Source organism: Chiloscyllium punctatum, chromosome 47 (assembly GCF_047496795.1).
Source record: "Chiloscyllium punctatum isolate Juve2018m chromosome 47, sChiPun1.3, whole genome shotgun sequence".
NCBI classification, from domain to species: Eukaryota; Metazoa; Chordata; class Chondrichthyes; order Orectolobiformes; family Hemiscylliidae; genus Chiloscyllium; species Chiloscyllium punctatum.
This window is the reverse complement of record NC_092785.1, coordinates 13,227,820-13,371,998: the sequence shown is the minus strand read 5'-3', so window position 1 is coordinate 13,371,998 and position 144,179 is coordinate 13,227,820.

Genomic DNA, 144,179 nt, shown 5'->3' with positions numbered 1-144,179 from the left:
CAACAGGAAAGTTATCATCGCTCTCATCTACAGTGAGAATGGGCACAGGGAGGACTGACGACCGGTTACACTTCAAAATGCAAATTACAGAATCCTGCCTGAGATTATCGCAAACGACGTCAGGTATGCTGTGGAAACAATGATTCACCCTGACAAAGCCTGTGGTGTACTTGGCAGAACGATCTCTCAGAGTCTCGCATTCCTCAGCGATGTCATTGTGTGAGACAGTAGGTTGGCAACCTGCCTTACCAGCCTGAACCAGGACAAGGCCATTTCCAAGAAATGGCATACAAACTCGTGGGATGTACTCTACAAAGTTGGCTTTAGCAACTAGACCTGCAATTGGATGCGACAGCTCTCCATCAACAGCGTTAGTGCAGTTTGAGTAAATGGGTGGCAATCAGAAAGTTTCCCGAAAAGTCCTGGAATCAGTCAGCGCCGCCCATTGTCACCTTTTCCTGTTTGATTATTGTCCGAGAGGTGACTGAATTAGTGTTGTGATTGATTAAGATGTTTCATGCTCTTCAGCCATTCCCTATCCACTGATCACTCAGTCCACGTTTGCCCATTTATGCATCAATTACGTGTTGTTCTTTTTAGTTAGCTTCAGGGTTCTGAGTTTCAAATTAAATTTCTTCATTCTCCAACTTATTAAACAATCTGAGCATTTTATGGGCATTCTTCCAAATACAACAATATTGTGACATAATGCTATCTCATTCTTTTCGTAATTTTTGGAAATATGTAACAGATTACTACATGCTTTCATCTGTGCTCCTGTGTCAATCCAATGCTGTGTGACGTAATAAATTAGTCCTTTCAATGTGCGTTCTGGCTTTCGGTTCTTGGGCGGTAGTGAACTGTTCAAAAATATTGATGTATTCTTGCAGTCTATTTCAGAACAAACACCTCGCACATCATCATAAAGACAAAATAAAATATATTTTTTTCCGATCCAAACTATGTTATTGAGCATCTCCCGGAATCGAAAAAAAAAACTTGCTGGAAATAACACTATCCCTAGATCTGTGAGGTAGGGGAGGGACGTTTGATCCTGAAGACCAGGATTCAGAAGCATAACATCTGAACACATTAAGAGTGTGATCCTGTTGCTTTTCTCTTTCAGTGACAGATTGTCTACTTCCAATGGCCAGCTTACTTTCTCTCCCAAATGAGTTTGAAACCAGATTTCCAATACACTGACAGGTCTGATTAAATATTCTCCAACAACAGTCGTATATCTCCCCAGCTCGGTAGCAAGCCCCATCCAAATCAAACAAAACAATCACAATGTATTCAGGTCATACCAGCCTGAGTAATATTTCCAACGGCTGAGATGCCCGAAGCCCTTCCTCATGGAACCAATGTTTCCAGCCATACCTTCTTCGGCCGAATGAGCATTCGGAGTCACCCATGAACCAGCTTTTTAATTTCTTGCCCGATTGTTAATCCACACTTTCAGAAACTCATTTCTTTTTCCCCCTGGTAATGATTGTCATGAGGTGGGGTAGCTGGATTATACTGGATATAAAATCCCTGACTGGGTACATTAGGCTGTGTCAGTCAGGGAAACCAGGCTGATTCTGAAGGGTAAATGTCAGGGATACTGAGATGCTGAGTACCTGAATCAGTGACAGGCTTCTGTCAAAGGCTCATCTTTTGTAAATAAAGAGTGCAGGAGGGTTTCCTGACACAATATGTAGACAGGCCAACAAGAGGTGAGGTCACACTGGATTTGTTTCTAGGTAATGAACCAGGCCAGGTGTTAGACTTGGAGGTAGGTGAGCACTTCGGGGACAGTGACCACAACTCGGTGACTTTTACTCTAGTGATGGAGAGGGATAAGTGTGCACTACAGGGCAATAGTTATAGCGGGGGGCGGGGAAATTATGATGCGGTGAGGCAAGACTTTGTGGATTGGAAAAATAGGCTTCAAGGGAAGTACTAAAATGACATGTGGATCTTGTTCAAGGAGCAGCTATTGGGTGTCCTTGATAAGTATGTACCAGTCAGGCAGGGAGGAGAGGGTTTTGTGAGGGAGCCGTGGTTTAATAAGGAATTGGAATCCCTTACAAAAGGGAAGAGGGCGGCATATGTAAAGATGAGGCGTGAAGGTTCAGTTGGGGCGGTTGAGAGTTATAAGGTAGCCAGGAAGGATCTGAAGAGAGAGCTAAGAGCAGCGAGAAGGGGATATGAAAAGCCCTTGGTTGGTAGGATTAGGGAAAACCCTAAGGCTTTCAATAGGTATGTCAGGAATAAAAGGATGGCTAGGGTAGGTATAGGTCCAGTCAAGGATAGTGGTGGGAAGTTGTGCTTGGAGGCAGAGGAGATTGGAGAGACACTAAATCAATACTTTTCATCAGTATTCACTCAGGAACAGGACGTTTTTGCTGATGTAAATATTGACTCAAGTGATTAGAATGGATGGCTTTGAGGTATGTAGGGAAGAGGTCCGGGGAATACTGGAAAGGGTGAAAATACATAAGTCCTCTTTGCCTGATGGCATGTATCCTTGGATCCTCTGGGAAGCTAGGGAGGATATAGCGGAGCCATTGGCCTTGATTTTTATGTCATTGTTGTCTACAGGAATAGTACCAGAGGACTGGAAGATAGCGAATGTGGTCCCCTTGTTCAAGAAGGGGAGTAGGAACAGTCCTAGTAACTCTAGGCCAGTGAGTCTCACTTCTGTGGTGGACTCTCCCTCTTTATGGTCATTCAAGCGGGCATTGGATATCCATATGGAGGTTATTGGGCTAGTGTAGGTTAGGTAGTCTTCGGTCAGCGCAACATCGAGGGCCGAAGGGCCTATACTGCGCTGTATTTTTCAATGTTCTATGTTCTATGTTCTATGGAGTAATTCATGGTTGGATGCAAGATTCTGAAGGCTTGGCGCCAATGTGGACGAGGGCTTCCTCATTTTACGCACTTTCCCTCTCCCTGCCCCACTCACAGTCCACCCCCAAAAATGTGCTGACGGTGTTATGTGATATTCTCGACCCTCAGCACTTTTGAGACAATAGATCTTCCAGGACTCTGTCGAGTAAGGAGGGATGATTCTGAAAGAGTCAATCAATTTAGCTTTGAACACTGCTGCAACTTGATGTTCACACAGCACCAAACTGACTTTATAAGTGGGGAAAAAACGAAAAATACCAACCAGGCTTTGCTTCCATGTCTATTTGAGTGCAGCATCGATTGACCAGACTTATAACTGAACTAAAAGGGATCAATATGAGCGACCGAAATGACGCAAACCCAGGGTGGAATTCCTCAAATTTGAAAGGGTCTGAGAGGAGAAAAGGTTTCAAGAGAATAATAGAAACTACTGACACTGAATTGAACGGAAGGATTCCTGTTGCCTCTTGATTTACGACTGGGGTAAGCATCGAAAGTTATTGGTGGGCTGAAACCTTTCAAGATTGAAATGGTTGAAGAATTCTTCTCATTTCTCGACATTATATTGCACAGACTATTTTTGTGCTCATTCACACACTGAACCTGTCCTTCCCTTTCTCAGTCTTCCTCTCTGCTCCTTTACTGTCCAACCTACCATTATGTTATCACCAACGTTACACACATGATCCTATCACCTCAGTCATGGATACAGATAATGAATGGCTGTGACACGAGGAATGATAATTCTGGTACTCACTAATATCAGCCGAAGAACATGAATATGACAGATTTATTCTTGCTCTCTGTTTTCTGTACTTTATCATTCCTCACAGCAATTCCTAATTCCCCATCACTGCAGGGCTCATTACCAACATTGACTCCTGCTCAAACAATTCCAGAATTTTAAATTTCTGTATCATTGAGTGTGCAAATGCCTCCCTAGCCTCATTCCTACATTTCGCTTGAAACTGTTCCAATCCACCATCAATCAGATGTTTGAAGATTCTTCTCTATACATGCTCAGTATACTGCCGGGAAGAGAGAATGACTCAGGCCCTTGTGCGACTGCACAGGTCAGGTATGTCTCAGAGTCAGCTCTGCAAAATGTCCAGGACATTCGTATCCCCAGTAGAAGGATTTTTATTGACTGGAGTTTGCATAGCCTTTGAAGGCAATTTTCAGTGATTATTTTATTGATTTCAATTATTGCCTGCACTGGAGGAGTTATATTTGATTCAGACACTGTATCAGTGGAGGGTGAGGAATTCGATCATAATGTTTGATTCATTAAAACATACAATGTGTCGTCTCCATTAACCAACTATCATCCTTTCAGAGAGCAGCCGCTGATAACCAGGGAAGCCACATCCCAGTGTTCAGGAGAACACTTCTCAGAGAGAGACACTCAACAACCGGAATTTAATTTCCAATGGTCAAAGGCAAGGGAAGGATGACATTGAAGTAAAATTAGATTTCAGAGATGGCGTTGGGTTGTCAATGCTGGTGCGCAAGTTGGCACAGTGGCCAAGTGCTTAGCTCTGCTGCCTCACATGGACAGTGGGTGGGTCTGGGTCGGATAGTCTTTGCAGGGACGGTGTGGATTCAATGGGCCATTTGGCCCACTTCCACATTGTAAGGAGTCTATGATTTTCTTCAATATGAATTTTCCAATGTTTGCTATCGTCCAATTGAGATTTGCATCACATCAGTTCTAAACATGCTCTGTGACAACTCAGAGTTAACTCACGGCTGTCACCTGTTTGTTCAATTTTGTAAATAGATTGATTGAACCATATTGTAATGTAACAGTCCCCCAGACGATGCCAGCAGATATAAATGAAAGGCTTTGAGACTTTATCATCTCAGCATTGAGTACAGAGAAATTGACATCACAAAGTGATTGAGGAAGAAAATGACGTTTTCAATTTTGACTGTGTGGAAAATATTTGTTACGATCCTTCCGTTTGTAACAATTCCTGGTAAGTGCCTTGCACCTATGAGTTTTTGTGAATCTGTCTGAGGATTCTCTGCGGGTTTCCTCTACCACTGACAATGATACCTGGCAATATTGCACCCAAAAGTCACACAGTGGCAGACAATCAATAATTAAGTCACAGATTACAGGGACCCCGTGGAATCCACATCATCGCAGATTCCGCAGGAATTCCTTGGAAAATTATTCCTCTCTTCTGGGAACCATCCAGAAATCCCCATTTCGATCGAAGACGATAAAGATTTTCGTTGGAAGTAATAAAAAGAATTACTGTAAAAATATCGGCCATGGTATTTTCATGATTTGGAGATGCCAGCGTTGGACTGGGGTGTACAAAGTTAAAAATCACACACCAACAGGTTTATGGGAAGCATTCTAGCTTTCGGAGTGACGCTCCTTCATCAGGTGATAGTGGAGGGCTCGATCGTAACACAGAGGTTATCGAAAGAATTTGCAGTGTTTTGTTACTGAAATTATACATTGAAAAATTGGTTGTCTCTTGAGCCTTTCATCTGTTAGAATACAGTAATACTTTCACTTGTTTCATGTGTAAATAACAAAATCGTTTTTTAATGTTGCATTCTCGGGTAAGCTGTTAACAATGGTGATAGCTCGACAATATGTTGAAGATGTTAGCCTCCTGTGTTCTCTGTCTGTGACCTGATGTTTAGATTGATTCTAATCGAAAAAGTGAGATAACAGAGTTTTACATAAATTCATGCAGTTTTTGAGTTCAGAGTTCTACATGAATGCATGCAGTTTTTCAGCAAAGTACAATGCATCTTTGCAAGTTCAAATGCACCCCACAAAATATATGTGTGCATGTGGGTCTTTGTCTGTCTGTGTGTGTGTGTCTGTCTGGGGTGGGGGTTGTGAGTGTGAGAAAGTGTGTGCGTGTGTGCGTGTGCAGTGAGTGCAGAGTGTCTTAAGTCTGTGAGGGGGTGCATCTGTGAGTGTGGGAGTGTGTGTGTCTATAAGGGTGTGTTTGGTTGTCTGTGAGCGCGTCTGTGTGTACCTGTGTCCGTTTGTATGTGAGTGTGTGTGTGTAGGAATTACTGTGTCTGTGTCGTGCAATGCTGACAACCTGTAATGTGACATGAAACCAAGGTCCCGGTAGAGGCACTCCCTGTAGGTACAGAACGTAACTATCAGCCTCTGCTCGGCCACTTTCTTCTGCTGCCTGTCGTGAAGTCCAACTTGGAAGATGGTCACCCGAAGGTCCGGGGCTGAATGTCCTGGAACACTGAAGTATTCCCCATCTGGGCGGGAACCCTCCTGTCTATTGATTGTTGTGCGGCGCCCATTCATCCGCTGTCGTAGCTTTTGCTTGATTTCCCCAATATTGCATGCCTCTGGGCATCCTTGCCTGCAATGTATATGATAGACAACGTTGGCGGATTCACATGAGTACCTGCCATGTACAAGGTGGGAGGTGTTCCCATGCATAATACTGGTATCTATGTCCACAATCTGACACTAATTGCAGCGTCCACCGTGACAAGGTTGTATGGAGTTGTCCTGAGAACCGGGTAGTTTGCTACGAACAATGATCTGTTTGAGATTTGGTGATTCTTTAAAGAAAAGTCGTGGAGGTGTCGGGAATGTCTTGGTGAGGTGCTCATTCTCATTGATAATATGTTGATGCTCAAGAAGAACATGGCGTAATTGTTCAGCCCCTGGGAAAGACATACACACACAGACAAACAAAGACCCACATGCACACATATATTTTATGGTGTGAAATTGTACTTGGAGAGTTACATTGCAATTTGCTCAAAAACTGCATACATTCATGCAGAACTCTGAGCTCAAAAACAGCATTAATTTATGTAAAACTCTGTTATCTCACTTTTTAGATTAGAATCAAACTAAACATCAGGTCATAGACAGAGAATACAGGGGGCTAACACCTTCAACATATTGTCTAGCTATCACCATTGTTGACAGCTAACCCGGAATGCAACTTTTAAAAAAAAGGTTTTGTGATTTACACATGAAAGAAGTGAAACTGTTATTGTATTCTGACAGATGAAAGGCTGAACAGACAGTCAAGTTCTCAATGTATTTCAGTTACACCACACTGCGAATTTTTGCTCTAAATTCTGTGTTACGATCGAGCCCTCCACTATCATCTCACGAAGGAGCGTCACTCCAAAAGCTAGTGTGCTTCCAATTAAATCTGTTGGACGAGAACCTGGTGTTTTGTGATTTTTAACGTGGCATTTTTATGTCGAGTTTGCAAAATCAGTTTGTTTGCATGTTTATCTGATTTGTTGAGTGAATAAGCTTCAGGCTTCTCTGCGCATCTGAAGTTGAAGTTGTTTCTTCAATAAGATAAATTTGTATTAAAAATTGCGTTTGAGCTTTGGCTTTCGGCTCAATGGCTTTATGCATGAGTGAACCTGTGTTTCTTTTTGATGATTGCAACCCAGCATGGTGTTAATGGAGCCTGAAAGAATTGTTGAAGAGTTCTGGAATAAGCGATGGAGGAAGAAACACTTAACTGAGAAAGATTTGCTTTCACTGATCTCATTTATGTCATTTCTTTTAGTTCCAGTCAGACCCTGGAAATGATTGGATGTGTAGATCTATGCTCATGCGAAGGACATTTGAGTTGCAGTAAATTTCATTGCCTTTGAATCAAAATGTTGTGTTGGTCCCAGACAGAAGTGTTGGGACAAGAAAAATCTCTGAAGCGATGGTTTAAACCTGAGTACCTTGACACTCAGCTGTGAAGTAGCTCCATAAAGGAATTCACTGCAGTTCCAGTTTACAAGTGACAATCACAAGCATTTAACCAATTGCTATATAAAGGGATTCTGGTGTGAATATTTGTCAGGGTTGTTTCATTGTAACGACACTAGAAGTCGTGTTTTGCATAATATATAAAAGTCATGTCCTTTTGCTTTATTTATATATTGGTTTGGGGTTAATGAGAGTTATACATTTACTGTGTGTTCATTGCCTTTGAATCTGCATAACAAGTATGTAGTTTGGTTTATTGCATTTTATCGGGGTAAAAACAAGGACTGCAGATGCTGGAAAACAGAGTCTAGATTAGCCATTTATCAGGGACTTTGCCCTCAAAGTCGATTTCCCTGCTCCTCGGATGCTGCCTGACCTGCTGTGCTTTTCCAGCACCAATGTAATTTAGATTCTCATTCTATTTTACCGTCACTTCTTTTGAAATAAGTCTCTGTTTTGGTGTGGAACCAATATTTGCAGCATTGCGTGTTTATAATTCAGCAAGAGATTACTTTGTTAAATCAAACGTAATAAGGTTATGATCCAACAGGCTGGATTTCTTCGAGGATCTGTTTGGTTCTGTAATTAATCAGCTGGTGTCAGAACAGAAGTGAGGCGATTAAACACTTACACCAACTCCTGAGGAACTGATACACTAATCCCACACGTCAAATAGTTTGCGCCCTACTATATCCATTCAAGTCTATTGTATATCGCAGATCCTGATCAGATATCCCACTGAGACGTAATTCAAAATTACCCCTCCCAAACCTACTCCACTCTCACTCTGCACCACAGCCAACGCAAAACAAATACCCTCCCTCCCCGCCACCAGAAATGTAATTCTGGAACTACATGAGATAGCGGGTGGCTCACACCGATGGGTTTGTGCACAGTACTGGTCATCACCTAACAGCGAGGTTAGAATTGCACTGTGGAGAGTATAGAATAGATTTACAAGAATGGTGTTAGAATGTGGAAATTACTGCAGCATTGAGGAAAGATGGATTTTAACTAAATAGAAGTGAATGAGATTTTGTCATGCTTGGGATGTACAAAATAAGCATGGTCTTGGATGGAGACTTGTCTCCTCGAATGCAGGACCATTTACCAGGAGACACAGAGTAAGAAAAATTGATGGGAGGATTATCAAGAAAATTTAGGCGTATCATTTCACTTGGAAGATGATAGTGCAACTGAAATTCACTGCCCAGTTTTGATGGTGACTTGAGGTGACAAACCTTAACTCATTCTTAGGGTGCTTGGATCAACATGTGAAGTGTACATCCCTTCAACACTGTGTACAAGGTGCTGGAAAGTGGGATCAGAGCAGGTAGCTAGTTTATTTAGTTGGTACAGGCATGAATGATATCTTACACTGCCACAACTTCCGAGCTTTTCTGTGAGATTGTAGAAAGACTGAGGATTGTTAAAGTGAATTCACTTGGTGCCTTATATCGCCTGTTTCTGTGTTGTCAGTTTCCACCACTGGAACATGGTGAAGTGCATAATTTAATTTCAGTGGGCTGTGGCGCCCTTCCAGTTGTTCACTAAAGAAGTGTTTGTTGCTTCATAATTTTTACAATGCATAAAGTGATTTCAACATGGGGAGGAGTAATATTAACTAAGTTCGGAACATCAGGATTTAATAATTCATTAGGTTAGTATTGCTTACCTTGTTTCGTTATTCTCATTACAAAACTAATATTTTTTTAAAGAAGTACTTTGAAATCTTGTACTGTTTATGAACTGCTGAGTATTTGGATTCTCACTTCAAATGTTTTTTGTCCCTAACATAATCAGAACAGAATAGAAGTCAGACAGACTGAATGTTTACCATATTATATTTTATTATACAAAGAATTGGAGCTGTCACACTCAATAATTGCATCACTGATTTGCCTGTTTTCTTTTGCATTGTGTCGTTTATTCAAAAAATATCAACAAGCACATCCCCAAACTATTTGAGTCAATTAACACAGAGAATGTATCAAAAAGTCACAGTTCTAGATTTGCATTTTGCATTATTTGATGACTGAATGTACAAGAAAAAATATGGAACATTTGCTAAACATGACAAGGAGTTGTTCACTTTCCAAAAAAAAAAATGTGGGATTCAGTGAGTTCACAAATCCAGAGTTTATCCTCACAGACTTATCTGTGGTTTGTGGCTTCTCTCGTGGTTTGTGCCTTTAATGGTGAAACAAACATTTCTCTGATCTGTTAGCATTAGCCCTCAAATAATAATAATATCTTCTCAGGTGCAACAACTCATGATCTTTGTACTGTCGTGACCTGCTGATTCTAGGAAGTTCTATGTGGGGGACGGGCAAAGATGGCAGCTGTAAGAGCTGCTCCTTCTTTTGCGAGATCTTCGGTGGCAGAGCTTATTTCCATTAACTCCAGGAAGAGTAATTATTGTTTTATAAGCTATTGCATTGTTTTCGAATTTTGGGGAAAACAAAGACCTAAGCAATTGGATTTTAAAAAGGAGGGAGAGAGACAAAGCTGGAGATCACAGGGTCAGCGAAAAGAGAGAGGCAGAGAAAACTACACTGCTGTCTGACACAGCAGTAAAGTGCTAGAAATGAACAGCATGTCAGAAAACAACCGAGAAGCAAGGAAATAGAAGTTTTGGAGAAGATTTTCTGGACAGCTTACATGTTACTGATGATTAGAATCTACTGAAAGTGTGTTCGGTTTTGAATCCCATCAGATCGCATGGATTGGACTGGATCAGCAGATTGAGGCAATGAGGAATTTAGAGGAGGTCGGGGTGTGATGGATAGCACTTCCAGGAAGAGAGAATAACCACAGATACAATCAGTTTGATGAGTTACCACCAGGAAAGGAAGGAAAGGAAGGCACGTAGTGCAGGAGTCTCCGGTCGTTCCACCCATTTTAAACAAGTGTGCTCTTGTGGAAAACATAGGCGGTGATCGACTGTTAGGGGAATGTAACACGAACAGCCACGTTTCTGGTACCAACTCTGGCTCTAATATAACTCGCAGTACGTCAGTTTCCAAACGATCAGTTCTGGTCCTCAAAGGCTCAGACAGATGTTTCTGCGGTCAAGAGTGAGAAATCAAAATGGAATGCTCTCTTGCTATTGCCAGGATTAAGGATCTCTTGGAGAAGGTGCCGAATATTCTCAAAGGAGCGTGGCACCAGCAGGAGGACATTATGCACATTGGAACTAACGACATAGGAAGGAAAAAAAGATGAAATTCTGAAGGGAGAATATAAGAAGTTAGGCAGAAAGTAATAAGGAGGTCCTTGAGCGGAGTAATACCTGGATAATTCTCAGTTCCACAAGGTAGTGAGCGTATGACCACGGGGATAGAGCAGATGAATGTGTGGCAGAGGTACTGGTGCAGGGGACAAGGGTTCACCCTTTGGTATCACTGGAACCTGTGGGAGAAATAACCTGTACAAGGAGGACGGATTGAATCTGAATTGGAAGGTGACTAATATACTAGCAGAGAGATTTGCGACAGCTGCTCAGATGGATTTAAACTAATAAGGTCGGGGTGTGTTGGGGCGGGGGACCAGGGGACTTGGTGGGACCCAGGGAGATTGTGAGAAAAATATCAGTCTGAGACTGGGACATTTGGGAAAAGGAGGTGGTCAAAGAGTCAGGGCAGGCAGGAACAAAGCAGAGAACAAGTTAAGACTGATCAAATCAATTGAATTCATTTCAGTACAAGATTCCAAATAAGGAAGGCAGATGAACTTAGGGAATGGTTAGAAAAATGGGATTTAGAAATCATAGCAATTGCAAAGATGTGGCTAAGGGTGGACAGGACTGGCAGCTTCATGCTGCAGAATACAAAGGCTGAGGGAAGGAAAGAAAGGGGAAGCAAGAGAAGAGGAGAAGTTGTGTATTTGATAAGGAATGGTATTACGGCTGTACTTACATGATGTTCCTCGGAATACGTACAGGGAAGTCGTTTGGGTTGAACTGAGAAATAAGAAAGGAATGATCACCTAATGAGGATTGTATTATGGACCCATTCCCCACCGACAGCGTGAATTTGTAGGGAAACTTTGGAATGCAATCTCTGATCTCTGTAAGAATAATAGAGTGGGAATGGTAGGGAATTTTAACTTTCCAAACAGAGACTGAGACTTCCGGAGTGTTAAGGGTTTAGATTTAGAGGAATTTGGTTAGTGTGTACAAGAACATTTTTCTGATTCAGTGTGTTGATGGGCCTACTAGAGAAGGCACAAAACTTAGGAAATAAGGCAGGGCATGTGACTGAGTTGTGAGTTGGGGAGCACTTTGGAGCCAGCGTCCATAATTCTCTTAATTCTAGTACACTGATGGAAAAGGATAGACCGGAGCTAAAAGTTGAAATTACATAAAAGCCAATTTTGATAGATCCACGTCAGAACTTTCAAAGGTTGACTGGGGACAGATGTTCTCAGGTAAAGGGACAGGGGAGAATGGAAAATCTTAAACATGAGACAACGAGAGTCCAGTGACAGTATCTTCCTGTTCGGATGAAAGGCAAGGCTGGTAAGTGCAGGGAATGCTGGATGACGAAAGAATTTGATGTTTTGGGAAGAGAAAGATGGACACATATTTGAGATATAGATCGCAGAGGTCGAGTGAATACTTGCATAATTATAAAAATGTATACTTCCGAGGGAAATCAGGAGATCAATGAGGGAACATGAGATGGCTTTTGCAAATTGGTTTAAGGAGAAAACAATGGGGTCTCATAAATATATTATGGACAAAAGCCTAACTAACGGGAAAATAGGATCCTGTAAAGATCAGCAAGGTAGGCAATGTGTGGAAATGCTGGGGATGGGGGAAATACTAATTGAGTATCTTTGCATCATTATTTACTGTGGCGAAAGACATGGAAGATACAGAATTTAGGGAAATAGGTGGTGTTTTCTTGAAAATTGTCCATATTGCAGAAGAGGCGGTGCTGGATATCTTAAAACGTATAAAAGTTGATAAATCCCAAGGACCAGATCAGATGTATCCTGGCACTCTTTCGGAAGCTGGGGAAGCAATTGCTCGGCACCTTGTTGAGATATTTGTAGAATCGATCGTCACAAGTGAGATGCCCGAAGATTGGAGGTCGACTGACATGGTGCCACTCTTAAAGAAAGGTAGTAAGGAAAAGGCAGGTATCGAAAGACTGGTATATCTGATATTGGTGGTGGGAAAGTTATTGGAGGGACTCCTCTGGGAGAGAATTTACATGTATTTTAATTGGCAATGACTGATGAAAGACAGTCTACATGGCCTTGTGCCATGGGAACATATAACTCACGAACTTGATTCTGTTTTTAGAACAGGTTACGAAGAGAATTGATGACACAGAACGGCGAATATGATCTATATGGACTTCGGGAAGGCATTCAATCAGTTTTCTCATGGTAGAGTAGTTAGCAAGGTTAGATTGCATTGAACCAATGGAGACACAACATTTTGAACAGAAGTCCCTTGAAGGTAGAAGACTGAATGTGGTAGTGAAGGGTTGCTTTTCAGATTGGAGGCGTGTGGCCAGTGGTGTGCCACAAGGATCGGTGCTGAATCCACTGCGTCTCCTCATTCATTTATATGCTTTGGATGTGAACATTGGAGATACATTTGGTAAGTTTGTAGATGCCACCAAAATTAGAGTTGGATTGGTCAGCGAAAAATGTTTCTCAGTGTACAACGGCTCTTGATCAGAGGATACGCAGATTGGTTGAGGATAGGCAGGTAGATTTTAATTCAGATGCATGTGAGCTGCTACATTTTGGAATGACAAATCAGAACAGGACATGTACAGTTAATGGTAAGGTCCTGGAGAATATTGCTGAAAGAAGTGATTTTGCAGTGCAGTTTCATTGATCCTTGAACATGATGCCTCTAGTAGATAGGATGGTGAAGAAGACGCTTGGTATACTTTCTTTTATTGTTCAAAGCACTTAGTATTTTAATTGGGAGAGTATGTTGTGTATATGCAGGACATTGGTCCGGCCACTTTTGGAATATTGTGTGCATTACTGGTCTTCCTCCAAAAGGGAGGATTTCTTGATACTTGAATCAGTTCGGAAAAGATTCATAAGGATGTTGCCTGGATTGCAATATTTGAGCTATGGGGAAATGCTGAGTGTTTGGGTCTGTTTTCTCTGGAGTTTCGGAGGCTGAGGGGTAACTCTTAGATGTTTATAAAACCATAAGGATCATGGACAAGGTAAGTGGAAAGGTTCTTTTCCATGGGTTGCGGGAGTCCATAACGAAAGCGGATAGATTGAGAGTTAGAGGGGAAAAAGTTAAAAGGGACGTAAAGGGGAAGTTTTTCCTGCAAAGGGTGGTGCATGTTTGGAATGATCTGCTGGAGGACGTGATGGTGGCTGGTATAATTACATTTAAAAGTTATCTGGATGAGTAAATGTTTAGAAAGATTTTAGAGGGAGATAGGGGCAAACGAGACTAGATTAATTTAGGATATCTGAACTATATGAACAATTTGGGCTACAAATTGTTTATGTGTTGTACATCTTCATGACTCCAACTATACCCGGTAAGTGAAGAGCAGTTTACCAAATGTTCCATTGTAGTTGAATATCAACACTTTCAACCTCATTTCCCTGCTCGAAACGAATCCCTGTGTTTTGGTTGAAATGATAGGATCTTGTGTGGGCAGAAACGTGAGATGATGTTTTGAGTTCAATGACCAATGTTTCGATGAAAATGCTCTGATGAACAGTGATTCCACTAACTCTGTTTCTGTCCCCACAGATGCTGCCATACCTGTTGGTTTTTGCCATTTATATCTGATTCTGTTTCATGTTTTAAGCATTCAAATCCCTTTCAGTCATTACATTAAATTGCTTCACTACCCAGTCGTCCCACAGAAGTAATTCTTAGAATAATGGAATCCAACCATACCGAAGAGGTACTTCGTTCCACACACTTTGTGCTATAAAAGCTGCACGAAATCTATACCCACCCCAGCTTCTAGCACGAGACATGTAGTCTCAAATACGGTGACGCTTCAAGTGTTCATCCAGGTCGTTTTTGAAGTTTGTGAGGTTTCCTGCTTCCACGACTCTCCCAGGCAATGAATGACCACGCCCTCACCACTCTCTGGGAGTAAACATCTTGCTGAGACCCCCTCTTAATCTCTTCCCATTCATCTTAAAAAAGATGCCCTCTGCCATCTGTTGATTGCCTGCCCACAATTAATCAAATACAGGATTGAGCTGCTTCAAACAATGCGTCAGGCCATTGAAGATGTCATATTCAAACTCCATATCTGAACACTTCCAGCTGCCCTTGTTAGGTGCTAAGATCTTCTATTGCTCTCTGAAGCGAAACAGAAAATGTTTGATCATTAATTTATGATTTGCATTTTACCTCCTGTGTCTTTCAGTTAATTTCCTGGTGGTTTTGGTTCTCGCACGGGCAAAATGCGGCTTCTCCAACTGCACAAAGCACTGCCTGATGGCCATGGCAACATCGGACATCCTGTTCATTCTCACGGAGATTATTCTGTTTCAATTCAAATTCATTTACTACCCAGGATCTTTCCTGAATATCACTCCTGTGTGCAGTGCTGTCAATGCCTTAGCTCGAGCAGCCACAGACTGTTCCGTCTGGTTCACTGTCCTTTTCTCCTTTGAACGTTTTATGGCCATTTCCTGTCTGAAACAGAAGAGAAAATATTGGACAGAGAAAGCCTTATCTGTGGCTCTGGCTGCAACCAGCATTCTACTCTGTTCAAAAAACATTCCCTACTATTTTCAGTTTCAACCTCGGAGGATAATTAACAATGTTCAGTGGTATTGTCTAACAAAGTTAAGTTATTTTACCGATCCAAGGTGGTTGGTGTTTAAGTGGTTCGATATCATTTTAACCCCTTTAATCCCATTCGTGTTAATTCTGTGGATGAACACTCTGACAGTAAGGCACATTGTAGTGGCCAGTCGAGCACGCAGGAGCCTGATGGGTCAGAGGAAGGGAGACAATCAGAAAGATGCAGCGATGGAGATCCGGAGGAAGTCAATGATTTCCCTCTTCATCATATCCATCAGCTTCATACTTCTGTGGTTATTGCATGGTGCAGACGTGTTGTACTGGAACATTAAAGGAGGGTATCGTTGGAGTTGGACTCCTGTCATCAATCTTTCATTAACTGCAGAAATGCTGAAGGATTTCAGCTGCAGCACAAACACATTATTTTATGCAGCGACTCTACCCACGTTCAGAGCGAAGTTCAGGAATGCAGTGCACCAACTGGTCATGTAAATTCATCACTTAATGAATTAGCAAAACAACTGAGAGAGCTCCAGAGGCAGCTGCAGTGTTCCTAGTGCAGGAATTGAAGATGTACGGCCAGGATTCCATCTGCACAAGTACATGGATTTGAGTATAACACTCAATGGAGGATGGGGAGGGCAGTAACAAGATGGATTACCATTCACGATGCTCAGGAGCATGCTGCTACCCCTGATGGACTGACGGATTGACACACACGGGAGCACACAATGAGCATCGAGAGGCCATTCAGCCCTTCATTTCTGATTGCCCTGCCAGCCCAGAAAATCGCGATTGATGCAACTGTTCCATCAAACCCGCATTTCCTTTTTCACCTGAGCACGCCTCCTACATCATCTCTCAAAACATTAGCAATAATTTATCTGCTTTCCCCTTCAATGATATTGAAGGTTATGACAAAGGAATAGCAGGTAATGGGGCAGGGTAGGATTCAAAGAGGCTGCAGGAGAGATTCCAAGTGATGGACAGGCTGTGAGTGATGGGTTCCGGCTTGGACATTTGGTCTTCAAGCACTGCCCTGCGGATGAGTGTTAAAGACTGTGGGAGGCGGGGTCCCTGAATTTTACTTGCAGGGGCGGAGGGTGGAGGGACAGAAACAGTCCATCCTGCACCATGACGTCTGACAGCCTCCCTCTGTTCAGCTCACAATAAACACTTTATTCCAACAAGATAAAAGTTCTGTGGGCCCGTGATCGCCTCATCTGAATGGGTTATTGTTCCATGAACATTTGTACTTGAATATGTTTCTTGCGTCCATCTTCTGTCTCCTTCATTCATAAGGTTATTTCTGTCTCTCTCTCTCTCTGTCTCTTTCTGTCTGTCTTTGTATGTTCCTCTCTTCCTCTCTCGTGCTGTCCCCATCTCTTTGCTTCTTGCTCTCTCCCTCTCTGTCTCACTCTGTATGTGCCCCTGCTTGTATCGTCCATTACTGTCTCTCTCTCTCTCTCTCTCTGCCTAGCTATCTGTCTGCCTGTCAGTCTCTCTGTCTTCCTCTAAATCTATCCTTCTTGTCTCTCTGTCTCTGTCTCTCTCACGCGCTCTCTATGTCTTTTTTGCACATTGACCATGTCAGACACATGTTGTCTCTGTTCAGCACATGGTCACTTGCATTGACTCAAATCACTTCATTCACGGATCTTTCCCCAGACAGTGATTTGCAAAATACAAAGTGTACATCTTCAGCCAGCATCAGTTTGACACATTACTGTAAGTAAGTCGGCTGGAGTTTGGTCATCTCCCATTATTCTCCCTGTGGCTGGGCGGGAAGTCTGTTCACGCGTTTCCCTTTCTGTGTGTGAGGGTGCATGTGTATCTGTGTGTGTGTGTGTGTGTGTGGGAGCGGGGGGCTTCATTGCCTTTGTAGGGAACTCCCTGTGTGTGTTGGGGGAGAGGAGGCTTCATTGCCTTTATGGGGATCTCCCTGTGTGTGAGGGGATGGGGTGAGCGTACTTCATTGCCTTTGTGGGGATTTACCTGAGTGTGTGTGTGTGTGTGTGTGTGTGTGTGTGTGTGTGTGTGTGTGTGTGTGTGTGTGTGTGTGTGTGTGTGTGGTGTCTTCATTGCCTTTGTGGAGATCTCCCTGTGTGTGTGTGGTGGGGGTGGGGGGCTTCATTGCCTTTGTGGGGATCTCCCTGTGTGGGGGCGGGGCATCATTGTCGTTGTGGGTATCTCCCTGTGTGTGTGGTGGGGGGAGGGTGTTTTATTACCGATGTGGGGATCTCCCTGTGTGTGGGGGCAGGGTGGCAGGGTGCTTCATTTCCTTTTGTGGGGATCTTACTGGATGTGGGGCGAGGGGAGGTAGCTTCATTTCATTTTGAGGGGATCTCCTTGTGTGTGTGGGGTGGTGGGAGAGGTGCTGCATTGCCTTTCTGGGGATCTCCCTGTGTGTGTGTTAGGAGAGGAAGCTTCATTGCCATTGTGGGGATCTCCCTGTGTGTGTGTGTGTGTGTGTGTGTGTGTGAGGTGTGGGTCTTCATTGCCCTTGTGGGGATCTCCCTGTGTGTGTGTGTGTGTGTGTGCGCGCGTATGACGTGTGGGTCTTCATTGCCTTTGTGGGGATCTTCCTGTGTGTGTGTTAGACCCTCAGTGTTTGTTCTTGGACATGTCCCTGAGTGTGACACATTATGACTGCCTTTATGCATGTCAGAGTGACTTTTCCTTAGTGTGTGTTGAGAAGTATTTCGATTCATGTGTACATGTGTTTGGGAATGTCATTCAGTCTGTCTGAGATCGTTTCTGTGATGGTTGGGTGTTTTTATGTTGGCGTATGTTACTGTATCGAAGTGATTGCATATCTGTCTGTGTTTTGCACATATGCATCTGTTGTGTTTGTGCCTTAGTATGTATGCTGTGTTTGGGATGGCAATTCAATGACTATGTGGTTTTGTGTGTGTGTATGTTCTGTGAAACGATGTGTGTATGTCTCTGAGTGTCATTAGATTATTGTGGGATTGGGGAGTGTGTTTCTGCCTGGCTGTGCTCTTGTTTAAGCAAATGAGTATGTTGCAGAGATTCTGTTTGGCTGTCTGTCCGTAAGTCATGATCTTTCTGTGCCCCCAGCAGGATCTCTTTGCGTTTGTTTCTGTGTGTCACTCTGTCTATATCTAGTTGTGGCGATGGCTCCATAACTGTGTTTGAATGTGTTTTTGCATATGTACAAGAAGTTGCTGTCATTCTTGCAGGTTGGTGTGTAATGTCTCTTACTCTGAGTTTGTTTATGTAAGTGTGTGAGGGTGTGGGTGTGATTCTGTGTCTGCGTTCCTATATCTCAGTATGACCGCATTTCTGTGTGTGTGGATATGTGTGCGTTCGGTATGTACATGGGTGCATTCCTTTCGCTGTGAGTATATCTGTATGCATGTGTGTGCATGTATGCGTATGTAGTTTTGTTCAATTTTTTCAGTATGACTGTATTTATTTGTGTGGGGACGTGTATCCATTCTGACCAAACGTGGGTGTGTTCCTATCTGTCATAGTATGCCTGTTTTCATTTGTTTGTGTGTGTCTGTGCATGTGCGCGTGCATGCTTAATCCTATGTGAGTATGTGTGCCCCATTCTTGACTGTGATTGTATTCCTGGGTGTTATGAGGGTATGGGAATATTTCTTTCGTCTTTGTAGAGGTGTGTTCTCACATTTCAGTTCGACTGTGTTATTGTGCACGTGTGCATGTTTGTGAGCTGAATGTGTGCGCGTGTATGTGTTCTTACTTGTCAGTATGTTCCTATATCTTACTTTGCCTGCATTTCTGTGTGTGGATGTGCTTCTGCTTGCATGTCCATGTGTGTATGTGAGGGTGTGGGCGTGTTCCTGTGTCCCTCTAGGTGTGGTTCTGTCTCTGTCTGATCATGAGATTCTCTCTCCTGAAAAAGGACAAGTGAACCCTATGGCAGGTCACTGTGCACATATTGCTCTCAAAGGTACATTTCGGCAAACTGGGAAAAATCAAAATATCAATATATGTACCTCCTGCATCCTGATTGCGGAACTGCTACGTCAGTTCAAGGACCTAAGACAAAAGAAATAAAAGACAGGGAAATGGTCAATGAAAGGCAGGATTCCAGTTGTTTCTTCCATGTTTAACCAAGGAAGCGATACATACACTTTTTCCATGTTGGACCTGTTTGTGTCCGTCCATAAATTTTGTCATAGACGGGATCATTCCGCGATACAATGCAGTAGCTGAATAGGATCATTCAGCCCATCGTGTCTGCTCTGTCATTTGATCATGAATGATCTGTTTCTCAATTCTATTCTCTGGCCCTCTCCCCCCAACCTTTGATTCCCTTACCAACCAGGAACGCATATTTCACTATTGTTTGTACAATTGTTATCGACCAGACCCTCTAAAAGTATTTTAAGATGGTAGCCGGCAGACCCTAACGTTTCTGCTGGTTTTATGCATGTGTAAAGTGGATATTCCAAGTTTAATGGAGCAGATAAACATTCATCGGTTTAAATAAAACAGAGTTTATATACAGAGTATCGAATCAAACACAAACAAAAGAGAACAAAAGACTGAATCACTTCACTCATCTGAAGACCGAACAGACTGTCCCAACTTAATGATTGTTCAAAATTCCTCCAACAGCCTCCATGTGCACCCAATGACCAAACGGATAAAATCGAATGCCAGGTCTTGCAGGAGAGACGTCAGAGAGATATTCAGCATGGAACAACTTCTTCCTTGTCGCTGTCCCTTTTACCAGCAGTTTAAAAATCTGACAACTTGCAAACAACAACCCAAACTAAACCAGACCAGAGATAATCAGAGGTGGGAGAATTGGCCACACCGCTTTCATTGCAGATGATTTTACATTTGAAAGCATTTTGGCCTGAGGCAGTTTGTGTTAGCTGTCATGAAATTGGCTCTGCAACCCATCCAATCTCAACATCCGAGAACCATTGCATTTACAAACACACTAAGTTAAAAAAACCAAGGATACACAACCTTGATAAAGGGGCAGCACCATCATGCACTCAATGTTTGACCTCCACAACACTCTGAAGCAATTAATTTCACAGATGAATCACTTGAAGATCTTAATTCCAGTCTCAGTTCCAAACGTCGCCGCTTCACTCTCAGGCTGTGTCTTCCGGTATTAGTCTTTCGACATGTGGAAACAGCTTACAAGCAGAAGTTGTAATGGGAGGACCCTTTGCAAAAGGAAATACAATGCTGGTCTGAGGATGTGAATGACAGTCTCTGGGACTGTTTGGAATTGGTTGACTGGACCGTGTTCAAGTACTCAGTGGAAATCCTGGATGAAGACAACACCACCATCGCAGACATCATGGGCAAATGCATGGAGGAGTGTGGAGTGAAGAATTCAATCCAATGTTCCCCATGCGTAAACCTTCAGTGAATCAGGAAATCCATTCCCTACTGAAGACCAGATGAGCAACATTCAACTTGGAAGAGCCTGATTTATGCAGGGAATCCAGATCTGACCTCAGAAACAAGGTAATGAGAGTCCAGAGACAGTGTATTCCTGTCAGGGTGAAGGGAACGGCTTGTCGGTACAGGGAATGCAGGATGACTAAAGAAATTGATGGTTCAGAAACAGAATGAAGCATATGTCAGGTATAGACAGGATAGATCGAGTGAATACTGAGAAGGGTATAAAGGCAGTCGGAGTATACTTAAGAGAGAAATCAGGAGGCCATAAAGGGGACATGAGAACTGTTTGGCAACCAGAGTTAAGTAGAATCCAAAGGAATTTCACAAATACATTAAGGACGAAAGGGTAACTAAGGAGAGAACAGAGCACCTCAAAGATCAGCACGGTGCCCTTTGGAGCCACAGGAGATGGGGGAGTTTCGAAACGAGAATTTTGCATCTGTGTTTACTCTCGAAAATGACTTGGAAGGGAAAGAATGTTGGGAAATATATAGTGACATATTGAAAAATGTCGATAATACAGAGGAGTAAGTGCTGGATTTCTCAAAACGCATAAAAGAATATAAGTCCCCAAGACCTGATCAGGTGTCCACGGAAACTTTGTGGGAAGTGATTGCTGGGCCTCTTGCTGAGATGATTGCATCATCGATAGTCACAGGTGAGGTGGTGGAAGGCTGGAGTTTGTCAAACGTGGTGCCACTGTTTCAGAAGGGCGGTAAAGACAAGCCAGGGAACTATAGACCAGTGAACCTGACGTCAGTGGTGGGCAAGTTTTTGGAAGATATCCTGAGCGACAGGACATACATGTATTTGGAAAGTTGAGGACTGATTAGGGATATTCAACATGGTTTTGTGCGAGGGAAATCATGTCTCACAAACTTAATTGAGCTTTTTGAAGAAATATCAAAGTGAACTGATGATGGCAGATGATGATGACTTTATCAATATGGATTTCAGGAAGGTAATTAGGTCAGCCAGCTGCACAAATTCGGGTATGAGTTCCCTGGCTGGGGCTGTTAATTGGGACCAATCAAGGAAGCATCGCTGATGTCAACGGGTGAGTATCAGGGATATTGAGATGCTGACGGAATGGCTCAGTGACAGGCTTTTGTCAAAGTTTATGCACTTGTATCAAAAGCGTGCATAATGATAGGATGCCATCTTTTGAGTCGCTATTTCGCTGAGAAGTATTGGTTTCGTCAATGTGGACCAGGATCTCTGTGTCTTCACGTACCACACTATCCAGCGCCTGCCTCTGTCCCACCTCAAGCCCATCCCACATCCAGGAAGGGCTAAAGTTTTTCTGGGATGTGCTTGACACTGGGAACTGTCGAGGAAACATACCATTCTGGATCTGTCAAGTCAGGACTGATGATTCTGAGTCAGACAGCCATTTTAGGTTTGTCCACTGCTGCCATTTGACTTTTAACACAGCACCGACACTGACTGTATAAGAAAGGAAAAACAGAAAAATATATTTGGGAGTTGAGGGTCGATGTCCTTTTGAGTGCAGCATTCAATGACCAGAATGACAGCAAGAGAGCAAGGCTTCCATGATGATGGAGTGAAATGTTTGTACCTCAAATTTAGAGAGATCTGAGAGAAGTAAAATGTTCAAGAGAATAATGCCAATGGCAATCATTGAATGAACAGAAATGATACTTTTTGGCTTTAGATTTATGACAAGGTTAAGCATCTATAAGTTTATTGACGGCCTGAAATATTTCCAATGAAGGAACAATGTCTCACATTCTCTAAATTATATTACACAATCTATGTGGTGCTCATTCCTTCACTGCACATGTCTTCCCCCTTTTCAGCGTTCCTATGTCATCCTTGTATTTTCCTATCCCACGTAACATTATGCTCGCCAATGGAACACATGATCATATGATCTCTGTCATTGATAGAAATTTTCAATGGCTGTATCTCAAGTAATGCTCCTTTTGGACTTGCTAATACCAACGTGACAAACTGATTATGGCATATGTTTCTTCTGCTCGCATTTTTTCTGACCCTTATCAGTCTTCACACCAAGTCCCATTTCACCATCACTACAGGGCACGTAGACAATACTAACTACCGAACACACATTTCTGGAATTTGACATTTTTTGCACCCTTGTGTGTGCAAATTCCCCACTGGGCTTATCTGTCCATCTTCCTTCAAACTGTATCATCGCATCATCAGCCAAATGTTTTAGGTTTCTTCACAATACATGTGGGTACTATTCGTGCCCATCTGCTGTTGTACAGATCATGTGTGCATCAGAGTCAGATCTCAGCTATCTCCAGGATAGTCTCATCATGGTATGAGGATCTCTATTGATTTGAGCTTACGTAACCGTTGAAAGTAGTATTCTGTGAATATTTTACTTGTTTCAAACGTTGCCTTCATTGAAGAAGTTAAATTTGATTGAGACGCTGTATCCATGCAAGGTGAGCAATTCTATTTCGATGTTGCATGTGTTAAAACCTGAAATGTGTCGTCTCCATTTCTCAAACAATATTTCTTCACGGTACCAGATGCTGTTAAACAGGGAAGCGACGTCACAGTGTTGAGGAGAAAGTTCTCAGAGAGCTACTTAACAACTATAATTTAATTTCCAAATGGTCAAAGTCAAGGGCAAGATGACTTAAAAGGAGATTTCAAAGTGGGCTGGATGGTGTAGCTTTGCCAATGCTGGCATGTGGGGTGGCACAGTGGTTAGCTCTGCTGCCTGACAGTTCCAGGGATTGGGTCTGAGTGGGATGCCCTTTGCAGGGTCTGAGTCGATTCAATGGGCCGATTGGCCTCCATGTACGCTGTAGGGATGTTATGAAATAACTCAATATGTGTTTTCCAATGTCTGCTATTGATCGATTGAGATTGGACTCATCCAATAAACCTCAGTTTGAAAAATATTCTGCCACAATTGGGAATTCACTCACCGTCGTCACCTGGTCATTCAAATTCTTTAAGAAATGAATTGAATCACGTTGTAATGTTACAGTCGCCCAGGCAATATTAGCAAGTAGAAAGGAAAGGCTTTGAGATTGAATCACATCGGCATTGAGTTCAGAGATATTGCCTGCACATAGACCTTCATGCAGAAAATGATGTTTTATTTTCAGCATGTGCAATTCCTGGAGGGTGTCTTGCATAATTGATTTGCACAACTGAATGTATTAGAATTGGCCTAAAGATTCGCTTCAGTTGCTGCCACTGACAATGATCCATACGCATATTGTGATCACCCTCACACAGTGGTGGATGACTGATTTAGTTTCAAATTGCAGGGATGCTGCAGATTCCCCACTATCACAGATCCCGAAGGAATTGCCTGGGATATTGAACTTTCGCGTGCCAAGCTATTTATCTATTCTGGGAATCTCCATTTCAATTGAAGACTACCGTGGAATTGAGCAAAGCCATCATAATCGGAAAATTAAAAACGATGATATTTTTATGTATTGATTTCAATAATATTTCGAGTGAGTTTGGTTCTGGCTATTGAGTAAATAAGCAGTGGGCTTCTCTGTGCTTCTGAAATTAATAGTTAACTTGTAGGTATTTATGCAATCACAACAATTTGTTTTTCAAACTGCTTTTGAAGTTTTGCTACAGGCCAAAAAAAAGAACTTTGTTTATTGTTGGTTGTAACCCAACATGGCATTAAATTGGACCCAAAGATTTATTTGTGAGTTCTGGAATCTGAGAGTAGGAATATACCCTTACCTTTGAAACCTTTCGTTTCAATTTTATCAATTTTGTCATTTCTTTTAGTCCTTCTAATTTCCTGGAACTGAGTGGATATGCAGATGTTTGCTCATTTGAAGTGAATGATAGATTTCGTCAATCACTTTACTGAGGAGCCAACAGTTCGTGTTCACCGCAGACCAGAAATTTTGGTTTAAAATAAAGATCTGCATAGATTACTTAAAGCTAAGTAAATTCACACTCAGCTGTGTGGGAGATTCAGGAAGAGGTTTACTGGAGTACCAGTTTAATACTTGAAATCACAAGTCACTCAACCAAGATTCTGGTGTGATCGTTGTACGAGGAATATTCTGTTTGTAATCGCACCCTTGCTATTGTTTTGTCCCACCTTTTAAATACGTTTTCTTTCTTTTCATTTTTGCATTCCTTTTAGATTGACGATTATCAATTGACTGCATGTTCATTGCCTTTGAATCTGTGTTGTACGTACATAGCTCGGTTATTCTATTGTATCACCATTTCATTTATTGTAAACTTCTGTTTTTTTTTGCTGAAGCAATATTTACAGCATTGGTTATGTACATTTCAGGAAGAGATTCCTTTGATAAATAAAAATAAATAAAGTCGTGATACATCAAGTTGGGGTCTGGGGTCTGGCTTGTTCTGTGTTTATATCAGCTGGTATCAGAGCAGAGGTGAAGCTGTTAAACACATCGTCTAACTCGTGAGGAACTGATTAACTAATTCTCTACTTTGATCACACTATGCTCCAACTATACCCCTCCAGTTCCATTTATACGCTCAATCCTGACCGAACACCTGAACTAAGATACAGTGTCATGTGACCCCCATCGCCAAATTATTACCCCGTTACTCTGCAGCAGAGGCAACACAAAACAAATTTCCTCACACCTGCCAGATCTGAAACACTGAAAATAAATTAGGATTGGATCGCTCACAGCTGCCGTTTGTGCATAGTTCTGATCACCACCGAACCATCAAGACAGTCTTGCACTGAGAAGAATGTAGAAAAGATATACAAGAATATTGCTAATAATATGGAAATTACTGGAGCGTTGAGGAAAGATGGATACCTTAGGTTCATTTTCCCCAGAGGAGAAAGAGAAAAAATGTGTTTCATGTGTCCAAACAACTAACGTCTTGAATGGAGACCTGTCACCCTGAACGAATGATCATTGAGCGGTGTACAAGAGGGATACTAATTAATTGAAGGGTTATAGGGGACATGAGGACTTACCATTTCATCCAGAGGGTCGTAGTTTGTCTGGAATTCACTTCCCAGTTTTGGAGGAGTGGGGTGCTGTGGTTGGGTGACTGCTTCATCTGCAACGTTCAACTCATTTAAAGGATACCTGGATCTGCACTTGAAGTGATCTTCAAGGTACAATATGCTGGAAAGTGGGATTGGACAGTTACATAGATTATTCAGTCGACCCAGATATGAATGACCTTTTTTCAATGCTGGAACTGATCTAAGCTTCTTTGGGATTTCAGAGTGACTGAGGGGTGTTATCAATTTGATCATTAGGTTAATATTGCTCGCCTAGTTGACTTATTCGCATTATAAACCGGTTTTAAAGAAATATTGTAGTTACCACTGACATGATCAGAACACACCAGGGAGTCAGACAGGTTGGATTTTTATTATATTATGTTTATCGTACTCAGATTAAAGCAGCCACGTCCACTAATTGAAATAGAGAAATGTATCTCTTTTGTTCTTCGTTATGTACTTTTTTCTGAAAACGTCAACACGCACATTCAAAAACTGAATTCGACAATGCAGCGAATACATTAAAAAGCTCACATTTCCCAAGTTGAAGTGTGCATTCTTTGCTGATTCAATGGACATTCAAAATTAGAATACTTGCGAAACATTACAAGGAGTTGTTGACTTTCCAAAACAAACCACGAGGGACATAGTAAGTTTGCAAATCCGCAGTTTACCATCATAGAGAGGGCACATATAGTGGTTGATGCTTTGAATAATGAAACAAAACTTTGTCAGCTCTGTAAGCATTATCCATCGAATACTTCCATCTTCTCAAGTGGAACCAGTCCCTTCTTTTGTAATACAGCGCCAGGAAAAACGTCGGTATGCAAACAACAGTCGAAAAAATGTTCCATCGTGGATGAATGTCAACACTTTGAATCTCAACCCCATCTCGTGTTTGCAATGATACGATCTTGTGCGAGGAGTAAACTGTGTTGATATTTTGTTTCCAGTGACTCATGTTACGATGAAGATGATCTAATTAAGTGATTCCGGTAATATTATTTGTCTTTCCACAGATGCTGGCATACCTGCTGAGTTTCACCAATTACTTCTGTTTCTGTTTCATGTTTACAGCATCCACAATCTTTGCTTAATTTAATTCTCTTCCCAACTTGCCTCTCAGAAGCAATTGTTCGAATCATAGAAGCCGACCAGACAGCAGAGGTCCTTCAGTGCATCACGTTTGTGTTTTCAAAGCTGCACTAAATCAAGATTTGTCCCAAGTTTCAACACGATAATCCTCATCATGAATGTTGCAATACTTCAAGTGATTATCCTATTAAAGTCCGAAGCACTGAATAGAAAGATCTCCTCACTCTCTGGTTGAAAGCCTTTTACTCCAATCTCCTCTAAACCTCTTACCTCTCATCGTAAAATTGACGACCACTTCTCGTCTGTCAAATTCCTGTTCCCAATCCTGGAGTGAGTTGCATTGAAATGAGCCAGGCTAAGAGCTGTCCTGGTTCAAGTTGCTATCTGAATACTTCCAACTGACCCAATTAGGTGCTAAGATCTTCCATTGTTCTCTGAGCAGACATGGATAATGTTTGAGCAGTAATTTCCGATTTCCAATTCACTTGCTGCCTCTTTCGTTAATTTCCTGGTGATTTTGGTTCTCGCCCGGGAAAGTGTGGTCTCTCCAACTGCACAAGGCGCTGCCGGTTGGCTATGGCAAAGTCGGGTCTCCTGTTCATTTTCACTAACATCATATTCAGTCGACTGAAACAATTTTACTTCCCAATATATTTTCTGAACATTACATTTGCTTCCGAAAGCTAAGAGAAAATTTTGGGCAGACAAAAACTTGGCTGTGGTTCGAGCAACAACTGGCATTCTTCTCTGTCCCAAAAATAGAAATCCCTTCTATTTTCAGTTTCAATCTCGGAGGGTAGTTGACAACGTTCCATGGTACTGCCATGTGAACTGAAATTCATGACTGATCTCAGGTGGCTGGAGTTTAACTGATTTGATAACATTTCAACTCTTCTCATCCAATTCGTGTTAACTCTGTTGATGAACAGTATGGCTGTCAGATACATTTTGGTGTCTAGTCGAGTCCGCAAGACACTGAGGGGCCCGGGTACGGCAGAGAGTCACAACGATGCAGATTGCGAGTCAGAGGAAGTCGGTGATTTCCCTCTTCACCATATCCGTTAGTTTCATTCCTCTGTGGACAGTATACGTCGCAAACAACTCATCCTTCCGCATTCAAGGAACAATTCGCCGAAAGTATGGCTTGCTCGTCATTTTTATGTACATCGGAGAAATGCTGAAGGATTTCAGCTGCAGTGACACATTAATTTATGCAGTGACTGTCCAATTTCTGAGCAAAGTCCGGGAACGCGGTGCAACAGCTGGTCACGTAAACTGTTCACTTCATGACTCTGCAAAACAACAAAGAGATGTTCAGACATGGCCAGAGTGTTCCCAGTGTAGGAATTGTTCATGTATGGCCAGGATTCCATCAGTGCAATGACATGGATATGACGATAGCACCAGCGGTGGATGGGGAGGTGGAAGCAGTATGGGTTACCAATCACTATGCTCAGGAACATGCTGTTATCTCTGATTGACTGACGGTTGGAGGCACACGGGGACACCCAGACAATGAGCAGCAGCAGGCCGTTCAGCCCTTCATACCTGGTTCGCCCACTCTTCCAGTAAATCGCAGCTTATTCAGTTGTAACATGATGATAATTGTCAGATTCTGATTTTTCTGGTCGCAATAAACAGGTTATTACTACAAGTGAAAGGCTCCATGTGCTGATTATCCCCTCACCTGAATGGGTTACTACTTCTTGCACGTTTGGTTTTGAGAGAGTTCGATGAGTTCACTACCTGTCTACTCCCATCACAAGGATATTGCGTTCTCTCACTCCAACTCTTTCTGACATTGTCTCTGTCCCTCTCACCCCATCTTGCGCACTTCCCCATATCTCAGATTCTTGCTCATTCTCTCTCTGTCTGTCTCGCTCCGTGTCTCTCCTGTCTGTATTGCTCTTTCTCTCTCTCTTTATCTGGTTATCTGTCTGTCTCTCCATCTCCTTCTATGCCGAACTTTCTTTGACACGCTGTCAATCTCATTCTCTGTCTCTCCCCCTCTTTGCGCACTCTGTGTTATTTTCTCACATTCAACATGACAGACATTTGTGGTCTCAGTTTAGTACATGCTCACTTGCATGAGCTCACAACCCTTCACTCCCTATGTTCCGTGATTGTTTTCTCCCCAGGAGGTGATTTTGGAAAATACAAAACGTGCAGACACAGCTGGCAGGACCTTGATCAAACAATCATTGCATTTCTCTAAATGAATCTCCCTCCATCTCCTGAACATTCATAGTCTCCCTCTTTCTCTCTCTTTTCCCCTCTACCTGTGACAACTGTGTTCAACATTAAATTCCCTTTCAGCTTTTGTGGGTCCTTGTATGTCGCTGTTGGTTGTGCTCCATTGCTTTTGTGGGAATGTTACTGTATTTGTGTCCATGGTTTTTGTGCTTAGGTGTATCCCTGGGTGTGCCAGTGTGTGCGGTTGCATTTATGTGTGCTGCAAGTATTTCATTGATTTTACATTTCTGTGTTTATTTGTTTGGGCATGTTATTCAGTGGGCATGATAATGTTTCCGTGAATTTGAGTGTTTTAATGTGTCTGTTAATGTGCCTGTGTGTTTGTGAATCTGTGTGTTTTGCACATGTGTGTTTGCTGTGTTCTGCCTGTGTGAATGCAGTTTGTTCAGCTGTCAGGGTTACAATGTTATGGCTGTACGACTGTGATTCTGTGTGTTACTGTCATATTGTCATGATGGTTCTGCGACTCCTTGTGTGTTTGTCATTGAGTGTAGGTGTATTATTGTGGGATTGTGTGTGTGTTTTTGCCTGGCTGTGCTCCTGTTTACGTAGGTGACAGTGTTATTGAGATTGTGTTTGGCTGTCTGTATGTGTGCCGAGATCTTACTCTGCCTCAAGCAGGATCTTTCTCTGCCTGTCTGTGGGTACATCACTTTGTTTCTGAATGTCAATCAGTGCCTGTATGTGTTTACGTTTGTGGTTCTGTAACAACTCTTCAATGTGCTCATGCATGTATCTCAAAATGTTTTCGTCAGTTCTTGCACTTTGGGCTCAATTCGTACAGTCTGTCCTCATGTCTAACCCTAAATGTGCAATTATCATTCTTGAAAATCTAACATGTACTTGCTCGAAGGGCAATATATCCTCCTGACAGTGTGATACTGGGATTGGCTCCCTGTACTCCCGGTGAGATCTAAGCAGGGCCATTCAAAGCTGCAGCATAACTTCTTCGGCTTTATGATAGATGAGCTACTCCCGATTTCGACAGCATTCATTGCCCTCTCCAGAGAGCAGTTAAGAGACCACCACATTGCTGTGGGTTGTGAGTCACATCTCGGCCAGACCAGGTAAAGATGGCGGTTTCCCGCCTGAAAGGCCGTGAACGAAACTCTACTTGTTGAATTATTTTTTTCCTCTTGGACATTGCTAAGGCAAAACGATTAATCAACGAATTGACCATTTCCCTGCTGACATCGACAGAGTCCCCTGCTGGCTTCCTTTTCGTATGGTCTGATCGACCTGCTTACTTAGTGGGTCTGGTTTTACACTTATAAAGAGATATGCAAATTATTTTTGTAATACAGATCGATATACAACTTTACAAAAGCAGTCTTTCCCTTTCATATCCAGAGTAACCTTACAGTTCTGAAATATCTATATCCATGCACTAGCTTAAGATATGTTCGTGCTTGATGCGTATTCAATAGTGTTTATGCACTTGAAATGCACAGCTTGTCGAACTAGAGTTGGGGCTGTTTTCCTTCTCACTTGGTTCTGCTTCATTGTCCTACTGTTCTCTGGAGTGCATTTGGGAGCTCTCTGATTTGAATGGCTTCTTTCTCCTTTGATGTGGAGGTGCTGATATTGGACTGGAGTGGACAATGTCAGAAGTTACATGAAACCACGTTCTCGTCCAACAGGTATAATTGGAATCACAAGATTTCGCGTGAGCTCTGACAATTTAGTTAGTTATCCCCGACTTGTCCGGCTGCTGTGGCTTAGCAGTAGTTTGATGTAACAATTTAATTGGTATAATTTAAATTCAGCTTCTATTACAGGAAGGGTGTTACATGACACAGCATTCGATATTTAAATATCCCCTTTTACATGGACCGGTCTCAAAAGCATATCTACAGAAATTCTGTTTTTTTTATTCCATCCGAAAGCTTGTCGCAATATCTCATCAACAACCCCTCAATTATGAATCAAGGTGAAGGCTTACATATCTCTCTGAGTTGATTCAGTTTGACAGTGGATGCTGCAAGCTTGCTGGATTAATATCTCCGTTCCACTGTCGAATTAACAATGGTTCAATGTGATCAATCAAATCAATTATCTGGCGTACCTGTGTCTATCACACCAACACCACAGTCGACACCAGGATTTCTCTTACAGGTTCACAACTCTGCTGCCGTAGACACCAGTGATGCTGTCTACCTCCACCATCACCACAAAAAGCACGAGAAGACAATGATGAGTATGAGAATAAAGAAGATCAAAGGATATTACTGACGTGGTGCTGGAAATGAATCGAGCAAACAGCATGAACATGGCCTGCTCTGCCGCAAGGAACAGTACAGGAAAATGTACCAGGACGAGAACGTTTCAGCTGCAAGGTGACATGAGAGTGTCTGTAATTGCTTTCATTCAGATCCACTGACATCAAGCCAGTGTTCGTCACTTCCCATTGCCTCCTGCTGGCCAGCAAGGGAAGGTGGAGTCTGAATGTGAATCTGCCAAGCCCACAAAACAAAGAGGTGGTCAAAACGATAAGACTGGTTGGAGAAGAGTGAAGGTCCAATTTGAGTCTTCCTCAAATATCCTGGAAACAGTCAAGGTGTGCATCAAGAGGATCATTCGTTTCAAATGGCTTCTAACAATAGAGTAACAGGGAAAACTGGCGAATATCCACCAGAGCATGCAGAACCAACCCCGCTGTCCTCAAAGGGGCTCAATGTCACGGAGGAAACCCAGGTGATGAAGGGGCAGCAAGCCTTGCTCTTTTCTTTGGAAGCCTCTGAGATTATCTACCGGTCCAGGGTCCATAATGTGTAATGGAATGAGACGTACTCACTTTTGATCCTCAGAAGGAACAAATGGAGATCTCTGTGCTCAACCACCAGAAGGAAGAAGATGGCTCCCTAAGCTCATTCCAGTCTGACATCCTGAGGATCAACAATTGCTTTTATGCTGGACTCTATGATGCAAAGCCCACTGACACTGAGACCTCCAATTAGTTTCTGTCCGCTATCGTAGAGGACTAAGACAGCAGCACAATAGAGAGGCTGCATCAGCTGTTATCTCTGGATGAACTGACCAAAGCCCTGCAATTCTTAAAAACGAGTAAATTTCCTAGAAGTGATGGCTCACCAGACAAGTTATGAGCAACTCTGTTAGATTTGTTTGGCGATTACCTGCTGGAAGTGAACGACAGCATGCTGCCGACAGGGAACTCCTGTGAATCCATAAGGGAAGTTATCACCCCTTCACCTATAATCACAATGTTTAGATGGATGACGAAGGACACATTTTACGCTGAATGCAGATAACGAAGGTCCGACTGAAGTCATCGCCAACCTGATCAGGTCCTCATTGTGATACGTGATTCACACTGACCAAACTGTTCTGTCTTGTGCAGAAAGACACCCGAGAACCTTGCACTACTTAAGGATATGCTCACCTATGGGCAGGACAGATCTGCTTCATCAAGCATGGACAAGGAAAAGGCCTTTGCCAAGATATCACACACCGACATGTGGGATGGGCTCTCTAAAGCGGTCTTTGGGAGGAAATCGGCAAATGAATCCAACTGCTGCGCACCAACATCGGCAGTGCAGCCTTAATCAATGGGTGGCAATCAGAAATCTTCTGGATCAGATCGGACGGACTACAAGTCCACAGCACTGACTACAAAATCTTCATCAGGGTGCTGTCTTCTCGCCTGGCTTCCGTGCGGGCCCACATGATTCACCCGGACCAGTCCTACATGGTCCCAGGCCAGATGATACACGACAACGTCCACCTGGTCTGGGACCTGATTCATTTCTGTCGACGGGCTGGTCTGTCGAGTGCCTTCCTGTCTCTCAACCAGGAGAAGGCGTTTGACAGGGTCAATCACGAGTACCTGCTAGCGGCACTGCGGGCATTCGGGTTCGGGACTTTGTTTGTCGACCTGATTCGAATTTTGTACGCCGCAGCAGAGTGTCTGGTAAAAGTTAAGTGGTCCCTGACGGAACCCCTTCTTTTCGGGAGACGAGTACTTCAAGGCTGCCCCCGTCCGGCCAGCTGTATTCCCTGTGCATGGAGCCTTTCATGAGCCACTTGCAGAGGAGGTTGTCAGGGCTGGTTCTGCACGGCGCGCACGGGGGGTGTCATCTCGGCCTACGCCGATGACATGCTCCACACTTTCACCGACCCGGCTGACCTGGGGAGGATGCACGAGTGCCAGGCCATGTACTCAGCAGCATTTTCCACCAGGATCAACTGGGCCAGATGTTCCGGACTACTGGTCGAACCGTGGCGTGTGGACTCTCTGGCTGAGGAGTTACGAGGGTTCAGCTGGAGTGTCACCCATCTCCTCTGCATTGCAGTCTTCCTCAGCCTGGCTGAGGAATCCTGGCCGACAAATGGCAGGAACTGGAGGCCAAAGTCTCAGCTCGCCTTGGCCGCTGGGCAGGACTGCTCCGAGTGGTATCTTACAGGAGTCGAATGCTGGTCAAAAACCAGCTGGTGTCCGCCATGATGTGGTACTGGCTGGTCACTTTGGTACCTCCTCCTGGCTTTGTCGCTGACATCCAGAAAACGTTGCTCGACTTCTTCTGTAACAAAAAGATGCACTGGGGCGCTGCACAGGTCCTGAGTCTCCCTATTGAGAAGGGCGGTCAGTCGCTGGTGTGCATCCGCACCCAGGTCGCGTTGTTCTGCCTTCAGAACTTGCAGCGATACCTTTACATCGAGCCTCCTCCTACGTGGTGCACCCTGGCGATGTATTTTTTTCCGCCAGGTGTGTAACCTCAACTACGACACGTAGCTCCTGCTCATCAACCGTGATAGTTTGGATGTCGCCCTCAAGACGCTGCCTGTCTTTTACCAGGACATGATCACTGCCTGGAATGGTCGAACTTCGCCGTGCCTACCCTCCGGCAGAAATAGCGGATGTCGTCAGGGAGCCGTTTCACAGGAATCCGCACCTCCATACTCACGGGTTCGAGTAGCTGTCCGACGGGAGGGCCATGGTGGTGAGGGTGAGCAGGGTCGGGGATGTGCTGGGTGCCGGGGGCCTGGGCTGTACGCTGACGCAGGACAATTCGAGCAGGGCAGCGGTAGCCGTCCGGTACGTGGCCAGAGCCATCCGACGCCTTAAAACGGCGGTGCTTGGACCCGACGTAGTGCACCAGTTGGAGAACCCTCACGTGTGCGATGGGATCTCGTCCACGCTCACCCCATCCCGAACGGAATTTCACATTGGCCCCAAGATCCTGTACTTCCCACGCGACCCTGTGTCCCACAACCTGAGCCACCTCCGGAATTTTAATTTTGTTCCCTTTCAGGGGGTAAAATGGCGGGCCCTGTATAGACTGCTGCTGCACACCGTCCACCTCATCCCGTCATCCACCGTCCGGACAAGCCTTGGAGTGCCCATTTGCGACCGGATGGTCGGAATCTCCAGTGGAGCGCTCTCTACGCGGGATTCCTCCCCCTTTCTCTCGGGGATCTGGGGTGGAGAGTGCTGCACGCAGCGTTCCCGTGCAACCACAGATTGCGGTGCTTCATGGACGTCAAACCCAACTGCTTGTTCTGTGGCACTGTGGAGTCCGTGGACCACGTGTATATTGGGTGTGGACGTTTGAACTCCCTTTTTGATTTTCTTAAAAACCTCCTCCTCTGCTTTTGATTCCACTTCAGTCCGACTCTCCTGATCTTCGGGCACCCGGTGCGGAGGAGGGAGGGCAGGTCTGAAGACCTCCTCGTGGGTCTACTCCTGGGCCTGGCCAAACTGGCCATAAACAGGTCCAAGCAGCGGGCCGTGCAGTGGGTCGTTAGGGCCGACTGCCTGCTCCTCTTCTGCGGTTACGTTAGGGCCCGGGTGTCCTTGGAGAAGGAGCACGCAGTGTCCACCAACACCCTGGAGTTTTTTCAAGGAGAGGTGGGCGCCGCAAGGAATGGAGTGCATTATTTCACCCTCCAACTCTATATTGATTTATTCTCTGCCCTCCCCTTCACTGTTTGATCACACAGCATTGCCCTTTGATGTGAAGGGCACTGCTTGTCAATGGCCACCCGGGTGGTCTCCTATCTTCCTCGTGGTAGAAATTTGAATAAAGATTGTGTCTTTGTGTCTTTCACTGTGTCTCACACCTACACAAACAGCATGGGAGCTGGGGAAAAAATCAGCACGAGGGAAATAAAGTAAACTGGAGTGTCAGCGATTTTGCAAAAAAACGAAAGAAAAAATAAATAAATAGGAGTGTCAAGGGTTCTGTTCACTCTGAGAGCTGGCTCTGTCGGAGGTGGACCAGTATCAAGAACTGCCCATGTGTGAATAAATGGTAACTTGGTGATGGCATGCTGGCCTCTATGGAGTTGTTTCTTTCATACCTTATAACAAGCACTGCCTAATTCAAGCACGAATTAAAAAGAAAAAAAGAATAACCAGGGTTTCCTCCCCTTCCCTGTTTGATCACACAGCATTGCCCTTTGATGTGAAGGGCACTGCTTGTCACTGGTCACTCGGGTGTTTCTTTCCTTCCTGGTGGTGTAAAGTGAATAAAGATTCGTGCACCTTGTGTAATTCACTGTGTCTCACACATGTGCACACACAACATGGGGGCTGGGGAAAAGTAAACCCGACTGCAGTTAGCGCAAGGTTTAAGAAAAAAAAAATTTAAAAAAGGGAAAACTGGACTTCTGCTCACTCGGAACAAGCTTTGTGTTAACTGGGTCAATGTCATTACTGTGCAATACAAACACAGTTGACTTGATGACGGGTAAACAGCATTTGTGAAAGGGGAGAGGATTTAATGCAAAGTAATAAGGGTAGTGTTGATTACAGGGTAGTAGGGCTAGCATTTCATTAACAGGGAAGCGAGGGTGGAAGGACAGTGTAACAGAGAAGGGACAAAAGCGAGAGTCACGAAAAGAGAGTTGAATACATGATAGCAGTAAGAGGGGTAAACACGGGTAAAAAGAGATGATTAAAGACAGAGTGGACAGGGTAGATTAATGAGACAAGACTTCCATTTCACAATGCCATCCTGAGTCTGATTGCACCTCTGCGATGAATCATTCCTCATCTTCCTGTTTCCAATTTCAACCCCAGTGCCCGTCACCTGAGCGACAAGATTGTTAAACTACAAAAGGTGTCTATTCCTGTCTGGCAAACAGAACCATGGCCAAGACATGGCTTACGAGGGGAGTTAGAGGTAGTATTCGATGCAAAAAAGGAAGGGCTGTAAGGACTGGTGGCACTTAAAAAGTCAGCAAAGGAGGGTCAAGTGTTTCATTCAGAAGGGGAAAATAGCATATGAGATTAAGGTTGCAGAGGGCATAACCACGTATAAGTTTCCATATAAGTGTCATAAAGAAAACAAAATGGTGAAATCTGACAGAAGCCCCTTTCAGTCACATGCAGGCAAATTTAAACGGGGGAGAATGGAAATTGCTGAAAAAGTAAATGAATTCTTTGTGTCACGGAGTCATAGAGACATACAGAACTGAAACAATCCTATTTTCCATGAAATTCGTGAGTCCGTAAGAAGCCTCACCAACGTCTACAGGTACATTTGTGAGAGAATTCGTTCTGGGCTCCCAACAGCATAGTACGGGAACTGCTCCACCCAGGACCATAAGAAACTACACAAGGTTGTATGCACAGCCGAGTCCACCATGGAAATCAAGCTTCCAAGCATGGATTCCTTTTACGCAGCCCACTGCGATGGAAAGGTTGTAACCATCATAAAAGACCGTCCACAACTCGGTAATGCTCTCCGACAACGTCTTTCGTCATGCAGAAATACAGAGGCCTGAGCATGCGCAACAGCAGATTCATAAACAGCTTCTTCTGGAATGTTATTAGACTATTGAATCGACTATCCTGCCTCAAGTAATGCTGATCTTCCAAATGTTGATTCTGCTGTACACACTGTGAAATGTAACCTGAATGCCTCTGTCTAAATCTTTTGTTCTGAACACCCTCACATCCGATGATCTGCTTGTACTGCTCATAAACAAAACTTTTCGCTGTACTTTGGTGCAATTGATAATAAATCCATCAAATGAAATCAAATCAAACTTATTCTGCAAACCAGCTATCCAAAGGAATCCAGTCCCATTTACCAGCATTTGTCTCGAGACCCTGTAAACCACTACGGTTGCTCATTCACATGCCTTTTAAATATTGGAATTGTACCAGCCTCCACCACTGCGTCTGACAGTTCAATCCAAGCATGTGTGAAAAAGATGCCTGCTGGGTCCATTTTAAAACGTTCCTCTCTAACATAAACTTATTATCTGTAGTTTTGGACTCCATTATGCTGGGGAAACGTCCTTGGCTATTTCCCCTATCTCTGACCCTCATGATTTATAATCTTTGACATGGTGACACCTCAACATCTGACGCTGTGGCGAAAAGAACCTCAGACTATTCATACTCTCCCTTTCGCTGAAACACTCCAAGACTGGCAATATTCTTATACTTTCATGGAGTTAGCATGTGTAAATGCATGCAGAAAGTTTTCTCCACAACCCCACCATTCTACAATTCCAAGGGATGAGGGAAGTCTGTTGACCAGTTTCACTGCTGAATGCAGATTACACAATCGTTTCTAAGGTCATCGCCAACCACTGCTCTGGAAGTGGTGATGATGCCGATCAACCTGCGCTTTACTCAACAGAATGATCTCTGAAAGCCTCACTCTCCTCAGGGACACTATCGTGGGAAACTGGGCCTGGTGGACGCCAACTTCATCGGCCTGGAGCAGGGGCACGCTTTTCACAGGATATCGCACAATTACATGTGGAATGTATTCTCCAAGTCGGCTTTGGGGAGGGAATCCACATTTTGATCTCACAACTCTCCACCAACAAGTGCGGTCTCAATAAATGGTTCAAAATCACAAAGCTTCCTGATAAGATTGGGATTCAAGCGATGCTTCCCACTCTTTCCTTTTCTGTTTTATTGTTGCACAAGGGAGGGGTGAATTATTGTAATTCATTCAGGCATTGCTTACTGTTTCACCATTGCCAATCAACTTACTACATTTTTAAATAAGATTGCTTTATCATTCATTGCCGATTTCTGCACCAAGCCTTCATTGTTCTCTTTATTTCAATTGAGGAATCACGTTTCAGCTTAATTTCTTCATTCTCCACCTGATTAATTAATTCAAGATTTTATGGTCACTGATCGCCAGTACACTGATATTGTTCAATAATGCTAACTCATTGTGTCCGTAATTCTTGTGGAAAGCGTCAGAAATCATTGCATTCTTACATCTGCGCTCTTGTGTCAGTTCAATGCTGCGAGATGTAATAAAATAATCCTTCAAGAATGCATTGTGGCCGGTTGCAAACAGTTCAAGATACTGACGTACTCTTGCAATCTGTTTTTGAAAAAAAAACATCATGCATCATCAAAAAGGCGAAATGGAAAAGGTGGGGTTTCGACAGAAACTGCATCACGTCATGCATATATTATTGAGGATCTCCCAAAACTCAAAAGTAATGCTTGAGAAAGAACCCTGTACCTGAATGTGTGAGATGCAGAAGTGGAGTGTTTGATCCTGAAGGCCAGGATTCAGAACCAGAATGACATTACAGATCTAGGATGTGATTCAGCTGCTTTCCTTTCTTACTCAAGATTGTCTACCTCCCGTGGTAGCTTCCACAATAATGGCCGGCATATTGCTCCAGAACGTTAACAATCACCATCCAACGAAAAAGAAACCGATGTTTCCAATGTGTTTAGATCACAACAGTCCAAGACACCTCACCAACAAGCAAAACGTCCAAAGCCTTTCTTCCCAGCACCAAAGTTTACAAGCGCAGGAGACTGACTGTAATGCAGAGTTACATTGTACTTTGCTCAGAAACTGCATGAATTAATGTTAAACTCTGTGATTTCACTTTTTTAGTTTACAATCAGTCGAAACATTACGACAAAGACAGAGAACACGGGGGCTAACACCGTCAAAATTTTGTAGCTAACACCCATTGTTACAGTTAACCAGAGAATGCAACTTTAAAACAAAGGTTTTGTGATTTATACATGAAAGAAGTGAAAGTATCACAGTGTTCTAACAGATGAAAGCCACAATAAATTATTAAGGTTTTTTTCAGTGTATGATGTCAGTAACATCACACTGTAAACATTTGCTGTAAATTCTGTGTCTTAAAATTGTGTTCTCCAAAACCGCCTGATGAAGGAGCAGCTCTCAGAAAGTTAGTGCTTCCAATTAACCCTGTTCGGTTACAATCTGGTGTTGTGTGATTTTTAACTTTCTGTGTGTGTGTACATGTGTGTATCTACGTGGGTGTAGGGGGGCGGGGTTTCTGTTTCCTGCTGGTTGTGGTTAACTCTCTGTATTATCATGACACTCGCTCTCCTTTACAATGACAATTGAAGTCTTCAGTGGGTCACGGTGCACTGCTTTTTCTCAATACAGTATTTATGGGGACAGGAAAAGATGTAAATATCAGTATCTTTACCCCAGGAACCTTGAAAGCTGAGCTGTTATTTCAATTCAAAGACCTAAGTCTTATGAACTAAGCAAGGGAGGGAATTCTCAGTGAAATGCAGGACAGCAGCTCTTTTCTCCATGTTTGAACCAAGGCTATAATATATTATTATCGTTTGAGGTTAGAGCTGTTTGTGTACATTTACAAATATTGTTAGAAATTGGATCATTAGACCACACGATGTAAGAGCAGAATCAGGCCGTTTAGGCCATCCAGTCAGCTCTGTAATTTAATCATGAATGATCTGTTTGTCAATCCCACTCTCCCCTTAACCAAAGGCCGCATTCCAAATCCCATGTATCTCTGTTTTAAACCACTTGATGGCCTCGCCTCCACAGCTCGCTGCGTCAATGATTTCCATCGATTCACCACTCTTTGGTTGAAGAAATTCATCCTCATCTATGTTCCAAATTTTGTCCCTTCACTCAGGTCCTAGTCTCTCCTACATGTGGAAACAGCTTACACGCAGAAGCTGAAATGAAAAGACCATGCACAAATGGAGGTCCTATGTTGGTCTGAGGCTGTGGAAGACAGTCTCCAGGACTGCTAGGAATCAGTGGTTTTGACCGTGTTTATGTATCGGCAGAATACCTGGATGATTATGACACCAACGTCATAGACTTCATTACCTAATGCATGGAGGACTGCATGCCAAATAAGTTAATCCGAGTATTTCCCAATCGTGGACCTTGGATGAACCAAGAAATACACTCCCGCCTAAATACCAGATGGGCACAATTTAAGGCAGACAACACCGACTAACGCAGAGAATCCATATATGACCACCAAAATGGAGTGACTACTGGATCAAGTTCAAAGCTAATGCGACCAACCAGACACCAATCGCCCATAGCACGGCCTAAACAACATTACGGATACGAAATGATGCAGAGCAAGATAGCAGATAAAGACATATCCCTCCCTGACAAAATCAGTGCTTTCTATGCTTGGTTTGTGATGAATGCCAGCGTTGCAGTGACCCCGGCCCTAACATCCCCTGACACTCCTGTTCTTTTGGTCACCACCTCAGATGTCCGATCAGTCTTTCTGAGAGACCACCCGATGAAAGCAGTGGGCATATACGGAATCAGAAGGTGAGCACAGAGATGCTGTGTGAACAAACTGGTGGAGTATTCACGACATCTTCAAACTCTCCCTCCAACAAGACGAAATCCCCACGTGCTTCAAGAATAGCATGACTATCCCTACACCGAAGAAAGCGCATGCAATGTTTCAACTTGCCTTCCACCTATTTTTGTTTCATCTGCAAATTAGGCAAAAGGACATTCCCTTTCTTTATTCAAGTTATTCAAAAATAGAGTATTTGGAGAAAGCGATGACTGCAGATACTGGAGTTCAGAGTGGACCGCGTGGTGCTGGAAAAGCACAGTAAGTCACGCAGCATCCAAGGTGCAGGAGAATCGACGTTTTGGCAGAAGCTGTTCATCATGGACGATGAAGGACTTCTGACTGAAACATGATTCTCCTGCTCCAGGTGCTGCCTGACCTGGTGTGCTTTTCCAGCACAACACTCTTGATATAAATACAGTTTTATATTTTATAATGTATAATCTATGTTATGTAATGTTGCATGCTGAAGCTGATTGGGTCTGTACAAATATTGTTGCGTATTAGAGTTGATTGCGTTTACACGTTCGTATCATTGTTCAAAGGAACTTTTTGTGTTAATGTAAAAATATTATATTGCGTTGGATCTGTTCCAATGCACATATAAATGTTGCCGTCTATCAGAGCTGCTCATGTTTATATGTAAATACTGTTGTTTCTTGGAACTGTTTCTATTCATGCATCAATATAGTATTGTTCATGATGATGTTGTGTCTCAATCTTACCCATTAGTAATACAGTGTCTGACCGTGTGGGGCTGATGCAAAGCTCCTCCAGGACCTTGGAATGGATCTGCAGTCACAGCACCAGCCAGAGCAGTGGAAGTACAGAGAAGCGATGGTTATGTGTTAGCAGGTGTGAGGAATGATTACGCAGGACACCGAGGTCTAGTTATTGTTGGGCGGACCTCATGTTCTGGAAGGGGTGGTGACAATAATTGAAGATCACCGGGGACAGACAGTGTGTTAAATAAAGATACAGCGAACTTTGAATATTGTAGCAGACAGAGAATTCAATTGAGAAGAATGGGGAGACGATTAAATGAACATGAGGGCAAGTTGAGAAGAATAAGGAGAGAGCAATATACAGGGGAATGGGGGAATGTTAAAGACAGAAGAAGAAGAGGAATTTGACAGAAAATGACAGGGTAGAAATGTGTCGGCAGAAACAGTGTTGACTACAGGGGTCCAGGGAGAGGGTAAGTACAGGGGCATCTGGGAAAAAAATGTGTTCAGCTAGATGGCTCAAATTGAATGAGTTCCCTGACGGGGGCTCTAAACCTATTACCATCAGGGGGTATTGGCTGTCAGATACAAACAGGAACATTGGGGATTCTGCTCACTCAAGGAGGCAGTTTTGTGGAAGCTGGGTCAGTTACAGATACTACGTCAGCGAAGATGCAGTGACTTGATGACGGATTCCTGGCCTCTGTGACACGTGAGTGGATTAATTACAGAGTAGTATAGAACAGAGGTGATTACAGGGGAGCCGTGTGAGAATTCTGTTAAGAGGAAGATGGAGAACAGTTATTACAGCGTAATTGAGAATGAACTCCTCGAGTGCTATGAGGAGAAGGTTGAATACAGGATAGCAGGGATAGGGGAAACACAGGGGAAAAAAAGACGTGTACACACAGAGCGCAGAGGATTAAATGAAGACTAATAGTATGTGAGTTAATTGGAGAGCAATGTGCAGAAAGTTGAATGCAACGAGAGGACTAAAGATTGTAATGTGTGCAATTTAAATAAAATTGTGGAGTGCAGAGTAATTGTAAGAAGATGAAATGTAAAGTAACAGTGACAGGATTGAATAGAGAGGAATAGGACGAAGGTTAAATATAGTGGAAGAGAGAAATGGTTAATTACAAGGGAATAGAGAGAATCAAACGCAGAATAATATTGGGGCAATTAAAGATGAATTGGGAGGATTAAATGCAGCCTAATAGGAAGAGGTTTAAATACAGGGGAGTGGATATAGAGGAGTGAATTCAGATAATGGCTTAAATACAGTTCAAGAGAGAGAGAGTGAGAAGGTGAAAGACAGAGTATCCGGGAGAGAATTAAACACCGGTGGAAGAGATTGGATTGCATAGAGAATAAGAGAGTTGTTTAACTACTTGTGGATTAGGTAAAGGATTAAATATTACTCAACAGAAATTTTTTCCTGTTTTAGTTATTGTTGGTGAAAATGGGCATAGCCTTCCAATTAGCTTCCAATAAACGTTCTGATTTCTTCAGAATTCCAAACCACAACATTAAGTCACTCCTTTCATCTGCACAATTACTGCCCTCCTACACTGCATTGTCTCACAAGATCACCTTTCTCCACATCACTGACTACTCAGTCTTGGCACCTCACACAAAACCTACTCCTCACACCTCCCTTTCCCACCTGCTCTCTATTTTTTTTAGAGCAGTGTGGACTAATGTAATTCCCTTCTGGTCTTGTACTCACATGAGAGGGACTGAATGGCATTCTATTGTTTCTCTTTACACACTCAAAATGAGCTGAACTACCTCCTCCACTTCCTCAGTATCATTCCCAAACGGGGCTTTTTAAAATTAATTCATGGGAATGAAGCAGTCACTGGTCAGAGCCAACATGTTCTTGCCAATCATTAATTGCCTAGAGGACAGATGAGTGACAAACACATTGTTGTGTGCCTGGAATCATTGTCGTCCTGACAAAATGAGAATGGTAATTTTTCTCTGTAAAGGACACGAATCAACCGACAATCGGACTTTTGGTCATTAGACTCCTCAATTCCAGAGTTTTATTGAATTCAACTGTCACCATCCGACATATAGTAGCATTTGAATCCGTTTCCCCAGAACATTACCTGGATCTCTGGATTGACAGTCCGGTGATAATTCCAATATGACACTGCGTCCACATGCTGAATGGCTTCCTTCTATGTAACATGCTGGAGTTGGGGCTGAACAAAACCAAAAGAACTGTGGATGCGATAAATCAGCAAGAAAAGCCGAACTTGCTGGGAAAAAAAATTCAGCACGTCTGCCAGCAATTGCGTCGAGAATACAGAGCTGAATGCCCTCCTGCTCCAGTACTTTAGGCTGGAGAAGGGGATGAATGGCCTCCTCCAGTTCCTGTGGTACACGCAAGCGAAGGAGTTGAATCGTCTCCACTTATTCTATTGTTACTGGGTGTGTCTATGACAGCAGCACACTCATTGAAAACTGAGCAATGCTTTATCTATTGAATTAAAAACAAAATCCGTCAGTGAAGTGTTCAATTCTCTGGCTAATTGTTCGAAAATTGAACAATATTTTAGATAACGGCTGCTTGCAGTATTCCAAATATTTCAGCTAATCGCTGTCCATTAGTGGGATCTTTCGACACACATTTTATACTGTAAACCAGTGAAGGAGGCAGAGAAATAGCAGATAATGTAAGAAGTGAGAAACCATTAAACTTTCTGGACAAGAGATATGCTGTAAATTAAATTACCTAATTCAGGAGGTGACATAAGAACATCAAGGCTTGGAGATGTACACTTTATTTCTCTGGAAAGTGTCTGGGCAGTTTGAACAGGCTTGAAAAAAAAACTGTACAAAGTCGAGAATGAATACAAAGTTAAGGAAAATATTATTAAATCTTTACAATTCATTGTTTCAGACACAGTTGGGGGGGACACCGATCAAATCTGAACTCTTGAAAAGTGAATGGATTGTGATGGGTTGAAATGTAGCTCTGCCCACTTCTCAACGCTACTCCTTTTGGAAGGAAGTCAATGCCTTTGATAAGCTCTGGGCTAATAGTCATAGGAACGTAGAAAAAGGTCAATCAGCCCCCGCGAGCGAGTTCGACCATGCAATGGTTGATTTGCAGCAGAACGCCATGCACCTCTATTTGTATCTTTCCCTTAATACCTACGTTTAACAAAAATGAAAATCCACCTCGGAATTAAAATGAACACCTAATCCACAGTCGTTTGTCGTAAAGATTTCCAAAAACCCTCTCTGTGTGCAAATGCTTCCTAACATTACTCGTGATCACACAGGCCTTAATTTGCAGCCTTTGTAAATTTGTGCTTGAATCCCCAACCAATGGAAACAGTTTACCTTCATCCACCCTGTCTTCAATTTCGACAGAAACAAGGCCACATTTGTCCGGCCTCTCCTTATAACTAAACCCCTAAAGTTAAGCTCTCATTCTTGCAAAGCTGTACTATACTCCCTCCCATTGTATGCCATTGTATCCAAACTAAGGTGAGGTTGCTGTATCTATTCACAGGACACCAAGTGAGATCTAACCAGGGATTTGTTTCATTGCAGCCGTAACATTTGTGGTATTTTGTGAGATGACAGCATCACTGGTCAAAACAGCATTTATTGCCAATTCTTGGCAGTTCAGAGTCAACCATGTTGCAGTCGGTCTGAAGTCACGGACAGGCCAGATCAAGTAAGGATTCCATTTTCTTTCCTTAAACGACATGAGTGAAATTTTACTTTTTGGTTTTCCACCTGAAAAATTCTAAGGCGAAAGGATAAATCGTTGTGTAGGCCATTTCCCTGTAGAAATTCAGAATTTCACCTGTCAGTTTTGTTCTCATATGGTCTGGTCGATCTGCTCACTTCGTGGGCCTCGTCATACACGATTAACGAGACGTGGTTTATTATCTTTGATATACAGGTTCGATAAATATTCAGCTTTACAAATTCAATTTTTGCCTCTAAAAGCCCGGGTAATTTTTCAGTTCTGAAATGTCTTTGCCCAGGCACGAGGTTAGAATCCTTGATTAGGGCTTGTTGAATTGGAGTTGTAACTGTTCCTCCCACTCCAAAGGTCCCTGCTTCTTTGTCCTGAGATTCTCTGCAGTGTGTGTGGTAACACTATGATTTGAGCTGCCTTTTTTTTAGCTATGATGCGAAGGTGTCTGCATTGAAATGGGGAGACAATGTCAGAGGTCACACGATACCAAGCTATTATTAAACAGGTCCAGTTGAAAGCACAAGCTCTCGTGTGATTTCTGACCTTTTTTTAGCCAGTCATTCAGGTCATGTTCGATCAGAATTGTTTAGTAGCCATTTGAAGTATCAATGTACTTAACGTAATTTAAATTCAGTTTCTATCATAGAAAGTGTGGTACATAAACAACATTTAATATTTTGATGTCATCTTTTTAAAGTAACCATCTCTGAACAGTTCTATTTAAACTCAGAAGTATTTTTCAATCCGAAATCTTGTGGCAATATCTCATCACCAATCCATTCAATTTTCAGTCAAAATGAAGAACATAGAACATAGAACATAGAACAATACAGCACAGAACAGGCCCTTCGGCCCACGATGTTGTGCCGAACTTCTATCCTAGATTAAGCACCCATCCATGTACCTATCCAAATGCCGCTTAAAGGTCGCCAATGAATCTGACTCTACCACTCCCACGGGCAGCGCATTCCATGCCCCCACCACTCTCTGGGTGAAGAACCCACCCCTGACATCTCCCCTATACCTTCCACCCTTCACCTTAAATTTATGTCCCCTTGTAACACTCTGTTGTACCCGGGGAAAAAGTTTCTGACTGTCTACTCTGTCTGACTTGATTGAATTTGACAGGCAAAGTGGCAAGTTTCCTGGTTTAACATCTCAGTTCCATTGTCTCATTAACACCCAGTACAATGTAATCGGTCAAGATAATGGGATTGTGTACCTGGGCCTACCCCGACCAACACCAGGATTCATGTTCCAGTTCATCAAGCTGCTGCTGTAGACACCAATAATACCATATTCAGCAACCGTCATGGCCAAAAGCAAACGAAAGTAAAGATGAAGACGAGAGAGCAAAGAAGAAAGAAGTTTACAACCAACCTGGAAGCAAATGCACACAACAGCATGAACGCTTTTGAAACTATCACAAGGAAGGTTGAAGGGGAATTGCGCAAGCTTGGAACGTTTCACCTGTGAAGTTAGATTGGAGAGACTTGGATCGGTTTTGGGCAGATTCGCCGACGTCAACCCGGTGTTCCTCCATGATCACTGCTTCCTGCTGGCCAGCAAGCGATCGTGTAACCTGATGGTGAAAATGCTGAACCAAGAGAACACAGAGGAGCTCAAAATGGATTCCACAGTTTGGAGAACTGTGACATCCCTCTTTCAGTCTCTCTCGGACTAGTGGGAGATAGTCAAGGGGAATATAAAGAGGATCTTTAGCAGGGAGAACTGTCCAAAATCCAAAAGAGCATGCAGAACCTACGCCTACTGCAGGTGATGGAGGTCGATGTTATGACCAATCTTTAGTAAGCCTTGCTCCTAACATCAGAAGCCTTCAAGGTAACTTCCTGGTCCATCATCCACAACGCCGTGTAGGGTGAGTCCTGTGCATTATTGTTCTTTCAGAAGATGGACAGCGGGAGATCAGTGATCAGCAGCTTGAAGGAAGAAGATGGCTCGGTGATGTCCTCTCAAAATGACATTCTGAGGATCAGCAAATCCTTTTCTGCTGGACTCTAGGATCTGAAGCCAACTATCACTGCAAATATCCCAGTCATTCCTGCCCAATATCACGGAAGTCTTAGATAACAGCACCGAGGGGGAGATGCGACAGCAGCCATTCTCCCTGAATGAGCTGACAAGGCTTTTGAGTACTCAGAAATGTGTATTATTCCCAGAGGTCACTGCTTTCCCACCAAATTGTGGTCAAATCGGTGGGACATGATTGGCCAGGACCAATGCATAATGCACAAGAAAAGGTATCTCGCCCCTCATCCACAGTTCGAAGGACAAGTTGGACGACTGGCAACCTGTTTCATTGCTGACTGCACATTAAAAAATCGTATCTAAGGTCATAACCAACCAGGTCAGATCTCCTCTGGGATCAGTGATTAAAACCAATCAAACCTGTCCTGCAGTGGCAGCACTAACGATGAGAGCATTTTTCTCCTGAGGGACATGATCACCTCCGTACAGGACAGGGGAGATGGAGGCCTGCCTCATCAGCCTGGACCAGGAGAAGACCTTTGACAGGATATTGTACAGCTAAGTTTGAGATGTGCTTTCCACATTGAGTTTTGGGGAGGCTTCAGCAAATGAATTTGACAGTTCGTAGAGTCATAGAGATATACAGCATGGCAACAGATATTTTTACTGCTTCTACCGTCAATGGATGGGAATCAGAGGGCTTCCTGATCAGATCCAGAGTCAGGCAGGGCTGCCCAGTCTCACCTATCCTTTTTTCTTGCTGATACCGAAGCACCTGAATATTTGTTGCAATGCATTCAGACATTTCTCCCTCTTTTGCCATTGCCAATAAACTGAGAACGTCTTTGTTAATGTTCCTCAGTCCAGCATTGCTCATTTATACATCAGTTCTCTATTTCGATTCAGGAAGCAAGTTTCTTCATTCTCCATGTTGGCAAATAATTCGAATACGTTGAGATCACTCTTCCACAATTCAATAAAATTGCAAAATCATGCTTTTGAATTGTGTACGTACTATTTGGAGAAAGCATATTTCATTGCTGCGTGTTTAGATCTGTGGTCTTGTATCAATTCAAGACTGTGAGAAGTAATAAGTTAATTCTTTCAAAGTGGTATCTCTGTCCAAATACCGAACACATCATCATAAATAATAAGTTATAAAGGTGAGGTTTCAAAACTAACTTATCACTTTAAGATTAGATTAGATTACATTACAGTGTGGAAACAGGCCCTTCGGCCCAACATGTCCGCACCGACCTGCCGAAGTGTAACCCACCCATACATTTACCCCTTACCTAACACTACAGGAAATTTAGCATCGCCAATTCACCTAACATGCACATCTTTGGACTGTGGGTGGAAACCGGAGCACCCAGAGGAAACCCACGCAGACACGTGGAGAACGTGCAAACTCCATACAGTAGTTCCCTAAGGCGGGAATTGAACCCGGGTCTCTGGCGCTGTGAGGCAGCAGTGCTTACTACTGTGCCACCGTGCCGCCCACACATATTTTATGAGGATCTGGCTAGAAAAGTAACATTCAATTAAAAGCAAACCACGCTTCCAATGTATTAAGATCGCACCAGCCACAGAACCCTCACCAATAAATGAAATGTCCGACGATCTTCCCCTTGGAACCAATATTTCCAGCCACACCTGCAATAATCAAATGAGCACTTGGAGTAACCCAAGGATCAGCTGTTCAATTTCTTGCCTGATTTGCTCAATTCGACTTTCAGAAACCCCAAGCTTTTCCTTCTGGTAATATTTGTGATGAGGTCAGCCAACTGGACTTCATCGGATGTGAGTTCCCTGATTGTGGCTATTAATGTATCTCAATCAGTGAGCCCTTGCTGACATAAAAAAGGATGAATGTCATGGATATGGAGATGTTGAATGCCTAAGGCAGTGAGAGACTGCTGTCACAGGCTGTGCTTATGCAAATGAGGAATGATTAATGTTGGATTCTGACCTCTGAAGGGCTATTTCACCACCTAACATTGTTGATGCCAATGTTGAGCAGGACCTGAGGCTCTTCATTTTCTACACTTTCCCGCTTCAATTCTGTTGAGTTTGTTAAGACCTACAATGTGTCGTCTCTGGTAACCAGCTATTTTTCTTTCATGCTCCAGCTGATATTAAACAGGGAAGCCACAACCCAGTGTTGAGGAGAACATTTCTCTGAGAAACTCTCAAACGGAATTAATTTCCAAATGTCAATGTCAAGTTAATAACAATATGATGTAAAATAAGATTTCCAAGTTGGATGGATAGAATTGGTGTGTCAATGTTAGTAAATAGCGTGCCACAAGGACTGATTAATTAACCCTGCTGCCTCACAGCGCCGCGGGTGCGTCTGCGTTGGATGCACTTTGCAGGGTCAGTGTGGACTCGATGAGCCGATTATCCAGCTTCCACACTGTAGAGATTCCAATAAATGGCTCAACATGCATGTTCCCATGTTTGCTGTTGACCGATTCGGATTTTAATCATCGAATAAACCTCAGTTCTAAAAATGAACGATCACAACTCGGAGTTAACACACCGCTGTCACCTGTTTGTTCAAATTCTTAAATAAATGATTGGAACCACGTTGTCATGTCATTGTCCCCCAGAGGAATCAGCAGGTATAAATGAAAGACTTCGGAATTTTATCACCTAGGAATTTCGTACAGAGAGATTGCTTGTACAAATAGATTTTTGCAGAAAATGACCTTTTCAATTCATCAGATATGGAAATTCATTTACACGAACATTCCGATTGCAACAATTCCTGGTCAGTGCCTTACACATCTGACTTCGCCTGAGTTTTTCTGAGGATTAATGCTATTACTCAGAATGATGCATGGGTAGCAATCGCACACTCTGCAGGAATTGCCCAGGAAATTAAACTTTCCGTGGTGTAATGATTAATCTCTTGTGGCAAGCCTGCAGAAATCTCAATTCAAGCGGAGACTACGCTGAATTTCGATGGAATTAAGGAAGCAAGTCTCTTTGAAAAAATTATATACAGTGGTATTTTTATGTCGAGAATAGAAAACAAAATCGGAAGAGATTTCTTTTCTGTTTTTTGAACGAATAAGCTGTCGGTTACTCTGTCCTCCTGATGCTAACATTAAACTTCGAGGTATTCCTGGCACCACAGCAATTTGTTTCAAAACCGTTTTTTAAAAGTCTGGCAGTGGGTTGAATGGCTTTGTGCACGAGTCTACAGTGTTTTTTTTTAATTATTGTTTATCACCCAGCATGGTATCAATGGTATCTAAAGGTTTGCTGGAGAGGTCAGCAATATGAGATTCAGAATAAATCGCTTAATTTTTAACATTTTTCTCATTTGTTTCAATCTTTTTTATTTTCTGAAACTGGACGGATTCACAAAACTTTCCTCATGAGAAGGGGATGCGAAAATTAGTCAGCTTTCGTACCTTGGAGTGAACATTTCTGTTCATCCGAGACAGATTTATTGGGAGAAAAGATGCTCTGAAGAGATTACTTAACGCTGAGTACATTCACAATCAACTTTGTGGTTGTTCCATAAAGAAGTTCACTGCAGCTTCACTTTAAAAGTGGCAGGCACAAGTCACTTGAGCAAATGTTAGATCCAGAAACCATGGTGTGAATATGACACGAGTGGTATTTTCTTTGGAAAGACAGAACAGTTTTATATTAAGTACTAAGCTGCTTTCTTTCGTTTCATCTATGCATTGTTTTGAGGTTAATGAGAATTATACACACAGCATAATCATTTTCTTTGAATCTGTGTGAAAAGTCGAGAGTTTGCTTTCTAATATTTTGTCATTCCTTTTGAAATAAACTTTGTTTTTGACGTGGGCGCGATATTTGCAGCATTTTGCGTTTACTATTCAGCAAGAGATCACTTTGTTAAATGAAAAGACATAAGATTTTAATCCATCAAACTGGATTTCGTTCTGGGGGTCTGGCTTGTTTTGTAATTAATCAGTTGGTATCAGAACAGAAGTGAGGGTACTAACCACATATCCTAACGCCCAATGAACTGATTAACTGACACCACACTTCAATCAGACTATGCCCCAACTATACCTCTCCAGAAACATTTTACGCTACCGATCACATATCCAGACTTAGAAGAAATTGCATATTACCTCTACCAAAATAGGAATCTCTCACACTGCAACAGAGCCAACGCAAAACAAATTCCCTCACCGCCGCAAGATTTGTAGCACGAGAACTACTTGAGACACTGGGTGGCTCACACCTATGGTTTCATGAACTGTACTTTGTCACCACCTAGCAGCGAGGAAAGAATTGCACTGAGGCAGATTCGAAGAGATTTATAAAAATTTTGCCATTATGTGGAAATTACTGTAGAATTAAGGAAAGATGGACAGTGTTTGGGTCATTTTCCTTTGAACAGAGGTGAATGAGAGGTGATGTGATTGAAGTCATCAAAAATCAGGGTCATAGACGGAGACCGATCACGCCAAACACAGGAACATTTATCAGGAGAAACAGAGTAATACAAATTTATGGAAGGATTATAGGGTACACGAGACCGACCGTTTCATTCAAAAGGTGATGGGGTGTCTTGAACTCACTGCCCAGTTTCGCTGGGAGCTTGAGGTATCAAACCACAACTCATTTAAAGGGAACCTGGATCTGGACTTGAAGGATAATTGCAATACTGTGGAGTGTTAAAGTGAATTCCAGAGTGCAATGAGGACCTTCCATTTGTTCCATGAAGAAGTGTTTGTATCTCTATAGTTTTTACAATGTGTGAAGTAATTCTTGCGGAGGAATGATTTTTAACTAAGTTTAGAAATCAGGAATTAATCAATTAGATTATTACAGCAGTTCAGGCAGCATCCTTGTTTAGTTATTCTAATTATTAAAACATGTTTTTTTAAAAGCAAATGTTCTGAAAAGTTGCACTGTTTTTGACCTGCTGGGTAATGACATTATCACTTGAAATGTTAATTGCCCCTGACATAATCAGAACACAAGAGAGAGTCAGATACTAGATTTTTATTATGTTGGATCTTATTTTACATGGATTGGAGTACTGGATTCACTAATTGTTGTGGTTGGGTTCGCCGAGCTGGGAATTTGTTTTGCAGACGTTTCGTCCCCTCTCTAGGTGACATTCTTAATGCTTGGGAGCCTCCTGTGAAGCGCTTCTGTGATGCTTCGTCCGGCAGTTATCTTGATTTGTATCTTTCACTTCTGGTTGTCAGGTCCAGCTGTCCACTGCAGTGGCCGGTATATTGGGTCCAGGTCGATGTGCTTATTGATTGAATCTGTGGATGAGTGCCATCACATGTTTTCAGCATTCAAAGCCCTTACATTTATTTCATTAAAATGGTTCACTTCCAACCTGCCTCCCTGAAGTGCTTCTCAGAATCATTAAAAAAAAGACAGAATATTTCATTTGGAAAATTATATTTGTGCTATCAACGCTACCCAAAATCTACGATCGTCCTGGCTTCCAGCAATATGCTCGTAGCCTCGTATGTTATGAAGATTCAATTATTCATCCAGGTACTTTTAAAAGTTTGTGAGGTTTCCTGATTCCACTACCCTGCCAGGAACTGAATTAACAGAACCCCACCATGCTTTGGGTGAACACCTCTTCCTCACATTTACTCTAAACCCCTTCCTTTTCATCTAACAAATTTGGCCACGATGGCAATTGCTAATTTCCGATTAGGGTGGTCTGGAAAAGCACAGCAGTTCAGGCAGCATCCAAAGAGCTGTAAACTCGACGTTTCGGGCTAAAGCCCTTCATCAGGTTTTTACCTAATTTCTGATTTCCATTTTATCGAGTCCTTTAGTCAATTTCCGGGTGATTTTGGTTCTCGCACGTGGAAAATGCGGCCTCTCCAACTGCAAAAGACGCTGCCTGTTGGCTATGACAACATCAGATCGACTATTCACAGACATCATGCTGTGGCGATTCAAATACTTGTACTTCCGAAAATGTTTCCTGAACTGTATGCAGTGCTGTCGCTGTCCCGGCTCATTTTGTCTGGTTCACTGTGCTTTTCTCCTTTGATCGATTTGTAGCAATTAGCTGCCTGAAAATGAAGAGGAAATGTTGGAGAGAGAAGGCCTTGGCCGTGACTCTGGCTGCAACCGGTTTTCTACGCTTTTCAAAGGGCATTCTCTCCTGTTTTCGGTACAAACCTGGGAGGGGAGTTGACAATGTTCCGATGCACTGCGATATAAAGTCAAATTATTTTACTGAACCCAGGTAGCTGGGATTTAGGTGGTTTGGTTACATCTTAACCCCTTTCATCCCATTCATGTTAATTCTGTTGATGAATACTCTGATGGTCAGGTATATTGTAGTGGCCAGTCAAATCCGCAAGAGCCTGAGGGGTCAGAGGAGGGCAAAGAGTCACAAAGATGCAGAGATAGAGAGCTGGAGGAGGTCAGTTATTTACCTCTTCACCATACCCATCAGCTTCATAATTTTGTAGTTAGCGTACGGTGCAAATATCTTATACTTCCAGATTAAAGGAGGAAATAGTTGGAGGAACAGGCTTAGAACCCAGTTTACGTTTGTTGCAGAAATGCTGAAGGATTTCGGCTGCAGCACAAACACGTCATTTTATGCAGTGACTCTGCCCAGGTTCAGAGAGAAGTTCAGGAATGCAGCGCAACAACTGGTCAAGGAAATTCTTCACTTACTTATTCAGCAAAACAACTGAGTGAAGTTCGTTGGCCGCTGCAGTGTTGCATATGTATGCATATGGACGCCCATAATTCCATCAGTATAATCACATGGATCTCAGTATAACACTCAGGGATTGGTGTGGATGTGGGAAGCAGAATATGTCACCATTCATCACGGTGTAAAAACGTTGACTGCAGATGCTGCAAACCAGAATCTGGATCAGTGGTGCTGGAAGAGCACAGTGGTTCAGGAAGCACCCAAGGAGCTTCAAAATCGACGTTTCGGGCAAAAGCCCTTCATCAGTAATAAAGGCAGTGAGCCTGGAGCATGGAGAGATAAGCTCGAGGAGGGTGGGGGTGTGGAGAAAGTAGCATAGAGTACAATGGGTGAGTGGGTGAGGGGATGAAGGCGATAGGTCAGGAAGGAGAGGGTGGAGTGGACAGGCGGAAAAGGAGATAGACTGGTTGGACACGTCCGGACAAGTCATGGGGACAGAGCTGAGCTGGAAGTTTAGAACTATGGTGAGGTGGGGTGGGGGGGAGAGGAAATGAGGATACTGTTGAAGTCCACATTGATGCCCTGGGGTTGAAGTGTTCCGAGGCGGAAGATGAGGCGTTCTTCCTCCAGGCCCCTGGTGGTGAGGGAGCGGCGGTGAAGGAGGCCCAGGACCTCCATGTCCTCGGCAGAGTGGGAGGCGGATTTGAAATGTTGGTCCACGGGGCGTTGTGGCTGATTGGTGCGGGTGTCCCGAAGACGTTCCCTAAAGCACTCTGCTCGGATGCACCCAGTCTCCCCAGTGTAGAAGAGACCGCAACAGGAGCAACAATAAATGATATTAGTGGATGTGCAAGTGAAACTTTGATGGATGTGGAAGGTTCCTTTAGGGCCTTGGATAGAGGTGAGGGAGGAGGTGTGGGCGCAGGTTTTACAGTTCCTGCGGTGGCAGGGGAAAGTGCCAGGATGGGAGGGCGGGTTGTAGGGGGGGGCGTGGACATGACCAGGTAGTCACGGAGGGAACAGTCTTCGTGGAAGTCGGAAAGGGGTGGGGAGGGAAATTTATCCCTGGTGGTGGGGTCTGTTTGGAGGTGGCGGAAATGTCGGCGGATGATTTGTTATATGCGAAGTTTGTTCGGGTCGAAGGTGGGCACCAGGGGCGTTCTGTCCATGTTACGGTTGGAGGGTTAGGGTCTGAGGGCGGAGGTGCGGGATGTAGACGAGATGCGTTGCAGGGCATCTTTAACCACGTGGGAAGGAAATTGTGATCGCTAAAGAAGGAGGCCACCTGGTGAGTTCTGTGTTGGAACTGGTCCTCCTGGGAGCAGAACCGGAGGAGGCGGAGGAATTGGGAATACGGGATGGCATTTTTCCAAGAGGTAGTGTGGGAAGAGGTGTAATCCAGGTAGCTGTGGGAATCGGTGGCTTTGTAAAAAATGTCATTGTCAAGTCGGTCGTCATTAGTGGAGATGTCGAGGTCCAGGAAGGGGAGGGAGGTGTCAGAGATGAACAGGCTTCCATCTTTGATTGACTGACAGATTGACAAATACGGGGGCACATAGTCAATTAGTAGCAGCAGGCCATTCATCTCTCCTGTCAGCGATGTATTTGGGAATGCTGTTCAGTCTGTATGAGAGTGTTGCCGTGAAGTTGAGTGCCTTTATGTCTGTGTACATGTCTGTGCCTGTGTGGTTGTCTACCTGTGTCTGTTTTGCACACACACAACTGTTGTGTTTCTATCTGTGTGTATGCTGTTTGTGGAGTTCCCTTCTGATGACTTTGCGGTGTGGGGGAGTATGGGTGTGTGGGTGTTACTGTCAGCATGTCACGATTGTTCTGTGATTTCATATGTGTGCGTCTCTGAGTATTGGTAAATTATTGTGTGAGTGTGGAGTGCATCTCTGCCTGACTGTGCTCATGTTTAAGCAGGTGAGTGGTTTGTTGAGCTGTCTGACAGTGTGTCAAGATCTTTCTGTGCCCACAGCCGGATCACTTTGTACCTCTCTGTACATGTGTCTCTTTTTGTTTCTGAGTGTCTCTCTTTGTCTATATCTAATTGTAGTTGTGCCTCAGTAAATGCATTTGAATGCACTTGTGTGTGCGTGTGTAACAGACGTTTTTGTCAGATCTTACAGGTGTGAAGTCACTCACTCTGAGTTCATTTCAACATGAGCGTGAGAGTGTGGCTCCAATTGGTTTGGTGTCTGTGCAGAGATGCGTTGCAATTTCATAGCATGATTTGTGTGTGTGTGTGCACGCGATGTGCGAGCATTCTGTCTGTACATGGGTATCCTCCTATGTGTCTCAATATCTCTGTTTCTCTCTCTGCGTGCATGCGTGCGTGGTGCGGGGAGGTGTGTGGGTGTGTGTCCGTGTATGTCAGTGTGGATGTGTAGTTGTGTCCCTCTGGGTGTGGTTATGGTTCTGACTGATCATGAAACTCCTCTCCTGCAGAAGGACAAATAAATCTTACAGCAGGTAACTGCACAGTTTGCTCGCAATTGCATATTTCTGACAAACTGGGAATTATCTAAATATCATATCCGTACCTCCTGCAGCCTGAAAGTTGAAGTGTTACATCATCTAAAAGACCGAACCCTAGTGAACGAGTTAAGACAGGGGAATAATTCACAAAAAGCAGGAGTCCACTTCTTAATCTCTGTTTGAACCAAGAATTCAGTATAGAATTTTTATTTTCATGCTGGAACTGTTTGTGTCAATATATAAATATTGTTCTTTATTGGCTCATTAGACTATATAATGTAAGACTTCGGCCATTTGAAACAAGAATGCAATATAGATATATGTTTTTTCATGCTGTAGATGTTTGTGTCCACATATAAATATTGCTCTATATTGTATCAATATGACTTACAATGTAACAGCAGCTTTAGTCCATCAAGTCAGTTGTTCATTTGATCATGACTGTTTTTCAATTCTATTCTCCTGCCCTTCTCCCCAAAACATTTGAACACCTTACCAGTCAGAAACGCATGTAACTCTGTTTTACATACATTTGTTCTGGACCAGGCCACACCCTCTCAATACATTTTAAGATTGTAGCCCAGACACGAACCATTCTACTTGTTTCAGAGCAGGTGTCGAGTCGATATTCCAGGAGTGATGTAGCTTTACAAAACCTCTCGTTTTTAAATAAAACAGAATTTATTTTCAGAGTACTGAATGAAACACAAACAAAACAAAATACCAGAATTCCATTGAATTTAACTTATTCAAAAATTCAACAGACTTTGACAACTAAAGGAATGTTCAAAATTCCTGCAACAATCCTCATGAACAGACTTTGGCAAAACAGGAATAATCGAACACAGGGTCTTGCAAAAGAAAGGTCAGAGAGATATGCAGCTTTGAACAACATCTTCCATGTACATGTTCCTTTTAGCAGCAGTGTAAAAACATTGACTGCTTACTAACACCAAGCCATCGTAGACCAAAACCGAGAAAGGCTGAGCTGGCAAATCTGCCTTCACCCCTTTCATTGTTTTTTTTTACAGTTGAAAGTCTTTTGTCTGAGGCAACATCACTAATCATCTGCGTTCACGACAATGTTAAAAACAAAAGACAGCACAACCTTGTAAAAAAAAATCAGCATCACTACTCCTCCTCCCGTACAAAAATATGAAATATCAAATATCCAATGATGGCTTCATTTTAAAATCATTTTATGTAAAACTGTCAGTGAACTGCAACACATATGTATATTACACTGGCAATAACGATGCAAACATGCACTACTATTTCTGTTTCAGTCTGTTTTACTTCATCCACTGAATGCGTCTGTTTCTTATTCAAGCCTTGACAATGCGTCAGCAATCATGTTTGCTCATTCTGGCACATGCACAACTTTCAAATTGAATGCCTGTGAGAAGGAGCTCGAACCAAAACGTCTGGAATTTTTGTCCTTACATTTCTCCACAAACTTCAATGGGTAATGATCAATTTATATGATTAACTGAGACACTTTACTGGTAACATAAAGGTTGAAACGTTTCAAAGCCAAATACAAGTGCGAAGTCTCCTTCTCCATTGTCGAATATTTCTGCTGATGCATTTTCAATCTGCTGCTGAAATACCTGGTCAGTCTTTCTACCTTCTCGTTTTCTTCCTGGAAGGTCACAGTACGAACATTAAGATCACTCGCTACTTTGAATGGCTTTGTGTAATTAGTCATGGAGTGAAACCCGTCCAAACAATCAAATATCGCAACCCCATCTAGTCCCACCTGCCAGCACCGGACACGTATCTCTCCAAACCCTGACTATTCATATACCCATCCAAATGCTTCGTGAATGTTGCAATTGTACCAGCCTGAAACACTTCCTCCGGCAGCTCATTCCATGCATGTATCACCCATTTCTTAAAACCTTGCCTCTTAGATCTCTTTTATATCTTTCCGCTCTCACCCTCAACCTATACACTTTAGTTCTGTACTCGCTGATCCCAGGGAAAAGACTTGGTGTATATATCCTATCCATGCACCCTAATGATTTCTTTTAACTCTCAGTAAGGTAACCCCTCAACGTCTGACGCTCCAGGGAAAACAGCCCTTGCCTGTTCAGCTTCTCCCTACAGTTCAAATCCTCCAACCCTGGCAACATCCTTGTTAAACTTAACTGAACACTTTCATGTTTCACAGCATCTTTCCGATAGGAAGTAGACCACAATTGCACACAATATTCCAACAATGGCCTAACCAATGTCCTGTCCAGCCGCAATATGACATCTTAACTCCCGTACTCAATATTCTGACCAATAAAAGAAAGCACACCAAAAACAATGCTCCCCCACCAACCTCTGTCTTCTACTTGGAGCCGGTTCTATATTCAAATTGCGAGTTCACCCTGTGTTCCGTGAGAACTCTCATTGCTAACCACTCTCCCATGGGGAATCTTGTCAAACGCATTACTGAAGACCTTTTAGACCACATCTGCCAATCTGGCCTCACCAATCCTCTTTGTTACATCTGCAAAACGCTCAATCAAGTTTGGGAGACATGGTTCCCAACGCACAAAGCAATGCTAACTATCCCTAATCAGGCCTCTCCTTTCCAAAACATGTCGATCCTGTCCATCAGGATGCCCTCCAACAACTTGCCCACCACCGACTTCAGGCTCAATGGCCCATAGTTCCCTGGCTTGTCTTACCACGCTTCTTTAATGGTGGCACAACGTTAGCCAATCTCCAGTCTTCTGGAACCTCACCTGTGACTTTTGATCATGCAAATATCTCAGCAATCACTTCACTCGTTTGCCACAGAGTTCTGGGCTTCACCTGATCAGGATCTGGCAATTTCTCCACCTTTTTGCGTTTCAAGACATCCAGCATATTCTCCTCTGTAATATGGACACTTTGAAAGGAGTCACCATCTATTTCCCTACATTCTATATCTTCCATCCATTTTTTCACAGTAAATACTCATGCAAAATACTCGTTTATTATCTTCCCCATTTTCTACAGCTCCACGCTCCCTGCTGCTCTTTAAGGGACCAATTCTCACCCAAGTTACCCTTTGTACTTAATGGATTTGTATAAACAATGTATTCTCCTTAATTCTATTTGCCACAGCTATTTCCTGTCCCTTTATGCACTCCTGATTTCCCTCTTAAGTATACTCCTACTGCCTTTATACTCTTCTCAGGATCCACTCGATCTATATTGTCGATACCTTACATAGAGTTTTTACTTTCTGTGAACCAAAATCAATTTCTTTCGTCATTCAGCATTCTCGGTACCTGCCAGCCTTTCCTTTCACACTGAAAGGAATCTATTTTCTCTGGATTCTCGTGATCTCATTCCTGAAAGCTTCCCATTTTCCACCTGTCCCTTTACATGCGAACATCTGCCCCCAATCAGCTTTTGAAAATTTTGCCTAATACCGTCAGTACTATCCATTCTCCATTTTAGAAATTCAACTTTTAGACCTGGTCTATCCTTTTTCATCACTATCTTAAATCTAATAGAATTGTGGTCGCTGGCCCCAAAGTGCTCCCCCACTGACACCTCAGTCACCTGCCCTGCCTTATTTCCCAAGTGTAGGTCAAGTTTTGCATCTTCACTCGTAGGTGCATCCACATACTGAATCAGAAAATTTTCGTTTACACACTTAACAAATTCCTCTCCGTCTAAACCTTAACAGTGTGGCCTTCCCAGTCTATGTTTAGAAAGTTAAAATTCCCTACCATAGCCCCCCTATTATTCTTACAATAGCTGACATCTTCTTCCAAGTTTGATTCTCAATTTCCCTCTCACTAGTCTATAATACAATCGCTATAAGGTGAGCATCCCTTTCTTGTTTCACAGTTCTACCCAAATAACTTCCCTGGATGTATTTCCAGGAATATCCTCCCTCAGCACAGATGTAATGCTATCCCCAATCAAAAACGCCGCTCCCCTTCCTCTGTTGAATCCCTTTCTTTCCTTCCTCGAGCATTTTTATTCTGAAACATGAAGCTGCCAGGCCTGCTCACCCCTGAGCCATGTTTCTGTAATTGCTATGATATCCCAGTCCCATGTTCCTAAAATTTTGCAAGGCTAATACTGTGACAAAGGTGAACATAACTTCCAGGCTGGCAAATGACTTCTGACGGTTGGCTGTAAATTAAAATTTCTTATATTTCTTCTGTAATTCAGTGAGTGGGGCACACATATTATTAACATTTGGTACGATTTTCCATATATCAGCCAATACGACAATAATGACTCCTTCATATCATTTCCGTTTTCTTTTGAACGTATCTCAATAATTTAACCCAATATTTGACAACTTCTTCATTGTCCAATTGAATGTGTGGAATGTACAATTCAGAATTCCTCTGAACTTGTTTCTTCACTCTGTGTTATTTTCAATATCACAGTCTCCATTGGCTTTCCTCGAATTGTCTTTTCTTATAATTCGGCGCTAAAGCATTCTGCTAATTGAACAAGAGACACAGAATAGCTGAGATCGTCTCGTGATCTTTTAAAGTATGAGTGACAGAGTAGGAGGCAAATTCTACTATTTACCAAAAATACCTTAAAGTCTAAAAGTCAATATGAAACAACTATTTACAACCCTGAGCCTCCTCTGTCTTAAAGACTGTTTACCTACCTCCCACTCAACAACAAAGGACTGATCGAATAAAGCCTGTATTAAGTTTAATTCAACTGACATTTCAAAAGCAGACAGTGGCTATCCTCTCCGCCGTCAATTTTTCTCCGTTTGTAGACCTCCATTGGTTGTCTTCAGTCTTATGTAACAAAGAAGTTTCACATTAAAAATATGCATTTTATAGAGAATGTAGTGAATAGCAGTGTTTCAGTTGCATTTGGCGCTCTTTCTGACCAACGGTCCAATCTTCCTTTTTTCATACCCCAAACATCGGATCGTCTCATTGGTTCAATGATGTCAAACAAGCAAATTTTAAATTCGATTGGGTTTTCGTATCCTAAGGCAGAATTTAAACTCATTGATTAAATTCAGATGTTGGTCAAAAGAACTGAGATATCAAGTTTTTGGCCAACGTTACATATTTTCAATTTTCCATTACATAATGAGGCTGCAAGTCAGTAACATGACAGTTGCCTGCAAACTTGCACTGTCAAAATAGTTTTCACTGTATCTTAATGATACAGGAATCGCCTTCAACTTTTTTACTGTAGTCACATGACGCCCGTTGTGAAAGACTCTCGATGAAGTTCTTATCAAATCGTTCACCTCACTCATAATCCTTTCCCCTTGGTAAGGTGCACTGAACGTTGCTTGAAAAGGTGAACCCATCACTAAAAGTAACCCTACACCTTATCGTCGAACGCAAAATTGTGAGTTTTTGATTGCTTATACGTTTCTCGTTTTATTGAGTGCTGTGATCATTTTAAATGCTGTCTAGCCAACTCCCCGACGCTACTTAATCATTCCTGAAAATCTGACACATCGTCCAACTATGTGGTCTCTGAATTCTGAATTATCAACATCTGCGTAATCAATTTCAATGGTCCTCTCAATTTTTATCCACAAACTGATTCAAATTGAGTGCATTTGGTCGAGTCATTTGGTGCTTCTCAGATCACAAAAGGTAGAAATCACAGTCATCTGATTAGTCTTGACGATAAAACCTCAGCATTGTCTTTAATATCTGACGCCAAGTTTCGTGTTCTTTTTGCGATTTTGGATGGTATGCAGTGGATTTCAATTCTTTTATTCCTAAACTGTCCATACTTCCTTGAATAATATTGATGTAAATTTTGTCACTTGTTCTGATTTTATTTCAGTGAGTAATCCATATCTTGTGAAAAAATTGAGTAACTCCTGTTTTGCACAAGGCAGAACTCTTAGAACACTTCAAAAAGTTTGCCAGAGCATAACTTTGCTCGTTGTTTTAAGCAACTTTAAAGTCAGTATTCCAGGACAGAATCAGTTCGTCAAACCACTTAGTTTTCAGTAAAATCAAATTTACTGACACGATTCCTGAATGAAGCGCAAAGAATGGAAAATAGATTCCTAAATAACCTGTCCTCCCTGAAAACGCAACAGACTATCCGAACTTAATAATGCTGTGACAGATATTGCAACAATTCACATAAATATCTCTTGGCACAAAAGGGAAAATGAAACAAAGTCTGATTTCATCAAAGTCAGAGAGAGAGAATACCAACCAGTACCTGCTTCTGTGAGTCTCTTTTTTGGTTGCACAAGAGAGGGGTGAATTATTTTAATTCATTCAGGCATTGCTTACTGTTTCACCATTGCCAATCAACTAAGTATATTTTTTAAATAAAATTGCTTTATCTCTCATTGCCTATTTCTACACGAAGCCTTCATTGTTCTCTTTATTTTAAATGAGGAATCTCGTTTCTGCTTAATGTCTTCATTCTCCACCTGAATAATTAATTCAAGGTTTTATGGTCACTGATCGCCAGTCCACTGATATTGTTCAATAATGCTAACTCATTGTGTCCGTAATTCTTGTGGAAAGCGTCAGAATTCGCTGAATTCTTACATCTGCGCTCTTGTGTCAGTTCAATGCTGCGAGATGTAATAAAATAATCCTTCAAGAATGCATTGTGGCCTGTTGGAAACAGTTCAAGATACTGATGTACTCTTCCAATCTGTTTTTGAAAAAAAAAACATCATGCATCATCACAAAGACTAAATGGAAAAGGTGAGGTTTCGACAGTAACTGCATCACTTCATGTACATGTTATTGAGGATCTCCCAAAAATCAAAAGTAATGCTCGAGAAAGAACCCTGTACCTGAATGTGTGAGATGCATAAGTGGAGTGTTTGATCCTGAAGTCCAGGATTCAGAACAAGAATGACATTACAGATCTAGGATGTGTTTCAGCTGCTTTCCTTTCTCACTCAAGATTGTCTACCTCCCGTGGTATCTTCATTTGCCTCCTAAATGTGTTGGTACACTGTTCTCCAACCCTCTTACAGGTTGGATTAAATATTCCACAATAATGGCCGGCATATTGCTCCAGAAGGTTACACAATCCTCATCCAACGAATAGGAAACCGATGTTTCCAATGTGTTTAGATCACAACAGTCCCAGACACCTTACCAACAATCAAAACGTCCAAAGCCTTTCTTCCCAGCACCAAAATTTACAAGCGCAGGAGACTGACCGTAATGCAGAGTTACATTGTACTTTGCTCAAAAACTGCATGAATTAATGTTCAACTCTGTGATTTCACTTTTTTAGTTTACAATCAGTCTAAACATTATAACAAAGACAGAGAACACGGGGGCTAACACCTTCAAAATTTTGTAGCTAACACCCATTGTTACAGTTAACCGGAGAATGCAACTTTAAAACAAAGGTTTTGTGATTTTCACATGAAAGAAATGAAACTATCTCAGTGTTCTAACAGATGAAAGCCACAATAAATATTAAGGTTTTTTCAATGTATAATTTCAGTAATATCACACTGTAAACTTTTGGTGTAAATTCTGTGTCTTAAAATTGTGTTCTCCAAAACCGACTGATGAAGGAGCTGAGCTCAGAAGGTTAGTGCTTCCAATTAACCCTGTTCGGTTATAACCTGGTGTTGTGTGATTTTTAACTTTCTGTTTGTGTGTGCATGTGTGTTTCTAAGTGTGTGTGTGGGGCGGCGAGGTTTCTATTTCCTGCTGGTTGTTGTTATCTCTCTGCATTATCATGAGTCTCCCTCTCGTTTACAATGACAATTGAAGTCGTCAGTGGGTCACGGTGCACTGATTTCTCTCAATACAGTATTTATGGGAAACTGGAAAAGATGTAAATCTTTACCCCAGGAACCTTGAAATCAGAGCTGTTATTTCATTTCAAAGACCTTAGTCTTACGAACTAAGCAAGGGAGGGAATACTCAGTAAAATGCAGGACAGCAGCTCTTTTGTCCATGTTTGAACCAAGGCTATGATATTTTATTACCGTTTGAGGTTAGAGCGATTTGTGTGCATTTACAAATATTGTTAGAAATTGGATAATTAGACCATACGATGTAAGAGCAGAATCAGGCCGTTCAGGCCACCCAGTCAGCTCTGTAATTTAATCATGAATGATCTGTTTTTCAATCCCACTCTCCCCTTAACCAAAGGCATCCTTCCAAATCCCATGGATCTCTGTTTTAAACACACTTGATGGCCTCGCCTCCACACCTCTCTGCGGCAATGATTTCCATAAATTAATGACTCATTGGTTGAAGAAATTCATCCTCATCTACATTCCAAATTTTGTCCCTTCACTCAGGCCCTCGTCTCTCCTATATGTGGAAACAGCTTACACACAGAAGCTGAAATGAAAAGACCATGCACAAATGGAGGTCTGATTTTGGTCTGAGGCAATGGAAGACAGTCTGGAGGACTGCTGGGAATCATTGGCTTTGACCGTGTTCATGTACCGGCAGAATACCTGGATGATTATGATACCAACGTCAAACACTTCATTACCTAATGCATGGAGGACTGCATGCCAAATAAGTCAATCCGAGTATTTCCAATCGTGGATCTTGGATGAACCAAGAAATACACTCCCTCCAAAAGACCATATGGGCAGAATTTAAGGCGGACAACACCGACTAACGCAGGGAATCCAGATATGACCACCAAAATGGAGTGACGACTGGATCAATTTCAAGGCTAATGCGACCAACCAGACACCAACCGCCCATGGCACGGCCTAAACAACATTACGGATACAAAATGATGCAGAGCAAGATTGCAGACAAAGACATATTCCTCCCTGACACACTCAGTGCTTTCTATGCTTGGTTTGAGCTGAATGCTAGCGTTGCAGTGACCCCGGCCCTAACATCCCCTTACACTCCTGTTCTTTTGGTCACCACTGGAGATGTCTGGTCTGTCATTCTGAGAGAAAACCCGACGAAAGCAGTGGGCCTACACGGAATCACAAGGTGAGCACAGAGATGCTGTGTGAACCAACTGGTGGAAGATTCACCGACATCTTCAACCTCTCCCTCCAACATGATGAAGTCCCCACCTGATTGAAGAATAGCATTACTATCCCTAGACCGAAGAAAGCGCATGCAATGTGTCAACTTGCCTTCCACCTCTTTTTGTCTCATCTGCAAATTAGGCAAAAGGACATTCCCTTTCTTCATTCAAGTTATTCAAAATTAGAGTATTTGGAGAAAGCGATGACTGCAGATGCAGGAGTTCAGAGTCGACCTCGTGTTGCTGGAAAAGCACAGTAAGTCAGGCAGCATCCAAGGTGCAGGAGAATCGACGTCTTGGGCAGAAGCTGTTCATCATGGACGATGAAGGACTTCTGACTGAAACATGATTCTCCTGCTCCAGATGCTGCCTGACCTGGTGTGCTTTTCCAGCACAACACTCTTGATATAAATACAGTTTTACATATTAAATGTATAATCAATGTTATGTAATGTTGCATGCTAAAACTGTTTGGGTCTGTACAAATGTTGTTGTGTATTAGAGTTGATTGCATTTACACGTTCGTATCATTGTTCAAAGGAACTTTTTGTGTTGATGTAAAAATATTATTTTGCGTTGGATCTGTTCCAGTGCACATATAAATGTTGTCGTCTATCAGAGCTGCTCATGTTTATATGGAAATACTGTTGTTTCTTGGAACTGTTTCTATTCATGCATTAATACAGTATTGTTCATGATGATGTTGTGCCTCTATCTTACCCATTAGTAATGCAGTGTCTGACCGTGTGGGGCTGATGCAAAGCGCCTCCAGGACCTTGGAATGGATCTGCAGTCCCAGCACCAGCCAGAGCAGCAGAAGTACAGAGAAGCGATGGTTATGTGTTAGCAGGTGTGAGGAATGATTACGCAGGACACCGAGTTCTATTTATTGTTGGGCGGACCTCATGATCTGGAAGGGGTGGTGAAAATAATTGAAGAGCACTGGGGGCAGACAGTGTGTTAAATAAAGATACAGCGAACTTTGAATATTGTACCAGACAGAGAATTCAATTGAGAAGAATGGGGAGACGATTAAATGGACATGAGGGCAAGTTGAGAATAATGAGGAGAGAGCAATATACAGGGGAATGGGGGAATGCTAAAGACAGAACAGGAAGAGGATTTGACAGAAAATGACAGGGTAGAAATGTGTCGGCAGAAACAGTGTTGACTACAGGGGTCCAGAGAGAGGGTAAGTACAGGGGCAGCTGGAAAAAAAAATGTGCCCAGCTAGATGGATCAACTTGAATGAGTTCCCTGATGGGGGCTGTAAACCTATTCCGATCAGGGAGTATTGGCTGTCAGATACAAACAGGAACATTGGGGATTCTGCTCACTCTCGGAAGCAGTTTTGTGGTAGCTGGGTCAGTTACAGATACTTCGTAAGCGTAAATGCAGTGACTTGATGACGGTTCCTGGCCTCTGTGACACGGGAGTGGATTGAATACAGAGTAATAAGGACAGGGGTGATTACAGACGAGCAGTGTGAGATTTATGTTAAGAGGAAGATGGAGGACAGTTGTTGCAGCGTAATTGAGAATAAACTACCTCGAGTGCTATTAGGAGAAGGTTGAATACAGGATAGCAGGGATAGGGGAAACACAGGGGAAAAGCAAACATGTGCACACAGAGCGCAGAGGATGAAATGAAGACGAATCGTATGTGAGTTAATTGGAGAGCAATGTGCAGAAAGTTGAATGAAATGAGAGGACTAAAGATTTACATGTGTGCAATTTAACTTAAATTGTGGAGTGCAGAGTAATTGTAAGAATATGAAATGTAAAGTAACTGTGACAGGATTGAATAGAGAGGAAGAGGACGAAGGTTAATTATAGTGGAAGAGAGAAATGGTTAAGTACAAGGGAATAGAGAGAATCAAACGCAGAATAACATTGGGGCAATTAAAGATGAATTGGGGAGGATTAACTGCAGACTAATAAGAAGAAGTTTAAGTACAGAGGAGTGGAAAGAGAGGAGTGAATTCAGATAATGGCTTAAATACAGTTCAAGAGAGAGAGAGCGAGAAGGTGAAAGACAGAGTATCCGGTAGAGAATTTAACACCAGGGAAGAGATTGGATTGCACAGAGAATAAGAGAATTGTTTAACTGCTGTAGATTAGGTAAAGGATTAAATATTACTCAACAGAAATGTTTCCCAGTTTTAGTTATTGTTGGTGAAAATGGGCATAGCCTTCCAATTAGCTTCCAATAAATGTTCTGATTTCTTCAGATTTCCAAACCACAACATTAAGTCACTCCTTTCATCTGCACAATTACTCCCCACCTACACCGCATTGTCTCACAAGATCACCTCTCTCCACCTCACTGAAAACTCAGTCTTGACACATCACACACAACCTACTCCTCACACCTCCCTCTCCCACCTGCTCTCTATTTTTTATTTAGGACAGTGTGGACTAATATAATTCCCTTCTCCTGGTCTTGCACTCACATGAGAGGGAATGAATGGCATTCTGTTGTTCCTCTTTATACTCTCAAAATGAGCTAAACTACCTCCTCTACTTCCTTCGTATCAGTCCCAAACGGGGCTTTTTAAAATTAATTCATGGCAATGAAGGAGTCACTGGTAAAAGCCAACATTTTCTTGCCCATCGTTAATTGCCTCGAGGACAGATGAGTGACAAACACATTGTTGTGTGCCTGGAATCATTGTCGTCCTGACAAAATAAGAATGATCGTTTTTCTCTGTAAAGGACCCGAATCAACCGACAATCGGACTTTTGGTCATTAGACTCCTCAATGCCAGAATTTTATTGAATTCATCTGTCACCATCCGACATATAGTAGCATTTCAATCCGGTTCCCCAGAACATTACCTGGATCTCTGGATTGACAGTCCGGTGATAATTCCAATAAGACACTGCGTCCACATGCTGAATGGCTTCCTTCGATGTAACATGCTGGAGGTGAGGCTGAACAAAACCAAAAGAACTGTGGATGCGATAAATCAGCAAGAAAAGCCGAACTTGCTGGGTAAAAAAGTCAGCAATCTGCCAGCAATTGCGTAGAGATTTCAGAGCTGATTGCCCTCCTGCTCCAGTACAATAGGCTGGAGAAGGGGCTGAATGGCCTCCTCCAGTTCCTGTGGTACACGCAATCGAAGGAGTTGAATAGTTTCCACCTGTTCTATTGTTTCTGGGTATGTCTATGACAGCAGCACACTCATTGAAAACTGAGCAATGCTTTATCGATTGAATTAAAAACAAAATCCGTCAGTAAAATGTTCAATTCTCTGGCTAATTGTCCGAACATTGAACAATATTTTAGATAACGGCTTCTTGCAGTATTCCAAATATTTCAGCTAATCGCTGCCCATTAGTGGGATCTTTCTACACACATTTTATACTGTAAACCAGTGAAGGAGGCAGAGAAATAGCAGATAATGTAAGAAGTGAGAAACCATTAAACTTTCTGGACAAGAGATATGCTGTAAATTAAATTACCAAATTCAGGAGGTGACATATGAACATCAAGGCTTGGAGTTGCACACTTTATTTCTCTGGAAAGTGTCTGGGCAGTTTGAACAGGCTTGAAAAAAAAACTGTACAAAGTCGAGATGGAACACAAAGTTAACGAAAATATTATTAAATCTTTACAATTCATTGTTTCAGACACAGTTGGGGGGGGCACTGATCAAATCTGAACTCTTGAAAAGTGAATGATTTGTGATGGGTTGAAATGGAGCTCTGCCCACTTCTCAACGCTACTCCTTTTGGAAGGATGTCAATGCCTTGGATAATCTCTGGGCCAACAGTCATTTGAACATAGGAAAAGGTCAATCAGCCCCCGCGAGCTAGTTCTACCATTCAATGGTTGATTTGCAGCAGAACGCCATGCACCTCTATTTCTTTCTTTCACTTAATACCTACGTTTACCAAAAAAGAAAATCCACCTCGGATTTAAAATGAACACCTAATCCACAGTCGTTTGTCGGAAAGATTTTCAAAAACCCTCTCTGTGTGAAAATGCTTCCTAACATTTCTCGTGATCACACAGGCCTTAATTTGCAGACTTTGTACCTTTGTGCTTGAATCCCCAACCAATGGAAACAGTTTACCTTCATCCACCCTGTCTTCAATTTCGACAGAAACAAGGCCACATTTGTCCAGCCTCTCATTCTAACTAAACCCCTAAAGTTAAGCTCCCATTCTTGCAAATCTGTACTGTATTCCCTCCCATTATATGCCATTGTATCCAAACTAAGGTGTGGTTGCTGGATCTGTTCACATTACACCAAGTGAGATCTAACCAGGGATTTGTTTCATTGCAGCCGTAGCATTTGTGGTATTTTGTGGGATGACAGCATCACTGGTCAAAACAGCAATTATTGCGAATTCTTGGCAGTTCAGAGTCAACCATATTGCAGTCTGTCTGGAGTCACGTACAGGTCAGACCAAGTAAGGATTCCATTTTCTTTCCCTAAACGACATGAGTGAAAATTTACTTATTGGTTTTTCCCCCTGTAAAATTCTAAGGCAAAAGGATTAATCGCTGTGTAGGCCATTTCCCTGTAGACATTCAGAATTTCACCTGTAAGTTTTGTTCTCATATGGTCTGATCGATCTGCTCATTAATGGGCCTCGTCATACACCAATAACGAGAAGTGTTTTATTATCTTTGATATCCAGGTTCGATAAATATGCAGCTTTGCAAACCCAATTTTTCCCCCTAAAATCCCGGGTAATTTTTCAGTTCTGAAATGTCTTTGCCCAGGCACGAGGTTAGAATCCCTGATTTCGGCTTGTTGAATTGGAGTTGGAGCTGTTCCTCCCACTCCCAAGGTCCCTGCTTCTTTGTCCTGAGATTCTCTGCAGTGTGTGTGGGAACACTCTGATTTGAGCTGCCTTTTTTTTTAGCTATGATGTGGAGGTGCCAGCATTGAATTGGGGGAGACAATGTCAGAGGTCACACGATACCAAGCTATTATTCAACAGGTCCAGTTGAAAGCACTAGCTCTCGTGAGATTTCTGACCTTTTTTTAGCCAGTCATTCAGGTCATGTTCGATCAGAATTGCTTAATAGCCTTTTGAAGTTACAATGTACTTAACGGAATTTAAATTCAGTTTCGATCATAGAAATTGTGGTACACAAACAGCATTTGATGTTTTGACGTCATCTTTTTAAATTAACCATCTAAAGCACAGTTCTACTTGAACTCAGAACGATTTCTCAAGCCGAAACCTTGTGGCAATGTCTCATCACCAATCCATTCAATTTTCAGTCAAAATGAAGACTTGCATATCTGTCTGGATTGATTGAATTTGACAGGCAAAGGGGCAAGTTTCCTGGTTTAACATCTCAGTTCCATTGTCTCATTAACTCCAGTTCAATGTAATCGGTCAAGATAATGGGATTGTGTACCTGGGCCTACCCCTACCAACACCAGCATTCATGTTCCAGTTCATAAAGCTGCTGCTGTAGACACCACTGATACCATATTCAGCAACCGTCTTGGCCAAACGCAAACGAAAGTAAAGATGTGGTCGAGAGAGCAAAGAAGAAAGAAGGTTGCAACCAACCTGGAAGCAAATGGACACAACAGCATGAACGCTTTTGAAACTATCATTAGGAAGGTTGAAGGGGAATTGCGCAGTCTTGGAACATTTCACCTGTGAGGTGAGATTGGAGAGACTTGGATTGGGTTTGGGCAGATTCACCGACGTCAACCCGGTGTTCCTCCATGATCATTGCCTCCTGCTGGCCAGAAAGGGAACGTGGAACGCGATGGTGAAACTGCTGGACCAAGAGAACACAGAGAAGCTCAAAATGGATTCCACAGTTTGTCGAACTGTGACACCCCTCTTTCAGTCTCTCTCGGACTTGTGGGCGATACTCAAGGGGAAAATAAAGAGGATCTTTAGCAGGGAGAACTGTCCAAAATCCAAAACAGCATGCAGAACCTACGCCTACTGCAGGTGATGGAGGTCGATGTTATGACCAATTTTTAGTAAGCCTTGCTCTTTACATCAGAAGCCTTCAAGGTAACTTCCTGGTCCATCATCCAGAAAGCCGAGCAGGGTGAGTCCTGCGCATTATTGTTCTTTCAGAAGATGGACAGCGGGAGATCAGTGATCAGCAGCTTGAAGGAAGAAGATGGCTCGGTAATGTCCTCTCAAAATGATATTCTAAGGATCAGCAAATCCTTTACTGCTGGACTCTACGATATGAAGCCAACTATCAATGCAAATCTACCAGTCATTACTGCCCAATATCACGGTGGTCTTAGACAACAGCACCCGGGAGATGCGACAGCAGCCATTCTCCATGAATGAGCTGACAAGGCTTTTGAGTACTCAGAAATGTGTAAAATTCACAGAGGTCACTGTTTTCCCACCAAATTGTGGTCAAATCGGTGGGACATGATTGGCCAGGACCAATGCATAATGCACAAGAAAAGGTGTCTCGCCCCTCATCTACAATTCGAAGGACAAGTTGGAGGACTGGCAAACTGTTTCATTGCTGACTACACATTTAAAAATCGGACCTAAGGTCATAACCAACCCGGTCAGATCTTCTCTGGGATCAGTGATTCAAACCAATCAAACCTGTCCTGTAGTGGGCAGCATTAACAATGAGAGCATTAACAATGACAGCGTGTTTCCATCTGTGCTCTTGTATCAATTCAAGACTGTGAGAAGTAATAAGTTAATTCTTTCAAAGTGTTTTCTCTGTCCAAATACCGAACACATGATCATAAATAATAAGTTATAAAGGTGAGGTTTCAAAAGTAACTTATCATTTTAAGATGAGATTAGATTTGATTATATGACAGTGTGGAAACAGGCCCTTCGACCCCAATGTCCACACCGACCTACCGAAGTGTAACCCACCCATACAGTTACCCCTTACCTAACACGACAGGAAATTTAGCATGGCCAATTCACCTAACCTGCGCATCTTTGGACTGTGGGAGGAAACCGGAGCACCCGGAGGAAACCCACGCAGACACGGGGAGAACGTGTCAACTCCTCACACCTAAGGCGGGAATTGAACCCGGGTCTCTGGCGCTGTGAGGCAGCAGTGCTAACCACAGTGTATACCGTGCCGCCCACTCATACTTTATTGATAATCTGGCTAGAAAAGTAACATTCAATTAAAAGCAAACCACTCTTCCAATGTATTCAGATCGCAGCAGGCCCAGAACCCTCACCAATAAATGAACTGTCCGACGCAATTCCCCTTGGAACCAATATTTCCAGCCACACATGCAAGAATCAATTGAGCACTTGGAGTAACCCAAGGATCAGCTGTTCAATTTATTGCCTGATTTGCTCAATTCGACTTTCAGAAACCCCAAGCTTTTCCTTCTGGTAATATTTGTGATGAGGTCAGCCAACTTGACCTCATCGGATATGAGTTCCCTGATTGTGGCTATTAATGTGTCTCAATCAGTGAGCCCTTGCTGACATAAAAAGGATGAATGTCACGGATATGGAGATGTTCAATGCCTCAGACAGTGAGAGAAATTTGTCACAGGCTGTGCTTTTGTAAATGAGGAATGATTAATGTTGGATTCTGACCTCTGAAGGGCTACTTCACCACCTAACATTGTTGATGCCAATGTTGAGCAGGACCTGTGGCTCTTCATTTTCTACACTTTCCCGCTTCAATTCTGTTGAGTTTGTTCAGACCTACAATGTGTCGTCTCCGGTAACCAGCTATTTTTCTTTCATGCTACAGCTGCAATTAAACAGGGAAGCCACAACCCAGTGTTGAGGAGAACATTTCTCTGAGAAACTCTCAACCGGAATTAATTTCCAAATGTCAATGTCAACTTAATAACAATATGATGTAAAATAAGATTTCCAAGTTGGATGGATAGAATTGGGGTGTCAACGCTAGTAGATAGTGTGCCACAAGGACTGATTGATTAACCCTGCTGCCTCACAGCGCCAGCGGGTGCGCCTGCGTTGGATGCACTTTGCAGGGTCAGTGTGGACTCGATGAGCCGATTAACCCGCTTCCACACTGTAGAGATTCCAATAAATGGCTCAGCATGCATGTTCCCATGTTTGCTATTGACGGATTCGGATTTTAATCATCAAATAAACCTAAGTTCTAACAATGAAGGATCACAACTCGGAGTTAACACACCGCTGTCACCTGTTTGTTCAAATTCTTAAATAAATGATTGGAACCACGTTGTCATGTCATTGTCCCCCAGAGGTATCAACAGGTATAAATGAAAGACTTCGGGATTATATCACCTTGGAATTTCGAACAGAGAGATTGCTTGTACAAAGAGATTTTAGTAGAAAATGACTTTTTCAATTCATCAGATGTGGAAAATCATTTACACGAACATTCCGATTGTAACAATTCCTGGCCAGTGCCTTACACATCTGAAATTGCCTGAGTCTTTCTGAGGATTCATGCTATTACTCAGAATGACGCATGGGTAGTAATCGCACACTCTGCAGGAATTGCCCAGGAAATTAACTTTCCATGGTGTAATGATTAATCTCTTGTGGCAAGCCTGCAGAAATCTCAATTCAAGCGGAGACTACGCTGAATTTCGATTGTATTAAGGAAGCGAGTCTCTTTGAAAAAAATATATACAGTGGTATTTTTATGTCGAGAATGGAAAAAAAATTCGGGAGACATTTCTTTTCTGTTTTTTGAACGAATAAGCAATCAGCTACTCTGTCCTTCTGATGCTAACATTAAACTTCGAGGTCTTCCTGTTACCACAGCAATTTGTTTCAAAAGCGTTTTTTCAAATTCTGGCCATGGGTTGAATGGCTTTGTGCACGAGACCACAATGTTTTTTTTTATTATTGTTTATCACCCAGCATGGTATCAATGGTATCTAAAGGTTTGCTCGAGAGGTCAGCAATATGAGATTCAGAATGAATCGCTTAATTTTTATCATTTTTCTCATTTGTTTCAGTCTTTTTTATTTCCTGAAACTGGGTGGATTCACAAAACTTCCCTCATGAGAAGGGGATGCGAAAATTAGTCAGCTTTCGTACCTTGTAGTGAACATTTCTGTTCATGCGAGACAGATTTATTGGGAGAAAAGATGCTCTGAACAGATTACTTAACGCTGAGTACATTCACAATCAACTTTGTGGTAGTTCCATAAAGAAGTTCACTGCAGCTTCACTTTAAAAGTGGCAGGCACAAGTCATTTGAGCAAATGTTAGATCCAGGGACCCTGGTGTGAATATTACACGAGGGGTATTTTTTTTGGAAAGACAGAGCAGTTGTATATTAAGAAATAAGCTGGGTTTTTTTCCGTTTCATCTATGCATTGTTTTGAAGTTAATGAGAATTATACACACTGCATAATCATTATCTTTGAATCTGTTTGAAAAGTCGAGAGTTTGCTTTCTAATATTTTGTTATTTCTTTTGAAATAAACTTTGTTTTTGACGTGGGGCGCAATATTTGCAGCATTTTGCGTTTACTATTCAGCAAGAGATCACTTTGTTAAATGAAAAGACATAAGATTATAATCCATCAAACTGGATTTCGTTCTGGGGGTCTGGCTTGTTTTGTAATTCATCAGTTGGTATCAGAACAGAAGTGAGGCTACTAACCACATTTCCTAACGCCCGAGGAACTGATTAACTGACACCACACTTCAGTCAGACGATGCCCCAGCTATACCTCTCCAGATCGATTTTACGCAACAGATCACACATCCAGACGTAGATGAAATTGCATATTACCTCTACCAAAATAGGAATCTCTCACACTGCAACAGAGCCAACGCAAAACAAATTCCCTCACCGATGCAAGATTTTTCGCACTATAACGACGTGAGACACTGGGTGGCTCACATCTATGGTTTTATGATCAGTACTTTGTCACCACCTTGCAGTGAGGACAGAATTGCACTGAGGCAGTTTCGAAGAGATTTACAAAAATGTTGCCATTATGTGGAAATTACTGTAGAATTAAGGAAAGATGGATAGTGTTTGGGTCATTTTCCTTTGAACAGAGGTGAATGAGAGGTGATGTGATTGAAGTCACCAAAATAATCAGGGTCACAGACGGAGACCGATCACGCCAAACACAGGACCATTTATCAGGAGAAACAGAGTAATGCAAATTAATGGAAGGATTGTAGGGTACACGAGACTGACCGTTTCGTTCAAAAGGTGATGGGGCATGTTGAACTCACTGCGGAGTTTCCTGAACTGTGTGCAGTGCTGTCGCTGTCCTGGCTCGTAAAGCGGCAGATTATTTTGTCTGGTTCACTGTGCTTTTCTCCTTTGATCGTTTTGTAGCAATTAGCTGCCTGAAAATGAAGAGGAAATGTTGGAGACAGAAGGCCTTGGCCGTGACTCTGGCTGCAACCGGCATTCTACTCTTTTCAAAAGGCATTTTCTCGTGTTTCCGGTACAAACCTGGGAGGGGAGTTGACAATGTTCCGATGCACTGCGATATAAAGTCAAATTATTTTACTGAACCCAGGCAGCTGGGATTTAGGTGGTTTGGTTACATTTTAACCCCTTTCATCCCATTCATGTTAATTCTGTTGATGAACACTCTGACGGTCAGGTATATTTTCGTGGCCAGTCGAATCCGCAAGAGCATGAGGGGTCAGAGGAGGGCAAAGACTCACAAAGACACAGAGATGGAGAGCTGGAGGAGGTCAGTTATTTACCTGTTCACCATACCCATCAGCTTCATAATTTTGTGGTTAGCGTACGGTACAAATATCTTATACTTCCAGATTAAAGGAGGAAATCTTTGGAGGAACAGGCTTAGAACCCAGTTTACGTTTGTTGCAGAAATGCTGAAGGATTTCGGCTGCAGCACAAACACATTATTTTATGCAGTGACTCTGCCCAAGTTCAGAGAGAAGTTCGGGAATGCAGAATAACAACTGGTCAAGGAAATTCTTCACTTAGTCATTCAGCAAAACAACTGAGTGAAGTTCGTTGGCCGCTGCAGTGTAGCCAGCGCAGGAATTGCATATGGACGCCCAGGATTCCATCAGTATAATCACATGGATCAGAGTATAACACCCAGGGATTGATGGGGACTGGGGAAGCATAATGGGTCACCATTCATCACGGTGTAAAAACGTTGACTGCAGATGCTGCAAACCAGAATCTGGATTAGTGGTGTTCGAAGAGCACAGTGGTTCAGGCAGCACCCAAGGAGCTTCAAAATCGACGTTTCGGGCAAAAGCCCTTCATCATTAATAAAGGCAGTGAGCCTGGAGCATGGAGAGGTAAGCTCGAGGAGGGTGGGGGTGTGGAGAAAGTAGCACAGAGTACAATGGGTGAGTGGGTGAGGGGATGAAGGCGATAGGTCCGGAAGGAGAGGGTGGAGTGGATAGTTGGAAAAGGAGACAGACTGGTAGGACAAGTCCGGACAAGTCATGGGGACAGTGCTGAGCTGGAAGTTTAGAACTTGGGTGAGGTGGGGGAAGAGGAAATGAGGAAACTGTTGAAGTCCACATTGATGCTCTGGGATTGAAGTGTTCCGAGGCGGAAGATGAGACGTTCTTCCTGCAGGCGTCTGGTGGTGAGGGAGCGGCGGTGAAGGAGGCCCAGGACCTCCATGTCCTCGGCAGTGTGGGAGGCGGAGTTGAAATGTTGGTCCACGGGGCGGTGTGGCTGATTGGTGCGGGTTTCCCGAAGACGTTCCCTAAAGCACTCTGCTCGGATGCGCCCAGTCTCCCCCGTGTAGAAGAGACCGCAAAAGGAGCAACGTATACAATAAATGATATTAGTGGATGTGCAAGAAAAACTTTGATGGTTGTGGAAGGTTCCTTTAGGGCCTTGGATAGAGGGGAGGGAGGAGGTGTGGGCGCAGAATTTACAGTTCCTGCGGTGGCAGGGGAAAGTGCCAAGATGGGAGGGCGGGTTGTAGGGGGGACGTGGACATGACCAGGTAGTCACGGAGGGAACAGTCTTTGTGGAAGTCGGAAAGGGGTGGGGACAGAAATTAATCCCTGGTGGTGGGGTCTGTTTGGAGGTGGCGGAAATGTCGGCGGATGATTTGGTTAATACGAAGGTTGGTAGGGTGGAAGGTGGGCACCAGGGGCGTTCTGTCCTTGTTACGGTTGGAGGGGTAGGGTCTGAGGGCGGAGGTGTGGGATGTAGACGAGATGTGTTGCAGGACATCTTTAACCACGTGGGAAGGGAAATTGTGATCTCTAAAGAAGGAGGCCACCTGGTGAGTTCTGTGTTGGAACTGGTCCTCCTGGGAGCAGATCCGGTGGAGGCGGAAAAATTGGGAATACGGTATGGCATTTTTGCAAGAGGTAGTGTGGGAAGAGGTGTAATCCAGGTAGCTGTGGGAGTCGGTGGCTTTGTAAAAAATGTCATTGTCAAGTCGGTCGTCATGAATGGAGATGTAGAGGTCCAGGAAGGGGAGCGAGGTGCCAGAGATGAACAGGCTTCTATCTTTGATTGACCGACAGATTGTCAAATACGGGGGCACATAGTCAATTAGTAGCAGCAGGCCATTAATCTCTCCTGTCAGCGATGTATTTGGGAATGCTATTCAGTCTGTATGAGAGTGTTTCCGTGAAGTTGAGTGCCTTTTTGTCTGTGTACATGTCTATGCCTGTATGGTTGTCTATCTGTGTCTGATTTGCACACGCACAACTGATGTGTTTGTGTCTGTGTGTATGCTGTTTGTGGAGTTCCCTTCCGATGACTTTGTGGTGTGTGTGTGTATGGGTGTGTGGGTGTTACTGTCAGCATGTCACGATTGTTCTGTGATTTCATATGTGTGCGTCTCTGTGTATTGGTATATTATTGTATAAGTGTGGAGTGCGTCTCTGCCTGACTGTGCTCATGTTTAAGCAGGTGAGTGGTTTGTTGAGCTGTCTGACAGTGTGTCAAGATCTTTCTGTGCCCACAGCCGGATCACTTTTTTTACCTCTCTGTACATGTGTCTCTTTTTGTTTCTGAGTGTCTCTCTTTGTCTATATCTAATTGTAGTTGTGCCTCAGTAAATGCATTTGAATGTACTTGTGTGTGCGTGTGTAACAGACGTTTCTGTCAGATCTTACAGGTTTTTGTGTGAAGTCACTCACTCTGAGTTCATTTCAACATGAGCGTGAGAGTGTGGCTCCGATTGGTTTGGTGTCTGTGCAGAGATGCGTTGCTCTTTCACAGCATGACTTTTGTGTGTGTGTGTGCACACGCGATGTGTGAGCATTCTGTCTGTACATGGGTATCCTCCTATGTGTCTCAATATCTCTGTTTCTCTCTCTGCATGCATGCGTGCGTGGTGGGGGGTGGTGTGTGGGTGTGTGTCGGTGTATGTCAGTGTGGATGTGTTGTTGTGTCCCTCTGGGTGTGGTTATGGTTCTGACTGATCATGAAACTCCTCTCCTGCAGAAGGACAAATAAATCTTACAGCAGGTAACTGCACAGATTGCTCGCAATCGCATATTTCTGACAAACGGGGAAATATCTAAATATCATATCCGTACCTCCTGCAGCCTGAAAGTTGAAGTGTTACATCATCTAAAAGACCGAAGCCTAGTGAACGAGTTAAGACAGGGGAATAATTCTTTGAAAAACAGGACTCCACTTCTTAATCTCTGTTTGAACCAAGAATGCAGGAGAGAATTTTCATTTTCATGTTGGAACTGTTTGTGTCAATGTATAAATATTGTTATATATTGGATCATTAGACTATATAATGTAAGAGTTCGGCCATTTGAAACAAGAATGCAATACAGATATATGTTTTTTTCATGCTGGAGTTGTTTGTGTCCACATATAAATATTGCTCTATATTGTATCAATATGACTTACAATGTAACAGCAGCTTTAGTCCATTCAGCCCATGAAGTCAGTTGTTCATTTGATCATGACTGTTTTTCAGTTCTATTCTCCTGCCCTTCTCCCCAAAACATTTGAACACCTTACCAGTCAGAAACGCATGTAACTCTGTTTTAAATACATTTTTTCTGGACCAGGCCACACCCTCTCAATACATTTTAAGATTGTAGCCCAGACATGAACCATTCTACTTGTTTCAGAGCAGGTGTCGAGTCGATATTCCAGGAGTGATTTAGCTTTACAAAACCTCTCGTTTTTAAATAAAACAGTATTTATTTTCAGAGTACTGAATGAAATACAAAAAACAAAATACCAGAATTCCATTGAATTTTTTTTTCCAAAAATTCAACAGACTTTGACAACTTAAGGAATGTTCCAAATTCCTGCAACAATCCTCGTAAACACACTTTGGCAAAACAGGAAAAATCAGACACAGGGTCATACATAAGAAAGGTCAGAGAGATATGCAGCTTTGAACATCATCTTCCATGTACATGTTCCTTTTAGCAGCATTGTAAAAACATTGACAGCTTACCAACCGCAAGCCATCGTAGACAAAAACCGAGAAAAGCTGAGCTGGCAAATCTGCCGACACCCCTTTCATTGTTTTCTTTTACAGTTGAAAGTCTTTCGTCTGAGGCAACATCACTAATCATCTGCGTTCATGACAATGTTAAAAACAAAAGACAGCACAACCTTGTAAAAAAAAAATCAGCATCACTACTCCTCCTCCCGTACAAAAATATGAAATATCAAATATCCAATGATGGTTTCATTTTAAAATAATTTTATGTGAAACTGTCAGTGAACTGCAACACATTTGTACATTACACTGGCAATAACGATGCAAACATGCACTACTATTTCTGTTTCAGTCTGTTTTACTTCATCCACTGAATGCGTCTGTTTCTTATTCAAGCCTTGACAATGCGTCAGCAATCATGTTTGCTCATTCTGGCACATACACAACTTTCAAATTGAATGCCTGTGAGAAGGAGCTCGAACCAAAACGTCTGGAATTTTTGTCCTTACATTTCTCCACAAACTTCAATGGGTCATGATCAATTTATATGATTAACTGAGACACTTTACTGGTAACATAAAGGTTGAAACGTTTCAAAGCCAAAAACAAGCGCGAAGTCTCCTTCTCCATTGTCGAATATTTCTGCTGATGCATTTTCAATCTGCTGCTGAAATACCTGGTCAGTCTTTCTACCTTCTCGTTTTCTTCCTGGAAGGTCACAGTACGAACATTAAGATCACTCGCTACTTTGAATGGCTTTGTGTAATTAGTCATGGAGTGAAACCCGTCCAAACAATCAAATATCGCAACCCCATCTCGTCCCACCTGCCAGCACCGGACCCGTATCTCTCCAAACCCTGACTATTCATATACCCATGCAAATGCTTCGTGAATGTTGCAATTGTACCAGCCTGAAACACTTCCTCCGGCAGCTCATTCCATGCATGTACCACCCATTTCGTGAAAGCTTGCCTCTTAGGTCTCTTTTATATCAATCCGCTCTCACCCTCAACCTATACCGTTTAGTTCTGGACTCGCTGATACCTTGGAAAAGACTTGGTCTATATTTCCTATCCATGCCCCTAATGATTTCTTTTAACTCTCAGTAAGGTAACCCCTCAACGTCTGACGCTCCAGGGAAAACAGCCCTTGCCTGTTCAGCTTCTCCCTACAGTTCAAATCCTCCAACCCTGGCAACATCCTTGTTAAACTTAACTGAACACTTTCATGTTTCACAGCATCTTTCCGAATAGAAGGAGACCACAATTGCACACAATATTCCAACAATGGCCTAACCAATGTCCTGTCCAGCCGCAATGTGACATCTTAACTCCCGTACTCAATATTCTGACCAATAAAAGAAAGCACACCCAAAACAATGCTCCCCCACCAACCTCTGTCTTCTACTTGGAGCCGGTTCTATATTCAAATTGCTAGTTCACCCTGTGTTCCGTGAGATCTCTCATTGCTAACCACTCTCCCATGGGGAATCTTGTCAAATTCTACTATTTACCAAAAAAAACTTAAAGTCTAAAAGTCAATATGAAAAAACTATTTACAACCCTGAGCCTCGTCTATCTTAAAAATTGTTTATCTACCTCCAACTCTATAACAATGTACTGATCGAAAAAAGCCTGTGTTAAGATTAAATCAACTTACATTTCAAAAGCGGACAGTGGCTGTCCTCTCCTCCGTCAATTTTTTATCCGTTTGTAGACCTCCATTGGTTGTCTTCAGTCTTATGTAACAAAGAAGTTTCACATTAAAAATGTGCATTTTACAGAGAATGCAGTGAATACCAGTGTTTCACTTGCAGTTGGCGCTCTTTCTGACCAACGGTCCAATCTTCCTTTTTTCCTTCCCCAAACATCGGATCGTCTCATTGGTTCAATGATGTCAAACAAGCAAATTTTAAATTTGATTGGGTTTTCGTATCCTAAGGCATAATTTAAACTCATTGATTAAATTCAGATGTTGGTCAAAAGAACTGAGATATCCAGTTTTTGGCCAACGTTACATATTTTACATTTTCCATTACATAATGAGGCTGCAAGTCAGTAACATGACAGTTGCCTGCAAACTTGCACTGTCAAAATAGTTTTCACTGTCTCTTAATGATACAGGAATCGCCTTCAACTTTTTTACTGTAGTCACATGACGCACGTTGTAAAAGACTCTCTGTGAAGTTCTTATCAAATCGTTCACCTCACTCATAATCCTTTCGCCTTGTTAATGTGCACTAAACGTTGCTTTCAAAGGTTAATCCATCACTAAAAGTAACCCTACACCTTATCGTCGACCGCAAAATTGTGAGTTTTTGATTGCTTATATGTTTCTCGTTTTAGTGAGTGCTGTGATCATTTTAAATGCTGTCGAGCCAACTCCCCGACGCTCCTTTATCATTCCTGACAATCTGACACATCGTCCAACTATGTGGTCTCTATATTCTGAATTATCAACATCTGCTTAATCAATTTCAATGGTCCTCTCAATTTTTATCCGCAAACTGATTCAAATTGAGTGCATTTGGTCGAGTCATTTGGTGCTTCTCAGATCACAAAAGGTAGAAATCACAGTCATCTGATTAGTCTTGACGATAAAACCTCAGCATTGTCTTTAATATCTGACGCCAAGTTTCGTGTTCTTTTTGCGATTTTGGATGGTATGCAGTGGATATCAATTCTTTTATTACTAAACTGTCCATACTTCCTTGAATAATATTGATGTAAATTTTGTCACTTGTTCTGATTTTATTTCTGTGAGTCATCCATGTCTTGTGAAAAAATTGAGTAACTCCTGTTTTGTACAAGGCAGAACTCTTAGAACACTTCAAAAAGTTTGCCAGACCGTAACTTTGCTCGTTGTTTTAAGCAACTTTAAAGTCAGTATTCCAGGACAGAATCCGTTCGTCAAACCACTTAGTTTTCAGTAAAATCAAATTTACTGACACGATTCCTGAATGAAGCGCAAAGAATGGAAAATAGATTACAAAATAACCTGTCCTCCCTGAAAACCCAACAGACTATTCGAACTTAACAATGCTGTGACAGATCCTTGCAACAATTCACATATATATCTCTTGGCACAAAAGGGAAAATGAAACAAAGTCTGATTGCATCAAAGTCAGAGAGAGAGAATACCAGCCAGTACCTCCTTCTGTGAGTCCAGCAGCCTTTCTATACACGACGGCTAAAAAAAACACAAATCAGACAAACAGTGAGATGGGAAAATTGGCCACTCCCCTTTCATTGTGCAACTGGTGTTTTTAACTTGAAAGCCTTCTGCCTGAGGCAGTATCTGTTAGGTGTTATCAAACTGGTTTAAAAACTTTCACCCTCGAGTTCTTCACAGTCGGGATGTTGTTTGCGGCCTCTCTGAAGAAACATCAAGGACTCCATAACCTTGTTAAAGGAACAGCTTCGTCACACCTCCCCATTTAAAAAATAGTGAACGATCAATATCCAAGGATGACTTCATTTAAAACGCGTTACAAATTGTTGGTACTGCAAAACACTAATTTTCATTGCATTGAATATAACTGTACAAACATGCACAACCATATATCGTTTCAATCTGTAGTATTCCTGCCACCAAATGCTGCCGTTTCACATTCGTGTCTCGACAATGAATCAGCAATCATGTTTTCGCTTTCTGCCACACGCACATTTTTCAAATTGAATTGCAATGACAACAAGCTCCATCTAAACAGACTGTTTTGTTTTGTCCTTAACTGTCTCCAAAAACCTCAATGGGTTTTGATCAGTTTCGATGATTGTCTCAGATATGTTGCTGATAACATCAACACTGATATGCTGTAATTTCACCATCACGGTCAAAAACTCCTTCTCAACTGTCGAATGTTTTTGCTGATAAAATTTGAACTTCCTCGAGAAATACCCGATAAGACTCTGTACCTTCTCATCATCTTCTTGCAAGAGCACCACACCGACACTTGCATCAATGGACAACTTGAATGTCTTTGCATAATTAGATTTGGCGAGTATCAGGGGAGACGTTAATACTTTCAGGCTGTGAAGCACTTTGAGATAGTCTGCTGTCCACGAAACCATCTTGCCTTTCCTTCGCAATTCAGTGAGTGGAGTAGCCACACTGCGAAAATGTGGGACAGATTTTCGATAAATTTCACGCAATCCCAGGAACCATAGTACTGCTCATTTTGTCAACGGTATGGGAATGTGTCCGTGTCGAATAACATGGCACAGGAAGATAACTTGGGTTTGGCAAATGCCCTTACCATAAGGTTTATCAACAAACATGCCTTCCGAAGTCGATCAAACAAGTCTGATAAATGTTGCATATATTCCTTGCATCTCTGACTAAAGATCACCAGGTCATTAATATAAATGACACAGTTGGATAACCTGGCAACCTTATTCGTCTCTGAAATGTGGCTGGCGCGTTTTTTTCATACCAAATTGCATGACTTTAAATTAATAAAATCCAATCAGCGTTAGAAAAGCCGAACTGCCTTTGCACTTTATGACAAAGGCACCTACCAGTATCCTTTGAGCAAGTCCAACTTAAAAATACAGGTTGCTTGACCCAACTTCTCAACACAGCCTTCCAAACATAGAATCAGATATGCATCAGTCCTTGTAAATGCGTTTAATTTGTGATAGTCCACACATGACCATTGGGTGCCATCTGGTTTTGGCACCATTACTATGGGTTAGTTCCCGTAACTGTGACTGACATCGATATGCTATCTCAGAACATGCATCCAACCTCCGTTTGGACTTATGCCAACTTGAGAGGGTCATGCCAATAATGATGTTGTTTTACAGGAACAGCATCTCCGAATTCAACATCGTTCACAATTAGGTCAAAGCTTTCCAGCTTCTTTCGACTTGGCTCCCCATGTAATATTAACAACTCGTTTAGGTCATTTCGATTTTCTTCCGAAAGTTAACTCAATAAACTTCCCCAATCTCAAATTTAATTTGAGTAATGAGAAATTCACATTCATATGAATTTGATTCTTCCCTCTCTGTTGTAATCAATCACGCATTCTCCTCGTGCTGTCCTTCCCTGCCAAAATACCTTCAAAGTAGATGCACATGGCACACTCTGTGAGACTTCTTTCTGTCTGGAGTCCCTATCATAGTTCACCTCACTCAATTTACTTTCAACTTGAAAAGGTCCACCAAACCTTGCTTTTAAAGATGCAAGTATCACTTGAAGTGACACTAATATCATATTGCCGATATTGAAATTTGATTTTTATTTATTTATTGCCTGCTTCGTGTTTCATTGCATGCTGTGATATCTTTAAATTTTGTGTAGCCAAGTTCCAATCTCTCTTTAATCGTGCCTTAAAATGTGACACAAAGTGAAGTATGTGGTCTCTCATTTTTGACTTACTAATTTCTCAATCGTTTTTAACTGTCCTCTCACTTCAGACACAAAACCGAATTGAATTATACAGAATTTGGTTGATTCAATTCGTACGATTCTGATCTCAAACAGCACAATATTCCCTTATTCTAATCATCTGCATAATCTTGACGATGTGCCCTCAACATGGTGTTTCTGTCTGATGCCACCTTTCCAGAGCTCACTGCGATTCTGAATGGTATGCAACAGATTTGAATTCTTTTAAACCACTGCTTCGATAACTTCCTTGAATACTTTTGATCTGGCTGTATCTCTCTCAGTCGTCCATATCTCGTTAAACATTTGAGTATTTCCTCTATAATCCTTTTAGCTGTGATATTACAGAATGGAACAACCTATGGAATTCTAGTGGATAGAGACACTAGAGATAACAACGACTGATTCCAACTTTTAGTTTGATGCAGGAGACCTACGCAATCAATTAATATTCTTCTAAAAGGTTACTCAAATGCAGGAAAATGTATTAAAGGTGCAGGTTTTATCACCGCTTGTGGTTTTCAAATTACTCGACAGGTATGACATGTCTGGCAAAACTCAACGACATCCTTGTACAGTACTGGCCCGTAACATGTTTTGGATTTTAGCTTGTATTTTCCTCACTCTGAAATGACTTCCAAATGGTTGTTCATTCGTCATTCGTAACACTTCCTTTCTATACCCCACTGGCATTACTATTTGATGAATTTCTGCCCTTTTTCCATCTGCCAGAATATTTGAATCTCAATGTTTCCTCATTAAGCCATCAATTAAGAATGATAACATTCAAGGATACATTCAGATTCCTTCTCTGTGTCTGCCGTTTTATACAATTGCTTTAAAGCTTCATCTTTGTGCTGTAACTCAATTAATTTATCTGAGTTAATGATGTCTGCATTGTAATTGTCTGCTCCGGGTTTATCTCAACAATCTGATAAAACATAATCTCTGCTACTTCCATTCCAACTTTCTTACTGGTAATCTTTGATCTCGCCTGTTTAAACTGATGAGTTTGTGACCTCGTTATCACATAGGCAGGAAAATGTCCAGGACATGTGACCTGCAATAGTTAAATTGCCTGAGTAACCACTGGCGTTTTGACCATACTAGGAAGCACTCCTCCCAGTAAAGAAACTATATCATTAGAAAGGACAGATTATATTCCTGGAGCTGCGAGTTTATCCACTTCTGCTACCACAAATTCTTCACTCTTCGTCTGACACTCTAACGTCATTTTACACACGTTGAAATCGTTCTGCCTAAAACAGTATGTGTCAGCTGTTACCAAACTGGCACTAAACCCTTCAGTCTTCATTTTTCCAGAGCCTGTTTCGTTTATGACCTCACTGAAGAAGAAAGCAAGGACTGCATAACCTTGTTAAAGGAGTAGCTTCGTCACACTCCACAGGGAAATAAAGCTGCAGGTTTTACTAGATATTTTTCATTTCTGGCAAAATTCAACGACATCCTTGTGCAATCCAGTCCTGTAAAACTGTGACTGTATATTTGCTTGAGGTGATTTCTACCCGTAAGTGTCCCCTTCTGGTAGTTAACGCAGTACACCCATTTCTGTAAAACACTCTCAATACGAATTAAGGAACATGTGTCCATTTCTTATCTGCTTGGATACGTGATATTCTCCCTCTCCTCAGAGAAATATCATTTTTTAAGATCGTCGTACACCACGATGCATAGAACATACAGAACCTAGAAGATTGCAGCGCAGTACAGGCCCTTCGCCCTCGATTTTGCGCCGACCTGTCATACCAATCTGAAGCTAATCTAACATACACTATTCCATGTACATCGATTTAGATTTAAATACATTTAGATGTTTCTTCCATTGGCTTTTTGATATCATTTCTCTGGGTTCTCATCATTCTGCTGTAATTCAGCTAATTTCTATGAAAAGAGGATGTCTGCTTTGACATCGAACTGCTCCTGTTTTGCGTCAACCAGTTGATCAAATCAGGTCTCTGCTAATTTAATTTCAACTTTCATTTCCGTCCTCTGTCATCCCTCTTGTTTCAACTCGTGACGTTGTGACCTCGTTACCACACAGTCCGGAGAAATTCCAGGATATGTGTCCTGCATTAGCTTTGTTTCCTGACTTTCTACTGGCTTTTCAAACACAGTTGACAGCAATCTCACCTGTGAATGAGCTATCGTATTAGTAAGGTCAAATAATATTGCTGGAGCTGACACTTTGTCCAATACTTCGACAACAACCTCTCCACTCTTAACTGGGCAATGCAACCACACTTGACATAATTGAGCAGTTTTCATCTCACCGTGAATGCCTATTACTCACATATTTTCTGTAATATTCGTTCAATGATACATTTCCTTCTCTTTCATGGAGGATACGGTAACTCTTAAAATTTAAACCTCTTTACCTGCTGCACCTGGCTTAAGTGAGTTAATTTTATCTTTGCAGGTATATCTTTAAAGAAGATCTGGCATTTCCTCCTTAACCAACATCTAAACATATTGTTCATTCTGGTGCAGATTTCTAGCATCCGATGATGTTCCTCAAAATTCACTGACTTCTCCTATTTTCCTGCATCTCGATTCCAGTGCCTTTCGCAAACCATCAACAGTGTGATTTCATGTAACCTACTTTATTTCGGAGATAACACCGGAGCTTATTAACTTCTCTTTCTCCTTCAAGGGTTTCACTTTCATCTTCTGCTACGTTATCTGCATGGTCTTCACCGAGATCTACTTTTTCCTTTCCACGTGAGGATTTCTCTTTTCCCCAATTTCTCATCCTCACGGTTTGAAACAGATTTTGGAAGCCAAAGTTTGATTAATGAACCAGCTCATAATTATGATGCATTTCATCTGTTAATTTTGCCATTTTAACTCTCTGTCCTTCCACATGAGTTCTGATTACTTCAGCAAGTTAATTTATGAACTCGTCCGAAATAATCGTTTCTCTAAGAATGTCACCGATTTGTTTAATTTTTAATGATCTCATCCGCTGTTTAAAATTGCTTTGCTTGGACCTTTCAAATTCAATGCAGGTTTGACCAGGGCCCCTCCTTCGATTCCTGAATTGTTATCGGTAGGCTTCTGTCAAGAGCTCATAAGCACCGAATATGTCTTTTTTCACCCTCTCACATACACCAATGTAATGTAAACCACTTCGACATCTTTCCATCAAATTTAGGCAAAGCGTTCAAACAGAATTTCACCGGTTCTATAGTAACCATCTGTTGCACATCCTCACTCTCTTCCTGACTAAGCTTACCTTCAGCCTTCATCTCCCTCCATTAAGCCTGATTTCGATCTGTCAATTCCTGAAGTTCCAACTCCCGCTCTTCCTTCTTTTCTTCTCCCTCTGTCTTTCTCTCTCTTGCTCTCTCTTGTTTCTCTCTTTCTCACTCCTTTTCTTTTTGTTCTGTAATATCGATTTCTTCTTGTAGTCTTTTCTCAGTTTTTAATCGTAATTACAACAGTGTCATTATTTTTGTCCTTCCATTTTCTTTTCCTGCCAAATAAAGCAACTGATTTTTAGTTGAACTGTAGTAACCTCTAAAGGGTCTGATGATATTTCCAGCAAATAAAGGTGCTGAGCTATTATTCTAAAGATCTCTCCTTTCCTCATGGAAGATGACAGGTACAATTTCAAATTACTGCTAATTCCAGCAGCTTTTCTGTGTTCAACTTCTCTAAATCTCCTAAAGGCAACTTCTTCCACCCCCATGAATCATTTCGTGATTGAATAAGCCATTCTGTTCCCACACACTATTTAATCCAGGCGAAACTGACACCCACAACTCGGTGCCTTTGAGTCCAGCAAATGCTACCCCAAATCATAAACATACAACAAATCTCGGAAGAACACCCAATCTTTTACGGATCACACCAGAGCCGCTCAAAATATTTACAGAAGGCAGACCAGATCCTAACATTGCTACTTCTGATGTTGCTGGTTAAAACCGCTCAGTTATAAACAAATTAGAACTTATTCAGTGGGTCCCTCATTCTCATTCACTCGCCCTCTCAAATGTGTACACACACATGCCCTCGCACACCACATTCAGTCATTCACACATACATTACTGTTACACACGTACAAGAGAGTGTTTAACGTTCCCAGCACCTGGATTACACCACTTTCAAACTCGATACAGAGTCATAGAGTCAGAGAGATCTACAACATGGAAACAGACCCTTTGATCCAACCGTCCATGACGAGTAGATATCCCAAACCTATCTCGTCCCACCTTCCAGCACCTGGACCGTATCCCTCCAAACCCTTCCTATTCATATACCCATCCAAATGCCTCTTAAATGTTGCAAATGTATCAGTCTCCACCACATCCTCTGCCAGTTCATTCCATACACGTACCACCATCTGCGTGAAAATGATGCCCCTTAGGTCTCTTTTATATCTTTCCCCTCTCACCCTAAACCTATGCCCTCTAGCTCTGGACTCCCCGAGCCCAGGGAAAAGACTTTGCATATTCATCCTATCCACGCCCCTCATATTTTTGTAAACTTCGATAAGGTTACGCCTCAGCCTCCGACCTTCTAGGGAAGACAGCCCCAGCCTGTTCAGCCTCTCCAGTAGCTCAGATCTTCCAACCCTGGCAACATCATTGTACATCTTTTCTCAACCCTTTCAAGTTTCACAATGTCTTTCCGATGGGAAGGAGACCAGAATTGCACGCAATATTCCAACAGTGGTCTCACCCATGTCTTGTACAGCTGAAACATGACCTCCCAACTCCTGCAGTCAATACTATGACCAATAAAGTAAAGCATACCAAACGCCGCGTTCACTATCCTATCACCCTGTGACTCCACTTACAAGGAGCGAGAACCTTCACTCCAAGGTCAATTTATGCACCAACACTCCCTTGGACGCTACCATTAAGTGTATAAGTCCTGCTAAGTTATGCTTTCCCAAAAGGCAGCACCTTGCACTTATCTGAATTAAACTCCATCTGCCACTTTTCAGACCATTGGCCCATCAGGTCCAGATCCTGTTGTATTCTGAGGTCACCCTCTTCGCTGACCACTACATCTCCAATTTTGGTGTCATCTGCGAACTTACTAACTGTGCCTCCTATGCTCGCATACAAATCATTTATTTTAATGACAAAAAGTAGAGGAACCAGCAGCGATCCTTGTGGCACTCCACTGGTTAAAGGTCTCCAGTCTGAAAAACAGCCCTCCACCACCTGTCTTCTATCCAAGAGCCACTTCTCTATCTAAATGGCTGGTTGTCCCTGTATTCCATGCGATCTAACCTTGTTAATCAGTCTCCTTTTGAGATATTGTATGTTTAATCGGATCAGCAGTTTCATATTCAGATTCCACATTACCTTGCTGACCAGCAGGAGTCAGTGGTCAGAGGAGAACACCTGCTTGATATTGGTGAGATTGTCCAAAAACAATCCCAGCCTCTACAGTCTCACTTCACATGTTCATCTATGGAGCCCTGGTGAAACTCCCTCGTACAATTCTGCATGACATTTTTGTTTTAAGATTGTGGCGTTGACAGGGTCCTGGGCCAATTTGGTTCAGTCACCAGGCCGCTCGAATCCTTCTTACATCTTTGCTGTCTCATCTTCATTTTGGTCTTCTCTTCCTTCTGGCGGTATTGGTGGAGGAAGATGGCGTCAATGGTGCCTGCAGCAGCAGTGTTGTGTTCCTGGAACAGGAATCCTGGTGTCAGTAATGGCGCCAGTGTGGTCGGCCCAGGTGCCAATTCTGGTCAGTTCTCCGTTGGAGAACTGTGAGCAGATCCAAGCCATTGAATGTCAGAGTTCAAATCCAGTCTGTTTCCCCCAACTGTGGCTAAAACGGTCAATTATAAAGGTTGATAACATTTCACTTCTCTTTACGTTCGTATTCCAATTTGTACGTTTCCTTTTTACAAACCTGCCCAAAATGCCCAATCACTTTCCCAAACATAAGTGTACACCTCCAAGTCTTGATCATGTTATGCCTCCTCCAGAATTTGCCCAGTTAATTTATGTTATCTCGCTTTCTCACTTCCTGTATGATCTGCCATTTGTCTGCCCGTTTCACTGAATAACGGTATAAAATGCATCTAGAAGTATCTCACTAATGGATAGTGAATAGGTGCACTATTTGGAATACTGCAAACAGCCTTCATTTAAAATATTGCTCAAGGGGAGAACAGAAAGTCAGAGACTTTAAAATTTCATGGAGATTCTTTTTAATTCAGTGTACTGAGCTTTGCAGTTGACATAGACACACCCAGCAGCACAGCAAAAGTGGAACGCTACTCAGCTCATTCTCTCACCTTTTATTTCAGGATGCCATTCACCTCTAATTTCTCTCTACAGATGCTGTCAGACATGCTCAATTTTTCCAGGAATTTCTGTTGTTGTTTCCGATTGAGAACATCCACAGTCCTTCCATTTTTTATTCAGTCCAGGACGGGAATTATGACTGGACTGCTCATCCTCTCAACTAATAATGTTCTAGGGGTATTGCTGCAAATCCCACTGTGGCAGATGATGGAACTTCAATTCAATGATTTTCGGGAATTTAAGTGTCGAATGATGAACCCAGAATGTTTCTGTGTTTGTTCATGCCTTTTGCAGAGGGAAATTACTTTCCTTACCTGGTCTCGACTACACATGACTACAGACCAACAACAATATGTTTGACACTTAACACACTTCCAGGCAATTAAGGATGGACAATAAATATTGCCGCTGACCAGCAACACCCTCATCCCATGACTGAATAATAAAAGCCTTCTTGAGAATGATACAGAGGAAGTGGAGGAGGCAATTTAGCTCATTCAGAGATGGTAAAGTGGAACAGCAGAACGCCATTCAGTCCCATTCGTGAGCACAAGAATATCAGAATGGCACAACGTCAGTACACACTGTTCTCCATGAAAAAGCGAAGGTAGGAGGGAACGGGAAGATGTGAGGAGAGGGGGTTGTAGGGTGTAGGTTTGCTCGCTGAGCTTAGCTTTGATATCCAGACAATTCATTACCTGGCTAGGTAACATCATCAGTGGCGACCTCCAAGTGAAGCACAGCTGTTGTCTCCTGATTTCTATGCTTTCTATGAGGGGGATGTATGTGGTGTAAGGACAATTGGAATGAGAATGAAGGAGCACTCCGTCAGAAGGTGAGAGCTTGTCCTGGGAGGCAGTGGAACATGGAGGCAACTAATTATGGGAATGGACAAGGTGCGAGCCAAGGTATGATATTGATATCTGGAAATTTGAAAGGAGGGTACTGCCCAACATCACCTCCGACCCAAATTGTATAAAGCTGGAAATAGTCACTATTACCCTGTATTTAATTATCCCGATTGTCTAATTGTTTTTCTCCATTTCCCTGCATTTAAGCGTTTATATTTGTCTGCAGACCGTAGACAATAGACAATAGGTGCAGGAGTAGGCCATTCTGCCCTTGGAGCCTGCACCACCATTCAATTTGTTTAGATTAGATAACTAACAGTGTGGAAACAGGCCCTTCGGTCCAACAAAGCCACACCGCCCCGCCGAAGCGCAACCCACCCCTATATCTACATCTACCCCTTACCTAACACTACGGGCAATTTAGCGTGGCCAATTCACCTGACCTGCACATCTTTGGACTGTGGGAGGAAACCGGAGCACCCGGAGGAAACCCACGCAGACACGTGGAGAATGTGCAAACTCCACACAGAGAGTCGGCTGAGGCGGGAATTGAATCCGGGTCTCTGGCGCGGTGAGGCAGCAGTGCGAACCACTGTGCCACCGTGCCGCCCATGGCTGAGCATCCTCAGTCAGTGTCCTGTTCCTGCCTTATCTTCATAACGCTTAATTCCACTGTCGTTGAGAGCTATATCCAGTTTTCTCTTAAATGAATCCAGAGACTGGGCCTCTACTGCCTTCTGGGGCAGAGCATTCGACACACCCACCATTCTCTGGGTGAAGAAGTTTCTCTTCATCTCTGTCCTAAACGGCCTACCCCTTAGTTTTAAGCTGTGTCCTCTGGTTCGGGACTCACCCATCATCGGAAACATGTTTCCTGCATCCAGAGTGTCCAATCCGTTAATAATCTTATCCGTCTCAATCAGATCTCCTCTCAGGCTACTGAACTCAAGGGTGTTCAAGCCCAGTCGCTCCATTCTTTCAACATAAGATAGTTCCGCCATTACCGGAATTGACCTCGTGAACCTACGCTGCACTACCTAAATAGCCAGAATTTCTTTCCTCAAATTTGGAGAGCAGAACTGCACTCAATATTCCAATTGCGGTCTCACCAGAGCCTTGTAAAGCTACAGAAGAACCTCTTCCCTTCTATACTCAATCCCTCTTGTTATGAAGGCCAGCATGCTACAAGCTTTCTTCACTACCGGCTGACCCTGCATGCTTGCCTTCATGAATGGTGTACAAAAACACTAGGTCTCATAGTACTGCCACTTTACGTAACTTGAGTCCATTCAGGTCGTAATCTGCCTTCCTGTTCTTGCTATCAAAGTGGATAACCATACATTTATCCGCATTAAACTGCATCTGCGATGCATTTGTCCACTCACCTAACCTGTCCAGGTCACCCAGTAATCTCCTAACATCCTCCTCACATTTCACCCTGCCACCCAGCTTTGTATCATCAGCAAATTTGCTAATGTTACTATTAATACCATTTTCTAGATTATTAATGTATATTGCAAAAAGCTGCTGTCCCAGCACTTATTCCTGCAGTACCCCACTGGTCACTGCCTACCATTCCGAAATGGAGCCGTTTATCACTACCCTTTGTTTCCTTTCAGCCAAACAACTTTCAATCCAACTTAGTACATTGCCCCCAATACCATGCGCCCTAATTTTGCTCACTAACCTCCTATGTGGGACTTGATCAAAAGCTTTTTGAAAGGAAAGGTATGCTCCATCTACTGGATCTGCCTTGTCCATGTTCAGAGTTACAATCTAAAAAAATTCCAAAAGATGAGTCAAGCATGATTTTCCCTTCATAAATCCATGCTGACTCTGACCAATCCTGTTACTGCTATCCAGATGTGTCGTAATTTCATCCTTTATAATTGACTCCTGCACCTTTCCCACCACTAACTGTTCTATAATTTCCTGCTTTCACTCTCGCTCCTTTTTATACTGTGGTACAACATTAGCCACCCTCAAATCCGTCGGACCTGATCCTGAATCTATCGAACTCTGGAAAATAATCACCATTGCATCACGATTTCTAGAGCCACCTCCTTTAGTACCCTGGGATGTAGACCAACAGGCCCCGGGGACTTATCAACCTTCAGACCGTCAGACCTAACAGTCTCCCCAACACCATTTCCTGGCAAACATAAATTCCCTTCAGTTCAGGTCCTTCAGTCACTGTTACGTCTGGGAGATTGCTTGTGTCTTCCCCAGTGAACACAGATCTGAAGTACCAATTCAACTCTTCTGCCATTTCTTTGTTACCTGTAATATATTCCCCTATTTCTGTCTTCAACGGCACAATCTTAGCCTTCAACCTTTTGTTCCCTTTCACATACCTAAAAAAAGCTTTTAGTATCCTCCTATATATTTTTCGCCAGTTCACCTTTATACCACATTTTTTCTCTGCGTATTTCCTTCTTAGTAATCCTCTGGTGTTCTTTAAAAGCTTCCTAGTCCTCCCTTTTCCCACTCAACTTTGCTATGTTATAGTTTTTCTCGTTTGACATTATATGTTTCTTTACATTCCCCGTCAGCCACGGCCACCCCTGCCTCTTCATAGGATTTTTCTTCTTGTTTGTCATGAAGTGATCCTGCATCTTCTGCATTATACTCAGAAATATCTGCCATTGTTCCTCCACTGTCAATCCTGCTATGGTATTGCACCATTGAACTTTGGCCAGCTCCTCCCTCGTGGCTCTATAGTTCCATTTATTCAACTGAAATATTGTCACTTCCGATTGTACCCTCTCCCTTTGAAGTTGCAGATTGAAGCTTATTGTATTCTGGTCACTACCTCCTAATGGCTCCTTCACTTCGAGGTCCCTGATCAATTCTGGTTCGTTGTACAATACCAGATCCAGAATTGCCTTCTCCCTGGTGGGCTCTAGCACCAGCTGTTCTAAGAATCCATCTCGGAAGCACTCCACAAAGTCTCTTTCTTGAGGTTCAATACCATCCCATTACTCCCAGTCTACCTGCATGTTGAAATCCCCCATAACAACTGTAGTAACATCTTTGCGACATGCAAATTGCAGCTCCTTATTCAATTTGCACCCTACATCGATACTACTGTTTGGGGCCTGCAGATAACTCGCAAGAGGGTCTTTCTACCCTCAGAATTCCTCAGCTCTATCCATCCTGACTCTACATCCTCTGATTCTAGGTCCCCCCGCCCCCCCCCCCCCCCCCGCGCAAGGGAATGAACATCATCCCTTAAAAACAGGGCCACCCCACCCCTTTTCCCGTCAGTCTGTCCTTACGACAGCACGTATAGCCTTGAATATTCATTTCCCAGGCGCTATCCATTTGAAGCCACGTCTCAGTTATCCCCACAATATCGTAGCTGCCAATTTCCAAAAGAGCCTCAAGATCATCCATCTTATTTCTAATACTTCGTACATTCATATGTAGTTTTCTTAATTTGTTACTGCCCTCAAACTTCCTATCAACCCTTATTTCACTCAACCTTACGGCATGATCGCTTTTTGAGTTTTCTGCATCATTGATACCGTTGTCTTTCTTGACTTCCCTTGTTCTAATTTTTCCTTCACTTTCCTTCTTAAACTTCCAGTTTGTCCGACCCTCGCCCCCTAAACCCCCCACCCCCGCGCCATTTAGTTTAAACACAGCGGTACACAAACCTTTTGCTATTCATAATATATCTTTTCCCTTGTATGAAGGCCACACTGTTCCCCAGCGTTTCATTCTCTCCTGATTGCTGTATTTTACACCTCCTCTCACTCTGTTTTTAATCCTCTTCCTGATAATCTCTATTTAATCATGTCCCTTTTTAGCTTTTAATACTCACACACATACCCTCGACTGAATGTGCTCCATTTAAATTCCAACAATCACAGTCTTTATCCATCTCTGTATTCAGTTTTCTCGCCATTGCTCCATGATTAGCCCGCTCAATATTACTTTCGGTTTATTCCTTCCACTGTTCTCTTCCCCTTGACTTCATCCTCCTCCTGCTTTTCTGTATTCAAACATCAAATTATTATGTGATCTGTATTAAGTCCTCTCCCTTTCTCCTGTACTTAACTCCCACCCTACTCCACTGCATTCAACACCATCCTTATTATTCTTTATTTTCTCTTCTTCCTATTATGCTCTTACACTCTCTCCGCTTCTACATCATCTGCTAACGCATCCCCAACTCACCCTGCAGTTACAGGTGCATAGGACATCACACTGACAAAACTGATTCCTGGAGTGAGCTGATCACCTGACATTCCTCTTTATATCTATCAGCCAGGACTCCTCAGTGGACCAGGTTAACATTCACAATCAGAGAATCCCACAGATTCAATGCGGTCCACCTCATTACAATTCCTACAGCTTTCTCTGTATTCACCATGTTGTCATGTTGCAGCTGCACCAGGATATTAGTTGGGCCACTTTCGGGAAAACTGTGTGTAATTCTGGTCTCACTTCGAAAGGAACCATGGTGTAAAACTTGGAGGGTTTCATGAAATATTTGCAAGGATGTTGCCAGATTTGGAGGGCTTGAGCTATTGGTAAACGTTGAACAGGTCTGGTGTTAAGGAAGCATTGGAGGCGAGCGTGACCTTATCGAGGTTTATAAAATCCCAAGTTCATGGATAGTGCAAATAGACAAGGTCTTTTCCCTGGTATGAGGGAGTCCAGAGGTAGTGAGAATAGATTTAGAGTGGGAGGGGAAAGACTTAGCCTTTCACACAAAGGCTAGCACATGTCTGGAATGATCGACCAGAGGAAATGGGGCAAGCATATGAAATTACAACATTTACAAAGCAACTGAATGGGTAAGTGAAAGTTTTCAATGGATATGGAGGCAAATGGGAGTAGATGATGATAGAATATCTGGTCGGCCCGGACGATTTGGGCCAATGGGCATGTTTCCATGCTATATATCTCTATGACCCAATCGAGCCCAGTATGCTGAAAGCCGACAAACAAATGCTTCATAGCCGATATATATCAACACTAGATATCTCAATTTCCGATTGGAAATCAATCCATTTGCAATGAGAGGGCCTGGAGTGAGGAGAAAAACATGTTGATGTTTCGAGTTCCTTGAGAAATGTTCAGACGAACGTCTTCAGATGAAGAATGATTGCATTCATTCTGTTTCTGTCTCCACAGATGCTACCATACCTGTTGGGTTTCGCCGGCTATTTCTGTTTATTTTTCATATTTCCAGTATCCACAGGCTTTGTTTTATTTCAGAAAAATTATTCATTTCCCAATCTATCTCGCAGAAGTCGGCATGGACGGTTTGGACCAAAGGGTCTGTTTCCGTGTTGTAGCTCTCTATGATTATGAATCTATGACCATTGTACAGAAAGGTCCATCAAGCTTGTGTTACCAAAGCTGAATGAAATCTAGTCTCGTCCCATGTAGTTTTTAAATGTTGTAAGGTTTCCCGCCTCAACTAGCCTCCAAGCACTAAATTACAAGAACCCCACCACTATCTGGGTGAAAGCATTTTCCTCAAATCTCCTCCAAACTTTTTGCAGTAAAAACTATGACCCTTTGCTATATGTCAATTCCCTGATTCAGTTAGATTACTTACAGTGTGGAAACAGACTCTTCAGCACAAGTCCACACCGACCCACAACCCACCCATGCCCCTACAACTAACACTACGAGCAATTTCGCATGGCCAATTCACCTGACCTGCCACATCTTTGGACTGTAGGAGAAAACTAAAGTAGAAATCGGGGAATGTGCAAACGCCTCGCAGTCAGTCGCCTGAGGTGGGAATCGAACCCGGGACTGCTGGTGCTATGAGGCAGCAGGGGTAACCATGTGTGTCCATGATGTGAAGGCCTCGTGCAGATGTGGAGAATGTTTGATCAATTAATTTCTGATTTGTATTTTGCCTTCTGACTCTCTCTGTTAATTTCCTGCTGACTTTGTTTCTCGCGTGGGAAATGCGTGACCTCTCTAACTGCACAACGTGCTGTCTGTTGGCGAAGGCAACATCAGATTTACTTTTCATTCGCACTAACATTCTGCTGTGGTGATTGTAAGTACTTTACTACCGAGGGTTGTTTCCTGGACATCACCTGTGCAATCTGGTCTCCTTCCTATGGAAGGCTGTTGTGAACCTTGAAAGGATTCAGAAAAGAATTACAAGGATGTTGCCAGGGTTGGAGGATTTGAGCTACAGGGAGAGGCTGAATAGGCTGTGGCTGTTTTCCCTCTCTCCAAAAAATTGTTTAAAGGGGCATTTTGAGCAATACTTGAATAGGCATTAAATAGAGGGCAATACATTTGGTAATTTGAAGCTTGGCTTGTTGCTCTTGTCAAAAGGTTTGAACATAGTGTTGTATTGCAGGATGAAGTAAGACGTGCAGCATATATCTATCAACTTGTTGAACAGAGATGTGTGATTTACAAGGAAGCTGGAGGAAACACAAATGAGCGCCATCTATTGGAACATCTGCTTTTTGTTTGTAAACCAGGGGAGAGGACGAACGCAGACCCCACTACCACAAATTTTGCAGTCGGGTATCCCACATTTGTGGACATCGCAGGCGTCACCACACCCGATGAACAATGTGATAGCCTCGTACTGGGAGAACCATTTTTAATTTCAAAAATGTACTTTCTTCATAAAATATTTTTATGATCTGGACAATTGTTCATGCAATGCATCCGTAATCATTCAATTTCATGTTATACAGAGACAGAGTGATCTTTCATTTATACAGGCCTGTACACTTACAAGTTTAGCTGAGGCGTCAGCAGAGCCCGACTGACTGTGTGGGCCCCCTGTTCTTCATGGGCAGGCAGATGTTACACGATGGTCTTTCCCCTCCGAACCCTACCGGCAGCTCAACCAAGCTTCAGCGCGTCCCTCAAAACGTAGTCCTGGACCTTGGAATTTGCCAGTCTGCAACACTCAGTCGAGGTCAACTCCTTCAGCCGGAAGATCAGAAGGTTTCGGACCGCCCAGAGAGCGTCCTTCACCATGTTGATAATCCTCCAGGCACAGATGATGTTCGTCTTGGTGCGCATCCTGGGGAACAGACCAAATAGCACGGAGTCCCGCGTCACAGCGCTGCTTGAGATGATCCTCGACAAACACCACTGCATTCCTCTCCAGACTTATTCTGCACAGGCTCATTCCGGAAGGAGGTGTGTGACAGTCTCGTCCCCCCCCCCCCCCCCCCCCCCGCAGCCACTTCGATGGCAGCGTGCAGTGTGACTGAGAGTCCAGGCGTATATAAAGGATATCACAGGCAGATCCTTTCTTGTCCAAGTTTTCTGCTGAGTACTTTAACACGGTCCAGTTCACCAATTCTAAACAATCCCAGGGACTGTTATTAACAGCCTCAGGCCAGCATTGCACTTCATTTTGTGAAGAGTCCTCCCATTTCAGCTTCTGCTTGTAAGCTGTTTCCACATGTAAGAGAGACTAAGACATGACGGCACAGCCCCAGAGTGAAAGGGCGACCTTTGGAACTGAGATGAGTATGAATTTCTTCATTTAAAGAATGTTTAATATGTTGAAATTATTACCGCAGAGGACTGTGGAGACCAGGACATTAAGTGTGTGATGATGCTGATCCTTTACTGTTCTTATTTTTTTCTTAGAATGTTTATAAATGCAGAGGTTCAGGGTGTCGAGTTTTGATGGGTTTTAGGGCCAACTTCATGTTATCCAACCGACACTACCTCCGGCAAAATCCTTTCAAGTAAAAAAAAAGACAATGAAAGGGGAGTGGCCAATTCTCACAGCTCAGCTTTACTCTGGGCTGGTTTAGTTTGGTTTGGTGTTAATATGCAGACAGTCTATCAGACTTCTTGTGAAAGGAACAGCTTCGTGAAAGTAATTGTTCCGTGCTGAATCTCTCTCCGACATTTCTCCTGTGAGACTTTGTGTTTGATTTTACCTGCATTGTCAAGAGGTGTTTATGGGGATTTGTGCAGTAATTGAGAGCAATTATTAAGTTGGGATAGTCTGTTTGCTTTCACAAGGTTGAGTTATTCTGTATTCTGTTACCTTTTGCTGTGTTTCATTCTGTACTCTGGAAATAAGTTCTGTTTTATTTCAATCCGAGGAATATTGACCAGCTCCATCACCCCTGGAATGTCCACTGCACAAATGCTCAAAACAAGTTAACTCAGAAAATTTAGCGTTCGGGCTACCATCTTGAAATGTTTTGAGAGGGTCTGACCTTGTCTGTAACAAATTTATTAAATATAGAGATATATGTGTTTCTAATTGATCAGGGAATCAAAAGTTTTGGGGAGAATGCAGGAGAATAGAATTCCCTCATGACAAAATGTCAGAACGACTGGTTGCGGTGAATGACCTAATTCTGCTCCCACACTATATGACCTAATGATCTAATATGTAACATTATCAATGTATGGACACAACCAGCTTCAATATTGCATCCATGTTACAGACAAGGATGGAAGAACTAGAATCCTTCCTTTCATTGAATATTCCCCAGTCTTGGTTCGTTCATTAGGCTTAGGTCCTTGAACTGGAGGAACCGTTCAGCTCTCAGGGTGCAGGAGCTACGGATGCTGATAGTTAGATATTTCGCAGCTTGCCGAAAATGCGTTATTTAGACGAACGTGTGCACCGTGTCCTGCTCAAGGGTTCACATGAACCTTTTCAGGAGAGGGAATATCAAGATCAGACATAGACAGAAACATACGCAAAGGATCACCGAAACACACCCACACTCTCGCACAAGCATATAGGAACACGCAGAAACACATCTACACCCACAAACTCACGAACACATACACGCAGAACGCATACCTATACACAGAAATGCAGTCAAAGTCAGATATAGGAACATACTGACAAACAAAAGCACACACAATGCACAGTAACACCATCAATCTGAAACGTGCCAACACATCTGCACACAAACTACAGCAGCATTCCAGCACCCTCACAACACACTGGAATGAAAACAGAATGCAGAAGGCGGTACACCTTCTCACACATGTTCGTGCACACGTATACACCCAGAAAAACAGTCATACTGAGACACACTCATGTATGGACAGAATGCACACACATCCACACACAAAGAAATGCAGTCATACTGATGATTTAGAGATGTGGTTTTTGGACTGGTGTGTACGAATTTAAAAATCACACAACATCAGTATCTGGTCCAACAAATGCATTTGGAAGCACTAGATTGCAGACTACTGCTCCTTCACCAATTGGTGAAATTTAGCAGGCATAGTCAGAAATCGGAATAAATCTACACACACACACACACACGCACGCGTGCACACACCCACACAGACATATGCACAGAAAGGAACACGTTATGTACATGCCAAATGCATACATGTCCACACACAGAGAAATGCAGTCATACTGAGATATAAGAACACATCTTCACACAATGAATCACACCTACAGCCCCACACACAGATATAAAAGATCTCAGCATAAGAGTCATTAAACATCAACTTGCAAGAATTGACAGTAACTTTTTCGGCACACACACAAGCACATTCAAATCGTTACTGAACCACAACCACAAAGAGATTTCGAAGAGTGGCATTCAGAAACAGAGACACACCTACAGAGAGGCACAGAGAGTTCCTACTATGGGGCACAGAAAGACCTTGACACACGGAGAGACAGACAGGCACAGTCTGATCAATATACTCACCTGCTTATACATGAACATAGTAGGGCAGTGACACACCCCACACTCCAACAATAATACAATGACACTCAGACACACACACACATGTTGTAATGGACCCATCAAGACATGCTGAGAGTAATCCACACACACACACACATACGCAAGCACACACAGAGACACACAGAGACACACGCACACAAAACCACACGGTCAAAGGACTGTGACCTTACAAACAGCATACACACAGTCAATAACACGACAGCTTCACAATGTGCAAAGTACACACAGATAAGCAATCACACAGGCACAGTAACATACACCCACATCAGAACGCTTACCTTCACGGGAACATTCATACAACACTGAATAAAATATCCAAATATATAAACAAATGAATGGAAATTCACCAAAATACTACCCAATACGCACAAAGGGAAACCAACACACAGATGCATAAACACAGTCATGATGTCTCACACTCAGGGACATATCTAATGACAAACATTGAGGGACACACAAACAAAGTGAGAACCCCACAAAGGCAATGAAATACGACCCCTATACAGAGACACACAGAGACCATCACACACTAAAAGGGAGATGCATGAACACACTTCCCGCACAGCCACAGACAGAAGAAAGGAAGACGATCAAAATCCAGCAGCCGTCATTACAGTAATGTGTCATCGTATTGTCGGCTGTATGTCTGCACTTGTTTAGTTTGCAAAATCACTGACTGGGGAAGGATCAGTGAATGAGGGGATCAGGAAGTGCTTTGAATCAATGCAAGTGAGCTTGTTGTAAGCGGTGAAAAGTGCCTGTCATCGGCTTTTTGAGAGAAAGACACAGAGAGAGAGGGAGTCACAGAGGGACTGGGAAAGAGATAGGGAGAAAAAGAAGGATAAACATAGAGGAATACAGTGAGGCAGACAGACAGATAGACAGGTAGAGAGACAGATCGATGCAGACAGAGAGGGGCACACAGAGCGAGACAAAATGAGAGAAAGAGAGGCACAGCAAGAAACTGAGAGATGGGGGTCAGCGTGAGAGAGGAACAAAGACGGACAGGTGAGGTAGAGAGAGAGAGAAAGCATTTTTTTTTGTGAAATAAGTAGCCAGGAGGTGGACTCAATAAACTCTCTCAAAAACAAATGTACTTCTCCAATAACCAACTCAGATGAGGTGATCAATGGCACCCGGAACCTTTCCCTGCTGGTTGTAATAAAGTGTTGATTGTGAGCTGAACACAGAGAGTCTGACAATCATCATGGTACAGGAACGACTGCTTCTGCCAGACCCCCTCCTCCCCTGCAGGAGAAATGCAGAGACCCATTCTGCTGGTCCTTAACACTCATCGAAAGGGCACTCTGTGAAGACCCAATATTCCAGATGAAGCCATCACTCGCAGACAACCCGATATTTAGAATCACTCCTCCCAGCCTCTTTCCATTCTCTTTCTATCATAAGTGAAGAATTTACGTGACGAGAACTTCGCACTGAACTTGGGCAGAATCGCTGCATAAAATAATGTGTTCGTGCTGCAGATTAATTTCCTCAGCATTTCTGCCATCAAAAGAAACTGGAATAGATGAGCGTTCTTCCAACGATATGCTTGTTTCGTGCAACAGTTTCAGGTGTTTCCCCTCTGCGCTAACCACAGAAGTACAAAGTTGATGGATATAGTGATGAGAGATATTACCGACTTCCTCAGGCTCTCCATATCTGTGTCTTTGTGACTCTATCTATTCCTCTGACCCCTCAGGCTCTTGCAGACTCGACTGGCCACTGAAATGTACCTGACAGTCAAAGTGTTCATCAACAGAAGTGACACGAATGGAATGAAAAGGGCTAAACTGATTTCAAACCAGTTATATCACAGCCATCTGTGATAAGTAAAAATAATTTGACATTGTTTCGCAGTACCTCGGAACATTGTCAATTATCCTCCAAGGTTCCAACCGAAAATATCAGGGAAAGCGTTTTCAATCGAGCAGAATGCCAGTTAAGCTAGAACCACAGCCTAGGTTTTCTCTGTACGATATTTCCTCTTCAGTTTCAAGCAGCAAATGTTCCAAAACGATCAACAGAGAAACGGACAGTGAAGCAGACGGAACAGTCTGTGGCTACACATATCAGGACAACGATAGCACTGCACACAGGGGTATGTCCAGGAAACATCCTCAGTAATAATGATATTTGAATTACCATAGCATGATCCCAGTGCTTATGACCAGCAGATACCCTTTTGCCATGGCCAATAGGCAGCGCGTTATGCAGTTATAGAGGCCGTACTTTCCCCGTGAGAGAACCAAAATAACCGGGCAATAATCAGAAGTCACTTAGCAACCATTCTCCATGACTGCTCAATGGAAGATCTTCATATCTAACTGAGACAGGGAATTGACAGATGGTAGATGGGTGCAAATTTTAAGGTGATTAGTAAAAGGTTCGGTGGGGATTTGAGTAAAAGGCTTTCACTCAGAGAGTGGTGTGGGTTCTGATACTTCAGTACTTGGGAGGGTTATTGAAGTAGGAAACCTCAAAACCTTTAACAACTACCTGGGAAGAGTTCAGATTTCCATTAGCTTTGATAGCACAAGCTATATGGACCGACGGACCTCTTCAGTACAGTCGGGTTCTACAATTCAAAGAATCATTTCTGGGAAATGGGCTGGGAAGTGAAACATTTTCATGAAGGAAATAAACGATTAAGATTTGTATCATCCAATAAACCTCAGTACTAAAATGCTCTGTTATTTCTGTAATGATAAGATTTGTTTTAAAAAATGTGTTTGGGGTTTGGATGTCGGCTGATTGGCTTTGTAGTTAAGATTGAAGTCAAGTCAAAGGACCCCTGCCTGTAACGTCGATTTTCCTGATCCTCGGATGGTGCCTGGCCTGCTGTGCTTTTCCAGCATTCCTCGAATCTTGACTTGAATCTCCAGCATCTGCAGTCCTCATCTTCTCCTGAAATGCGTTGTACACGAGTGAAACTTTGTTTACTTTCGACGCTTGCAGCACAGCATGGTAATGATGCAGCCTTCAAGATTATTTGTGCAGTTCTGGAATTTTCGATTGAAGAAGAAACAAGAAATGGAGAATGCATTCATTTCACATCAATCATATTTGTAATTTCTTTTAGTTCCTCAATGACCCTGGAACTGAGCGGATGTGTATGTCTGTGCTCATGCAGAAGAAATACGAGTTTTAGTAAATTAGACTGGCTAGGAATGAAAATGTTGTGTCGGTCCCAAACAGGATGTTGGGTCAAGGAAAAGCTCTGATGCGATTGTTTAAAGCAGAGTACATTGACACTCAGGTATACCGTAGCTCCAGGAAGACGTTGACTATAGTGACAGTTTAGAAGTGGCAATCACAAATCATTTAGCCAAGTGATAGATACACGGATTCTGATGTGAATATTATGCAAAGAACAAAGGAAATTTCCAGCCCAGGACAAGGGCCTTCGGCCCTTCAAGCCTGACCCGATCCGAATGTACTGTCTGAACCTGTTGGTCAATTCCTAAGCATTTGTACCCCACTGCTCCCCACCTCCTCATGAATTTGTCCAGACGCATCTTAAACGAATCTATGATTTGGAGATGCCGGTGTGGGACTGGGGTGAACAAAGTTAAAAATCACATAACTCAAGGTTATAGTCCAACAGGTTTAATTGGAAGTACACTAGCTTTCGGAGCGACGTTCCTTCATCAGGTGATTGTGGAGGGCTCGATCGTAACACAGAATTTATATCAAAAATTTGAAGTGTGATGAAACTGAAATTATTCATTGAAAAATTGGTTGTCTGTTAAGCCTTTCATCTGTTAGAAAACAGTGATTGTTTCAGTTCTTTCAAGTGTAAATTACAAAACCTTTTTTTTAAAAGTTGCATTTTCTGGTTAGCTGTTAACAATGGTGATAGCTAGACAATATGTTGACACCTAACACCTTCAACATATTGTCTAGCTATCACCATTGTTAACAGCTAACCCGAGAATGCAACTTTTAAAAAAGGCTTTTGTGATTAACACATGAAAGAAGTGAAACTATCACTGTGTTCTAACAGATGAAAGGCTTAACAGACAATCAATGTTTCAATGTATAATTTCAGTTACATCACACTTCAATTTTTTGATATAAATTCTGTGTTACGATCGAGCCCTCCACATTCACCTGATGAAGGAGCATCGCTCCGAAAGCTAGTGTAATTCCAATTAAACCTATTGGACTATTACCTGGTGTTGTGTGATTTTTAACTATAAACGAATCTACCATGCCTGCTTCTACCAGCTCTGCTGGCAACCAGCTCCAAACGCCCACGACCCTCTTTGTGAAATACATGCCTCATGTATCCCCCTTAAACTTTCCACCTCTCACCTTGAATGCGTGACCTCTCGTTGTTGAATCCTTCACCCTGGGAAAAAGCTTGTCTCTATCCACCCCGTCTACACCCTTCATGATTTTGTTAACTTCAGTCAGGCCCCCCCAATCTCCTTTTTTGTAGTGAAAATAAACATCACCTACTCAACCTCTCTTCATAGCTAGCAGCTTCCATACCAGGCAACATTCTCGTGAACCTTCTCTGCATCCTCTTCAAAGCGTCCATATCCTTTTGGTAATGTGGCGCCCAAAATTGGACACAGTATTTTAAATGCAGCCGAACCAATGTCTTGGATAATTTTAACATGACTTGCCAGTGCTTATACTCAACACTCCGTCCAATGAAGGCAATTATACTGGATGCCTTCTTGACCATTCTATCCAACTCTGCAGCAACCTTCAGGATACAATGAACCTGCACTCCCAGATGTCTCTGCCCATCAACTTTTCGCAAGGCTCTTCCATTCATTGTATGATTCGCTCTCGAATTAGACTTGCCTAAATGCATCATCTCACATTTGTCTGGATTGAAAGCCATCTGCCACTTTTCTGACCAACTCCCCAGTCTATCTATATCCTCCTGTATTTTTGACAGTCCCTTATGCTTTCTGCTCCTCCACCAAGCTTTGTGTAATCTGCAGACTTGCTGGTCATAAAAACAGTGCCCTCTTCTAGTTCATTTATGTATATGTGCCACAGTGGATGGCACGGTGGCACAGTGGTGAGCCCTGCTGCCTCACAGCGCCAGAGACCCGGTTTCTTAATCCTGCCTCAGGCAAAGTCTGTGTAGAGTTTGCACATTCTTGCCGTGTCTGCGTGGGTTTCCTCCTGGTGCTCCGGTTTCCTCCCACCGTCCAAAAATGTGAAGGTTAGGTGAATTAGCCATGCTAAATTGCCCATAGCATTAGTTGAAGGGGTGAATGTAATGGGTCTGGGTGCGTTGCTCTTCGGAGGCTCAGTGCGGACATGTTGGGATGAAGGCCCTGTTTCTACACTGTAAGTAACCGATAAATCTACACTACTGACCCCTGTGAAACACCACTGGTCACGTTTCTCATTCCGAAAAACTCCCTTCAAATACTACTCCTAGTCTCCTGTTGGTCAACCAGTTCTTGACTCACCTAGCGAGAACACACTGCACACCACGTGACTTCACTTTCTCCATTACGCTACAATGGGAACCTTATCAAACGCCTTACTAGAGTCCATTTATATGACATCAGCAGCCCTTCCTTCGTCTAACAACTTGGTGACTTCCTCACTGAACTCTATTAATTTGATAAAGCACGATCTCCCCTGCACAAAACCATGTTGACTTTCACTGATAAGCTAATTCTTTTCTAAATATTAGTAGAACCTATCTCTCAGTAATCTCTCCAGCAACTACCCCACCACCGACGTTAGGCTCACTGGTCTGTAGTTACCCAGAATATCCCTGCTACCCTTCTTGTGAAGGGGGATAACAAGAGCAATCCTCCAGTCCACCAACACCTCACCTGTTTTTAAGGATGCCCCAAAGATATCTGTCAGGAATACAGCTATTTCCTCTCTCTCCTCCCTTCGGGTCCTTTGCGATTTCTCCACCTTAATAACTTCTAGCCTACCCAACACATCTTCCCTACTTGTGCCACCGTGATACAGACTAATCAAACTTCTATCTGTAATCTCAAGATTCATCATGTTCCTCTCCTCAGAGAACACTGATGCAAAACAATTATTCAGAATCTCATCCATTCTCCCAGGCTTGGCACGCAGTTTTCCTTCATTATCTCTTGCTGGACCAATCCTTTCCCTAGTTACCCGCTTGCTTCTTATATAAGTTTAAGACACTTTGGGATTGTCCCAAATTCTGCTTGCGAAAGCTATTTCATGACCACGAATATACTTAATTGTTTAAGACATGTCATACTCTTCTGACATTCCGCCAAGGCCCGTTCTGGTCTTAGCTGCCTCGACCTTATGTACGCTTCCCATTTCCTCTTGGCGAGTTGTACAATTTCTCCTGTCATCCATGGTTCGCGAATCGTGTCCCTCCTATCATTTGCCTTACCACAGGACATAGTTATCATGCATTGTCCTTAACCGAAGCCTACGGGGTAATTTAGCATGGCCAAACAAGCTAACCTGCACATTTTTGGATTGTGGGAGGAAACCGGAGCACCCAGAGGAAACCCAGGCAGAGACTGGGAGAATGTGCAAATTCCACACAGTCAGTTGTCTGAGGAGGGAATTGAAGCCGGTTCTCTGGCGCTGTGAGGCAGCAGTGCTAACCACTGTGTCACCGTGCCGCCCATTATGGGAATTGTTTTCTTTGGAACGGCACTGGGAGTCATGTTTTGGAGAATAGATGAAAATCGTGTCCTTTTCTTTCATTGATACATTGCTTTGAGATAAAAGAGAGTATTGTAATATACTGCGTGTTCATTGCCTTTGACTCTGTGTTATAGGTACGAAGTTTGGTTTATTCTAGTTTGTTGTCATTTCTTTTGGAAGAAACATCTGTTTTGATTAGGAAACAATATTTGCAGCATTGTGTGTTCACTTTCGAGAAGAGATCATTTTGTTAAATTTAAACAACTCAGGTCATCATCCATTATGTTGGATTTCTGACGAGGATCTGGCGTGTTCTGTAATTAATCAGCTTGTGCTTGAACAGAAGTGAGGCGATTAAACACTTGACTAACTCCCGAGGAACTAACAGACTAACCCCACTCTTCAAATACATTGCGCCCCAACGAAATTCGTCCAGATCGATTATATACCCCAGACACTGACCAGGCATGCACAACGAGGTGTAATTCCATATTACCTCTCCCAAAGTTACTACTTTCACACTCAGCACCAGATCCAATGCAAAACAAATTCCCTCAGCCCCTGCCAGATCTATAACAGTGGAACTGCATGAGACACTTGCTGGTTGGCACAAATGCGGCTTAGTGCAAATTATTGGTCCTCACCGAGGAGAAATTGATAACGACAGATGCTGGAGATCAGAGTCGAGAGTGTGATGCTGGAAAGGCACAGCAAGTCCGGAAGTATCCGATGAGCAGGAGAATCGACTTATCGGGCATGAACCGTTCAGTGGATTATCAATTTAAAGGTTAATTGCCTCTGATATGATATATCATAACAGAGAGTCAGCGAGACTTTTTTTATCATATCATATTACACAATGGATTGGAGCTGCTCGATTAACTAATTGCAGAAGTAATCTGCCTGTTTTGTTTTGTATTGTGTAGTTTATTCATAAAATATCAACAAGCACATTCCAAAACTATTTGAGCTAATGCTGACAATACAGTAAAAAGTCACATCTCCCAATTTGCATTTTCCATTATTTGCTGACTGAATGTCAGCCAAATTCAAACATTTGGTAAACTTGACAAGGAATTGATCACTTTCCAAAACAAACTGTGTGGGATTGAATGACTGAACAGATCCTTAGTTTATCATTTCAGAGATAAGTCAGATCATGTTTTGCACCTTTAATGATGAAACAAACCATTCTCAGCTCTGTTAGCAATGTCCGCCTGACTATTACATCTTCTCAAGTGCAACAACTCATGTTTATGTAATATAGTGACGAGACGATTCGAGGTAATCCTAATTCGAGGACGGGAAAAGATTGTGGCTGTGAGAGATGCTCCAATCTTTGGGGTATTTTAGGTGTCAGCGCAGACTTCCACAAATTTCGTTAATAGTAATTATTGTTTGATGAACTGTTGCATTGTTTTGGAAATTTAGGGGAAAAAGAGCAAAGCAACACAATGAAAATAAAGGATGAGCTTGTGTGGGAGAGTTCACAGCACAGGGGTAGGTATATTTATGGTTTTTAAGTGTTGTCTTGGCGAGTTTTTTTGTGCAAATCTACAATATTGAGTAGCGTGGTTTCTTTTTGGTTATAGGCTTGATTGAGATCTGTCACTTAATTGAAATGTAAAAGTATAAAGCTTAGGCACTGAATTAGCCGTGAGCACTTTCTTTTAGAGCAGTTAGGCTATGGCATTTTCTGGGCGTGTAGATTATTAGGGTGCAAAGATGGCCTTTAGAGGAGTGATGTACTCTACCTGTTAGATGTGGGAGATGAGGGAGAGCTTCCAAGTCCTGATGATTATGTGTCCAGTAAATATGTTTGTTTGGAAAACCGATAATATCGCATGGATTGGTTGGAGCAGCATTTAGAGACAATGAGGAATTTTCAGGAACTCGGGTGTCTGATGGTTGGCAGCTAGAGGAGCGAGTGAACAAAAGCTGACACGATCAATCAGATGTGTTATCGCTCGGAAAGGCAGGAAAGGTATATATTTAGCGCAGAAGTCTACTGTGGCCATGTGTATTTTAAACAGATATGCTGTTTAATAAAATGTAGGGAGTGATGAACACGAAGGAGAATGTAGCACTGACAGCCAAGTTTCTGGTACAAAGACTGGCTCTAATGTAATTAGGGTTATGTCAGGTTGGAAGTGATCAATTGTGACCTGAGACTCTTTGCTCAGAGGCAGAGACAGACATTATAGTGGACAAGAGTGCCTGTTGCCTCATTGGTGCTGATTATTCTCAAAGGGGAGCGATACCAGCAGGAGGACTTTGTGTACATTGGAACTAGCAACGTAGGAAGGGTAAAGGAGGAAAATATGAACGGGGAATATAAGAATTCAGCAGGAATTTAAAAGGAGGTCCTTGGGGGTAGTCATGTCTGGATTACTCTAGTTGTCACGAGCTCGTGAGTATAGATATAGGAAGATATAGCAGATGAATGCATGGCTGAGGAGCTGGTGCAGGGCAGAAAGGTTCACATTTTTTAATCATTGGAGTAACTTTTGGAGTAGAAGATACCTCTATGACAAGGACGGATTGCACCTGAATTGGAAGAAAACTAATTTACTTGCAGGGAGATTTGCTCGTGATGTTCAAGAATATTGAAACAAGTAAAGTTGGAGTGTGGGGTGCGGGCATGGTGGAGGTGCGGGGCTGGGGTGGTGTGCCAGGGCGATCATGAGGAAACAAATCAGTCTGAGACTGATACAGTTGGGAAAAGGAGCAAGTCCAATAGTCAGGGTAGGGTTGCCCAAAGCAGAGATTGAGGGAGGACTGCCAAATTAAATTGCATTTATTTCTGTACAAGATGCCGAACTGGGAAGACAGGTGATTTGCAGTCATTGTTCGGCGCTTGGGACAGCTCCGTCTTCCCCATTCTTGGATTTAAGGAACCAGTCTGGGACAATAACCACATCTCTTACCGAAAGACGCACCACATTTACATTGAGCAGCTTTCATCTTCAGCGTTCAGCACAACCACACTTTGGACCTTATCATCAGTAGGGGTTGTGAGGAGAGCCTGGAAGGGGCCCTTTCCATCGAGTTTGGAGGCCGCAGCTTGTCCATTATAAGAGTATAAACCATTCTCTCCTTGCCCAAGGGTATCCAAGAACGAAATCCCCATTTTCAAATAGGGTCGGTCAGGCAGACATAGGCTCGGGATTCCGAGTAGAATCTAAATTCTTGATTTATAGCGTTTTTGCTTAACCCTGTTTGTATATTCCTCAGCCTTAGTAGCCTTACATTGTATCTCATATCACTTTTATTTTTTCATCTACCCATTCACAACACCTTTTGGGAGTTCCATTTGTTATACATACATTTATCCCCAATCACATGCAAACTTCCCTCAACTGGCCAGTAAAGTATTTTTCCATACTTCAGTTAGCAACAAATTAATGCAGCCAATCTTCAAATTTAACAATCGGCAATGATACAGGTCACTGACAATATGTAAAAGAACAAAACCAAGTGATCCTGACAATTGATTCTGCGTTATTGATTCGGGGTTAATTCAATTAATTACATAAAAGTAGTAAACAAAATTATCATTATCTTTAATTCAGAGCTGAAAATTAAACAAGTGAAATATCAGAACCCACACCAATCTCTAAGTGAAAGCCTTTTTCTCAAATCTCCTCCAAACTTTTTACTAATCACCATACAAATTGTGCCCTTCTACCATCTGTCAATTCCCTGTGTCAGTTAGATATGAAGATCTTACATTGAGCAGTTGTGGAGAATGTTTGCTCAGTGACTTCTGATTATTGCCCGGTTATTTTCGTTCTCTCATGGGGTAAGTACGGCCTCTATAACTGCATAACGCGCTGCCTGTTGGCCATGGCAACAGGGTATCTGCTGTTCATTAGCACTGGGATCATGCTGTGATGATTCCAAGATCTTTATTACGTGGGGTGTTTCCTGGACATACCCCTGTGTGCAGTGCTATCTTTGTCCTGATTCGTGCAGCCACCGACTTTTCCATCTGGTTCACTGTCCGCTTCTCCGTTGATCGTTTACTGACCATTTGCTGCTTGAAACTGAAGAGGAAATATTGTACAGACAAAACCTCGGCCCTGGCTCAAGCTGTAACGAGCATTTTGCTCTATTCAAAACGCATTCCTTTCTATTTTCGGTGTGAACCTTGGAGGACAATGTTCCGAGGTAATGCGTAACAAAGTGAAGTTATTTTACTGATCCCAATTGGCTGGGATTTAACTGGTTTGATATGATATTAACCCCTTTCATTCCATTCGTGTTACCTCTGTTGATGAACACTCTGACTGTCAGGTACATTTCAGTGGCCAGTCGAGTCTGCAAGAGCGTGAAGGGTCAGAGGAATAGAGAGAGTCACAAAGACACAGAGATGGAGAGCCTGAGGAAGTCGGTGATATCTCTCATCACCATATACATCAACTTTGTACTTCTGTGGTTAGAGCACGGTGCAAACACCTTATACGTTCGCACTGAAGAAGCATATCGTTGGAAGAACTCTCAACTATTCCAGTTTATGTTGATGGCAGAAATGCTGAGGGATTTAAGCTGCAGCACGAACACATTATTTTATGCGGCGAGTCTGCCCAAGTTCAGAGCGAAGTTCTGGACACGTAAATTCTTCACTTATGATGGAAAGAGGATACAAAGAGGCTGGAGGAGTGATTCTAAATGGCAGGCTGGCTGCGAGTGATGGTTTCAGTTGCAATATTGGGTCTTCACAGAGTGCCCTTTGGATTATGTTAAAGACCAGCTGCATGGGTCTTTGCTTTCCTCCTGCAGGTGAGGAGGGGGTTGGGCAGAAGCAATAGTTCCTGCACAATGATGATTGTCAGACTCTCTCTGTTCAGCTCACAATAAACACTTTATTACAACCAGCAGGGAAAGGTTCCGGGTGCCAGTGATCACCTAATCTGAGTTGGTTATTGGAGAAGCACATTTGTTTTTGAGAGAGTTTATTGATTCCACCTCCTGTCTAATTACATTAAAAAAAAATTGTGTTTTCTCTCTCTCTCTCTCTCTCTCTCTCTCTCTCTCTACCTCACCTGTCTGTCTTTGTTCCTCTCTCACGCTGACCCCCCATCTCTCAGTTTCCTGCTGTGTCTCTTTTTCTCTCTTTTTGTCTCACTCTGCGTGTCCTTCCCTGTCTGCATCGAACTGTCTGTCTACCTGTCTATCTGTCTGTCTGTCTCGCTGCCTCCCTCTGTGTCTATCCTTCTCTGTCTCTCTGTCTATCTCTTTCTTGGTCTCTCTGCCTGTCCCTCTCTCTCTCTCTGTCTTATTCTCACAGAGGTGACACTCAGAAACAGAGACACACCCACAGAGAGGCACAGAGAGATCCGACTGTGGACAGGGAAAGACTTGACACACGGACAGACAGCCAAGCACATTCTGATCAACACACTCACCTGCATAAACATGAACACAGTCAGGCAGAGACACCCCACACTCCCGCAATAATACAATGACACTCAGAGACACACGCATATGGTATCAAAGAACCATTATGACATCTAAACTTGTCTCAGTTTAGTACATGCTCACTTCCATTGACTCAAATGCTTCCTGATCCCTTCATTCACTGATCCTTCCCCAGTCAGTTATTTTGCAAACTGCAAAGTGCACAGACACAGCCGACAATACGTTGTCATATTACTGTAAGTATGTGTGCTGGAGCTTGATCATCTTCCTTTCTTCTGTCTGTGGCTCTGCGGGAAGTGTGTTCATGCGTCTCCCTTTCAGTGTGTGACGGTCTCTGTGTGTGTCTGTATAGGGGTGTACTTCATTGCCTTTGTGGGATCTCACTTTGTTTGTGTGTCCCTCAGTTTTTGTCATTAGATATGTCCCTGAGTGTGACACATCATGACCGTGTTCATGCATCTATGTGTGGGTCTCCCTTTGTGCGCTTTGGAAAGTATTTTGTTGAATTTCCATTCATGTGTTATACATTTGGATATGTTATTCAGTCTTGTATGAGTGTTCCCAAGAAGGTAAGCGTTCTTATGTGGGTGTATGTTATTGTGCCTGTGTGATTGCTTATCTGGGTGTACTTTGTACATTGTGAAGGTTTTGCGTTTTTGCTTGTGTGCATGTGCTGTTTGTGAGGTCACAGTCCTATGACCGTGTGGTTTTGTGTGTGTGTGTGTGTGTGTGTGCGCGTGTATTACTCTCAGCATGTCATGATGGTTCTATGACACCATATGTGTGTGTCTCTGAGGGTCATTGTGGGAGTGTGGGATGTCTCTGCCTAACTGTGTTCATATTTAAGCAGGTGAGTGTGTTGATCAGAATGTGCTTGGCTGTCTGTCCGTGTGTCAAAGTCTTTCCGTGTCCACAGCAGGATCTCTCTGTGCCTCTCTGTGGGTGTGTCTCTTTTTCTGAGTGTCACTCTGTATATATCTCATTGTGTTTGGAGTTTAATAAGTGTGTTTGAAAGTTCTTGTGTGTGTGCCTAAGTAGTCACTGTCAGTCCTTGCAGGTTGGTGTGTAATGACGCTTACGCTGAGTTTTTACATCTGTATGTGGGGCTGTAGGAGTGATTCTTTGTGTGGAGATGTGTTCCTATATCTCAGTATGTCTGCATTTCTCTGTGTGTGGGTATTTGTGCATTTGACATGTACATAATGTGTTCCTTTCTGTATTTTTGTGTGCACACGTGTGTGTGTGTGGGCGCGCGTGCGTGTGTGTGAGAATGTGTAGATTTGTTCTGATTTCTCACTATGCCTGCTAAATTTCAACAGGTGATGAAGGAGCAGTACTATGAAATCTAGTGCTTCCAAATAGATTTGTTGGACCAGAATGTGACGTTCTGTGATATTTAAATTTGTGCAACCCAGTCCAACAACCGCATCTCTAAATCATCAGTATGACTGCAATTCATTGTGTGTGGATGCGTGTGCATTCTGTCCATACATGGGTGTGTCTCAGTATGCCTGATCTTCTGGTGTGTATGTGTGCACGCAGATGTGTGAGTAGCTGTGCCCCCTTCTGCACTCTGTTTTCATTCCTGTGTGTTGTGAGGGTGCTGGAATGTTGCTGTAGTCTGTGTGTCGATGTATCCCCACGCTTCAGATTGATGGTGTTATCGTGCATCTGTGCATGTGTGTACGTTTATGTGTGCTTTTGTTTGTCAGCATGTTCCTATATCTCTCTTTGACTGTGTATAAGTATGTGTTCTGCGTGTATGTGTAAGTGAGTTTGAGGGTGAGGGCGTGTTTCTACATGTACGTGTTTGTTTGCGCAAGAGTGTGGGTGTGTTTCGGTGATTCTTTGGGTGTGGTTCTGTCCATGCCTGATCATGATATTCTCTCTCCTGAAAAGGTTCAAGTGAACCCTTGAGCAGATCACGGTGCACACTATGGTCTAAATAGCACATTCTGGCAGGCTGGGAAATAACTAACTATCAGTATCTGTAGCTCCTGCACCCTGACAGCTGAACTGTTACTTCAGTTCAAGGACCGAAGCGTAATGAACGAAACAAGACAGGGAAATATTCAATGAAAGGAAAGATTCCAGGTCTTCCATCCTTGTTTGTAACATGGATGCAATATTGAAGCTGGTTGTGTCCATACATTAATATTGTTGCGTATTAGATCATTAGGTCATATAGTGTGGGAGCAGAATTAGGCCATTCATCCCAACCATTCGTTCTGACATTTCGACATGAGGGAATTCTATTCTCCTGCATTCTCCCCAAAACCTTTGATTCCCTGATCAATTAGGAACACATACATCTCTATTTTTAATAAATTTGTTATAGACCAGGCCAGACCCTCTCAAAACATTTCAAGATTGTAGCCCAAACCCTAACTTTTCTGAGCTAACTTGTTTTGAGCAGGTATACAGTGAATATTCCAGGAGTCATGGAGCTGGTCAATATTCCTCGGATTGAAATAAAACAGAATTTATTTCCAGAGTACCAAATGAAATACAAACAAAATGTAACAGAATACAGAATAACGTAACCTGTGTGAAAGCGAACAGACTGTCTCAACTTCATAATTGTTCTCAATTACTGCACAAATCCCCATAAACACCTCTTGGCAATACAGGTAAAATCAAACACAGGGTCTGACAAGAGATGTCGGAGAGAGATTCAGCATGGAACAATTACTTTCATGTAGCTGTTCCTTTTACCAGCAGTCTGAAATACTGTCTGCATATTAACACCAAAGCAAACGAAACAAGACCAGAGTAATGCTGAGCTGTGAGAATTGGCCAATCCCTTTCATTTTATACTTTTTTCACTTGAAACCCTTTTGCTGAAGGCAGCGTCTATTAGATATCATGAAGTTGACCCTACAACCCATCAAAACTAGACACCACAGAACCTCCGCATTTACTAATATTCTAAGAAAAAAAGAACATTAAGGAACAGCATCATCACACACTGAATGTCCTACTCTCCACAGTCCTCTGCGGTAATAATTTCCACAGATTAAACATTCCTTCGATGAAGAAATTCATGCTCATCTCAGTTCCAAAAGTCGTCCCTTCACTCTGAGACTATGCCCTCAGGTCCGAGTCTCTCTGACATGCGGAAACAGCTTACAAGCAGAAGCTGAAACGGGAGGACTCTTCACGAAAGGAAGGACAATGATGGACTGAGGCTGTGAATGACAGTCTCTCGGATTGTTTAGAATTGGTGAACTGGACCGTGTTAAACCACGCAGCAGAAAACCTGAATAAGTGAACATCTCCATCACGGACATCTTTCGCAAATGCATAGAGGACTGAGAGTTGAAGAAGTCAATCCGTGTGTTTCCTCAATGACGATGTTGGTTCAACCAGGAAATCGACTCCCAACTGCAGACCAGAAGGCAACATTCAAGTGGGAAGAGCCAGACCTAAACAGGAATCCAGATCTAACCTCTGCAAGTCCAGCAGACATGCCAAGAGAGAGTACCTGACCACATTAAAAGCCCATACGTACAAAACAGACTCCCGCTGCCTATGGCAAGGCCTAAGGAAGGTTACAGGACGCTAAATGAAGCAATGAACAGTAGTGGACAAAGACACATCACTCTGTGAGACGGACAATGCTTTCTGTGTGTGAATCAAGCAGAATGCCAGGGGCGCAGTGACTCTTGCTCCAACAGCCCCAGACACATCTGTTCAATTGTGCACGACCGCACATGTCAGAAAAGTTTTCCTGAGAGTCAACCCAATGAAAGCGATGGGCCTGGATGCAGTCTCTGGCCGTGCACTTCGATTCTGTATGGACCAACTGGCCGATGTATTCAACGAATTATTCAACATCTCCATCCAACAAGTGGAAGTCTCCATTTTCTTCATGAAGACCACAACCATCCCCATACCTAAGAAAGCACATGCAATGTGCCAACTTGTCTTCCAAATATTTTTTGCGTCTTCTGCACATTTGGCAACAGGGCAATCACTTCCTTCATGCAAGTCCTTCATACACACATTATCCCATGTTTTACTTGTATAATATGCATTATGTACGATTATATGTTGGTGCTATTTGCGTCTGTACAAATATTGTTGTGTATTAAAGCTGATTTGTTTACATGTAATATTATTGTGCATTGGAGCATAAATATTGTTAGGATTGGAGATGTTCGAGTTTATACACAAATATTGTCGCATATTAGAAATGTTCATGTTTGTATGTATTTCCTGTTGTGTCTTGTAACTTTTCCTATTTATACATCAATGCTGTATTAGTTCATGTTAAAATAGTGCCTTTCTTCTTCCAAACAGCAATACTGTCTCTGACCATGTAGGGGTGCTGCTGGGATTCACCGGCACTTTGGGACGGATCTGCAATCCCAGCGTCAGCCAGAGGGTGGGCAGCACAGAGCATCAGTGGATCCACGTTAGCAGTTGTGGGGAATGATCAGGCAGGGGCACTAGGTCTCTGGTTCTTGAAGAGTTAACACACATTCTGAATGGCGGAGTGGGGGTGGAGTGGACGGTAATAGTTAACGAGCACTGGGGAAAGAAAAAGCATTGAATTCGCATATAGACAGGGTAAAACGTTGTAATAGGGAGATAACTCAATGGAGAATAATAGGGAGACAATTACATAGACAATAGGAGTGGGTTAGGTAGCGAGTTACAGGGAGAGAGCTTAATACAGGAATAGTGGACGGATAAAGAAAGAAAAATTAGGGAAAGTAACTAAAATAATAGGAGGAGAATTTTATTAGGAATAAGCTGGAGGATCCTGACTACAGGGACACAGGGAGTGGCTTACAACAGCGAAAGCTGTTGGAATGGTAATGTGGTCAGCCAGATGGATCTCATTGTAAATGAGTTCTCTGATTTGTGCTGAAAACCTGGAACAATCAGGGAGTCCTGGCTGACAGATATGAACAGGATTTTCGAGGTTCTGCGGACTCCAGGAACCAGCTTTAGTGGAACGAAATTTATTTTTACAGCAACTGAACCCAATGATATTTCCTGGAAACCAACTTTGCTTTCCAAAACTCAAACCATTCTTGTCTCTTGAATCAAGCTCTTTTTTTTTACCTGCACTTGAATGTTAGTTATGATGTCCATTCGTGTCTTATCTAGTCTAGTTATTTCTGTGCTGTAAAGGAGTCATTGCCTGCTAATCTTTGTTGAGACAGACTGTGGACAAGTTGGTTTTGCAGCTTTATCAGTGTTAAAAGGCAGTTTAACCTGCTTTAAGAAGAATTGGACAATTTTTAAATGAAAATCCATTTTGTGATGTTGTTAGTATGAAGAAATCATTTTATTTCCACCTAAGTTCGTAAGAATATGTCTTAAGTGGGTCTTCCTGATAACAACTAGTTACCTCAGCCTGTTTTCAGTTTTCGGGTCCTCATCTCCGGTCATTGGTCGTTCCATGACCACACCATATTATTGGAGGGCATAGATTAGACGCCCTGACGATGCCATTCGTTTCTTAATAAAGGGCTTTTACTCGAAACTTCGATTTTCCTGCTCCTCGGATGCTGCTTGACCTGCTGTGCTTTTTTATCACCACTCTGAACTAAACAGATTAGATCAGTCCTATCATTAGGACGCTCGAGAATGACATACTTCACACTCCACCTCCAAAGAACTAGGGGTAGGCAATCACACGTCCTCATCTTTATTTGAATGGAGAAGAAGCATTTAATGGGGAGAACCGATGTTGTCAACAGAAGTTATTAGCTTAGCAATAATACATCTAGTAACAGCAACGCCATCAAAGAGGCAAATTAAAACAATAATAATATACATGTCCAGACGTATCAACCAGTTGTACAATGAGCCAAAACCCAAATCTACCCATTCCGTGCCTTGTGTTATTTGAGTGAGGAAGGTATGGATGTTATCGACATGGTTGGTAATATTCTTGATGCTGTCAGTAACACCAACATACACTTGCCCTTTACTGTGGCGAAATAAAGCATCCTCTTTGGCGAGTAGGTAGTCGAGGGCGTACCGGTTTTGTTGGGAAGTTAGGCGTAATTCTGAGAGCATGTCCTAAGCTATCTTGTTGCCCAAGAGATTGAGACCGCAAAACAGATAATTTCGTTTTTGATACCCAGAAATTCCACAAGATCCTCCAAACGGAAAAGTACTAAGAAATGCATAGTCCACAGAGTGAGCTTCAGTGTTGTCCAAAGCCTGATCACCCCTCCAATGCACGCAGAATTCGGATAAAACTGAACGTTTGGCAGGGAAACCCTAACCTCAATTACAGTATTTGGACAGGGAACCGTAGTTGGGAAACGTGTCCCGACAGCTATAGCCCGGGGAATCCCTATTTCATCAAGAACAAGTAAGTTCGTTGCTTTGCCTTGACTGAAAAAATGATAACCAGGTTTAATATAGATAATAGAGGGAGCTTGCATTCAGAAACAGGCCTGGCTTTATGACTTCCCGGAATATATGTGTAGGCCATGACTCCAAAGTGTGGTTGCACTGAACGCTGAAGATGAAAGCTGCTCAATGTAAATGTGGTGCGTCTTTCGATAAAAGATGTGGTTATTGTCCCGGACTGGTTCCTTAAATCCAAAAATGGGGAAGACGGAGCTGCCATGCGGGGTCTCACAAAGAAGGTCGATGGTGCTGTTAACCATACCACAAAGGGCCTGAACACCAGTAATAACAGGGTTTCAGAGACACACTCCTCCCATAGGCATATGCATAGGGGTTTTGCCTGAAACGTCGATTTCGCTACTTGGATGCTGCCTGAACTGTTGTGCTCTTCCAGCACCCCTAATCCAGAATATGCATGAGTGCAAGGCCCCACAGGGAATCAGTCGCCAATTGTCCATTTAATCAAGGTGCATGGAATAGCCTTGGACACATTGACGTAAAAGTACCCCCATACCATTCTGCCGTGACAATTGGGATAGGCTACCATGGAGCAAGGCCAAAAGCAACGAGCCGGTGGGGATGATTAATAGTCAAATGAAATATCATGTCCAGTAAACGACTTAGAAGCGTTCCATACTCCTATGTCGGGATGGGGTGTAGGGGAGGGGAAAGTGGCCAAAGAGTCCTTTGCTGATGAGACGGCATAACAGACCACTTCATCCCGGCCAAATATTTTATTGTGACTTTGAGGAAGCATATTGTTCGTGAAAAATAATATTTCCCCATTTTCTCTTTTGAGACGTGCCAATTTAGACCTCTTTGAATAGAGGACAGGATTACTAGGGCCGCCCGTATCACAACTGAAATCAAACTGGTACACAACACCTTGACAGGTTAAAGACCATTGAGGCTTGTCAAATAAACGAAATGTCCAATCTTCTTGATGCAGTTGACCATTGAGACAATCATTCTTGGTAACATTCTATGCATCGAAAGAATCAGTCTCTCGGCACAAAAAGATACAGGATCTGTTTGCTCAATGTGGCACCGGTAAACCGTCCGTTCTTGAGCACCAATGCCGACGAAGATGAGTCCATACAGCAAGTTAAGTTCGATTTTCATCATCAACCCTCTTGCATGTGGCTCGACTGATGACCATGCAATGATGGAGGTGCCCGGCGACCTTATCAGCAGGAGAGGTTGTGAGGAGAGCCTGGAAGGGCCCATTTCCATCGAGTTTGGAGGCCGCAGCGTGTCCATTATAAAAGAGTATAAACCATTCTCTCCTTGCCCAAGGGTATCCAAGAACAAAATCCCCATTTTCAAATAGGGTCGGTAAGGCAGACATAGGCTAGGGATTCCGAGTAGAATCTAAATTCTTGATTTATAGCGTTTTTGATTAACCCTGTTTGTATATTCCTCAGCCTTAGTAGCCTTACATTGTATCTCATATCACTTTTATTTTTTCATCTACCCATTCACAACACCTTTTGCGAGTTCCATTTGTTATACATACATCTATCCCCAATCACATGCAAACTCCCCTCAACTGGCCAGTAAAGTATTTTTCCATTCTTCAGTTAGCAACAAATTAATGCAGCCATTATTCAAATTTTACAATCGGCAATGATACAGGTCACTGACAATATGTAAAAGAACAAAACCAAGTGATCCTGACAATTAATTCTGCGTTATTGATTCGGGTTTAATTCAATTAATTACATAAAAGTAGTAAACAAAATAATCATTATCTTTAATTCAGAGCTGAAAATTAAACAAGTGACTAAGACATTTTATAAGTCATCAATATAAACTGGAAATTCATTTATTCAATGTTCAATATTTAAAATGTAAAACGTATACCGTTTCCAACTCTGAAATCCATTATAATTACCTGGTTCTAGTCCTTCAATTTAAATCCCAGATGAGGTTCCTTAAGCAGTCCTGACCAGTCATTGTTCATTTACAATGCTATTGGCCGTGAAATGACCGCTGCTGCGTTAAAAGGTCTTGTCTACTCACATGATAACAAAAAAAACTAAAAATGCTCGAATAATGGCCGAATCCAAAGACGCAGGTATTAACCATAGGATGTTAATTTTGTTACATGTTTTATCACAACTTAATTTTGAAATGAAACTTCAATTGTCATTAAGGAAGGGGAATTGATATCAAATAAAGTTATGAATGGCACACCACAATCATCAATGAAACACGGCAGACTTAAAATTAAGTGGAATCAACGAGTCTGAAACAAAAGTTAAATCTGCTAGTATCATTTTCTGAAAACTATGCTGCTTATTTGGGATACCTTGGATCTTCTAGTTTTACAAAATGTAACGAAATTAAATAAGGCTCATGCAAGTCCTCCACTCAATGAGCAAATGTTAAAATCTGAAGTGGTTTTCCTCCATGTCATGCTGAGATTATAAATAAAATTGAGCAGAGAGCTGCTCTCATCTCGGAACAGAATGATTCTGCACCAGAGGCGTAGATTTAGTGTTATTGCTATCCTTCATTCGGTGAATTATTTCATTAGTACTTCACGTAGGGGTGAGAATGGTGAAAATGATCTTTGTCAGTTGCACGGAATTATGGAGAAATTGAGAGCAAGTTTATATTGATGTCAAATGATGCAGAATCAACTATGATTCTCTTTCTCTCTCACACACGCACACACAGACTGACACACACACACACACACACACACACACACACACACACACACACACACACAGACAGTGGCACATAGTCTCTTAAACAAGTATGTGAGAGTTGCATCACTGGCCAGCTTCCTTTTTTAAAATAAAACGAAAGCAGCAACCACCCTCTATATTCCATAAACAAAGAACAAACAGGAAAACAAACAGAACAAAACCACAGCAGACAAACAAGACAAAGCAGCAAAGCAGGACAAGGCGAGCTGAAAATATAAAATAGAGAAGATAACCTCAACCTAAAACTTTCACGAATCAACAACCCGACAATGAACAACAAGACGAATGATTTCTGCGAACTTTCTCGACATTCTAAAACCTTAGCAGTTTTGTCATAACCTATCGCCACACTTCTTACTTTCATCTTTCACAGAATAATTTGCGAACCAATTTCGACAACACCAATCCGACCTAATCTGAGTCCCCGACTCTATCTGCAGGTCTCCGACCTGTTAGTGGGAGTCCCCGACTCCCTGGGGTCCCCCTACCGCTCAATTTTGAGAGTGGCCGGCTCTATTCACAAGTCCCCGACCTCTGAGTGGGGTTCGCGACATCCTGGAGTCCCCGATTCCATTGGGTCCCAGACACCTTTCTTTCAGTTCGGCTGGACTGTGATGCAAAGCAGCGAGGTGTCGGATTAATCACGACTTGAATGAGAAGGAAACCAAATGGGTAAAAATATTCGTGTCTGGCTGGCTGAATCCTCTGAAGTCAACTGCTGCCCACAATCCATCCGTCCGGATCCGAGTCACAGCACCAGATGCAGATCTGGGCCCCTGGTGCCAGTGCTGGGGCGGGGGTGTGTGGTGGTATGTCTGTTCAGCCATCAGAAGAGCATTATTGCTATTGCTTAAATGAAGAGCAATAGTGAGACGGATAATTAGGGAGTAATAGGGAGAAAGTTGAATACAGAGTGGAAGTTATTGATTATCTTGTGTCCTGTTTTCATAGAGTGGGTGCAATGGAGAATAATTATGACCAACCTCAACGGAAAGTATTAGTGACAGGTTTAAACAGAGAGTAACTTAGAGGGCTGAATACAAAGCTTATAAATGCGTTGCTGGAAAAGCGCAGCACGTCAGGCAGCATCAAAGGGGAAAGAGAATCGGCGTTTCAGGCATAAGTCCTTTTCCAGCAACACCTTTTAAAGCTCTGATCCCCAGAATCTGCAGTCCTCACTTTCTCCGAGCTGAATACAAAGGAAGAGCGATGGGTAACTACAAGGAAACAGAGAAGATCAAATGCAGATAATGATTGGGTTGTGCAAAGAATCAGAGTAGAGGCTAAATCCAGACAAATAGGGAAAGGAGTAAATACAAGGTCGTGAACAGAGGGTTGGAATACGGACAAAGGCTTAAATCCAGAGAGAGAGATAGAGAGAGAGAGAGAGAGAGAATGTCTAAGACAGAGTAATCGGGAGATAATTAAACACTGGGGAAGAGAGTGGATTGCATACAGGATAATATTGATGATTAAATACTGGGGACGAGAGAAAGGATGACATGCAGAATAAGGGAGATGATTTCCATCTTTAGTCAGTATTGTGGGGAGGAGTACTGCCTTCGTATAAGTTATCAACAAATGCTCTCATCAGTTCAAATTCAATATTGAGCCTTGCTCACACTGTGACCATTGACACAATTAGCTGCCTCCCTGTTGCATTGCCATCAAGAATCACTTCTGTCCTCCTCACCGACTGTTCCTCATTCCCGATATAATTGGAATTGAACGTCACACAAATTCCCTCTCCTCACACCTACCCTTACCTGCATGCCTTGATTTTTTCAAGTCCAACAGTGTGGACTGATGTAATGCCCATCGACTGTTCTTGCCCACTTGAGAGGGGATGAATAGCCTTCTGCTGGTCCACTTTCCCATTTCAAAAATGGGTGAAATTGCCTCCTCCAATTCCTCTGTTACAGGTTAAAGAAGGGGCCTTGTTTTCCTTCATTCAGGGATAAGGGGCATTGCTGGCTTGCATCAGTATTTATCACCCATCCCCAATTGCTTAGAGGGCAGGTCAGTGTCAATTACATTGGTATACGTCTGGAGTCACACGTAGTAGTGAACAGGAAAGGATAGCAGTTCCCCTCTCTGAAACGGTCATCATGAGCTTCATTAATTCCATACTTTTATGGAATTCAAATGATGCCATCTGCTGTGTGTCTGTGTCCGCAGAACATTACCTGGGTCTGTGAATTGACAGTCCAGTGATAGTTTCACTGGGCCATTGCCTCCAACTTCTGAATGACCTCCTGTGCAACAAGCTAGAGAAGGGGCTGAACAAAACCAAAGGAACTGCAGACTCTATATCAGAAACACAAACAGAAATTGATGTTCATTCAACCATTTCATTATCAGCATCAATCTTCGGTCTCATCCCAGTCAGACATCCTGACAACCCAGGCCTTCACGTGAGCCAAACTTCCATCGATGGACTCCATTGGACCCTTGCCACCTCGGTCATGAGACCAAAAACTTCTTTCGTCAAGCAGAAGTTACAGAAACCTGGCCATAAACAAACAGGTTCAGGAACATCTTCTGCCCAGACGTAATCAGAAGATTGAATGGACTCTCTTGACTCAAGTAATGCTGATCTTTCTAACGCTGACCTCTCTTGTACTCCCTGCGCAATGTAACCTGTATGCCTCTGTCAACATCTTTTGTTCTGCACATCATTGCTTCGTGTGATCTCCCTGCACTGCTCATAAACAAAGCTTTTCAGTGCATTTCCCTCCACGCCACAATAAATTAATCGAATCGAATCAAATCAAACTCATCCATGCCGATCAGATACACTCAATTGTCTCATTTGACCCATGTCCCTCCAAACTCTTCCTGTTTATATACCCACAGGGACTTTACAAAGGAGAAGGTGAACACTGCACCAGAAATGATGGGGAGCAGAGGTGATAGGTCCTTTACTGACTTTTTGTTATTTGCATTCTTTTAATGAAATGGGCTTCGAGCTGTGAACTGGGGACTGTTTGCTGAGAGTAACTTGTGGACTTTGGTACAGCTTGGGGTAAAAGAACAGACCAAACAATCTTTGTTTGTTTGTGGAGCCAGACCTTAGGGAGAATTGTCCGATCTGTCTGGATTAAAAGGGTTTCTACTGACACCACGACCACCGGGAAGAACATTCTGAAGATCGCCAAATCCCTTTTTGCCAGTCGATATGATATGAAGTGCACAGATAGCGCGGTCGCACAGTTGATCCTGTCTTGTATCACAGAGGTCTTAGTCAACAGCACACGGGAGAGTCTGGACCAGCCGTTTCCTCTGAAGAAGCTGACTAACACCCTCAAATCCTTAGGAAAGAGTGCAAAATCCAGAAGTGATGGCTGCCCATCTGAGTTGTTTTCACCTCTGTGGCACTTGATTGGCCTGGACCTCTGGAAGTGGATAACTGTATGCTTTGAACGGGTAGCCTGTGTGAATACAACAGGAAAGTTATCATCGCTCTCATCTACAGTGAGAATGGGCACAGGGAGGACTGACGACCGGTTACACTTCAAAATGCAAATTACAGAATCCTGCCTGAGATTATCGCAAACGACGTCAGGTATGCTGTGGAAACAATGATTCACCCTGACAAAGCCTGTGGTGTACTTGGCAGAACGATCTCTCAGAGTCTCGCATTCCTCAGCGATGTCATTGTGTGAGACAGTAGGTTGGCAACCTGCCTTACCAGCCTGAACCAGGACAAGGCCATTTCCAAGAAATGGCATACAAACTCGTGGGATGTACTCTACAAAGTTGGCTTTAGCAACTAGACCTGCAATTGGATGCGACAGCTCTCCATCAACAGCGTTAGTGCAGTTTGAGTAAATGGGTGGCAATCAGAAAGTTTCCCGAAAAGTCCTGGAATCAGTCAGCGCCGCCCATTGTCACCTTTTCCTGTTTGATTATTGTCCGAGAGGTGACTGAATTAGTGTTGTGATTGATTAAGATGTTTCATGCTCTTCAGCCATTCCCTATCCACTGATCACTCAGTCCACGTTTGCCCATTTATGCATCAATTACGTGTTGTTCTTTTTAGTTAGCTTCAGGGTTCTGAGTTTCAAATTAAATTTCTTCATTCTCCAACTTATTAAACAATCTGAGCATTTTATGGGCATTCTTCCAAATACAACAATATTGTGACATAATGCTATCTCATTCTTTTCGTAATTTTTGGAAATATGTAACAGATTACTACATGCTTTCATCTGTGCTCCTGTGTCAATCCAATGCTGTGTGACGTAATAAATTAGTCCTTTCAATGTGCGTTCTGGCTTTCGGTTCTTGGGCGGTAGTGAACTGTTCAAAAATATTGATGTATTCTTGCAGTCTATTTCAGAACAAACACCTCGCACATCATCATAAAGACAAAATAAAATATATTTTTTTCCGATCCAAACTATGTTATTGAGCATCTCCCGGAATCGAAAAAAAAAACTTGCTGGAAATAACACTATCCCTAGATCTGTGAGGTAGGGGAGGGACGTTTGATCCTGAAGACCAGGATTCAGAAGCATAACATCTGAACACATTAAGAGTGTGATCCTGTTGCTTTTCTCTTTCAGTGACAGATTGTCTACTTCCAATGGCCAGCTTACTTTCTCTCCCAAATGAGTTTGAAACCAGATTTCCAATACACTGACAGGTCTGATTAAATATTCTCCAACAACAGTCGTATATCTCCCCAGCTCGGTAGCAAGCCCCATCCAAATCAAACAAAACAATCACAATGTATTCAGGTCATACCAGCCTGAGTAATATTTCCAACGGCTGAGATGCCCGAAGCCCTTCCTCATGGAACCAATGTTTCCAGCCATACCTTCTTCGGCCGAATGAGCATTCGGAGTCACCCATGAACCAGCTTTTTAATTTCTTGCCCGATTGTTAATCCACACTTTCAGAAACTCATTTCTTTTTCCCCCTGGTAATGATTGTCATGAGGTGGGGTAGCTGGATTATACTGGATATAAAATCCCTGACTGGGTACATTAGGCTGTGTCAGTCAGGGAAACCAGGCTGATTCTGAAGGGTAAATGTCAGGGATACTGAGATGCTGAGTACCTGAATCAGTGACAGGCTTCTGTCAAAGGCTCATCTTTTGTAAATAAAGAGTGCAGGAGGGTTTCCTGACACAATATGTAGACAGGCCAACAAGAGGTGAGGTCACACTGGATTTGTTTCTAGGTAATGAACCAGGCCAGGTGTTAGACTTGGAGGTAGGTGAGCACTTCGGGGACAGTGACCACAACTCGGTGACTTTTACTCTAGTGATGGAGAGGGATAAGTGTGCACTACAGGGCAATAGTTATAGCGGGGGGCGGGGAAATTATGATGCGGTGAGGCAAGACTTTGTGGATTGGAAAAATAGGCTTCAAGGGAAGTACTAAAATGACATGTGGATCTTGTTCAAGGAGCAGCTATTGGGTGTCCTTGATAAGTATGTACCAGTCAGGCAGGGAGGAGAGGGTTTTGTGAGGGAGCCGTGGTTTAATAAGGAATTGGAATCCCTTACAAAAGGGAAGAGGGCGGCATATGTAAAGATGAGGCGTGAAGGTTCAGTTGGGGCGGTTGAGAGTTATAAGGTAGCCAGGAAGGATCTGAAGAGAGAGCTAAGAGCAGCGAGAAGGGGATATGAAAAGCCCTTGGTTGGTAGGATTAGGGAAAACCCTAAGGCTTTCAATAGGTATGTCAGGAATAAAAGGATGGCTAGGGTAGGTATAGGTCCAGTCAAGGATAGTGGTGGGAAGTTGTGCTTGGAGGCAGAGGAGATTGGAGAGACACTAAATCAATACTTTTCATCAGTATTCACTCAGGAACAGGACGTTTTTGCTGATGTAAATATTGACTCAAGTGATTAGAATGGATGGCTTTGAGGTATGTAGGGAAGAGGTCCGGGGAATACTGGAAAGGGTGAAAATACATAAGTCCTCTTTGCCTGATGGCATGTATCCTTGGATCCTCTGGGAAGCTAGGGAGGATATAGCGGAGCCATTGGCCTTGATTTTTATGTCATTGTTGTCTACAGGAATAGTACCAGAGGACTGGAAGATAGCGAATGTGGTCCCCTTGTTCAAGAAGGGGAGTAGGAACAGTCCTAGTAACTCTAGGCCAGTGAGTCTCACTTCTGTGGTGGACTCTCCCTCTTTATGGTCATTCAAGCGGGCATTGGATATCCATATGGAGGTTATTGGGCTAGTGTAGGTTAGGTAGTCTTCGGTCAGCGCAACATCGAGGGCCGAAGGGCCTATACTGCGCTGTATTTTTCAATGTTCTATGTTCTATGTTCTATGGAGTAATTCATGGTTGGATGCAAGATTCTGAAGGCTTGGCGCCAATGTGGACGAGGGCTTCCTCATTTTACGCACTTTCCCTCTCCCTGCCCCACTCACAGTCCACCCCCAAAAATGTGCTGACGGTGTTATGTGATATTCTCGACCCTCAGCACTTTTGAGACAATAGATCTTCCAGGACTCTGTCGAGTAAGGAGGGATGATTCTGAAAGAGTCAATCAATTTAGCTTTGAACACTGCTGCAACTTGATGTTCACACAGCACCAAACTGACTTTATAAGTGGGGAAAAAACGAAAAATACCAACCAGGCTTTGCTTCCATGTCTATTTGAGTGCAGCATCGATTGACCAGACTTATAACTGAACTAAAAGGGATCAATATGAGCGACCGAAATGACGCAAACCCAGGGTGGAATTCCTCAAATTTGAAAGGGTCTGAGAGGAGAAAAGGTTTCAAGAGAATAATAGAAACTACTGACACTGAATTGAACGGAAGGATTCCTGTTGCCTCTTGATTTACGACTGGGGTAAGCATCGAAAGTTATTGGTGGGCTGAAACCTTTCAAGATTGAAATGGTTGAAGAATTCTTCTCATTTCTCGACATTATATTGCACAGACTATTTTTGTGCTCATTCACACACTGAACCTGTCCTTCCCTTTCTCAGTCTTCCTCTCTGCTCCTTTACTGTCCAACCTACCATTATGTTATCACCAACGTTACACACATGATCCTATCACCTCAGTCATGGATACAGATAATGAATGGCTGTGACACGAGGAATGATAATTCTGGTACTCACTAATATCAGCCGAAGAACATGAATATGACAGATTTATTCTTGCTCTCTGTTTTCTGTACTTTATCATTCCTCACAGCAATTCCTAATTCCCCATCACTGCAGGGCTCATTACCAACATTGACTCCTGCTCAAACAATTCCAGAATTTTAAATTTCTGTATCATTGAGTGTGCAAATGCCTCCCTAGCCTCATTCCTACATTTCGCTTGAAACTGTTCCAATCCACCATCAATCAGATGTTTGAAGATTCTTCTCAAAACATGCTCAGTACACTGCCGGGAAGAGAGAATGACTCAGGCCCTTGTGCGACTGCACAGGTCAGGTATGTCTCAGAGTCAGCTCTGCAAAATGTCCAGGACATTCGTATCCCAGTAGAAGGATTTTTATTGACTGGAGTTTGCATAGCCTTTGAAGGCAATTTTCAGTGATTATTTTATTGATTTCAATTATTGCCTGCACTGGAGGAGTTATATTTGATTCAGACACTGTATCAGTGGAGGGTGAGGAATTCGATCATAATGTTTGATTCATTAAAACATACAATGTGTCGTCTCCATTAACCAACTATCATCCTTTCAGAGAGCAGCCGCTGATAACCAGGGAAGCCACATCCCAGTGTTCAGGAGAACACTTCTCAGAGAGAGACACTCAACAACCGGAATTTAATTTCCAATGGTCAAAGGCAAGGGAAGGATGACATTGAAGTAAAATTAGATTTCAGAGATGGCGTTGGGTTGTCAATGCTGGTGCGCAAGTTGGCACAGTGGCCAAGTGCTTAGCTCTGCTGCCTCACATGGACAGTGGGTGGGTCTGGGTCGGATAGTCTTTGCAGGGACGGTGTGGATTCAATGGGCCATTTGGCCCACTTCCACATTGTAAGGAGTCTATGATTTTCTTCAATATGAATTTTCCAATGTTTGCTATCGTCCAATTGAGATTTGCATCACATCAGTTCTAAACATGCTCTGTGACAACTCAGAGTTAACTCACGGCTGTCACCTGTTTGTTCAATTTTGTAAATAGATTGATTGAACCATATTGTAATGTAACAGTCCCCCAGACGATGCCAGCAGATATAAATGAAAGGCTTTGAGACTTTATCATCTCAGCATTGAGTACAGAGAAATTGACATCACAAAGTGATTGAGGAAGAAAATGACGTTTTCAATTTTGACTGTGTGGAAAATATTTGTTACGATCCTTCCGTTTGTAACAATTCCTGGTAAGTGCCTTGCACCTATGAGTTTTTGTGAATCTGTCTGAGGATTCTCTGCGGGTTTCCTCTACCACTGACAATGATACCTGGCAATATTGCACCCAAAAGTCACACAGTGGCAGACAATCAATAATTAAGTCACAGATTACAGGGACCCCGTGGAATCCACATCATCGCAGATTCCGCAGGAATTCCTTGGAAAATTATTCCTCTCTTCTGGGAACCATCCAGAAATCCCCATTTCGATCGAAGACGATAAAGATTTTCGTTGGAAGTAAGAAAAAGAATTACTGTAAAAATATCGGCCATGGTATTTTCATGATTTGGAGATGCCAGCGTTGGACTGGGGTGTACAAAGTTAAAAATCACACACCAACAGGTTTATGGGAAGCATTCTAGCTTTCGGAGTGACGCTCCTTCATCAGGTGATAGTGGAGGGCTCGATCGTAACACAGAGGTTATCGAAAGAATTTGCAGTGTTTTGTTACTGAAATTATACATTGAAAAATTGGTTGTCTCTTGAGCCTTTCATCTGTTAGAATACAGTAATACTTTCACTTGTTTCATGTGTAAATAACAAAATCTTTTTTTAATGTTGCATTCTCGGGTAAGCTGTTAACAATGGTGATAGCTCGACAATATGTTGAAGATGTTAGCCTCCTGTGTTCTCTGTCTGTGACCTGATGTTTAGATTGATTCTAATCGAAAAAGTGAGATAACAGAGTTTTACATAAATTCATGCAGTTTTTGAGTTCAGAGTTCTACATGAATGCATGCAGTTTTTCAGCAAAGTACAATGCATCTTTGCAAGTTCAAATGCACCCCACAAAATATATGTGTGCATGTGGGTCTTTGTCTGTCTGTGTGTGTGTGTCTGTCTGGGGTGGGGGTTGTGAGTGTGAGAAAGTGTGTGCGTGTGTGCGTGTGCAGTGAGTGCAGAGTGTCTTAAGTCTGTGAGGGGGTGCATCTGTGAGTGTGGGAGTGTGTGTGTCTATAAGGGTGTGTTTGGTTGTCTGTGAGCGCGTCTGTGTGTACCTGTGTCCGTTTGTATGTGAGTGTGTGTGTGTAGGAATTACTGTGTCTGTGTCGTGCAATGCTGACAACCTGTAATGTGACATGAAACCAAGGTCCCGGTAGAGGCACTCCCTGTAGGTACAGAACGTAACTATCAGCCTCTGCTCGGCCACTTTCTTCTGCTGCCTGTCGTGAAGTCCAACTTGGAAGATGGTCACCCGAAGGTCCGGGGCTGAATGTCCTGGAACACTGAAGTATTCCCCATCTGGGCGGGAACCCTCCTGTCTATTGATTGTTGTGCGGCGCCCATTCATCCGCTGTCGTAGCTTTTGCTTGATTTCCCCAATATTGCATGCCTCTGGGCATCCTTGCCTGCAATGTATATGATAGACAACGTTGGCGGATTCACATGAGTACCTGCCATGTACAAGGTGGGAGGTGTTCCCATGCATAATACTGGTATCTATGTCCACAATCTGACACTAATTGCAGCGTCCACCGTGACAAGGTTGTATGGAGTTGTCCTGAGAACCGGGTAGTTTGCTACGAACAATGATCTGTTTGAGATTTGGTGATTCTTTAAAGAAAAGTCGTGGAGGTGTCGGGAATGTCTTGGTGAGGTGCTCATTCTCATTGATAATATGTTGATGCTCAAGAAGAACATGGCGTAATTGTTCAGCCCCTGGGAAAGACATACACACACAGACAAACAAAGACCCACATGCACACATATATTTTATGGTGTGAAATTGTACTTGGAGAGTTACATTGCAATTTGCTCAAAAACTGCATACATTCATGCAGAACTCTGAGCTCAAAAACAGCATTAATTTATGTAAAACTCTGTTATCTCACTTTTTAGATTAGAATCAAACTAAACATCAGGTCATAGACAGAGAATACAGGGGGCTAACACCTTCAACATATTGTCTAGCTATCACCATTGTTGACAGCTAACCCGGAATGCAACTTTTAAAAAAAAGGTTTTGTGATTTACACATGAAAGAAGTGAAACTGTTATTGTATTCTGACAGATGAAAGGCTGAACAGACAGTCAAGTTCTCAATGTATTTCAGTTACACCACACTGCGAATTTTTGCTCTAAATTCTGTGTTACGATCGAGCCCTCCACTATCATCTCACGAAGGAGCGTCACTCCAAAAGCTAGTGTGCTTCCAATTAAATCTGTTGGACGAGAACCTGGTGTTTTGTGATTTTTAACGTGGCATTTTTATGTCGAGTTTGCAAAATCAGTTTGTTTGCATGTTTATCTGATTTGTTGAGTGAATAAGCTTCAGGCTTCTCTGCGCATCTGAAGTTGAAGTTGTTTCTTCAATAAGATAAATTTGTATTAAAAATTGCGTTTGAGCTTTGGCTTTCGGCTCAATGGCTTTATGCATGAGTGAACCTGTGTTTCTTTTTGATGATTGCAACCCAGCATGGTGTTAATGGAGCCTGAAAGAATTGTTGAAGAGTTCTGGAATAAGCGATGGAGGAAGAAACACTTAACTGAGAAAGATTTGCTTTCACTGATCTCATTTATGTCATTTCTTTTAGTTCCAGTCAGACCCTGGAAATGATTGGATGTGTAGATCTATGCTCATGCGAAGGACATTTGAGTTGCAGTAAATTTCATTGCCTTTGAATCAAAATGTTGTGTTGGTCCCAGACAGAAGTGTTGGGACAAGAAAAATCTCTGAAGTGATGGTTTAAACCTGAGTACCTTGACACTCAGCTGTGAAGTAGCTCCATAAAGGAATTCACTGCAGTTCCAGTTTACAAGTGACAATCACAAGCATTTAACCAATTGCTATATAAAGGGATTCTGGTGTGAATATTTGTCAGGGTTGTTTCATTGTAACGACACTAGAAGTCGTGTTTTGCATAATATATAAAAGTCATGTCCTTTTGCTTTATTTATATATTGGTTTGGGGTTAATGAGAGTTATACATTTACTGTGTGTTCATTGCCTTTGAATCTGCATAACAAGTATGTAGTTTGGTTTATTGCATTTTATCGGGGTAAAAACAAGGACTGCAGATGCTGGAAAACAGAGTCTAGATTAGCCATTTATCAGGGACTTTGCCCTCAAAGTCGATTTCCCTGCTCCTCGGATGCTGCCTGACCTGCTGTGCTTTTCCAGCACCAATGTAATTTAGATTCTCATTCTATTTTACCGTCACTTCTTTTGAAATAAGTCTCTGTTTTGGTGTGGAACCAATATTTGCAGCATTGCGTGTTTATAATTCAGCAAGAGATTACTTTGTTAAATCAAACGTAATAAGGTTATGATCCAACAGGCTGGATTTCTTCGAGGATCTGTTTGGTTCTGTAATTAATCAGCTGGTGTCAGAACAGAAGTGAGGCGATTAAACACTTACACCAACTCCTGAGGAACTGATACACTAATCCCACACGTCAAATAGTTTGCGCCCTACTATATCCATTCAAGTCTATTGTATATCGCAGATCCTGATCAGATATCCCACTGAGACGTAATTCAAAATTACCCCTCCCAAACCTACTCCACTCTCACTCTGCACCACAGCCAACGCAAAACAAATACCCTCCCTCCCCGCCACCAGAAATGTAATTCTGGAACTACATGAGATAGCGGGTGGCTCACACCGATGGGTTTGTGCACAGTACTGGTCATCACCTAACAGCGAGGTTAGAATTGCACTGTGGAGAGTATAGAATAGATTTACAAGAATGGTGTTAGAATGTGGAAATTACTGCAGCATTGAGGAAAGATGGATTTTAACTAAATAGAAGTGAATGAGATTTTGTCATGATTGGGATGTACAAAATAAGCATGGTCTTGGATGGAGACTTGTCTCCTCGAATGCAGGACCATTTACCAGGAGACACAGAGTAAGAAAAATTGATGGGAGGATTATCAAGAAAATTTAGGCGTATCATTTCACTTGGAAGATGATAGTGCAACTGAAATTCACTGCCCAGTTTTGATGGTGACTTGAGGTGACAAACCTTAACTCATTCTTAGGGTGCTTGGATCAACATGTGAAGTGTACATCCCTTCAACACTGTGTACAAGGTGCTGGAAAGTGGGATCAGAGCAGGTAGCTAGTTTATTTAGTTGGTACAGGCATGAATGATATCTTACACTGCCACAACTTCCGAGCTTTTCTGTGAGATTGTAGAAAGACTGAGGATTGTTAAAGTGAATTCACTTGGTGCCTTATATCGCCTGTTTCTGTGTTGTCAGTTTCCACCACTGGAACATGGTGAAGTGCATAATTTAATTTCAGTGGGCTGTGGCGCCCTTCCAGTTGTTCACTAAAGAAGTGTTTGTTGCTTCATAATTTTTACAATGCATAAAGTGATTTCAACATGGGGAGGAGTAATATTAACTAAGTTCGGAACATCAGGATTTAATAATTCATTAGGTTAGTATTGCTTACCTTGTTTCGTTATTCTCATTACAAAACTAATATTTTTTTAAAGAAGTACTTTGAAATCTTGTACTGTTTATGAACTGCTGAGTATTTGGATTCTCACTTCAAATGTTTTTTGTCCCTAACATAATCAGAACAGAATAGAAGTCAGACAGACTGAATGTTTACCATATTATATTTTATTATACAAAGAATTGGAGCTGTCACACTCAATAATTGCATCACTGATTTGCCTGTTTTCTTTTGCATTGTGTCGTTTATTCAAAAAATATCAACAAGCACATCCCCAAACTATTTGAGTCAATTAACACAGAGAATGTATCAAAAAGTCACAGTTCTAGATTTGCATTTTGCATTATTTGATGACTGAATGTACAAGAAAAAATATGGAACATTTGCTAAACATGACAAGGAGTTGTTCACTTTCCAAAAAAAAAAATGTGGGATTCAGTGAGTTCACAAATCCAGAGTTTATCCTCACAGACTTATCTGTGGTTTGTGGCTTCTCTCGTGGTTTGTGCCTTTAATGGTGAAACAAACATTTCTCTGATCTGTTAGCATTAGCCCTCAAATAATAATAATATCTTCTCAGGTGCAACAACTCATGATCTTTGTACTGTCGTGACCTGCTGATTCTAGGAAGTTCTATGTGGGGGACGGGCAAAGATGGCAGCTGTAAGAGCTGCTCCTTCTTTTGCGAGATCTTCGGTGGCAGAGCTTATTTCCATTAACTCCAGGAAGAGTAATTATTGTTTTATAAGCTATTGCATTGTTTTCGAATTTTGGGGAAAACAAAGACCTAAGCAATTGGATTTTAAAAAGGAGGGAGAGAGACAAAGCTGGAGATCACAGGGTCAGCGAAAAGAGAGAGGCAGAGAAAACTACACTGCTGTCTGACACAGCAGTAAAGTGCTAGAAATGAACAGCATGTCAGAAAACAACCGAGAAGCAAGGAAATAGAAGTTTTGGAGAAGATTTTCTGGACAGCTTACATGTTACTGATGATTAGAATCTACTGAAAGTGTGTTCGGTTTTGAATCCCATCAGATCGCATGGATTGGACTGGATCAGCAGATTGAGGCAATGAGGAATTTAGAGGAGGTCGGGGTGTGATGGATAGCACTTCCAGGAAGAGAGAATAACCACAGATACAATCAGTTTGATGAGTTACCACCAGGAAAGGAAGGAAAGGAAGGCACGTAGTGCAGGAGTCTCCGGTCGTTCCACCCATTTTAAACAAGTGTGCTCTTGTGGAAAACATAGGCGGTGATCGCCTGTTAGGGGAATGTAACACGAACAGCCACGTTTCTGGTACCAACTCTGGCTCTAATATAACTCGCAGTACGTCAGTTTCCAAACGATCAGTTCTGGTCCTCAAAGGCTCAGACAGATGTTTCTGCGGTCAAGAGTGAGAAATCAAAATGGAATGCTCTCTTGCTATTGCCAGGATTAAGGATCTCTTGGAGAAGGTGCCGAATATTCTCAAAGGAGCGTGGCACCAGCAGGAGGACATTATGCACATTGGAACTAACGACATAGGAAGGAAAAAAAGATGAAATTCTGAAGGGAGAATATAAGAAGTTAGGCAGAAAGTAATAAGGAGGTCCTTGAGCGGAGTAATACCTGGATAATTCTCAGTTCCACAAGGTAGTGAGCGTATGACCACGGGGATAGAGCAGATGAATGTGTGGCAGAGGTACTGGTGCAGGGGACAAGGGTTCACCCTTTGGTATCACTGGAACCTGTGGGAGAAATAACCTGTACAAGGAGGACGGATTGAATCTGAATTGGAAGGTGACTAATATACTAGCAGAGAGATTTGCGACAGCTGCTCAGATGGATTTAAACTAATAAGGTCGGGGTGTGTTGGGGCGGGGGACCAGGGGACTTGGTGGGACCCAGGGAGATTGTGAGAAAAATATCAGTCTGAGACTGGGACATTTGGGAAAAGGAGGTGGTCAAAGAGTCAGGGCAGGCAGGAACAAAGCAGAGAACAAGTTAAGACTGATCAAATCAATTGAATTCATTTCAGTACAAGATTCCAAATAAGGAAGGCAGATGAACTTAGGGAATGGTTAGAAAAATGGGATTTAGAAATCATAGCAATTGCAAAGATGTGGCTAAGGGTGGACAGGACTGGCAGCTTCATGCTGCAGAATACAAAGGCTGAGGGAAGGAAAGAAAGGGGAAGCAAGAGAAGAGGAGAAGTTGTGTATTTGATAAGGAATGGTATTACGGCTGTACTTACATGATGTTCCTCGGAATACGTACAGGGAAGTCGTTTGGGTTGAACTGAGAAATAAGAAAGGAATGATCACCTAATGAGGATTGTATTATGGACCCATTCCCCACCGACAGCGTGAATTTGTAGGGAAACTTTGGAATGCAATCTCTGATCTCTGTAAGAATAATAGAGTGGGAATGGTAGGGAATTTTAACTTTCCAAACAGAGACTGAGACTTCCGGAGTGTTAAGGGTTTAGATTTAGAGGAATTTGGTTAGTGTGTACAAGAACATTTTTCTGATTCAGTGTGTTGATGGGCCTACTAGAGAAGGCACAAAACTTAGGAAATAAGGCAGGGCATGTGACTGAGTTGTGAGTTGGGGAGCACTTTGGAGCCAGCGTCCATAATTCTCTTAATTCTAGTACACTGATGGAAAAGGATAGACCGGAGCTAAAAGTTGAAATTACATAAAAGCCAATTTTGATAGATCCACGTCAGAACTTTCAAAGGTTGACTGGGGACAGATGTTCTCAGGTAAAGGGACAGGGGAGAATGGAAAATCTTAAACATGAGACAACGAGAGTCCAGTGACAGTATCTTCCTGTTCGGATGAAAGGCAAGGCTGGTAAGTGCAGGGAATGCTGGATGACGAAAGAATTTGATGTTTTGGGAAGAGAAAGATGGACACATATTTGAGATATAGATCGCAGAGGTCGAGTGAATACTTGCATAATTATAAAAATGTATACTTCCGAGGGAAATCAGGAGATCAATGAGGGAACATGAGATGGCTTTTGCAAATTGGTTTAAGGAGAAAACAATGGGGTCTCATAAATATATTATGGACAAAAGCCTAACTAACGGGAAAATAGGATCCTGTAAAGATCAGCAAGGTAGGCAATGTGTGGAAATGCTGGGGATGGGGGAAATACTAATTGAGTATCTTTGCATCATTATTTACTGTGGCGAAAGACATGGAAGATACAGAATTTAGGGAAATAGGTGGTGTTTTCTTGAAAATTGTCCATATTGCAGAAGAGGCGGTGCTGGATATCTTAAAACGTATAAAAGTTGATAAATCCCAAGGACCAGATCAGATGTATCCTGGCACTCTTTCGGAAGCTGGGGAAGCAATTGCTCGGCACCTTGTTGAGATATTTGTAGAATCGATCGTCACAAGTGAGATGCCCGAAGATTGGAGGTCGACTGACATGGTGCCACTCTTAAAGAAAGGTAGTAAGGAAAAGGCAGGTATCGAAAGACTGGTATATCTGATATTGGTGGTGGGAAAGTTATTGGAGGGACTCCTCTGGGAGAGAATTTACATGTATTTTAATTGGCAATGACTGATGAAAGACAGTCTACATGGCCTTGTGCCATGGGAACATATAACTCACGAACTTGATTCTGTTTTTAGAACAGGTTACGAAGAGAATTGATGACACAGAACGGCGAATATGATCTATATGGACTTCGGGAAGGCATTCAATCAGTTTTCTCATGGTAGAGTAGTTAGCAAGGTTAGATTGCATTGAACCAATGGAGACACAACATTTTGAACAGAAGTCCCTTGAAGGTAGAAGACTGAATGTGGTAGTGAAGGGTTGCTTTTCAGATTGGAGGCGTGTGGCCAGTGGTGTGCCACAAGGATCGGTGCTGAATCCACTGCGTCTCCTCATTCATTTATATGCTTTGGATGTGAACATTGGAGATACATTTGGTAAGTTTGTAGATGCCACCAAAATTAGAGTTGGATTGGTCAGCGAAAAATGTTTCTCAGTGTACAACGGCTCTTGATCAGAGGATACGCAGATTGGTTGAGGATAGGCAGGTAGATTTTAATTCAGATGCATGTGAGCTGCTACATTTTGGAATGACAAATCAGAACAGGACATGTACAGTTAATGGTAAGGTCCTGGAGAATATTGCTGAAAGAAGTGATTTTGCAGTGCAGTTTCATTGATCCTTGAACATGATGCCTCTAGTAGATAGGATGGTGAAGAAGACGCTTGGTATACTTTCTTTTATTGTTCAAAGCACTTAGTATTTTAATTGGGAGAGTATGTTGTGTATATGCAGGACATTGGTCCGGCCACTTTTGGAATATTGTGTGCATTACTGGTCTTCCTCCAAAAGGGAGGATTTCTTGATACTTGAATCAGTTCGGAAAAGATTCATAAGGATGTTGCCTGGATTGCAATATTTGAGCTATGGGGAAATGCTGAGTGTTTGGGTCTGTTTTCTCTGGAGTTTCGGAGGCTGAGGGGTAACTCTTAGATGTTTATAAAACCATAAGGATCATGGACAAGGTAAGTGGAAAGGTTCTTTTCCATGGGTTGCGGGAGTCCATAACGAAAGCGGATAGATTGAGAGTTAGAGGGGAAAAAGTTAAAAGGGACGTAAAGGGGAAGTTTTTCCTGCAAAGGGTGGTGCATGTTTGGAATGATCTGCTGGAGGACGTGATGGTGGCTGGTATAATTACATTTAAAAGTTATCTGGATGAGTAAATGTTTAGAAAGATTTTAGAGGGAGATAGGGGCAAACGAGACTAGATTAATTTAGGATATCTGAACTATATGAACAATTTGGGCTACAAATTGTTTATGTGTTGTACATCTTCATGACTCCAACTATACCCGGTAAGTGAAGAGCAGTTTACCAAATGTTCCATTGTAGTTGAATATCAACACTTTCAACCTCATTTCCCTGCTCGAAACGAATCCCTGTGTTTTGGTTGAAATGATAGGATCTTGTGTGGGCAGAAACGTGAGATGATGTTTTGAGTTCAATGACCAATGTTACGATGAAAATGCTCTGATGAACAGTGATTCCACTAACTCTGTTTCTGTCCCCACAGATGCTGCCATACCTGTTGGTTTTTGCCATTTATATCTGATTCTGTTTCATGTTTTAAGCATTCAAATCCCTTTCAGTCATTACATTAAATTGCTTCACTACCCAGTCGTCCCACAGAAGTAATTCTTAGAATAATGGAATCCAACCATACCGAAGAGGTACTTCGTTCCACACACTTTGTGCTATAAAAGCTGCACGAAATCTATACCCACCCCAGCTTCTAGCACGAGACATGTAGTCTCAAATACGGTGACGCTTCAAGTGTTCATCCAGGTCGTTTTTGAAGTTTGTGAGGTTTCCTGCTTCCACGACTCTCCCAGGCAATGAATGACCACGCCCTCACCACTCTCTGGGAGTAAACATCTTGCTGAGACCCCCTCTTAATCTCTTCCCATTCATCTTAAAAAAGATGCCCTCTGCCATCTGTTGATTGCCTGCCCACAATTAATCAAATACAGGATTGAGCTGCTTCAAACAATGCGTCAGGCCATTGAAGATGTCATATTCAAACTCCATATCTGAACACTTCCAGCTGCCCTTGTTAGGTGCTAAGATCTTCTATTGCTCTCTGAAGCGAAACAGAAAATGTTTGATCATTAATTTATGATTTGCATTTTACCTCCTGTGTCTTTCAGTTAATTTCCTGGTGGTTTTGGTTCTCGCACGGGCAAAATGCGGCTTCTCCAACTGCACAAAGCACTGCCTGATGGCCATGGCAACATCGGACATCCTGTTCATTCTCACGGAGATTATTCTGTTTCAATTCAAATTCATTTACTACCCAGGATCTTTCCTGAATATCACTCCTGTGTGCAGTGCTGTCAATGCCTTAGCTCGAGCAGCCACAGACTGTTCCGTCTGGTTCACTGTCCTTTTCTCCTTTGAACGTTTTATGGCCATTTCCTGTCTGAAACAGAAGAGAAAATATTGGACAGAGAAAGCCTTATCTGTGGCTCTGGCTGCAACCAGCATTCTACTCTGTTCAAAAAACATTCCCTACTATTTTCAGTTTCAACCTCGGAGGATAATTAACAATGTTCAGTGGTATTGTCTAACAAAGTTAAGTTATTTTACCGATCCAAGGTGGTTGGTGTTTAAGTGGTTCGATATCATTTTAACCCCTTTAATCCCATTCGTGTTAATTCTGTGGATGAACACTCTGACAGTAAGGCACATTGTAGTGGCCAGTCGAGCACGCAGGAGCCTGATGGGTCAGAGGAAGGGAGACAATCAGAAAGATGCAGCGATGGAGATCCGGAGGAAGTCAATGATTTCCCTCTTCATCATATCCATCAGCTTCATACTTCTGTGGTTATTGCATGGTGCAGACGTGTTGTACTGGAACATTAAAGGAGGGTATCGTTGGAGTTGGACTCCTGTCATCAATCTTTCATTAACTGCAGAAATGCTGAAGGATTTCAGCTGCAGCACAAACACATTATTTTATGCAGCGACTCTACCCACGTTCAGAGCGAAGTTCAGGAATGCAGTGCACCAACTGGTCATGTAAATTCATCACTTAATGAATTAGCAAAACAACTGAGAGAGCTCCAGAGGCAGCTGCAGTGTTCCTAGTGCAGGAATTGAAGATGTACGGCCAGGATTCCATCTGCACAAGTACATGGATTTGAGTATAACACTCAATGGAGGATGGGGAGGGCAGTAACAAGATGGATTACCATTCACGATGCTCAGGAGCATGCTGCTACCCCTGATGGACTGACGGATTGACACACACGGGAGCACACAATGAGCATCGAGAGGCCATTCAGCCCTTCATTTCTGATTGCCCTGCCAGCCCAGAAAATCGCGATTGATGCAACTGTTCCATCAAACCCGCATTTCCTTTTTCACCTGAGCACGCCTCCTACATCATCTCTCAAAACATTAGCAATAATTTATCTGCTTTCCCCTTCAATGATATTGAAGGTTATGACAAAGGAATAGCAGGTAATGGGGCAGGGTAGGATTCAAAGAGGCTGCAGGAGAGATTCCAAGTGATGGACAGGCTGTGAGTGATGGGTTCCGGCTTGGACATTTGGTCTTCATGCACTGCCCTGCGGATGAGTGTTAAAGACTGTGGGAGGCGGGGTCCCTGAATTTTACTTGCAGGGGCGGAGGGTGGAGGGACAGAAACAGTCCATCCTGCACCATGACGTCTGACAGCCTCCCTCTGTTCAGCTCACAATAAACACTTTATTCCAACAAGATAAAAGTTCTGTGGGCCCGTGATCGCCTCATCTGAATGGGTTATTGTTCCATGAACATTTGTACTTGAATATGTTTCTTGCGTCCATCTTCTGTCTCCTTCATTCATAAGGTTATTTCTGTCTCTCTCTCTCTGTCTCTTTCTGTCTGTCTTTGTATGTTCCTCTCTTCCTCTCTCGTGCTGTCCCCATCTCTTTGCTTCTTGCTCTCTCCCTCTCTGTCTCACTCTGTATGTGCCCCTGCTTGTATCGTCCATTACTGTCTCTCTCTCTCTCTCTCTCTGCCTAGCTATCTGTCTGCCTGTCAGTCTCTCTGTCTTCCTCTAAATCTATCCTTCTTGTCTCTCTGTCTCTGTCTCTCTCACGCGCTCTCTATGTCTTTTTTGCACATTGACCATGTCAGACACATGTTGTCTCTGTTCAGCACATGGTCACTTGCATTGACTCAAATCACTTCATTCACGGATCTTTCCCCAGACAGTGATTTGCAAAATACAAAGTGTACATCTTCAGCCAGCATCAGTTTGACACATTACTGTAAGTAAGTCGGCTGGAGTTTGGTCATCTCCCATTATTCTCCCTGTGGCTGGGCGGGAAGTCTGTTCACGCGTTTCCCTTTCTGTGTGTGAGGGTGCATGTGTATCTGTGTGTGTGTGTGTGTGTGTGGGAGCGGGGGGCTTCATTGCCTTTGTAGGGAACTCCCTGTGTGTGTTGGGGGAGAGGAGGCTTCATTGCCTTTATGGGGATCTCCTTGTGTATGTGTGTGTGGAGGGAAGGGGCTTCATTGCCTTTGTGGGGATCTCCCACTGTGTGTGTGGGGTGGTGGCAGGGGGCTTAATTGCCTTTGTGAATATCTCCCTGTGTGTGTGTTGGTGGGGGTGTGGGGGCTTCTGTGCCTTTGTGGGTATCTCCCTGTGTGTATGTGGAGGTGGCTTCATTGCCTTTGTGGGGATCTCCCTGTGTGTGAGGGATAGGGGCATCATTGCATATCTGGGGATCTCCCTGTGTCAGGGGGCGGCCACATTGCCTTTGTGGGGATCTCCCTGTGTGAAAATGTGGCGGGGAGGGGTCTTCATTGCCTTTGTGGGGATCTCCCTGTGTGTGAGGGGATGGGGTGAGCGTACTTCATTGCCTTTGTGGGGATTTACCTGAGTGTGTGTGTGTGTGTGTGTGTGTGTGTGTGT